We start from the raw sequence: 144,179 nt of genomic DNA, 5'->3' as shown, positions 1-144,179 counted from the left end.
AGAGTAGATAAGTCATAATTATCACCTAGAGTGTCGCTCACAAAGTCTGAAATGACGGCTGCATAGTTTTTTTCCCTTGCAGTTTTCGTCACGTATAGCATGAACGTAAGCCACTCTACAGAAGTTTACCATGAAAGACAGCCCTTGAGCATTAATCTAACCATATATTAACACTAATTTGAAACTGAACCTGACCTAATTTAAAAGCATAAGTTTATATTGCGGAAAAATATAATGAAATGCCTACAGCTTAATAACAGTTGAAAGCCATCTTGTGTGCTACTGAACACTCCCAAAGACTTTTAAAAGTTTTGCGCTATTTTTCTTTTGGAGAAAAATGCCAACAGAAGCTTTCATATCATTTATAAAGTAGACCGCAAAAAGCTATTTTTCTTCTTTTTATATTGAGAAAAGAATGGCGTAAAAACCAACCACAGCCCCACAGATATAAGCACAGATATCTGTTACATGTCTGTGAGGAGTAACACAACCAGGGCTTTTAGTCGAGGGGGGATACCACCAGTAAGGAAAGGTGATAAAAAAAAATCGAACCCATACATATCACTTTCAGTAGTATAACAATGGTAAGCTTACGAACTCATGTCACGATCGGAGAGTGAAGTAAGTAATCTTTCTTGCATACTTGGCAATATCTGTTACCACAGTTTGGTGATTCGACTTCCGCTGCTGGTCGGCGCTGAATAAAGTGGTTTAAGTAGTTCTGTCGTCCAAGGCAGTTTTAAGAATAATGGAAAGCAGAAGAATTTTGTTCGCCTAATGTTTGAGGAAATGTCTCGATATTAATTATCATCTCATTAGCCAGTTCCCTACAAATGATAGTTGGACAGTTTTATATGTTATAAGTAAATTACACTAGTTCTTTAATAAAAAAGTATATAAGTCGTGATGTGATCAGATGTCATCAGTCACCATTCATCATGCCATCATCAATCATCACCAATTATAGTATCACCAATCATCATGAAGTAAGTGAAGATTTGGCAGCACCCGCACAGAAGACAGATAAAAATAGTTTTAAATTAATCAAGTTGAAATTAAACAGTCTTTTCAAAAGACTGTAATATAAATCACATAAGTAATTGTTGAAACTTTCAGATTTCTTGTTGAATATGAAACTAATTTCTACAGTATTTACTTGAAAAGAATGAGTCTTTCATGGATTTGCATACTGTTTATTATTTTCGAAAATGAATTATTTTAGATGATTAATTAATTATTAATTTTCGAAAGTGGATTGCAGCTTTTTGGAATAGTTAGAATTAGTTATTTAAGCTATAATTTTAAAAAATGCTCTTTTACTGCTGATTTTTGTGAAAGACTTTTAAAGCGATTTAATTGCATTTAACATGAAATGTGAAAGAACCAAAAAATTAACAGGTAAAAACATTTAAACATTTCATTAATAAAAACAATTTATTAATGAAATAAATTAATAAATTTAAGAAGTAAAATAGTTTTAAATAGTTTTCAGCGTGCAAAAAAGAAAAAAGGGCTTAAGCCCAAAGCTCACCATTGTAAGACATATCTCTGAATTTAGCGACTAAATTTTTCGATATTTGTATCGAAATATACACACATACACAAAAAATACATATCGATATTTGTATCGATATGTATTTTTTTGAATAAAACATATCTCTGAATTGAACAACTGGGCACCATTAGCCAAATATGTGTCTGGCTAGTCTATTTATAGTGTCATAAACAGTTATTCAAAGATAATGTATCGGCCGAATGGTAAAATCGTTGCACATCGATAGCTCGATCCGGAGCTCGAATCCCGGCGAAGCGTCTGTCTGCATGGGCGTTTTCGTGGTTTCCCTTATGTGAAAGGTGGATTCAAGCCATTTTACCTTAGAAGTCCTCCAAGGGGGCATCCCTTCCTTTGGTGGATACCACTGTGTGGGACGCAGTAAAAAAAAATGAAAATAAATAAATAATTATGCAATGTTTAATGTGGGCTTACTTAATGTGTTCATTCTCTGCTGTTTTTTTAAGCAAAAATAAATCGCTGTATACATGGGGAGAACAGAGGTTTAGTTCTCCCCATGTACACAGGGATCTACTTTCGCTTTAATAAACATCAGATAATTGACAATTTCATCCATGCACATAGGGCATTCTCCCCATGTACATGCATCGCACATACCCTTGGCATTGCGCCCATTAAACATTATACATATTATATTCACTTTATATAAAATAGTTAGTCTTTTCGTGAAGCTTGAAAGTTCGTTAGAGTTGTCGTCATCTAGTTAGATTTCACGCAAAAGCCTATGTTTGACCCCGTTAAAATAAGTTCCAATTTTTCTTATTAACTAATTTATTTTTTAGAATTCTGTGAATCTACGGCTATGCACCTTATTTACTTTTGCAGAATTTCTTTAAAATCATTTGTAATAGCCATGGTTAAACGTGCCACTTATTTCTGTAAATTTTCCGTATATGTTTCAATAATTCTGCTGAAATTGAATAAGCCTTAATTACTCATAATTTTATAACTAGACTTTCCTACAGATAGAATATATAAATTACTTGAGATCCGTAACATTTTTATTAAATGTGTTGTTTCATATTTCAAGGAAAGTATAAATGCCGTTCTAATGCATGAATAAAAAATTAAATTTTTAAAACGAAAAACGTTCTGACGTATTTATGCTTTATATCTATTTAACTTTTATATAATTTTGAATGCACAATTTTTCTGACGTATACATATAATTCTTGCATAATTTTATGGTCATAAGTGCTTTATGTGTCTCCTGACTTACTTGTCTAAGTATGTCTACTTAAAGGTCGTTCACGAAGGAACTCTTTCTTTGTTGTCTGAAAGTTATTATCATCCTGGCTAAAATCAGGCGCCTTGCGACCTGACTTGCGCTGATTAAACAACATGACAAATTAAAATTCCATAACATTTTGTTTACTTACAGTTAGAGTTAGTGTACTACAGTTGCTACAGTTAGAGCGAGAATACGCAAAATAAAAATGCCCGATTAATTTCTCAGTAATAAAAGTAACAAAATAGGTAACTTGCCGTGTAATATTAAAATTAACAATAACAAATTTCTCTCAAACAATACGCCTGATTGTTTCCAATTAGTTACTTAAAGTCATTTCCCAGTCTTGAAGGGCAAATGGAAAATAACTGGAACCTTCGACCAGTACAGACTGTCATTAAATTCTCTCATGTAGCTGGGCTAGCTTAGATTAAAGCACACGAGAGATATCTGCCTAGGGAAAGAGTGCTCTCGTGGAAAGCTTGCCATGGGAAATTGGTTCGTATTCACGTTACACGTAGAGAAAACTATGAAAACCAACCATGCATCCGTCCCGTTCCGAATCCAGGTCGAACTCCTAGCACTCTGATCTGTTCGTATCAAAGTGAAGATAGGACAGTTTTTAAATTATTAAGTGTTAATAAAACCGACACAAAAATACTGAATAATTGCCACAAAGATATTGAAAATGAAAGCCCGTGCTTAGACATTGAGTGTCTTGTAAATTAAATTTATTTAACCTAGTTTTATACTAAAGTACCTTATTATTGATTCGAGTTTGAGATTTGATACTGGAGGATTTTTAATAGTAATAGAAACAAGAACTTTTAATATATTTACTAATACTCAATACCGTTTCTTAGTGTTAAGTCAATGCAGATTTCCCACTCCCCTGAAAAGATTCTGCCTTCTGGATTGATATTATGTTTAAAACTATCTCACAAATTTTTATCCTAAAATTAATCAGTCCCTAGCATTAAATTAAATTATATCAATGGTTTTTAAATTTTAATTGACCTTAATAGGATAAACTTGCATTCCTCCATAAATATTTCTTAATAAAGTGAAGGCATTATTTGTCAGTGCTGAGGATTTCTGCATAAGTTACGTAAGTATGAGTTTAATAATTTTGTGAATAAGGTTTAATTTTAATTATAATGACTAAAATAAAAATTGTAATCTCAGTAGAAATATTTGATTTTTTTTTTTACTTTCATTGTTTCAGTTTTATTTGTTTTTTTATAACCTGTATTTTCAAATGCACAACATTAACAGGAAAACTGAAAAGCTGAGATAAATATGCTAGAGAATATACTCTTCCTTATTTTTTCTTAATGTTTACCACAAGCTGTAAAATTTTTAAACAGTGAGAGTGTCTTTAAGAGCATAATACGTTTTAAAAGGTTATTTCCTCTATTTGATATTATTAGGTTTATAAAAAAAATTACACTCGCTTCGAAATAAGTGTAAAATTTACATAGCTAAATAAATATAAGTTAGTTTTGCATAAATTTGTGAAATATACATGAATAGTCGTAAAGATACCTTCTTGGCAATCATAAATTATAACTAAATTTTAGACAGACCAGCAGCGAATTATCGCTAAGTAACAACTGAAACTCCAGAAGGGTGTAAAAGGCACTTTTGTTTAAAACTAAGAACAGAAGGCACACTTGGCCCTTACAAATCAGCCAACCACTTGTAGAAAGATAACTTAACGTACAGTAAGTTCAAATGCAAAATTAAATTCAAATAAACTAGTATCCGAAGGTATGCAAATCAATCAACGCGAAATTGGCTCAAAACTTAACCGACGGGGATATTAACTATCGATAATTATAATGCAAGGCTGAAGACTGCAACTCTTGTCTTATCTAGAAACCTAATAACATGGCATCGAAAGACAGAACACACTCTGTCTTACAATCTAAAACCTCACTTTAAATACACGCGAACTGCGCATAAATTTCCATTCCGGTGGGAAAACGGAAGGGGGAGAAGTGACAGTAAAGATCCAAAACATAAAACATAACATAAAGGAACCGTGTATAGTTTTTAATTCTAAAGCCTGATAATAGAATTTTCTTTTCTGTCAGCGTTTCTCTGATTACTGTCACTATGTTGCATTCAACACTTAGAATCTGGATACGTTTACAAATTATCTTTTTAATAAATATATTTCCGTTCGTGTGAGTTATGAACAAAATTGGGATAGTTCGATCTATTTGTTTTGAATATACAAATAGCATCAAATATGATAATTTTTTTCTATTAAATTTTCGTATTTCACGATGAAGATCCTCCAGCTCAACAACTGCGTTTAAAAAGACAAAATGCCTTTGATAAGTCATTGCTCATTTTATGCATTTTTAGATAAAAAGATCTTGTATTTGTTCCAAAGTTCAAGCAAAATCTTTGTGCTCATCCCCCCAAAAAATACTGTTTATATTAGTAAAAGTATCTGTTTGTTTGTATATAATAATTCTACTCACAGTATACAGAAGCGGAATGAGTTACTGCAAACAAGCACAAACGTTTAAAGAAATAAGCTGTTGATAAAATTATGTAGAAATTTTCGAAAAATTTCAGATATAATGTTGTTTACCAATTCCTTTACTAATTTAACGAAATAGTGAAACCACATCATTAAAAAAAAAGTTAAATTTTATAACTCTGAGAAGGACACTTGTGTGTGCGTATTTTTGTCTTTCATCTCCTCATTCAAAATATTACAAAAGAAGAAATCTTTCCTATAATGTCCACCAACACTTACGTCACTTTTCTTCTGAATCCTTGCATTTATCGTTAGGTTACACTAAAAGCCTTGCATTTCCTCTCTCCGAAACCGTGAAGCGTATTTTGAATTTTAATGTCCGATTAACTTCTGCATCGCGGTGTTAAAAACAAGTAAATAGCTCCTCTCCCTGCATCTCTGACTAAGTACCTTTCTCTTGTTATCAGGTGACGGAGTGAAATTCATTCCCTTTATTCAAAGATTAAATTTTTAAAATGCTAAAAGCGAGGGAGAGAATTTCTATGCCAGCTTCTTTGTGTTATCAATAGCGTAGAAGTCTGCTGTAAGATTTTGGTCGTTTCTAGAATAATAAAGCTACATTCGACGAAAGAATCAATGATATCTGTAGTGGTGGAAATATATAAAAAAGAAAATATTACAATTTTATATTTAAAACTAAGCAAAAGAGGGCACCCGTTACCAGATATAAAATAAGGTAATTTTATCCAGAAATATTGTCTTTACAATATCTTCTAGTATATTAGTCCAAGTCTTAGGAACTCTCGAACTTCTGTAGAATCAATTTTATTTTCTGGATTTTCGGGATTCCTTGACTTATCTGGCATTCGAACTCTGAACTTTCTGATTGCCAGAAGGCTCATAATAAGTGAAAAGAAAATTCTTTACATTATTCTCCCTTTAAAAGGAAACTAGGGACAAGGGAACATAGTCACCAAATCCAGGTGATGACGAATGCTTGTCCACAGTTTTTTAGTTCGGACGCCGCCTGGTTAGTTTCGGAGCAGGAAACGTCTAAAATCAGGCGTGCCCTAGCTGAGATTCGAACTTCGGTTTGCCCGATTTCTAGGCGGAAACCTTTTCATTTCCATCACGAAGGCATGATGTAATAAAAAAGAAAATTTTTATACTTTTATATTTTTCGCATTATTCATCGATTTTATTTTTGTAAAATGAAAGACAGTAAAAAGAATAATAATAAAAATCTGAAAATTTCTAGCCGAATAGTTTTTAGAAATAGAAGAAATTATTACAAAGTCGTTAAATGTGTGTCTATCGTACATTTATGCACACATATGTCCATTAAAATGTCCTTCTGTACATAAGGAACAAAAATTGAGGCCATTAGGGTTTCCGTAAAAGGACATCATGTGCATTTGTTGATGCTCTTGCTGGGATCTGACCATAAATCTTCCATTATCAGCTACCAAGTACACCACGAAGGCATGTAGTGAAGGACGAGAAAATTCCTTACATTTTTCCCCACTTAAAGAGCAACTAGAAAGAAGCACGAGTTACAGTCAACCAAATCTTGGTGGTGATGGATTATCATCCACCAGATTTTTAGCTCGGGCACCTCTGCAAGGACTATTTGGAGCAAGAAATATGAGAAACCAAAAGATGCTTTGATCAGGATTCGAGCCACGAATGTTTGGAAACAACTCCAAAAGAGTAAGCTACTACTAAATAAACTTAAAAGCTCTCGTAAACTACCTGGCAATGAACTGTAGAAATCTAAAAGCAATCTAGACCGGCAGTCGCCAATCTTTGGAACTTCATGGACCACTAAATGTATAATTTCTTATTTGTCGGACCACTAACATGAATTTAGAAAAAAAAAAAAAGGTAAATACATTTATATAATAATAACCAGAAACCGTTTATTTTATTAATGTGAAATACAGTCATTAAAGGTAACAAAGTTACAATGCAATTGTTTAAAAAAAATGAAAAATTTAGGTTTATTTAAGTATTACACATTTTCAGTGTGGTATTTGTTTCTGTTTGTTTGAAATCAGTTTGTGGATTTTTGGTTCTAGTGATATCACTGTAAGAAAAAGAGCCACGATTATTTCAAGCCGAGAGCTATTCCGAGTTTTAATTGCTGTTACAATTGAAAACGCCTTTTCGCACAATTATGTTGTCGAAAATTGAATTGAAACTTTCATTCCTTTATTTGCTATCTTCAGTGTTTGTTGACAATAGATGACAACGTAATCCACATATTTCCATGCCTAGGATCTTCTTGTTCCTAGGATCTAATAAAAATATATATTCCATGCCTAGGATCTAATAAAAATCAAACCATTCTGCAAGTGTCTGTAAGTGCTGATGAATAATGGATACCACTTGCTGGTTGAGATCCTTCTCTCCCATATTTTGATTAAAATTTATAAAAATTTGTAGATCTCCTTCCACAGCATTTGCCACAGCGGTATTGTTTTTGAAAAGCATCTATTTTACTCGTTCCGTAAACACGTGCTTAAGCTTTCCTTGCAACACGTGCCAGGTATGCAAGCTTGGCTACCCATTCAAATCTTCGGATAAGAGTTCTTGAAATTCCGGATTATTTTGCTGCTGAAAAATAATTTGATTTCTTCACGCAGGACGAATAGTCGAGTCAGTATTTTATCCCTCGAAAGCCATCTCAGCTCATTGTGAAGAAGAAGAAGTATACTGGGAACCCGTTTCTTCACAAAATGTTTCAAATAATCGAGAATTCGCTTTCTTTCATTTATGAGATGTATGATAATTTGTTTGTATGATATTTATGATTATGATATTTATGTCGCTTTGTTTCATTTATGATACTTATGATAATACATCTGATAATACTTGGTGTAGTATTGGGGACATATTTTTCACCACAAGATGCTCACTATGTGTAAGGCAGTGCGTAGACAGTGTAAGCAGACTTATTAATTTCAATTTAAGAATTACTTTCAGTTCCTGTACAGCTTTTTTCCCCAAAACCTCTTCCATCTTCAAGTATTCTGTACCACTAAACGATACAAAATGCTAAGCAGATATAAAAGGGTGCTCTGTTTGTAAGTGAACCGCACATCTTCTGCAATGAACACATATATTTTCAGCTCTACACACTGATTTGTGTTTCTAAGCCTCACCTTTAGTTACGGATCAGTCAAATAATATATATAAGATATCAATATACATGAGTAAATTGTAAACGAACTGTAAATAAGTAAATAACACAAGTGACTACTATGAATGTGACAGGCAAATATTACATAGGAACTCTGCAAATATGGGAACTGTACACATAATGTATATAAATCTACCCAAGTGATATTGTTCAGTATAATGCATCTGAATAATTTTTCATATTCAAGTTACCATTAACTTCTAGAGTAAATGTTCACTGTAAACTCAGAATCACAATGCATAAAATATTGCTAAAATCCTCGTTCAGCACACTCAAAGTCTTGGCAGGTCTCCTTTAAAATAATCACAGGTCACAAATATTCAACTTTCGAAGTAACTGTACAAATTCTGCCGCAAATATTAATATTCCGCAGAGCTTCTTTTTTTTTATTTTTTTTTTATTATTATTATTTAAAAGACAAAACTGGTCCTCTGGGCTACCGACAATAGAATGCTCCACCAGCTAAGTACAAATGTTGCCCTTATAATAATAAAAGGGATAGAAAAGGAAAAAAAATATTTTTTAAAGCTAAGGTTTTAAATGTGAAGTACATCCGAAGGCACAGCTTAACATGTCTTCTTCCTCTTGAAGACAGGACTGAATCTGTCGTTCCGTCTTTCTATCGTTCGCTGGAGTACAATCATATTGAAATTTTATTCAGAATACTGATGCAGAATATTACCAAGACAAGAAATGTATTACAAGGACAGTGCCCCAACAACGTCCATAAAAATAGATCAGTCTAGGAACATAGATAGTTTGGGAATCTTTCTTACAAAACAGGCGCAAAAACCACCAACTTACATCCGTTAAGTAATTTTTACCTTACTTCCGCAAAAGATCATCAAATTCTAATTCAGAAGTCAAACAACAAAAATCAGCGTTAATTTACAAAACTTTCACAGGACTAGTTTCGATGGTTTTACCGAACCATCATCTTCAGCTGCAAAACCGCAAATGAACAAGATAGGAAATAATGTTTAGATAAGATAAGAAAGCCTGGACAAGAATAAGCAAGTGGCGCCATCTGTTGGCGAAACCAGAACTAAAACATAATTTCTCTAAAAGCCGAAGGCAAATTTGGATTGGAATTAGGATCGTTAACTAGAACAGAAAGATTTTTATGAATGTGAAATGCCTCTAGAAAATCCAGTTCTCCAATGGAAGATGTTTTTTGAATAATTTTGGCAGCAGAAAAATTGAAAGTGTGATTTTCGGACCAACAATGTTGAGCAACAGAAGACTTCTGTGTTTCCTTTTTTCTAACATATGCCTCATGTTCTTTGACGCGAAATTTTAAGGCTCTCTTAGTTTGGCCAATGTAAATTAAACCGCACTGGCAAGGAATCCTATAAATACCCCAGGAATTCATATCCGGAATGGGGTCCTTGAGTATAGAAGTTGGAATTTTATTGATGGGAGAAAAAACAACCCGAAAGTTAAATTTCTGCAAAATATGTGCAACTTTATAGCTAATTGATGGAAAGAAGGGAATGACAACAGAATTTTTATAATCTCCTAAAATAAGAGTGTGGCTTTTAGTGTGTTGAGATGAGAATTTTTTAACTGCTTGATTAATAATGTTGGGTGAAAAGCCCCTGTCAATAGCTATTGCTTTTAAATAATTTAGTTCTTCATCAAGGGCTAGTTTGGAGGAGCAAACTTGAAGAGCACGGAAAACATAGGAATAAAATGAAGCTAACTTTTGTTTAGTCGGATGACATGATTTAAAGTGTGGTGGAAGGCAAACCGATGAAGGTTTACGGTAAACTGTAGTACTGAAGTTGGATGTGTTACGTGTGACCAGAATGTCGAGAAACGGAAGAGAATTGCAAGTCTCAAGTTCAAAAGTGAACTGAATAGCTTGATGAAGAACTAAATTATTTAAAAGCAATAGCTATTGACAGGGGCTTTTCACCCAACATTATTAATCAAGCAGTTAAAAAATTCTCATCTCAACACACTAAAAGCCACACTCTTATTTTAGGAGATTATAAAAATTCTGTTGTCATTCCCTTCTTTCCATCAATTAGCTATAAAGTTGCACATATTTTGCAGAAATTTAACTTTCGGGTTGTTTACTCTCCCATCAATAAAATTCCAACTTCTATACTCAAGGACCCCATTCCGGATATGAATTCCTGGGGTATTTATAGGATTCCTTGCCAGTGCGGTTTAATTTACATTGGCCAAACTAAGAGAGCCTTAAAATTTCGCGTCAAAGAACATGAGGCATATGTTAGAAAAAAGGAAACACAGAAGTCTTCTGTTGCTCAACATTGTTGGTCCGAAAATCACACTTTCAATTTTTCTGCTGCCAAAATTATTCAAAAAACATCTTCCATTGGAGAACTGGATTTTCTAGAGGCATTTCACATTCATAAAAATCTTTCTGTTCTAGTTAACGATCCTAATTCCAATCCAAATTTGCCTTCGGCTTTTAGAGAAATTATGTTTTAGTTCTGGTTTCGCCAACAGATGGCGCCACTTGCTTATTCTTGTCCAGGCTTTCTTATCTTATCTAAACATTATTTCCTATCTTGTTCATTTGCGGTTTTGCAGCTGAAGATGATGGTTCGGTAAAACCATCGAAACTAGTCCTGTGAAAGTTTTGTAAATTAACGCTGATTTTTGTTGTTTGACTTCTGAATTAGTATTTATTCGGCGTGTTATTGTGTCTTAATCATCAAATTGCTCCAAGATGGTTGCATTAATACATAGGTACGTTATAACCTTTCTGAGATGTTTGTTCTGATATGTTTGGCCTATTTTGTAAGGCAGCGTTGAAAGAAAACAAGCCTGAAGACATCGAATTCTAGTTAGAGTTACAATTGTTTGAGTTTAGAATTTTGCCATGAAATCTTAAGCCATGAAATCTCAATTTTATCGAACAATTTGGGAAACTATGCAATACTGGGTTGAGCACAGGAATATTGCACCTAGGAATACAATCAATTTACGAGCCGGGCTGGTGGAAATATGCTATCCATTGCCATGTTCTTCAGTTCTACACCGAAATAAAGGATCGAATAAGCATTAGACTATTGCACCATATTTTTGTTTCACTTTAGTGTATTGAAGTAATACAGGATTACATCTGGGTTCATATTTATTAATCCTTTAGGTTACGTTTCGTACTTCAGATACTCATAAACAAAAAAAATGTTACTTATTTTAATGAATTATTCATCTGTTACAGACTGGCTTAATGCAATTCCATGTAATTTACTGAAAATTTAAAAATTTTATTTTCAATTTCTATAACATCTGAAAACGTGTATGTGTACGTACGTATTAACGCAACCACCTAAGAGGAAGTTGCCATATTTTCAGAATGTGAACTGTGGCTACCGTGTCATAACAATTCTTCAGGGAACCAAGTGAAGTTATTTTATTTTAGTACACCAACGTCGCCATTTTCCTAACCGTTCTTTTTGCAGTATCCCAAGTTCCAACGGTTTCTATAACAAACTCGTGGTATTTTTTTTTTTTTTTTTCAAAAACTCAGTTTTAATGTACGCACTTGTAGGATTTCCTACACGAGGAAACTGCGATAAAATTTCCGGAAAAGTACAGCATTTCGGCAAAATGTCAAAGTCATAAAGGGGACAACGGCTTTGAATTTTTCTTAAAGCAACCACCGCGACAATTCCGTCAAATTAAATGAAACGGAAACACACTAGTAAGTAGCTACATTGATTGATTTTAACGTATAAATATCTAATCATAACGTAAAATATGTATGCATGTAATAAATAATTTTTTGCAATTTTAAATCATTATTGCTACTTTTTTTTTTCAAATAAAAAATCGCCAAACTGTGGTATGATGGCAGCATTAATAAACCCGTATATCTGTGTGAATATGTTACATGTAAATTTCAGTTCCTTTAACATCGCAAGTGCTGATCGTCAGTCATCAGACTTAAAAAGTTGTAGGGTTTATGTGCTTTCAGGAAATTTTCTACACATTTTCTGATAAACCATCACTAAAAAGGTACGAATTTTTCGTGAAAGAAAATTATGAATAAATTGCCCTATTATTTCGCAAAGATTAATCACAAAGAGCACAAGAGATCCCTATTTCCGCTTGAAAAGAAATGCTAATGATGTTTATACAATTATCTTGTTTATAAAGTGTGGTAATTTATTCAATAGGGAAATATATAACAAAGTGATATAATTTTATTTATATATTAAGTACGTCTTAGCATACACTTGCAACACCCTAAAAAATAAAAGAAGCAATAGAAAAGCGAATATGGGCGTGCCCTGTGACGGCGTAGCGAATCATTAGTACATACGTCATTGTTATCTACTGTTGCCTAACGCTGTCTAATAAATTCCAGGCGGCCGGTGATTGAAGAGCAAAATTGTACCGTAATTATTTATGAGTTTGAATGAGTGAAGACCGAGGAAAAGGCTGCCGCAGATAATTAATATGTACTGGAAACCTGTTGTTAGAGGTCTTCACTTTTCAGGAAAGAACCGATTTTATTCTCCTTCCTACCTACCTACCAACTCCCTATCTTCAATTCGCTTTCCCCACCGTTTCCTGATTGTCGATGAGGAAGGGAATTGATACAAATTATCAGCAAAAATTTCAGGTCAGATGCGTTCATCTGTGCAAGTAACAAAAATATTTCTGTGGGCTAACATATTAACATCTTTGGCAAGTTCCAGTTTTGTTGCATTCTTCTTATTATTAATATCAGAAGAAGCAAAAGATTTATAATTCCTGTGAGAAGAAAAATTGTGCATTAAATTTCTTAATTAAGAACAAAATATTTATCATAATCACTGGAAAAATTTCTAAATTTTACATGACTGGAAACGTAAACCATGCATGGCAGTTATAAAAGCAGATAAAATTCAATCCACTTGGTTTGATTTTAAATGTTTCGTAGTCTTGTAGAGACATTACGCTTTTTTTTTTTTTTTTTTTTTTTTAAGCAGGAAAGATGAAAAATGAGCAACGTCCTCGCCGGGGAATCGAACCACGGACCTCTGGAATACGCGTCTAGTGTGCAGACCACTACACTGCAAAGGTATGCTAAGAAGGCGGGAGAAATACCTTATATACTTCCCCTTTTAAAGGGCGACTGGGATTTTTAGGAGACGCAATCGCCAAATCCTCGGTGTGGAGAATCATCATCCACCACCCTCTTAGTTCGGTCGCCACTGTAGAGACATTAGGGTTTTTTTTTTAGCAGGAGAGATGAAAAATGAGCAACGCCCTTTCAGGGAATCGAACCACGGACCTCTGTAATACGCGCCCAGCTTGCAGACCACTACACTAAGAAGGCATTCTATGAAAGTGGGAGAAATACTTTATTGTTTGTTTTCCTGGCGTATCGTTGCAGTTCAGATATACTGTCATTTGACTCATGGAGATAGGAAGTAAGATGGAGTCGCCCTAAACAGGTTTCTCCCGTACCCTGCTCTGAAGCACCGGCGATCCCTACGTGGTGACCAAAACATTGGGTCATTTACCATTGAGTTCTATGGGATTTGACGCGTTCGGATGTAAATATTTTGTAATTACGTCGTAAATATACATATAAATGTATATATTTTCTTTTTCTACAACACTTCAGAGTCCTAAGTATGTGAAAACAACATATTTTTAAACGACATTTCATTCTGAACGGAATTAAATGCTATATTTTTCACAGGACAGTTTTCTCAGAATGGTTTAATTTGAATGAAATATTTTCAAAAGTTTTCGTTAATTACATTAGGAAAAAAATTAAAGTAATTCGATTTTATTCGGTTAAGGTACAAAAATTAAGATCAAAGTTTATTGTATTATTAATATTAAAATTATGCATTATTTCTTTTCTATTTATAGGGCTTCTTCCTAAAATACTTTCTTAAATATGACATGATTTTTTGGCTTCTGAAGCATCTTTTAAATCGAAAAATGCAAGTCAATTTATAATTAATGCTCTATTTGGTTCATTTTAAATTAGAGAATTATTAGGAATTAGCGAAATACTTTAAATAAGTATTTCGCTAATTCCTAATAATTAAATAGGCATTAAATAGTACTTGACTTTCTCTGAACATTTCTGAAAGGGAATAAAATAAGTTTTTTTTTTTTTTTTTTAAGTATTATTTAAAACTTGTAACTGAGTTATTATAAAATGTAAGGGGAATAATTCTTTTAATTATACTTATCAGATTTTTTTTTTTTTTTACCCTTTATTTCAACAATACATATTCCAAAACTCTTTATTACGTTCTTAAGTGCGCATCTCATAGCATTTGCTTTACAATACCTTTTAACAGATTGCTTTCCAATACGCACAATTCTTGCTTAAATTGTTTTATAACGTATTTGTCAACAGGATTTAAATTTATGTTTACAATTCAATATTAATGTTATTATATATTTAGATAACATTTATAATCATTATAAATTAGATACATTTAATAATTAAATTTCTTCACAGTACTTTCACAGTTGTTTATAAGTGAATAAATTCTTCATTTCAAATGCATTTATAAATAATTTAATGAATATTTAAGTATTTTGTCAAAAGCAGATACATGCTTTTTGCATGCACATGCATAAATACTCATACATATTTCCTATTTTTCATTTCCGGCATGTGCAAATCTTTAATTTCTGTGCATTCACTATATTTTTCGTGTAAAGTAATTTACACTAATTTAGCATACACCCGAAAGTTTTACATAAAAAATATATATGAATATAATTTGAATGAAAATTATAAGTATTATTTTTAATACCCAATCAAAGGTCAGTTTTTCTTCAAAATTCTTCCACGATGACATCTCTCTCTTTAGGCAGATAGCCCTTGCATGCGTTACTCTATTTAATCTGACTTATGTGCCTAATTACAAATATTTTAACATACATAATTTTATATTTATAAAACATGTAAGCCCAAAGTTATTATTTTTCAGATATATAAAATTAAAACGATGGGTTTAAAATGAGCAGCAGTAAAGCCTCTCCTCTAAAAAATTTTGAAAGGTACATGTTACAATAATATATGGATGTGAAAAAAATTTGTTTTATTTAAAATATTTTGACGTTTGGAAAATAAAATAAAAGTAGCGAATACTCTATCAAGGGTATCGAAAGACGTATACAATTTTAAATGTACCGTGAGGTATTTTTCATTCTTTAAGCATAACATTTTTCTTAAAATCTATATTTTTGTAGTGCAACAGCTTATAATTTTATAAAACAAATTCATAATCAAAATCACTGTTGTTAGTTATCGAAAAATAACCAAGATGTGATTTTCTACACAAATTGCTATTATCCATCCCACCATGAATATTTCTTTCATGCGAAAGTGTCGCTTTTTCGATTTCTATGGAACTGTCGTGTGTCGAAATACTATCAGAATCTTGTCAAGCGAGCTTCTGAATGTAAACAAAGAACACCCCATCTGACTCATGTATTACACTTAGTCGTCTATGCAAATCATGGGCAAAAAAGAAAAGAAAAAACTTAAAAGCACCCCTGGGAGAAATATTGTAATGATTCTTGGAAAATGAGAATTATAAAGAATTAAATCCGTAAAATAAAGTTGCACATTAATGACTCTGTTGAACAAAAATTAGGATTAATTTCAGAAAGGTAGACTGCAAAAATGGGCAAAAGAATGAAAAATCATCAGGGATGGAAGCTTGATTATTTTATCTTTTCTAATATAAAATCACGAAGATAAAGAAAAGATTTCTCAATCGGTCGATCAGTTTTAACTAACCGAAGTCAAAGCCCGGTTCTCCTACAGTAACACTGAAACCAAGTTATTATCAAAAGCGGTTGGGGAGGAGAGGAAAAAGCCGTCGTAAATTTTATCTTCGACTGTGAACCATGAATTTCAGTATGCTAGAAAAGTAAAACTAAATAAAATCCAAAATGCTTTAAAAAATTGAAAGATTTCAGATTTTAACGGTCGCCCAAAAGGGTTTGTTAAGTTTTTTTTTACGTTCACGCAGTCTACCAGTCTACCGCTCCACGCACTCCTTCTAAACCATATCGTTTTGTCTTTTTAGCTTCATTATTAAGCAACATTCTCATCGCACTTACGCCATATAAAATTCAACAGCTAAAGGAACAAAAATTTCAAAAGCACTACAGCAGCATATATTTAGATTTCTCGATGCAGTGTTTAAGTGTTGGCATACATTTTTCTATTTTTTTTTTTTTTTTTTTCCCAGTTTTTCTCAGTTTATCATACCAATGTTCAGTTTCCTAGTAAATTGGCTTACAAAACGTTTTTTGCGTGTTTTCATTATTAACATTTTGATGTGTGTTAACTTCATTTATTAAATATTACGTTCTTCGCACTTACGCCACATAAAGTTCGATTCAATAATAAAATCACAAAATATTTAAAAACAACGTATCTTAAGAATTTCCGATTTTTAGAATCAAATCTTACACTGCGAAGCATTATTTTTATTATTCACCTCAAAATTGTTATTCTTGTTCATGCATTCTTCGTCGATGAATAACGTCCTTATCAATGCTCATCTTTATCTGCAAACCATCCTGATTGGTAAATGATATCTTTAGATAACAAACAATGCATTTCTTCAAAATTTCATCGGTTACCAATCTGCTTAACCATCCGGTGTGCTGAACATCTCCGACGCTTTCTCTGTCTTCTACATAAATTTTATGCCATTTGAAAAGCCCTGTAGAATATCAAATTCTACAATCTTTCCCATTACTGCAAGCGTTTCTGAAGAATCTTCATTTTAATCACAGTTTCGATTGCCTTATTTTGCTCTATATTTTGCTACTATTTGACGTAATATTTTTCCTATATGCAACTTAGAGGTAACACTTAGAAGTTATTTCTGGTTATATTTGTATTCCTTCTGAGCTGTGTATGTCTTAAGATATACCATTGTCATCGAGATTGATGCGATCGCCCTCAATACATCGCTTCCAGTGGCAATGATAGATCCTTGCTAAATGCATGGTAAAATTTTCATTCTCATTTTTTTTAATGAAACCTTGTATGCGTAGCTAGATAGTAAGTGTACGAACAGCAAGCATCTTATGAAGTATTTTCTCCCTGCTTCCAGCATGCCTTCGCGGGGTATAACGGTAATACACATGACGCATATCCAGAAGTCCAGGTTAGAGACTTAACGAGGGCACTGCGCATTTTTCCAGTCAGAAATAATAATAATAATAATAATAATAATAATAATAATAATAATAATAATAATGACTCTACCGTGGCGCTCGATCTAAAAGGTGCAAGACAATAATTCGTCACCGCCAGAATCTGGCGACTGGGTCCCCTAATCCTCGGTCATCCTTTAAAAGGGGGAGTAAGCAAAGTATTTCCTCCCATCTTCCAGCATGCCTTTGTGGTGTAACGGTAGCCCACTTGGCGCGTATTAGAGAGATTCGGGTTCAAGTGCCGGTGAGGACATATTTTACACCTCCTGTTTCGAAAATAAACTAACCACTCTACAATCTTATTAAAATAACTAAAGGCATAATAACACTTTGCTGAAAATTTTCTTCAGGAATAGATTGAAAAATTTCCATTTATTTCTATCTTCCAGTTTATTTATGATTTGGACATATTCAAAAACATTCACATATTCAAACGTTATTATCAATAAGAAATTTAATTCTAAAACTTAATTTTATAACGATCAAAATTATCACACTTGGGTTCTTAGGTTCAACAAAAATTTTGGAAACGGAAGTCTTGGCATATGTTCAGTTTGCATTTAGGACGGATATTACATAGTATCAGAAAAGGGAGCTGAGAAATCCAGTGAGTGGCATTGGGAGATATTTACTTTTAAAATATTCATTTTGATTTAACTTCATTAAAACTGTCCCACTTAATTAAGTACATTTCTATAACATCATAAATAAAAGGAGTTATTTTCAAGGTAAGTTTATTATCCTTGAGAGAGTTTCTGAGAATATACAGATCAAGGTTCAACACTTATAAACCTCAATCAATCAAAAGTCACAATCTATGAAAACTGTAGACCTAGTTTCTCTCTATTATTTCTCTTCTGCTTACTGCTCACTTCGAGGATAGAAGCATTTGTATTTAGTTAATAGAGGTTACTCATCGTTTTTCAATCAAAAATGTGAAATCAGTCTTGCTTATTTATTTTAGATATATTTATATCTTACATACAAAATCAGCAGAACTCTTACATACAAAAATATGCTATATTAATACTTAAGTCTTGCTGATTTGAAAGAAAAATTTGAGTTGCTCTGATTTTGCAGTCAACTGGGGAGTAAAAAAAAAAAAAACTCATAGTTATCTTAATTCAAGAGCAAAACGCTTTTATCAAGCAGTTAAGCGTTTATATCACACCAAAGAATTAAGCGAACTATCCGAATTATTTCAAATATAAAAAAATAACCTGCTTTTGAAAGAAACTGAATGTAAGAAAGAGTATCTATTAATTTCCAAAATTTATAGCTCAGATAATTTACGTCTCTTTAAAAAAATTGGAAGAAAAAAGAGAAAAGAAGGATAAGAAACTTCAATTGTAAAAGAGTAAATAATATTATAACTCGTATGTTAGTGGGTCTTTAAACGAATGTTTACTATTTTGTAAGGTATTTCTCCCGCCGAAAATTAAATTCTGATATTCGTTTCAAAGTCTTTATTTAAGTATTAGTTTTAATTAAAACCTGTTAGATTATGTGTTATTCAACTGCCTAATAAAATATAATTTTTAATTATAATTTCTATTAAAATAATTATAAAAAATTATAATTTTTAAAATAATTATAATTTTTTATTAAAATAATTTTTAGAAATTATAATTTTTAATTTAAAATATAATTTTTAAACATTTGATTATATCAGGGGTGTCAAAATGGAAGGCCGTATACCGCCTCTGAAGCATTTGTATGTGGCTTGTGAAGACATCTCAGTTATGCATGTGTTACAAATACGGGGTTGCAAAGATATGAAATTTTTTGTTATTTTAATTCGAGTACGAATTCGAGTATATTATTTTCATATTCATTCAAAACGAAGATAAGCAGTGCGCCAGAACATCTATAAATGTAGTTAATTAATCTAGGATATGATCTAAATCTAGTCACAAATTTTAAGAGACAAACTTCTTTAATTTATATTCGTACTTGTTAAAACATAAGTAAGCTGAGTTACGAACTTTTACACTAAGAATAACAGTTTTGTTTGGAAATACATTTATATACGAACAGCTTTTTTTGAAGATAAAATTGATAAGAAAAGGCCCAAACGATCAATGAGTATCTACAATCTGTGATGAAGATAAATTCCAGTAACTTCTTTCCAAGTCTACGAACTTTATCAGAATGTAATACCAACAAATGTCAACTGTAGTAAGAAATAAGGAGTTTATAATTATGTGCATATAAACATATGTATTTTTATTTATGCGCCAAAGAAAATGTTAATAAATAAGAGAAAGAAGTTAGATCAACATTATTTATTTTAAAGTTTTGTTCCACTTTGAAAAATTTCCCTGAAAACTTAAAAATTAATTACTTGAACTTCGAAATTAATAAATTATTTAATGATTAAATAAACATACTAGAATTATTTGAAAGGAATGTCAGTCTATGAATGTCATACTTAGCTGTGAGTATGTTTGAAATATCAAATGTAAAAAACAAATATCGCTTACAAGTTCCAAACTTTAGATTTCAGATAGAAAATAAACAGAATTTTTTTTTTTTTTTGTTTTTTTGTGATATTATTGCTATTCTTTATCTCACGTTTTCATAAATATTTAGTAGGCAAAATTTAAAATTTATTCAAAATATTTTTTAATCTGTTAATATTTTTTTTTCATTATGGGAAAAAATTGAAAGCTTTCAGATTTTATACTACGTTTTTTAACGTTTTGTGTGTCACCTTTATTTATTAAATACCATCGTCTTCGCACTTAAAACATAAAATACAATCCAACAGCAATATCGCAAAATAATTTTAAAAATAAGCATATCTTTAGAATTTCCGATACACAGTCTCGCGCGCTGGAAATAAAAATGTTTTCCTCAGCCCGGTACAGTGTTGCCACTGCTCGCACTGAAATCGACGAATTTCTTAATCAAAAACTTATAAATGCTTTACAAAATATGAAATAGATAATAAAACAAATTCCAAACTCGGGCTTGCAGATGCCTGTATTCAGGTGGAGATGTACGTTATTCAAAATTTGATGTTTGCATTTAGGACGGATATTACATAGTATCAGAAAAGGGAGCTGAGAAATCCAGTGAGTGGCATTGGGAGATATTTACTTTTAAAATATTCATTTTGATTTAACTTCATTAAAACTGTCCCACTTAATTAAGTACATTTCTATAACATCATAAATAAAAGGAGTTATTTTCAAGGTAAGTTTATTATCCTTGAGAGAGTTTCTGAGAATATACAGATCAAGGTTCAACACTTATAAACCTCAATCAATCAAAAGTCACAATCTATGAAAACTGTAGACCTAGTTTCTCTCTATTATTTCTCTTCTGCTTACTGCTCACTTCGAGGATAGAAGCATTTGTATTTAGTTAATAGAGGTTACTCATCGTTTTTCAATCAAAAATGTGAAATCAGTCTTGCTTATTTATTTTAGATATATTTATATCTTACATACAAAATCAGCAGAACTCTTACATACAAAAATATGCTATATTAATACTTAAGTCTTGCTGATTTGAAAGAAAAATTTGAGTTGCTCTGATTTTGCAGTCAACTGGGGAGTAAAAAAAAAAAAAACTCATAGTTATCTTAATTCAAGAGCAAAACGCTTTTATCAAGCAGTTAAGCGTTTATATCACACCAAAGAATTAAGCGAACTATCCGAATTATTTCAAATATAAAAAAATAACCTGCTTTTAAAAGAAACTGAATGTAAGAAAGAGTATCTATTAATTTCCAAAATTTATAGCTCAGATAATTTACGTCTCTTTAAAAAAATTGGAAGAAAAAAGAGAAAAGAAGGATAAGAAACTTCAATTGTAAAAGAGTAAATAATATTATAACTCGTATGTTAGTGGGTCTTTAAACGAATGTTTACTATTTTGTAAGGTATTTCTCCCGCCTTCTTAGCATGCCTTCGTAGTGCAGTGGTCAGCACGCTCGGCGCGTATTCGAGAGGCTCGTGCTTCGAGTCCCGTCGAAGGCGTTGCTCATTTTTCATCTCTTCTGCTTCTAAATAACCTAATGTCTCTACAATTTAAGCAGAAGCAATTTAAGCTTCTTTTATTAAATTACCCAGACCTAAGTCTGGGTAATTTAATAAAAGAAGTTTTATACATTTTCACTTGAAGTGCGAGTAAAAAGTTATGCACATAATAGAAAGTTTTGTTAAACGATCTACCGTATTTTCCCACTTCGCGTATTTTCTTGCCGTAGCTTTTTAGTGCTAGGTTCTGAAAATTTTAGAGGTATTCGCAGAATTTCTCCCTTTTTCTATTACATATATATTTTTTCCTCTGTGGGTTGTTCTGTTTGTATTTGCATTTTCGTTTAGCTTTTAATTAATTTTATTTTCGCCAGCATTTATTATTTGAAACGTATTTTGTACAGATACTTCGTTAAGGTGTCCTCAAGCTTCAGAAGTTTTCCAAATATGTGATTTCACCTAACTTCTATTATTTACGTTTCAACTCATTGCACCCGTCTCTACTGTTGATGTGCTCGATCTTTCGAAATCCAAAACTTTTCCTCACCCCATTCTCTTCGTTCCTTTTAAGTCCTTTTCGGGAAGTGCGGTCAAAACTTATTCTCGTGATCGGCCCCTGGGATTTTAAAAGGTAACTGAGCCGGACGTGATACGCAGAGCCATGTTCCTCGGCTCAGTTACTTTCAGATATCGGTTCAGTATTCATCAGATATTAAAATGTTAATATTATTGTGTATTCTTATTGGAATGTAGGTTTCTTTTAAAGAAATAAAATTGCGATAGTTATCAGTAGTTTATACATGACTACTCTTCATTGATTATGTTCTTATTATAATCGCATTCTTTGGAAACTAAGTTACTGGTTAATTTTTCACCCTTGATTTTCGGATAATAAAACTATCTAAAAATAAAAGGGAGAAATATGGTATGTCAACTTTTATATCTCGGTGATTCCAAAATTGCTTGAAAGTGGGAGGGGGAAAAACATAACATCTAAGGAGTAAAATTGTTTTTGTAATTATTTCAAAGGCAAAATTTATCTAAAAATTAACATTTGAATTTTGCTATTAACTACTTAGCTAATGTGTAAATGTAAATATCAACTGAATTATGAATTTGAAATGATTTTTCTGTTTTGTTTTTGCATTCGATAAACAACATTGTTGCGTTAAATATTTCATATATTTTTGTAAGGGCATTTGTAATTTATACATATGTATTAAAAGATAATCACTGAAAAATATCTGAAATTTATAACATATCGAACATTAGGAGGAAAGATCTCGTCCGTTTGGAAGAAAATCTGCTGTTTTCATCTGCTCAATCTGCTTTTTGCTCAAAAGAGAGTCCGTTTTCGAAAAGCGTATTGCAAAGAACATCGGCTTTGGATCAAGCATCAATGAAAGACCATTCTCTTCATAAACGAGTCCCATTTAACTACTGATCTTGGATGCATCTTCATCTGGAGGTAGCCAGGGACCCGCTATCTGTCCTCCAACGTCCGAGAAAGGGACCACACCGTCAGTGTAGGTTGATAAACATTTTGGATGGACGTACAGACTTTGCATGTCTTTGACAGAGGTTTTGAGACTGCTGCGAAATATAGAGAAGAGATCTTAGATTATCTTAAATTTTTTTTGCAATGCATTTTACCGTTAGCTCATTTTTATGGACGACAATGCTCTTCCACATAGAGCTAATCTGGCCCCTTTCTGGAAAATGTTGATATTAATCTGATGAAGTGGTGAGCCGATCTCCAGACTTAAGTCCTACAGAACATGTCTAGAATGTTCTTGAGAGAGAAACTGCAATTTGTCTTTCTTTTTTCCAAGTCCTACAGGAGGGGAAACTCGAGCTGCTGCAGAATGGGACTGACTGCCTCAGGGGCTCAAAAACTCAAAACCTCAAAAACTAAACTGATTCATTTCCAGTAAGAAACCAGTGAGAATTGTATGTCTATTAAAGAAGATTATATTCCCTATGAGCCTTCTTTTTTGTTCGATCTCGTGATCTCTTGATGATGTAGCACATAAAGACATTCCTGCGGCGTTATTCTCTGTTTAGACATTCCTGCGGCGTTATTCTCTGTTTAGACATTCCTGCGGCGACGAATCTTATGCACGATCATACGTACATACTGCGACATTTGTATGTTATATTTTTGTGTTATATAAGCCTCCTTCTCCATATTAAATTTTCTTAAAATTCATCTGTAAGTTCTAGAAACAACTGACTGAAAGCAAAATTTCTCCTTTGAACGTCGGTGTACGAAGTCATTTGAATATGAAATTCAAGTGTTGTTTGACAAATAAATGGGCAGGGCATGTGGTTTCTGCGTATGTAGAAATACGATAAAATTGACTGTGCTTACTGATACATCTTCGCTTAATGCGCTTATTGCATGCACAAGATTATTTATCTGTTTTCTTTGCAAAGCATGCGGTCTGTGTTCCAGTTTCTGTGCGATAGAAGTATACAAAAAGAATGCAAGGAACCATTATTCTGCGTGACAAAGTATAGATATTATTCCGTCGCCTAAATGCGATATATGGGGGGGGGGGCAAAGCTTTACAACGTAAGGCAGTATTTAAAACGTATAAGGAATTTCGAGAAGAGCTATGCTGCGGACCTGCCACATCCAGGCAGTTTGCTACAAATGTTGTTTGAAGAAAAATGCGCAAATCTATCACTTTGATCCAGAAATGAAGCGCATAAGATATTATATATGCTACATCATCAAAATCCAAGAAGTCACGGTCTGCCTCCGTTAGCGTATTTCCATGATAATTATGGATCTATCCTCACCGACTGGTTGCTGAAAGGTCCCAGGGCCGTTCCTAGTGGGAATGTAGTGCGGTCAAAATCTAAGGCGGCCGGACTCTCGCGATACCACCCCTAAATATTTAAAATTCATTGTAAGTACGTTTTATACAATTTGTCGTATGTAAGTATTTAGTGAGTATGAAATAAAAAGTTTATTAATCATTAAGCATTTTTTTAATTTGGGGGTGGAAATCTTAGGGCAGACAATGGTCTAGGAACGGCCCTGGGTTCCCTTTGAACGTTATTCGCTACTGAGAAACTGTGGAGTTTTTGAAGAAGGAGATCAAAGGCAATTGACATAGAATACTGTCTCGAAGCAACAGCTGACACCTTGACAAATATCTAAAACTTCGGCAGGGATGTTTTACCCTATCATCCGTACAGTCCTTTTTATCACCTCTTTATTTTTTACGTATTACATCCAGTTAAGAAAATTCTCAAGAAGAAGCTCTTTTCGTGAGAGGTCGAAGTGCAAAATACATTCTCGGCATGGTTTAAAATCTAGCCTGAAGAATAGATTAGGTTAAGTTATTTGAATACAGCAAAACGTGAAATGGCTGTCTGCCTGATTGAAGGGATGCCTTCGTGAAGAATTTTCTGAAGAAACCTTTCTCGTTTTCCTTTTTACATATGAGGAAGTCACCCCCCATACAGCAATTCAGACGGCCCATTTGCTCGGGTTGGAGCCAAGATCGAAATGTGGTTATTCACTGATGTTTACCAACATTCGACCACTGCCGTTATACAGAGCAGAAAATTACTAGTATATCTGTGGCATTGTTGTCTTAACAATCATAGATAATATGGGAAATAAAAAATGCTTCTGAAATTTCAGTTAATAAAGTTCGATAATTTATCAAACAACCCTATATAAGCAATCTAGCAATTACAATGAAATCAGAAAATATGCTGTAAAAATTGTTCGGATTTCCCGTATTTGTCTGTTGTCTGCAAAAACGCTTGGTATTTGCAAAACCTCAGAAAACACATTAAAATTTACATTAGAATTTCAAAATTTACTAACCATATGAAGAATATGACATTTCGTTTTCCTGCATTTCATTCAGCATAAAGAAAGTGGAATTTCTTCCAAATTATCATTAGAAAGGAATATGCTGAATGCATCGTTTCTTTCCATTTACTACTGGAAATGAAAATGAAGAATGTTGCATTTCTTCTAGCCGCTGTTAGGATGTGATATACAAAGAAAGTGACATTAAGGATGTGATATATAAAGAAAGTGACTTCGCAAATACCACCGTATTATTAAAACTGATTTTTAAACATTTATTTAAATTTATTTTTTGTGGTGAATCACAGAACATTAACTATACTTATTTACATATTCAAACGACGTCTGGTACATTCAAAATGTGAAAAATAGATCTAATTAAAAAATTACTAAAAAGGAGGGATGAAAGAAATTAAAATGGAATTGTCAGATTTGAAAAGCACTCATTTCTAAATTTCAATGCATCTCTCTCTCAAGCTCACAAACGGCCGAGAGGTGAACCCGCATTGGTAGTTCGAACTATGTTCAAATTTTGGCGAAAGGGTTTGATGAATTTGTTTTCGTGCTTTTCCCCATGTTTAACGTGAATACTAGTTTACCTTAAAAAGTACTCCACCAAGACATCCCTTCCCTTGGGCAGATAGACATCGAGAGCTAATGAATCAATAAGTTTTCCTCATTTTTCAAAAGCAAGTACAGAGTTTGAAAAGTAAAAAAGTGATCGCAGTTTTGTATTCAACACTAACAGAGTATGAAACCTCTGTTCTGGAAATAGTCTTTGAATGCCAGCATTCATTCGAGGATAATATCAACTAAAATTTACGGTATATTCAAATATTTATTGAAAAGTAAAGCAAAGCTTTTAATCAATTATACGACAGTTCTACAGTTCCCCACAAGTGAAATTTTGTTTTTTCTCATTCAATTGGCCGAAGAATAGTCTTTTCCCATTACTGAACTTCCAACAGAATTTTCTAATTAATTAGTATTTCTAATTTCCCACTAATGTAATTAGTTTTTGTTAAACAGAAGTAAATTCCACGTTTTTGTTTTATGCAAATGAAAAACATCTTTTTTATTTAATTTTAACATCTATAAAAATAAGATTGTGTTTAATTCTGGTTGAATAAGAAATGGATTGTATGCTTAGACAAGAAATTAACTCCGTTGTTTAATTTTGTTCTATATAAAATGTCTTTGCGTTTTATTTTTTTAATAAAAGTATTTTATTATTTTAATTGTATAACCTTTGTTGAAATAAAGTGCGATGAAGAAGAAAATCAAGCTATCTTGCTTGTATTATGTATGTAACCTACAGGGGGAAAATAAGACAATTCATTTATCCAAACTTTTGAATACCCTGTTCGAATGTGATAGCAGCTATTCCACAGAAATGGAAGTTCTACTGTTAGGAATTTAATTATTCAACGTCAGATTCCAAACGCCTCACTTCACGAACAATTCGGTTCACAAATAAATTATCTGAGCAAAACGCTTCGGATGACCAACGGTGTATCGAGTTACGAACATTAAAGTCGGTACGACTTTCAAAAGTATTTTAAGGTACCCCATAATTTACATTCAAGATCTAGAAAACACATTTTAATATATTTTCCATTCCTTATTATACATTACTTTTTATTGCTTATAATATTTTCAATTGTAATCTCATTAAAAAAGCTTGGCAGCAAATGATGTAGAGGTCTTCGATTTTGGTATGACAAAAATATGACCAGATTGGGTTTGCAAGCAAAGATTTTGAGCACTTAGGTCTTTTTTGTTTTCTATAATATTGTGCCTTTGCACAAAACCATAGACTAGAAGATGTAGAGAAGTTGCTGAATAAAATTTCAGAAACACCAACAAGAAACCATTGTAGAAGAAGTGTCTTTAGGAGAAGAATAAGAAAGGAAAATGACCCTACCTCTCTAATCTACGAAATTTACGTAAATTGAGGTAAGTAGTAAGCGGAGGTAACCGGTAGGCGGAAGTGACGTCACAGAAAAGGGGCGTGGTCGCCGCCATCTTGAATCACGTGACAACCGGAAATGACGTAGATGGAAGGAATGACGTTGACGGAATGACATCATCAAACTTTCGTTTTGATTCTGTGGCAACAATTTTATGTTTTCAAAGTTTTTTTTTTTGTGGCAACGACACTATTTTTTATGTTTATGGCAACGAGCTCTTAACCACGTGTTTGGCAGGACACCACTTTCAATTTATTGTTTTTAATTATTTAATACGTCATTACTTTTAATTATTTACTCATTTTTATACGATTCATTTTAATTATTTAATCCGTCATTATTTTTAACTAGTTTTAATTGATTCCATTATATTTTAATCCATTTTAATGAATTTTAAAATAAACTCCACCGCTGAGATTCGAACTCGATATCTCTGGGATGGGAGTCTAGCGCTTTACCGCTCGGCTACCCGGTCCTCTTATCAAACTTGTTATTTGAAACTCTATTTGGCTCTTTGACTTTTTGCACCATTGATGACATAAGGCTGAAAGTCTGCGCATGCGCTTTGACATGAAAACCGCGTCACACATTTGTTTTTACACAACGGCTAGGATTTCTTTTGGCTTCTTAATCATTACTTTATTCATTGCTGTTTTAAATGTAAGATTTTCCCACGGTTTAATTTTTTTTATTATTAAGATATTTTTAATTGTTTTCAATTTTCATCTCATTCTTACTTTTTTTTAAGTTATTAGTTAATTTATTAATTTTTATTTCAATTTTTCCCTTTCCCAAACATAAATTTTATTTTTAACTTCAACAAAAGTGAATTTAAATTTTCTTTTTACTTTTTATCTTGCAAAGTTTATTTTTTCTATATTTAATTTTCTTTTTGATTTTACAAAAGTAATATTTATTTTTACGAATTGAATTTTTCCTTTTCACGTTTTTATTTTGCAAAAGTTTTTTTTTTTTTTTTCCAAAATTTTTTCCTTTTCGTATTTTTACTTTACTTTATTTTAATTTTTTGTTTAACTTTCTTTTTTTGGTTTTACAAAAGTAATATTTTTATTTACGAATTGAATTTTTCCTTTTCACTTTTTTATTTTGCAAAAGTTTTTTTTTTTTCCAAAATTTATTCCTTTTCGTATTTTTACTTTACTTTATTTTACTTTTTTGTTTAAACTTTTTTTGGTTTTACAGAAGAAATATTTATTTTTCCAAATTTAATTTTCCTTTCCGCTTTTTATTTTAAAAAAAGGTGTTACTACATTTTTAACTTAATTTTTTTTACAAAAGTAATATTTAGTTTCATAATTTTAATTTTTTTGAGTTTTTTGTTTACACAAATGTTTTTTTTTTTTTTTGTTACATTTTTATTTTACCCTTAACTTTTTTCCCTTGTTTTAAATACAATACGATGTTACATTTCCATTTCTCTCCAAAAGTAAACTTACCTACATTTCTGTGTCTTTGAAATTTTAAGCTGGAATTTACATGCATATAACTTCACTAGATAATATTTTCTGTAACATTAAGCCAATATACATAATGCTCTTTCTATATAGTTTAACTGGAATACTACATTTCTTACTTTTTTACTACTAAGTTGGAGATACTCAGAACTTTTCCTTCTAATGCATTGTACTAACTATTAATGACTGTATTAACTTTTTGGCCAACTATACAAAACTTTGTTGATTCCCTTTTACACGTCTTACTTTTATTCAAAGGATTCACCAAACTATGTCTGACAAATGTAATTTTTACACTTTCCATTTACACATTTACCCTTATATTTAACTTATAAAACATATTCATGCTGTATTTCTGATTCCTTTCCCCATAATAAATACAGTCTTACACATGTTTCTTTATTGTAAGACCTACTGACTTTAAATAAATCTTATAAGAAGCAATAAATTTTCATGGTATGAAGCCACTCAAACCAATGCATGGAACATTTCTACCCAGTTAAGTTTAGATACATACCAATAGTACTTCATTTCTTCTTATTTTACTCTACAGACATTTATACATATCTATTCAGAACACTCCCTTTTATTAAGATTCATTTATACTACTAACACAAATTTTGCTAACTCTTTGAAATATTTTACAAAAATATCTTGTATTTTCTTGCACATATCCTACTTAAATCACCAAACATACACTGAAACCTTGATTTTTTCCTTCATGTGAAAACGTCACTCGGATTCTTAATATGATTCCACCATTTACCGCAGAACTTTATAAACACTACTCTATTTGAACTTATCACAGCCTAACTCTCTTAACAAGGTACAGAAGATTGAATTATATTTTAACTACAGAGAAGAATATCCACATTGTAACGTATTATTTTAAATTTGAATTATAGTCACATTTTGTGAAGGAGAACTTAATGTCTATATAATACACATGGAATTAATATTCCGCCATGGAAATGAAACTTTATCGCCTTTTTCCCAATTTGGAATATAAAAATTTGTTAACTTGGAATATTTTTAACGTATTTATTGTAACTTAACTGAAAAAGACCCATATTTCACATTGTCAATAATTTATTTAGCACTGAACTCTTACAGCCTTTTGAGAACGAAATTTAATTTATCATACCTGACAATTGACTCCTACATAGTTATGATACATTACACGAAATATCGAGTAGAGTTCCAAATAATGATCTAACATAGTAATTAACATGACCTAACACAAATAATTTTAAGATAGAAATTTCAAACTGACATTGCTTAATAATGAACTTTTACAGCTTTTTTGACATTTAACTTCTCATAGATAATAAATAAAATTACACACAAATAATTATACAAAATAGGTAATAATGACAGAAAGTCCATATAATGATCTACTATAGTCACCAACTTTAAAAATTTTAACGCATTTTTAATATGTCATAAGAAAGACCACACTTTTTTGAAAAGCATTATTTTAATCAAACATTGGAACCACGTAATCCTGCGCACATGTATAACATTTTTTATTTATCATAAGCATGACACATAATAAGTAAATAAAATTTTCACAAAGTACAAAACACATTTCTCTTTTAACTGAACTGTACTCTTAAGAAAAATGCAGTATGGAATGCTTAGAACACTCAGGGCCACAGTTCCTCATTTCCCCACGCATAGACCAAAATATACATGTACTCTAAAATCAGTTAAACAAATTCAAATGTTAGTATTCAAAGAGGAATACTTCACAAATTAGATGAAAGAAAGGTACACAATGAACTTGAGTGATAAATACAGAAAAGCATGTAAGGACCGAGAAAAAGATGTATTCTGTGGAGAACTTTTTTAAGATAAACTTGCTCTATTTTTTGCACATGGGTTACATTTTGAATTTCAGATTAAGGAAACATTCAAGATAATTCCTGTATAACTAGGGATTTTCACATGTTAGTAATGTAATTTATTAGAACAGTCACAGATATATAGGACAAGTATGCCATTTCCAAGGAAAACAATTTTCCCAAGCCAGACAGTGAAATATAAAATGGAATAAGAAAATCGCATATTTCAAATAAAATTAGTATCTGAGTATGCAAAAACATGAACAAGAAATGAATATTTTTTCTGAAAATGTTCCAAATGGTTTAAGTCAGGACTAGTTTCATGAACAGAGCATGAAAAATAATGATGAATTTTTAATTTTATTTTGTCCGTAGTACATTTACTTATGCTAAAATCTTCCATTTGGTTGACTGTACTTTACATTTAGACCTAAGTTGATAAATCAGAGTGATTTTGTGTTTTAAAGCTTCAGATTCAGAAATAGTACAATTTCAGAAATAATACAACTCAAAAGCAAAAAGATTAAAACGACAAGAGAATATACTGCAAGCAAGCGAACGTGATAAATGACTTTTTGGACTGAATTTCATGAATTCATAGATGGGGTGCAAAATTTTAAGGCACTGTATATGAACTATTTTTCAAATGTATTACGATCACCAACTTTACATAGACTTTAAGTAAACATTTCATGTTAATTTACCATTTTTTCCTGAGATTTATCTACGTATTTACTAAATTTTTGCATTTTGTTTATAAATATAATACCAAAAGGACATAAGAGAACATTTGTTTCTTGAAAATGTCCATAATTTTACCCAACTGTTATTTCTTTCATAGTTTTGAAGTAACCTATTAAACATATAGTTATCTCGTATTGACCAGACAGCCGTTGGTCGTGCCAGTGTCTGAGTTAAGTCACAAAGCTAGGGAATTTAAGTAATATTTTACCAGTACGGAGAACTTCTTACGGCGTTTTTGATGAAAATTGACCGAATTTAGTAGTTCATTACTAACCTATGAGCCTTTAACTATTTTTTTTATTCGAAAAAACACACCAGAAATTATCCTCAAGATTTTCCATACAGATTTTCCATGTACTACTTTTCATGAAATTACATTTCCAATGAAATTTGATTCATTGTCCAGATAGTTAAATGTTCGTTATTTTTTCGCATACGAATGCATTTCGTGTCTCACATACGCTCATTACATATGATTTAACAAAATTACAAATGAGTTAGAAGTTAAGTGAATATTTCCTGAAATACTGTACATTTCATTTCGGAAAGTTTACACGAGTATCTTCATTTTGAATCCTTTAATGTTTCTTTTCCTGCATCCAAAGTAAATTTAGAGTTAAAAATTTTCAGTTTGGACGAAAGTTATTTACCGATGGTTGTGACGTGTTCGTGTTTTCATATATTGTTTTTTGTGAAGTACCTTATCGATAACCTTTTGAACACTTTGAATATTACGGCCACTGCAAATCATTGAATTTTCATAAATTTTCTTATTTATCTTTTACAAGTCCTTGTAAAGATTTGGGAACAAATTTTTATTAAATAGTTGTATTGTATGATTTAATAACTTTTTACACGTTTGGAAGATTTAACTTCAATAACACTACCACACTGAATCAGAAATTAAGAAAAGAAATGGAATTGTTTTATCTTAGTATACTACAAGAATAGATAATTTTTCTCTAATGTATTCGAATGTAGTAGATAATGGAGACTTTTAACACAGATCATACAGACTTTCTCTAAGTCACCAAAAATTGCATTGTCATAGATTTTTTTCATAAAGCCTATTTCTTTCTTAAAAGAAGTTTATATACTAATTTCATTAGAAACATATCTAAGAAAATATCTGACATTCATAAGAAAATCAGCGCTTGTTTCTTTACTAAATTTGTACTTTCTGACTTCATTCTACTGAAACGAAAATATTCATAACTTATTGCGAAGAAAAATGTTATACTTTTTGATTAATTTTCATACCACAGTATTATCTTTGAATTTTTTTTTCCTAGTCCACTGCTAATATATTGCTAATTTTCGTACGTGACAAAAAAACTCAGTTTAGAAACTTTTCTACTTAAAACCTTGTATTGCATTGCTGAACCGGGGCCATCCTTTCATTTTTATCACATATCATGCGAATGTTTTAAAAAAAGCATATTATTTCCTTCTGTTAGCACAATTTTTAACCAACATTTTACTATTACAGAGACTTCTTTAGTAAAATCTCAAGTGTTAAATTGAACGTTTCATTACTAATTTTGAAGATTCTGGATATATCCTACTTAAAAGTTCATAACCGATTAGCAAAATAATTTATATATGTACTTCGTTGTGCTCTTGGTTAATTTTTAAATCGTTGTTCAACTATAACACTTGATTTCTAGTGAAGTATCGAAATGATTATTTACTTTCTGCTTTTTCCAAAGAATTTCGTAGACACATATGTTCAGTACAGAAAATTTTCCTAACTTACCAGAATCATTACCAAAATAGAAAACATGCAAAATTTTCCTAAAAATTTATATATTTGTTTTTTACAAACATTTACACGAATACCCACATTTAATTATTTAACGTGTATTTTCCTATATCAGAACTAAAATTTCGAACCAAAATTTTTAACTAATGTTATGTTCCGTAAAATTTTTGCATTTGTGATGTCATCTTTTTTTTGCAAAAGTTTTCAGAGTGTGCTCTCGGTAATCTTTTAGACATTCTGAAACTGTTTTATCTTTGCTATTGGAAACTATTCTCTTTGCTATTGGAAACTATTTTACTTTTGCTGTTGGTATATGCCTATGAATTCTCGATACTTTCTTGGTTTATCTTCAACTTATGAAATATTTAAATACTTAAAAATATATTTGTAGATCGTCTATGTTGAAACTTGTGATAGATTTCCTGGATTAAATTTTTTTTGGAAAATGTATTTTATTTTATTTACGTGAATGAAACTGATGTTTTCTTAAAATTTTATTATTCAGATTATTAGTCAATTATGACAGAATGTCTGATTTGTCCTCTTTTTAGTCAACATTCATATGAACTTCAGTATTTCAAATCTCTCACGTAACTGTAATTTTTCCTATTGGTAGTAGGAAGACGAATGGAGTACATGCAGTTTATGCAGACATAAGGGTAAAAATCTGGAAGTAGAGAAATTCTTCATATTTAGGCAATTCAGTAGAATGTGCAAATATTCATCCTATTAGAAGCTTATTTTTGGAATTACATAGCATATAAAGTGTAAATTTAATAAAAAGAGTTATAATGAAAATCAAGTACTCTGCAAAATCTGAACGATAATTATGCAAAACTAGTTATAAGGCAGTTTTTCATAGAAAGTGGTTTCAACAGAGGAAACATGCCAGCAATCTCTTAAAACTTTAAGTAGGCGTTTGATCTTCGCTCTTACGTAGAATTTACAATTCTACTTTACTTTTGTAAGAGCAAAGATCAGGTGCTCACTTAAAGATTTAGGAGACTGCTAGCGTGTTTCCTCCGTTGAAACCACTTTTTATGAAAAACTGCCTTATAACTAGTTTTGCATAATTATCGTTCAGATTTTGCAGAGTACTTGATTTTCATTATAACTCTTTTTATTAAATTTACACTTTATATGCTATGTAATTCCAAAAATAAGCTTCTAATAGGATGAATATTTGCACATTCTACTGAATTGCCTAAATATGAAGAATTTCTCTACTTCCAGATTTTTACCCTTATGTCTGCATAAACTGCATGTATTCCATTCGTCTTCCTACTACCAATAGGAAAAATTACAGTTACGTGAGAGATTTGAAATACTGAAGTTCATATGAATGTTGACTAAAAAGAGGACAAATCAGACATTCTGTCATAATTGACTAATAATCTGAATAATAAAATTTTAAGAAAACATCAGTTTCATTCACGTAAATAAAATAAAATACATTCTCCAAAAAAAATTTCATCCAGGAAATCTATCACAAGTTTCAACATAGACGATCTACAAATATATTTTTAAGTATTTAAATATTTCATAAGTTGAAGATAAACCAAGAAAGTATCGAGAATTCATAGGCATATACCAACAGCAAAAGTAAAATAGTTTCCAATAGCAAAGAGAATAGTTTCCAATAGCAAAGATAAAACAGTTTCAGAATGTCTAAAAGACTACCGAGAGCACACTCTGAAAACTTTTGCAAAAAAAAGATGACATCACAAATACAAAAATTTTACGGAACATAACATTAGTTAAAAATTTTCGTTCGAAATTTTAGTTCTGATATAGGAAAATACACGTTAAATAATTAAATGTGGGTATTCGTGTAAATGTTTGTAAAAAACAAATATATAAATTTTTAGGAAAATTTTGCATGTTTTCTATTTTGGTAATGATTCTGGTAAGTTAGGAAAATTTTCTGTACTGAGCATATGTGTCTACGAATAATTTATTATTTTACTTTTTATTAAATTATTATTTTATTAAATTACTTTTTATTAAATTTCTGTACTGAACATATGTGTCTACGAAATTCTTTGGAAAAAGCAGAAAGTAAATAATCATTTCGATACTTCACTAGAAATCAAGTGTTATAGTTGAACAACGATTTAAAAATTAACCAAGAGCACAACGAAGTACATATATAAATTATTTTGCTAATCGGTTATGAACTTTTAAGTAGGATATATCCAGAATCTTCAAAATTAGTAATGAAACGTTCAATTTAACGCTTGAGATTTTACTAAAGAAGTCTCTGTAATAGTAAAATGTTGGTTAAAAATTGTGCTAACAGAAGGAAATAATATGCTTTTTTTAAAACATTCGCATGATATGTGATAAAAATGAAAGGATGGCCCCGGTTCAGCAATGCAATACAAGGTTTTAAGTAGAAAAGTTTCTAAACTGAGTTTTTTTGTCACGTACGAAAATTAGCAATATATTAGCAGTGGACTAGGAAAAAAAAATTCAAAGATAATACTGTGGTATGAAAATTAATCAAAAAGTATAACATTTTTCTTCGCAATAAGTTATGAATATTTTCGTTTCAGTAGAATGAAGTCAGAAAGTACAAATTTAGTAAAGAAACAAGCGCTGATTTTCTTATGAATGTCAGATATTTTCTTAGATATGTTTCTAATGAAATTAGTATATAAACTTCTTTTAAGAAAGAAATAGGCTTTATGAAAAAAATCTATGACAATGCAATTTTTGGTGACTTAGAGAAAGTCTGTATGATCTGTGTTAAAAGTCTCCATTATCTACTACATTCGAATACATTAGAGAAAAATTATCTATTCTTGTAGTATACTAAGATAAAACAATTCCATTTCTTTTCTTAATTTCTGATTCAGTGTGGTAGTGTTATTGAAGTTAAATCTTCCAAACGTGTAAAAAGTTATTAAATCATACAATACAACTATTTAATAAAAATTTGTTCCCAAATCTTTACAAGGACTTGTAAAAGATAAATAAGAAAATTTATGAAAATTCAATGATTTGCAGTGGCCGTAATATTCAAAGTGTTCAAAAGGTTATCGATAAGGTACTTCACAAAAAACAATATATGAAAACACGAACACGTCACAACCATCGGTAAATAACTTTCGTCCAAACTGAAAATTTTTAACTCTAAATTTACTTTGGATGCAGGAAAAGAAACATTAAAGAATTCAAAATGAAGATACTCGTGTAAATTTTCCGAAATGAAATGTACAGTATTTCAGGAAATATTCACTTAACTTCTAACTCATTTGTAATTTTGTTAAATCATATGTAAGGAGCGTATGTGAGACACGAAATGCATTCGTATGCGAAAAAATAACGAACATTTAACTATCTGGACAATGAATCAAATTTCATTGGAAATGTAATTTCATGAAAAGTAGTACATGGAAAATCTGTATGGAAAATCTTGAGGATAATTTCTGGTGTGTTTTTTTCGAATAAAAAAAAATACTTAAAGGCTCATAGGTTAGTAATGAACTACTAAATTCGGTCAATTTTCATCAAAAACGCCGTAAGAAGTTCTCCGTACTGGTAAAATATTACTTAAATTCCCTAGCTTTGTGACTTAACTCAGACACTGGCACGACCAACGGCTGTCTGGTCAATACGAGATAACTATATGTTTAATAGGTTACTTCAAAACTATGAAAGAAATAACAGTTGGGTAAAATTATGGACATTTTCAAGAAACAAATGTTCTCTTATGTCCTTTTGGTATTATATTTATAAACAAAATGCAAAAATTTAGTAAATACGTAGATAAATCTCAGGAAAAAATGGTAAATTAACATGAAATGTTTACTTAAAGTCTATGTAAAGTTGGTGATCGTAATACATTTGAAAAATAGTTCATATACAGTGCCTTAAAATTTTGCACCCCATCTATGAATTCATGAAATTCAGTCCAAAAAGTCATTTATCACGTTCGCTTGCTTGCAGTATATTCTCTTGTCGTTTTAATCTTTTTGCTTTTGAGTTGTATTATTTCTGAAATTGTACTATTTCTGAATCTGAAGCTTTAAAACACAAAATCACTCTGATTTATCAACTTAGGTCTAAATGTAAAGTACAGTCAACCAAATGGAAGATTTTAGCATAAGTAAATGTACTACGGACAAAATAAAATTAAAAATTCATCATTATTTTTCATGCTCTGTTCATGAAACTAGTCCTGACTTAAACCATTTGGAACATTTTCAGAAAAAATATTCATTTCTTGTTCATGTTTTTGCATACTCAGATACTAATTTTATTTGAAATATGCGATTTTCTTATTCCATTTTATATTTCACTGTCTGGCTTGGGAAAATTGTTTTCCTTGGAAATGGCATACTTGTCCTATATATCTGTGACTGTTCTAATAAATTACATTACTAACATGTGAAAATCCCTAGTTATACAGGAATTATCTTGAATGTTTCCTTAATCTGAAATTCAAAATGTAACCCATGTGCAAAAAATAGAGCAAGTTTATCTTAAAAAAGTTCTCCACAGAATACATCTTTTTCTCGGTCCTTACATGCTTTTCTGTATTTATCACTCAAGTTCATTGTGTACCTTTCTTTCATCTAATTTGTGAAGTATTCCTCTTTGAATACTAACATTTGAATTTGTTTAACTGATTTTAGAGTACATGTATATTTTGGTCTATGCGTGGGGAAATGAGGAACTGTGGCCCTGAGTGTTCTAAGCATTCCATACTGCATTTTTCTTAAGAGTACAGTTCAGTTAAAAGAGAAATGTGTTTTGTACTTTGTGAAAATTTTATTTACTTATTATGTGTCATGCTTATGATAAATAAAAAATGTTATACATGTGCGCAGGATTACGTGGTTCCAATGTTTGATTAAAATAATGCTTTTCAAAAAAGTGTGGTCTTTCTTATGACATATTAAAAATGCGTTAAAATTTTTAAAGTTGGTGACTATAGTAGATCATTATATGGACTTTCTGTCATTATTACCTATTTTGTATAATTATTTGTGTGTAATTTTATTTATTATCTATGAGAAGTTAAATGTCAAAAAAGCTGTAAAAGTTCATTATTAAGCAATGTCAGTTTGAAATTTCTATCTTAAAATTATTTGTGTTAGGTCATGTTAATTACTATGTTAGATCATTATTTGGAACTCTACTCGATATTTCGTGTAATGTATCATAACTATGTAGGAGTCAATTGTCAGGTATGATAAATTAAATTTCGTTCTCAAAAGGCTGTAAGAGTTCAGTGCTAAATAAATTATTGACAATGTGAAATATGGGTCTTTTTCAGTTAAGTTACAATAAATACGTTAAAAATATTCCAAGTTAACAAATTTTTATATTCCAAATTGGGAAAAAGGCGATAAAGTTTCATTTCCATGGCGGAATATTAATTCCATGTGTATTATATAGACATTAAGTTCTCCTTCACAAAATGTGACTATAATTCAAATTTAAAATAATACGTTACAATGTGGATATTCTTCTCTGTAGTTAAAATATAATTCAATCTTCTGTACCTTGTTAAGAGAGTTAGGCTGTGATAAGTTCAAATAGAGTAGTGTTTATAAAGTTCTGCGGTAAATGGTGGAATCATATTAAGAATCCGAGTGACGTTTTCACATGAAGGAAAAAATCAAGGTTTCAGTGTATGTTTGGTGATTTAAGTAGGATATGTGCAAGAAAATACAAGATATTTTTGTAAAATATTTCAAAGAGTTAGCAAAATTTGTGTTAGTAGTATAAATGAATCTTAATAAAAGGGAGTGTTCTGAATAGATATGTATAAATGTCTGTAGAGTAAAATAAGAAGAAATGAAGTACTATTGGTATGTATCTAAACTTAACTGGGTAGAAATGTTCCATGCATTGGTTTGAGTGGCTTCATACCATGAAAATTTATTGCTTCTTATAAGATTTATTTAAAGTCAGTAGGTCTTACAATAAAGAAACATGTGTAAGACTGTATTTATTATGGGGAAAAGGAATCAGAAATACAGCATGAATATGTTTTATAAGTTAAATATAAGGGTAAATGTGTGAATGGAAAGTGTAAAAATTACATTTGTCAGACATAGTTTGGTGAATCCTTTGAATAAAAGTAAGACGTGTAAAAGGGAATCAACAAAGTTTTGTATAGTTGGCCAAAAAGTTAATACAGTCATTAATAGTTAGTATAATGCATTAGAAGGAAAAGTTCTGAGTATCTCCAACTTAGTAGTAAAAAAGTAAGAAATGTAGTATTCCAGTTAAACTATATAGAAAGAGCATTATGTATATTGGCTTAATGTTACAGAAAATATTATCTAGTGAAGTTATATGCATGTAAATTCCAGCTTAAAATTTCAAAGACACAGAAATGTAGGTAAGTTTACTTTTGGAGAGAAATGGAAATGTAACATCGTATTGTATTTAAAACAAGGGAAAAAAGTTAAGGGTAAAATAAAAATGTAACAAAAAAAAAAAAAAAAAAAACATTTGTGTAAACAAAAAAACTCAAAAAAATTAAAATTATGAAACTAAATATTACTTTTGTAAAAAAAATTAAGTTAAAAATGTAGTAACACCTTTTTTTAAAATAAAAAGCGGAAAGGAAAATTAAATTTGGAAAAATAAATATTTCTTCTGTAAAACCAAAAAAAGTTTAAACAAAAAAGTAAAATAAAGTAAAGTAAAAATACGAAAAGGAATAAATTTTGGAAAAAAAAAAAACTTTTGCAAAATAAAAAAGTGAAAAGGAAAAATTCAATTCGTAAATAAAAATATTACTTTTGTAAAACCAAAAAAAGAAAGTTAAACAAAAAATTAAAATAAAGTAAAGTAAAAATACGAAAAGGAAAAAATTTTGGAAAAAAAAAAAAAAAACTTTTGCAAAATAAAAACGTGAAAAGGAAAAATTCAATTCGTAAAAATAAATATTACTTTTGTAAAATCAAAAAGAAAATTAAATATAGAAAAAATAAACTTTGCAAGATAAAAAGTAAAAAGAAAATTTAAATTCACTTTTGTTGAAGTTAAAAATAAAATTTATGTTTGGGAAAGGGAAAAATTGAAATAAAAATTAATAAATTAACTAATAACTTAAAAAAAAGTAAGAATGAGATGAAAATTGAAAACAATTAAAAATATCTTAATAATAAAAAAAATTAAACCGTGGGAAAATCTTACATTTAAAACAGCAATGAATAAAGTAATGATTAAGAAGCCAAAAGAAATCCTAGCCGTTGTGTAAAAACAAATGTGTGACGCGGTTTTCATGTCAAAGCGCATGCGCAGACTTTCAGCCTTATGTCATCAATGGTGCAAAAAGTCAAAGAGCCAAATAGAGTTTCAAATAACAAGTTTGATAAGAGGACCGGGTAGCCGAGCGGTAAAGCGCTAGACTCCCATCCCAGAGATATCGAGTTCGAATCTCAGCGGTGGAGTTTATTTTAAAATTCATTAAAATGGATTAAAATATAATGGAATCAATTAAAACTAGTTAAAAATAATGACGGATTAAATAATTAAAATGAATCGTATAAAAATGAGTAAATAATTAAAAGTAATGACGTATTAAATAATTAAAAACAATAAATTGAAAGTGGTGTCCTGCCAAACACGTGGTTAAGAGCTCGTTGCCATAAACATAAAAAATAGTGTCGTTGCCACAAAAAATAAAAACTTTGAAAACATAAAATTGTTGCCACAGAATCAAAACGAAAGTTTGATGATGTCATTCCGTCAACGTCATTCCTTCCATCTACGTCATTTCCGGTTGTCACGTGATTCAAGATGGCGGCGACCACGCCCCTTTTCTGTGACGTCACTTCCGCCTACCGGTTACCTCCGCTTACTACTTACCTCAATTTACGTAAATTTCGTAGATTAGAGAGGTAGGGTCATTTTCCTTTCTTATTCTTCTCCTAAAGACACTTCTTCTACAATGGTTTCTTGTTGGTGTTTCTGAAATTTTATTCAGCAACTTCTCTACATCTACTAGTCTATGGTTTTGTGCAAAGGCACAATATTATAGAAAACAAAAAAGACCTAAGTGCTCAAAATCTTTGCTTGCAAACCCAATCTGGTCATATTTTTGTCATACCAAAATCGAAGACCTCTACATCATTTGCTGCCAAGCTTTTTTAATGAGATTACAATTGAAAATATTATAAGCAATAAAAAGTAATGTATAATAAGCAATGGAAAATATATTAAAATGTGTTTTCTAGATCTTGAATGTAAATTATGGGGTACCTTAAAATACTTTTGAAAGTCGTACCGACTTTAATGTTCGTAACTCGATACACCGTTGGTCATCCGAAGCGTTTTGCTCAGATAATTTATTTGTGAACCGAATTGTTCGTGAAGTGAGGCGTTTGGAATCTGACGTTGAATAATTAAATTCCTAACAGTAGAACTTCCATTTCTGTGGAATAGCTGCTATCACATTCGAACAGGGTATTCAAAAGTTTGGATAAATGAATTGTCTTATTTTCCCCCTGTAGGTTACATACATAATACAAGCAAGATAGCTTGATTTTCTTCTTCATCGCACTTTATTTCAACAAAGGTTATACAATTAAAATAATAAAATACTTTTATTAAAAAAATAAAACGCAAAGACATTTTATATAGAACAAAATTGAACAACGGAGTTAATTTCTTGTCTAAGCATACAATCCATTTCTTATTCAACCAGAATTAAACACAATCTTATTTTTATAGATGTTAAAATTAAATAAAAAAGATGTTTTTCATTTGCATAAAACAAAAACGTGGAATTTACTTCTGTTTAACAAAAACTAATTACATTAGTGGGAAATTAGAAATACTAATTAATTAGAAAATTCTGTTGGAAGTTCAGTAATGGGAAAAGACTATTCTTCGGCCAATTGAATGAGAAAAAACAAAATTTCACTTGTGGGGAACTGTAGAACTGTCGTATAATTGATTAAAAGCTTTGCTTTACTTTTCAATAAATATTTGAATATACCGTAAATTTTAGTTGATATTATCCTCGAATGAATGCTGGCATTCAAAGACTATTTCCAGAACAGAGGTTTCATACTCTGTTAGTGTTGAATACAAAACTGCGATCACTTTTTTACTTTTCAAACTCTGTACTTGCTTTTGAAAAATGAGGAAAACTTATTGATTCATTAGCTCTCGATGTCTATCTGCCCAAGGGAAGGGATGTCTTGGTGGAGTACTTTTTAAGGTAAACTAGTATTCACGTTAAACATGGGGAAAAGCACGAAAACAAATTCATCAAACCCTTTCGCCAAAATTTGAACATAGTTCGAACTACCAATGCGGGTTCACCTCTCGGCCGTTTGTGAGCTTGAGAGAGAGATGCATTGAAATTTAGAAATGAGTGCTTTTCAAATCTGACAATTCCATTTTAATTTCTTTCATCCCTCCTTTTTAGTAATTTTTTAATTAGATCTATTTTTCACATTTTGAATGTACCAGACGTCGTTTGAATATGTAAATAAGTATAGTTAATGTTCTGTGATTCACCACAAAAAATAAATTTAAATAAATGTTTAAAAATCAGTTTTAATAATACGGTGGTATTTGCGAAGTCACTTTCTTTATATATCACATCCTTAATGTCACTTTCTTTGTATATCACATCCTAACAGCGGCTAGAAGAAATGCAACATTCTTCATTTTCATTTCCAGTAGTAAATGGAAAGAAACGATGCATTCAGCATATTCCTTTCTAATGATAATTTGGAAGAAATTCCACTTTCTTTATGCTGAATGAAATGCAGGAAAACGAAATGTCATATTCTTCATATGGTTAGTAAATTTTGAAATTCTAATGTAAATTTTAATGTGTTTTCTGAGGTTTTGCAAATACCAAGCGTTTTTGCAGACAACAGACAAATACGGGAAATCCGAACAATTTTTACAGCATATTTTCTGATTTCATTGTAATTGCTAGATTGCTTATATAGGGTTGTTTGATAAATTATCGAACTTTATTAACTGAAATTTCAGAAGCATTTTTTATTTCCCATATTATCTATGATTGTTAAGACAACAATGCCACAGATATACTAGTAATTTTCTGCTCTGTATAACGGCAGTGGTCGAATGTTGGTAAACATCAGTGAATAACCACATTTCGATCTTGGCTCCAACCCGAGCAAATGGGCCGTCTGAATTGCTGTATGGGGGGTGACTTCCTCATATGTAAAAAGGAAAACGAGAAAGGTTTCTTCAGAAAATTCTTCACGAAGGCATCCCTTCAATCAGGCAGACAGCCATTTCACGTTTTGCTGTATTCAAATAACTTAACCTAATCTATTCTTCAGGCTAGATTTTAAACCATGCCGAGAATGTATTTTGCACTTCGACCTCTCACGAAAAGAGCTTCTTCTTGAGAATTTTCTTAACTGGATGTAATACGTAAAAAATAAAGAGGTGATAAAAAGGACTGTACGGATGATAGGGTAAAACATCCCTGCCGAAGTTTTAGATATTTGTCAAGGTGTCAGCTGTTGCTTCGAGACAGTATTCTATGTCAATTGCCTTTGATCTCCTTCTTCAAAAACTCCACAGTTTCTCAGTAGCGAATAACGTTCAAAGGGAACCCAGGGCCGTTCCTAGACCATTGTCTGCCCTAAGATTTCCACCCCCAAATTAAAAAAATGCTTAATGATTAATAAACTTTTTATTTCATACTCACTAAATACTTACATACGACAAATTGTATAAAACGTACTTACAATGAATTTTAAATATTTAGGGGTGGTATCGCGAGAGTCCGGCCGCCTTAGATTTTGACCGCACTACATTCCCACTAGGAACGGCCCTGGGACCTTTCAGCAACCAGTCGGTGAGGATAGATCCATAATTATCATGGAAATACGCTAACGGAGGCAGACCGTGACTTCTTGGATTTTGATGATGTAGCATATATAATATCTTATGCGCTTCATTTCTGGATCAAAGTGATAGATTTGCGCATTTTTCTTCAAACAACATTTGTAGCAAACTGCCTGGATGTGGCAGGTCCGCAGCATAGCTCTTCTCGAAATTCCTTATACGTTTTAAATACTGCCTTACGTTGTAAAGCTTTGCCCCCCCCCCCATATATCGCATTTAGGCGACGGAATAATATCTATACTTTGTCACGCAGAATAATGGTTCCATGCATTCTTTTTGTATACTTCTATCGCACAGAAACTGGAACACAGACCGCATGCTTTGCAAAGAAAACAGATAAATAATCTTGTGCATGCAATAAGCGCATTAAGCGAAGATGTATCAGTAAGCACAGTCAATTTTATCGTATTTCTACATACGCAGAAACCACATGCCCTGCCCATTTATTTGTCAAACAACACTTGAATTTCATATTCAAATGACTTCGTACACCGACGTTCAAAGGAGAAATTTTGCTTTCAGTCAGTTGTTTCTAGAACTTACAGATGAATTTTAAGAAAATTTAATATGGAGAAGGAGGCTTATATAACACAAAAATATAACATACAAATGTCGCAGTATGTACGTATGATCGTGCATAAGATTCGTCGCCGCAGGAATGTCTAAACAGAGAATAACGCCGCAGGAATGTCTTTATGTGCTACATCATCAAGAGATCACGAGATCGAACAAAAAAGAAGGCTCATAGGGAATATAATCTTCTTTAATAGACATACAATTCTCACTGGTTTCTTACTGGAAATGAATCAGTTTAGTTTTTGAGGTTTTGAGTTTTTGAGCCCCTGAGGCAGTCAGTCCCATTCTGCCGCAGCTCGAGTTTCCCCTCCTGTAGGACTTGGAAAAAAGAAAGACAAATTGCAGTTTCTCTCTCAAGAACATTCTAGACATGTTCTGTAGGACTTAAGTCTGGAGATCGGCTCACCACTTCATCAGATTAATATCAACATTTTCCAGAAAGGGGCCAGATTAGCTCTATGTGGAAGAGCATTGTCGTCCATAAAAATGAGCTAACGGTAAAATGCATTGCAAAAAAAATTTAAGATAATCTAAGATCTCTTCTCTATATTTCGCAGCAGTCTCAAAACCTCTGTCAAAGACATGCAAAGTCTGTACGTCCATCCAAAATGTTTATCAACCTACACTGACGGTGTGGTCCCTTTCTCGGACGTTGGAGGACAGATAGCGGGTCCCTGGCTACCTCCAGATGAAGATGCATCCAAGATCAGTAGTTAAATGGGACTCGTTTATGAAGAGAATGGTCTTTCATTGATGCTTGATCCAAAGCCGATGTTCTTTGCAATACGCTTTTCGAAAACGGACTCTCTTTTGAGCAAAAAGCAGATTGAGCAGATGAAAACAGCAGATTTTCTTCCAAACAGACGAGATCTTTCCTCCTAATGTTCGATATGTTATAAATTTCAGATATTTTTCAGTGATTATCTTTTAATACATATGTATAAATTACAAATGCCCTTACAAAAATATATGAAATATTTAACGCAACAATGTTGTTTATCGAATGCAAAAACAAAACAGTAAAATCATTTCAAATTCATAATTCAGTTGATATTTACATTTACACATTAGCTAAGTAGTTAATAGCAAAATTCAAATGTTAATTTTTAGATAAATTTTGTCTTTGAAATAATTACAAAAACAATTTTACTCCTTAGATGTTATGTTTTTCCCCCTCCCACTTTCAAGCAATTTTGGAATCACCGAGATATAAAAGTTGACATACCATATTTCTCCCTTTTATTTTTAGATAGTTTTATTATCCGAAAATCAAGGGTGAAAAATTAACCAGTAACTTAGTTTCCAAAGAATGCGATTATAATAAGAACATAATCAATGAAGAGTAGTCATGTATAAACTACTGATAACTATCGCAATTTTATTTCTTTAAAAGAAACCTACATTCCAATAAGAATACACAATAATATTAACATTTTAATATCTGATGAATACTGAACCGATATCTGAAAGTAACTGAGCCGAGGAACATGGCTCTGCGTATCACGTCCGGCTCAGTTACCTTTTAAAATCCCAGGGGCCGATCACGAGAATAAGTTTTGACCGCACTTCCCGAAAAGGACTTAAAAGGAACGAAGAGAATGGGGTGAGGAAAAGTTTTGGATTTCGAAAGATCGAGCACATCAACAGTAGAGACGGGTGCAATGAGTTGAAACGTAAATAATAGAAGTTAGGTGAAATCACATATTTGGAAAACTTCTGAAGCTTGAGGACACCTTAACGAAGTATCTGTACAAAATACGTTTCAAATAATAAATGCTGGCGAAAATAAAATTAATTAAAAGCTAAACGAAAATGCAAATACAAACAGAACAACCCACAGAGGAAAAAATATATATGTAATAGAAAAAGGGAGAAATTCTGCGAATACCTCTAAAATTTTCAGAACCTAGCACTAAAAAGCTACGGCAAGAAAATACGCGAAGTGGGAAAATACGGTAGATCGTTTAACAAAACTTTCTATTATGTGCATAACTTTTTACTCGCACTTCAAGTGAAAATGTATAAAACTTCTTTTATTAAATTACCCAGACTTAGGTCTGGGTAATTTAATAAAAGAAGCTTAAATTGCTTCTGCTTAAATTGTAGAGACATTAGGTTATTTAGAAGCAGAAGAGATGAAAAATGAGCAACGCCTTCGACGGGACTCGAAGCACGAGCCTCTCGAATACGCGCCGAGCGTGCTGACCACTGCACTACGAAGGCATGCTAAGAAGGCGGGAGAAATACCTTACAAAATAGTAAACATTCGTTTAAAGACCCACTAACATACGAGTTATAATATTATTTACTCTTTTACAATTGAAGTTTCTTATCCTTCTTTTCTCTTTTTTCTTCCAATTTTTTTAAAGAGACGTAAATTATCTGAGCTATAAATTTTGGAAATTAATAGATACTCTTTCTTACATTCAGTTTCTTTTAAAAGCAGGTTATTTTTTTATATTTGAAATAATTCGGATAGTTCGCTTAATTCTTTGGTGTGATATAAACGCTTAACTGCTTGATAAAAGCGTTTTGCTCTTGAATTAAGATAACTATGAGTTTTTTTTTTTTTTACTCCCCAGTTGACTGCAAAATCAGAGCAACTCAAATTTTTCTTTCAAATCAGCAAGACTTAAGTATTAATATAGCATATTTTTGTATGTAAGAGTTCTGCTGATTTTGTATGTAAGATATAAATATATCTAAAATAAATAAGCAAGACTGATTTCACATTTTTGATTGAAAAACGATGAGTAACCTCTATTAACTAAATACAAATGCTTCTATCCTCGAAGTGAGCAGTAAGCAGAAGAGAAATAATAGAGAGAAACTAGGTCTACAGTTTTCATAGATTGTGACTTTTGATTGATTGAGGTTTATAAGTGTTGAACCTTGATCTGTATATTCTCAGAAACTCTCTCAAGGATAATAAACTTACCTTGAAAATAACTCCTTTTATTTATGATGTTATAGAAATGTACTTAATTAAGTGGGACAGTTTTAATGAAGTTAAATCAAAATGAATATTTTAAAAGTAAATATCTCCCAATGCCACTCACTGGATTTCTCAGCTCCCTTTTCTGATACTATGTAATATCCGTCCTAAATGCAAACATCAAATTTTGAATAACGTACATCTCCACCTGAATACAGGCATCTGCAAGCCCGAGTTTGGAATTTGTTTTATTATCTATTTCATATTTTGTAAAGCATTTATAAGTTTTTGATTAAGAAATTCGTCGATTTCAGTGCGAGCAGTGGCAACACTGTACCGGGCTGAGGAAAACATTTTTATTTCCAGCGCGCGAGACTGTGTATCGGAAATTCTAAAGATATGCTTATTTTTAAAATTATTTTGCGATATTGCTGTTGGATTGTATTTTATGTTTTAAGTGCGAAGACCATGGTATTTAATAAATAAAGGTGACACACAAAACGTTAAAAAACGTAGTATAAAATCTGAAAGCTTTCAATTTTTTCCCATAATGAAAAAAAAATATTAACAGATTAAAAAATATTTTGAATAAATTTTAAATTTTGCCTACTAAATATTTATGAAAACGTGAGATAAAGAATAGCAATAATATCACAAAAAAACAAAAAAAAAAAAAAAATTCTGTTTATTTTCTATCTGAAATCTAAAGTTTGGAACTTGTAAGCGATATTTGTTTTTTACATTTGATATTTCAAACATACTCACAGCTAAGTATGACATTCATAGACTGACATTCCTTTCAAATAATTCTAGTATGTTTATTTAATCATTAAATAATTTATTAATTTCGAAGTTCAAGTAATTAATTTTTAAGTTTTCAGGGAAATTTTTCAAAGTGGAACAAAACTTTAAAATAAATAATGTTGATCTAACTTCTTTCTCTTATTTATTAACATTTTCTTTGGCGCATAAATAAAAATACATATGTTTATATGCACATAATTATAAACTCCTTATTTCTTACTACAGTTGACATTTGTTGGTATTACATTCTGATAAAGTTCGTAGACTTGGAAAGAAGTTACTGGAATTTATCTTCATCACAGATTGTAGATACTCATTGATCGTTTGGGCCTTTTCTTATCAATTTTATCTTCAAAAAAAGCTGTTCGTATATAAATGTATTTCCAAACAAAACTGTTATTCTTAGTGTAAAAGTTCGTAACTCAGCTTACTTATGTTTTAACAAGTACGAATATAAATTAAAGAAGTTTGTCTCTTAAAATTTGTGACTAGATTTAGATCATATCCTAGATTAATTAACTACATTTATAGATGTTCTGGCGCACTGCTTATCTTCGTTTTGAATGAATATGAAAATAATATACTCGAATTCGTACTCGAATTAAAATAACAAAAAATTTCATATCTTTGCAACCCCGTATTTGTAACACATGCATAACTGAGATGTCTTCACAAGCCACATACAAATGCTTCAGAGGCGGTATACGGCCTTCCATTTTGACACCCCTGATATAATCAAATGTTTAAAAATTATATTTTAAATTAAAAATTATAATTTCTAAAAATTATTTTAATAAAAAATTATAATTATTTTAAAAATTATAATTTTTTATAATTATTTTAATAGAAATTATAATTAAAAATTATATTTTATTAGGCAGTTGAATAACACATAATCTAACAGGTTTTAATTAAAACTAATACTTAAATAAAGACTTATGTGCATATAAACATATGAAACGAATATCAGAATTTAATTTTCTTCTGCGTTATTTAGATAATATCAAAAAATCTAAATTCATTTTGATTCGGATCTATATCCCCACGATATTCAAATATCAGTAAACAATGTTCGTTCAACTGCAACAATATATTATGGTTTATGAGTTTCAGCCTTCTCTGTGTAAATTATTGTATAATCTATTATATTATTATTATATTTTTTACAGTTTTTGGATCTCTGGATGGCATAAGGATATTTGCCTCCGTATTGTCAGCTGCATTAGAAATTTAAAAAAAAAAAAAAAAAAAAAAGCACAATTTCTACGAAATCAAATTTTTCTGCATTACAAAATTATCCTTAATTATTACAAATATTCGTTATTTTATGTGTAACAAAAAGCTGTATAAGTATCTCAATATCAAATACGTTAAAAGTTAACTTCAAAAAAAAATAACAACTTCTAAAATAAAGCTGTTGACTGTGAGAAAGTATTCAATAAAATACAGCTACGAAATTTTCAAGGACAGTTGCACCCTGGGCCATACTATACTCATCTATTGAATAGTAATTGAATTGTCATTGCAGTGACTTCTGCTTGTTCCATTATTTTTCTGTCGAACGCCGGTCACAGCTAGTTGAGTCTCAGCGCGCTGTGAGTTGGGGACTCGCTTGTAACTCCTGCAGATTTACGTTTTTTTTCCACCTCTGCGAAATTCTGTTTATTGCTAGTTTTTCTCGTTATTTAAAACATGTTTGAAAATCTTGTTTTAATAAATTTTTTTCTTCTAATTTATGTATATGTAATAAATAATATGTAGAGAATAATCAAATTAAAAAACTATTTACTTATTGTACAGATTCATTTACATGCACTTAAACACCACACGTAAACACTATTAAAAAAATCTGATGTGTACACCACATGACTTCCTTGTACGGAATATTAAATTATACGCATTTTTTCTTGCATTTCATTTAAACTTATTAGATTGAATTAAACCTACTTCGCCGACAGCGCATAAACCACAATAGAATAAATGCATTCTTTAAAATTCACTTTGTTTACCATAGCGACATTCTGGCGCTAGGTTTACTTAACAGTAAACAGTACAGTATTTTAAACTTAACAGTACTTAATTTCGTTCATATTATATCATTTAAAGAATTATCTAATCGTTGCCACATGTTCTATTCAAATACTATAATTAAGCTAGAATGATCTATAAAAGAAATTAAGCAAACAAAGCAAAAAAGAAACAGTTTTTCACAGACGTTTGAGTATTTCTCATTCAATTAATTCAGTTTTCACTTCGTGACAAGGCAAAAATACATAAATACTCAAAATATCTGTATTAAAATTTACGAAGTAAATCTTAAACACTTATTTCCTCGAAAAAATTCCAGAAAGGATTAGGCATGATTAAAATAATAAATGAAGGTGTTATCTTTGTTGTTGCGAAGCTAAGTTTCTCTAGACTGGATACAAATCCGCTATCCTGCTGTTTCAAATGTAAACAAGAGCAATGGCCGCCATCAAAAACATTATTAGGCTTAGAGGCACTTAAACAATTTTAAAATTGTTGATAATTCTAAAAATATTGCATACACATTTACTAAAGGCTTAAAAACCTTAACCGGAAGATAAGAACAACATAATTCAATCATTTTTAAAGCAAAAAATGTACAATTGACAAACATATAAGAGTAAAGAAACTGAGATCACTGAGCCGGGTAACAGAGTGGATATATATATATAAATATATTTACATACGTTTGGTGCGGCCGATTGCAATCAAAATACGAGGTGCATATCTACATGTTATAACAGTCCTATATACAAAATTTCAACGTTCTGAGGCTACTCGTTTTTGAGTTATGCAAGATACGTACGTACATGCGTTCGTACAGACGCCAAGAAAAATTCTCTTCAGAATTCATTTTAAAGCAGTTTTATAATTTTTTTTGGAGGAAAAGCGTATTTTATTCTGTCCTTACATACAGATATCACGGAAATACATCGTTAAATTGCATTTGGAAGAGGTCAAAATGGGATATTTTCGTTGAAATATGCTGCCTGAAACTTTTCGCGATTAGAATACTTCCTTTTTACTTCGTACAAGGAAGTAAAAAGAGCTAATGTGTACACCACATAACTTCCTTGTTCGGAATATTAAATTACACGCATTTTTTCCTTCACTTCATTTAAACGCTTTTTCTCGAATTTCATTAGAGATATAGTTCTCATTCAATACATTCAGTTCTCACTTCGCGGCAAGACAAAAAAACATGAAAACTCAAAAAATTTCATTAAAAATTGAAAGATATAGAAAACCATAAAACACAAAACACAGATAAATCAATTAAAAAACAATTTTTACAATTAAAATTGCAATTTCTACGCAAAACTAAGCAATTCCACCAGCAGGCAATAAGGCAGATTTTTCGGTGCACAAAACTAAAAGTTTCCTTTTGGTCTCACTCGGCAAAAAGACACTGAAGGTGCAGAAAGAATTAATTCACTATTGTGATAAGTTTCAAATGTAAACAAATATGGCCTCTATGGTAAAAAAAATAGGCTTAGCCGCACTTAAACAACTTTTAAATTGTTGATAATTCTACAGATATCGCATGCAGATTAACTAAAAGAATAAAAACCTTAACCGGAAGATAAGAAGAACATAATTCAATCATTTTTAAAGCAAGAAATGCACAATTTAGCTACATATAAGAGTAAAAAACTGAGCTCATTTAGCCGAATAACAAAATGGGTATATGTCGGTGCGGCCGAGTTTTACCAAAAAGAGAGGTGCACAACTACATGATATAGCACTCCTATATACGAAATTTCAACGTTCTTGAGGCTATTCATTTTGAGTTATGCGAGATAAATACATACGTACGTACAGACGCCACAAAAAAAATCTCTTCTGAATACATTTTAAATCCGTTTTATAATTCGTTTTGAGGAAAAGAGTCCTTTGTTCTGTCCTTACGTACAGATGTCACGCAAAAACATCGTTAAATTACATTCGATAGTGGTCAAAATGGAAATTTTCTTCGAAATATGGTATCCAGAATTTTTCGTGATTCCTTTACTTCGCACAAGAAAATAATATGAAGTCGATTTTATCATATGATGGATGACGTCAAGTCATTTAAATCTCTTTTGTCTACTGTACTCAAAACAATTTTATAAATCTTAATTTGTATTAAAACTTATTTGTGCCTGTAATAACTGTTTAATCTTATTATCTAGCTTGTGTTTTTAAATTGCTTAATAAACAAAATTTCACAATAAAACGAACCGTGTGTAACATTGTTCTGACCAGACTACGATCGAAACACCAGATGAAACGCCTTGCGCTTGCTGCTTTCTATGAGAGTCACATGATGTTTTCCTTTTCAACTTTTCCATTGGCTAAACGCAGATTTCGTTCGAGTCTTCGTTTGAACGACGTATCGCCGGCGACGTGAGTTTAGTTCTACGATTTACGTGGCTGTCGTAGTCGTGTGGAAGCACCTTTATAATAATAACAATAAGATTTTTTTATTATTGTAGGTTAATTATTTTCCTTTTTCTTACGGGAAAAGTTTGTTTGATATACGTTCAAGCACCTGAAACGGATTAATGACTTTCCCGAGCTACTACTTTACTGCATATAAATTAGCGGGATGTAAAAGAGAGGAAATAAAGTATCTTTACTTTACGGATCTTTGAATTCATAAATGCTAAAAAGTATAAAATTTTATTTCACTTGAGAAGTAACACCGCATATGAAGACTGGAAATGGTGTTATGCATTCGTGCACAGGCACCACACGCAAAAATTCGATTCCAGTTCTCAGAAGTTCCGTTGTGCAGAATGCAGGTAGCCCCCTTCATAAAACTCAGAGGAAACGAGCGGTGGCAAGCGCGTAAGGGAAAAGGAGGGTAGGGAAGACTTTGTTATTATTCCATCTGTCAGCGAACAGTCTGGAAACACCGTCATTACATCTTCTCTAATGATGATGGATGTTTCGATTTATCAGAACGTGCAATGCCAGTAATCACAGAGAAGCCGACGGCCATTTTTCATTCATCCCATCGCGCTGTCCCGAGAAGAGAGAGAGAAAGAGCAATTTGCTTTCCCTTCTGACCATTCAAATATTGTGACGCTTCTCGAAATGGGCCCTTTTGTCGTCCGTCGTCTGTCACGTGATTCTCTCCACCCCACTCCTCACCCCAATTTCGTCTTCGAATGCTCGCAGACGATTATGATTGATTTGGTTTATAGAGTTCATTAGGCACGGTGGTTCGGAGTTGTCGGTTCGATTGCGTTAAAAATGAGACAATGGTCTTGATTTTTTTTTTTTTTTTTTCTTTTCGTTGAGATGAGGGGGATTATTTACAGTCCGATACGGAAAGAGCTGATTAGTCATCTGAGCGTTTTATATCCCTTAAGTAAGTGCACCTGTAAAAGAAATATATTATCATTATTTTATACAATGCTAGTAGAACAATTTTTATCAATCCTCAAAAAGTTTTACACAAAAAGATATTCCAGAAGTACGCTTATATTTTGTAAAATTCTAGAGGAAAAAACAATTAACACTTTTTTCTCTTGTTAAGTTATTTGTTGAGTCTTTCAGAATACGTTAATTAATAAACAATATCGCACGAGGTTGAAATCCAGTTATGGCAATGGTGTTTAATTATTCTGTGGTGTTTAAACATTCGTCTGCCTTCCATTTTCCGCTTTTTATACATTTATAAAAGGAGATGATATCATAAAAGATATCTCAGAAGTTTTACTTTGGTTATCCCAGAAGTATCATTTGTAAGATTTCCATCAAACGAAGAATATATTAATGTTGAATAAAAATTTATTTTGCCAAATTATTTTAATTATATGTTTTATAACGCTTGAGAGGTCTTGTTAAGTACCTGTATCACTCGTCCATGAAATGCTAAAACCTTGCTCTTCCCGCTCAGAAATCTTTGAGCGTGTGACGTCACTGACTAACAATCTCCTCCAAAGTAATACTCCTTTGGGGAATTGTGTCCCGAACTCGAGTGCTAGGAAAAGCATAAGCTTATTGATTTACTGTCCTTGTTTAAAGCTATTGTGTGAGTTATGTCCTTAAGCTTGAACGCATAAATATGGAAGTAAAATCTTAACTCTTATCTTAATAAACACACAAGAAAGTAAAATTTTAATTTATTTTACCTAATTACTTGTGAGTTTTGTGGGGTTCCTCCCTCTTATCTAACCACTAAGTGTGGGGGAACCTCATGAACAGCTAAGCGAAATAATCGCTTAAGTTCAGTAACAGAAACGTAAAACTCAGGAAGGGTTAATTACCCTTTATTTCTCAAAATAAGAATGAACAGTCGGCCCCTATCTCAGGGCGTACAGCAAAGCCTCCACTTGGGCTTAAAACTCAAAGATAAGAAATAAGAACTTAACTAATGCTTAACTAAAGAGATGTAGCCGAAGCTACCACAAATCTAGCTAGTTGGCTCCTACATATCGAATAAGCTGGTGAAGCTATCAAGGGCCTGTAATACGGCCTAGCGTAGTAACAGTTTAGAGAGACATGATCATAAGGTAAACGCGCACTAGTCAGAAACTCTGAGGTTCTCTCTCGAAGTCAGTGGAACTCCGACTTAAATACTATTCATACTCATTTGCATTAAATGCGATTCTAAAAACACATCCTGGTAGGAAATTGCAAGCTGAAATTAGCATGGATAGGAAAGCAGCTTTTTAAAAAATAGCTGTTGAAAACTTAGGATAAACCTTACAGTTTCAAATTAAAAAATACAAAACAAAATAAATCTCTTTGAATTTTCAAGAAATGGCTGAACGTACAATTCAACTAGAAATAATAAGGTTTGGTTTGGCTTAGTTTATTACGGCGAAGCACAGTAAGGCTATCTACCTAAGGGGAGAAATGCCTTCGTGGAGGAAGGGAAACTGGCTCGTATACACGTTACACATGGGAAAACCACGAAAACGCCTAAGCAGTCAGCCCGTTCGCTTGGATTCGAACTACCAACGTTCAGGGATTTTACCGCTCGGCCGCTGGTCGGCCTAACAATACTTGGATAGGACAACGTAATTTAAAACAAAACTCGCTTACCTGCTTGGCAATACTCTTACTCGAGCAGTGGCTTTCACATGCAAGGCAAGACTGGCGGCCAAAGCAAAAACTAGAAGACAAAAACAAATTTTCTTGTAGATTTTTCCCTAGTAGAAATAATGGCCAGAAAATTTAACTTTCGCAGTTTCCTTCCCTTATATCTTCTTCAACGTGAGCTGGACAGCTGCACATTTCACATCATTCGCATAACTCGGTGACGTGCATCTACCCTGAAATATGCATAATTTTCAGGCCACTCCTTCTTGGTGTTGCATTTTCAATGTCGGGCAGTGTAAATTTACTTACACTTTTCTGAAGCTTTGAGGAATTAAGGAGCTTATCGTAGTTATTTCGCTTTTACTAAAAAATTAGATCCTCCATATATTTCCGAATAAATTAAAAAAGTAGGTAAATATTTCATAAGAGCTTGATTCATTAGATTTGAGTTCATTTGCTTCTAATCAAAATGAACTGTAAGCTAATTCATTAAATGCAATATTTTTCTGTGGTACAGAAAGAAAAATTAGGTTAATAGTATAAAATTACTTATTTATTTTTAGGCATACCAGAAACCAATATAGTGGATGCAGTCCTAAGCTGAAATCCCTAGGTTAGATATAACTGTTACAATGAGCGTTAATTATGCAGTTTATATATACGGCAATTATCTATGTGGCTATTTAGCATTTGTATACTGTAATTATTCTATACAGTGCGACTAGGAAACACCTTTCTCTAATTCTACAATTGTATTTTTTATATAAAATTTTAGAACATATATATATATGGGGAGAAGGGCTTTAAGTTTCGAGTGAATCGGTAAAGAGGATGTTTGAAAACACAGTGTTTAGATATCTGAAAGTTAAATCTTCATTTATAGTTGTGTGCTTAGATAAGATCACATCAGGGGTAGAACGCATCTTAAAAATTTGGGCATATTCATTTAAAGGGTATTACGTAACGACTTAGCTTTTATTCAAGTTTTCTAACAGAAAGACATAAAATATCAATTTACTGAGACGTTACACCTTTATCACACCAAGAAATAGCTATTAAAACTGCAGCTAATGGTAAACTAAAACCATAATTCCCTGTTCCTGTAATACATTTCCCTTCAGTCTTTAACAAAGGGCAACAAATTTAGGTACAGTAAACTGCAAAATCATTTTTGGAAGAGGTTATCATATCCTTATTTATTCTGAAAATCGGAAAGTTAGTATAATGTTAGTATGCACAGATATTACAACAAAGCTACTCAAAGCTACTCATAGTAAATCCCCTTAATTTGTGGTCTAAAAATATCATCACGTAAGGAAATATTTAGCAACAATTCTGAAATATAAATGTAAACAGTTAGAGTGCAAGTGATAAGTTTTAATTGGTTTGATTAAGCATGGGCTAAACTGCTCTTTGCTTCCATGTTCTAGGTCTATTTTCAGAATAATTTAGATAATATATTTCATAGAGAAATGATATAGTCAGGGAAGACTATTTATTAATGAATATTAATGAAATTAATAGTTATTAAATTGCTTAAACTAATATGTACCATATATGGGTACTCTTCTCTATAAATAAAATATCATTATCGCTTGACAGCGGATAACAAACTAAGCTAGCATATTTATACTTTCAACAAGTTTCTGGTAACAGCTGTGATCTTGGAAGCTAGCACATTCATTTTTTCGGCAGATTCAAGTTTTCTGATAACAGCAGTGGTCTAAGCATGAAATGGTCAGGCTTCTCACGTTCAATAATAGACAAAAATTAGAAGCAAAACTTCATATCTATGAAATATAACGACTAATATGAAGTATAAAGGAAATTCTGCTATATGATCTGAGCAGTACATCAGTATCCAAAATGGAATGATAGTTTTCAGTAGAAAAAAACAATAAGCAATAAAAGCTGAAAACTGAATTTTGTAAAAGCTAATTTGGAGTCCAAGGTATTCAAAGTGAGATTTCTGAAGTCATGGATTTCTCAACAGAAGAGTGATTCAGAATGCACTCCTCCGTGCAAGTATGCTTATAATAATAAAATATATCTCAGCAAGCATGTCCGTCATTACTATCTATGCAATGACGAAGTCTATTTAACAACTGTAAGAATTTAAATAAAATAATTCATGAACTAATAATAAGACTGAAAGAAATATTAAAACAATGCTGACGGAATCATAGGGCTGTTTCTACCTGGGATAAATACACTCAGATTCTCTGGTCCACGTCAGTGCAACTAAAGCACTTACTAAAAATCACATGTACCCTTAATATTAAAAGAATGATATTACATCCTTAAATACTTTTTCAAGGAGATTCCCTGTTCACCAAGTTTTGACACATCATTTTAACAGGCATTTAGGTATTCCATCTTTTACTTAAAAGTTGAACGGTTTTCTTACCACTGACGGATTGGAAAATAATCTGCGTTAAGTTACGTTTGGACGCAAGGATTTTCTTTTAATCATTTTTTATCTCTCTCTCTTTTTGTATTTATTTATTTATTTATTTTTATTTATTTATTTATTTATTTATTTATTTTTAAGTTTACTATGTGCAATAATTTAATAGGTTACATCTTTCCTCCATGCCTGACCAGCGACTTTACAAAAGCCCCATAAGTATATGACAGTTGTGTCACGATTACCATCCGCATGTATAGCAAGTCCAGAAAATCCACGGCAGTTAATTTTTCAGGCAGAGTCCTCCTTTCTTTACTTTATCTAACACAAGTTTCTGTCTATTCTAACAGCGATTCTTAACAGTCTTTTGATTGCTTCTTTGTTTAATTTTAAGTAGTTCCTAACAGCATACTCTTTCCCCGAACAACAATATCCAAGCTTACATGTAGTCTTTATGAGGCTCTTAGCCGTCTATTCGGCTGCGTTTCCGGAGCACAGTGGAGCAGAGAGAGTAGATGGTTTCTCCCAAGAAGATAACACACTGTGAAGGCTAGATCAGTGGTCTTCCTTGGTGGCGCTCAGTCACTCACCACTGACGGATATATCAAATGGGGCTATCTCATATAAATTTTTGAAGTCTGTGAATTCATGGGGGGGGGTTAATTTTTTATTTTTTATATGTTGTTTACATTGTCATAATAATTGAGTTTTCTAATTTTTGGTGAAAAAAAGTAACCTCTGGTTGACCGTCCTCCAGCTGTAGTCAAAGTAAATTAATCAATGTATCGAGGTAAGTTCCGGCTATTACTGTTTGTTAATTTAAAAAAAAAAAAAAAAAAAAAAAAAAAAAAAAAACGTGCTCTTAAATCTTACCATGCTGCATTCCACATTAAGTATTCTTCAGTTTCGGGCTATCCCGTGTCAACTCCCTTGAGACATGAGAATTTTGGAAACATATCCTTACATTATGTGTATATTAAATGGAATCAAATTATTAATAAAATACTCTGATATACAAATCCGTGTGACAACACCACAAAAATTTACAACTAACCTCTTAAAAATTGCTCGCAATAAATAAGGAAAAGTTGTTTAAGGACTTTGTGAACACCCTATATATTTTAACTTTCCCTATATATAGAAAAGATATTCAAACCTAGTTTATGACACACCATGCATTACTCTAATGTTTTATACAGAGTCGTCTGAAACGTAAAACCTTGTAGAAACATTAGGACAATAATGTTAATAACATTAGGACAATAATGTTTCTACAAGGATGTTTCTACATAAACGATTATTTCAAAGCAGGAGACATGAAAAATGTGCAATGCCTTCGCCGGGACTCGAACCTCAGACCTCTCGAATACGTGCCGAGCGTGCTGACTATTACACTACGAAGGCATGCTAAGAAGGCGGGAGAAATACCTTATAACCTGTTAGAAGAAGTAAAGCAAGTGACGTTTGCTGGTTTAAAGCATAAAATACAAGATATAAAATATTTATTATTTTGTGTCGAACAAATGCAACATCAAACCATGTCTTTGCAACTTAATGCTTGAAAGGGCATTTCTTTGAATTAATGCGTGCCTGTGCTTATTTCGCCTTGTGTGAGGCCTCTTTAGCGGTACATTTGTACCCTGATGTTGTTAATCGCCATCATAATGTTTCTCTTTAGATCCTGAAATGCATATGGATTGTTTGCATACACCTTTCCTTTAACCCCTCACCTCCCATGAGGAAAAATCTGCAGGGGACAAATCGGGTGAACGCGGGAACTATAATCATTTTGAAATGATATGGTTACCGAAAATCCCGCGCAAGAACATCAATCATGATTGTAATGAATGTGAGGCAAGTGCTGAAACTAGCAATATGCATCGAGTTCAAGAAACGCAATAAGTTGTGTAATAATGTTTTTATATATTGCACTGTTCAGTGTAGTTTCAAATACTGTTCAACAATGAAAATTATTACTTCTGGGAAATGAACACGTCTGCTAGCTACACAAATAGAGCTCTAATGTATATGGAAAGAGACAAATAAAGCTCTAATGTACACAAATAGAGCTCTAATGTAGTATATGTCGTATAACTATTATTGGGTAGTCGCGTCTAGCGACGCACTACGTTAGAAGATTTTTCTGAGGAACGAGTTTCTTTCTCTCCAATTGTACTCAGACGGGAGGATTCTTAGTCGAAAAACAGTTGCACATTAGGCTCTGTCCCGAGTAATGTTTGAAATGTTTTTGTAATGTAAATGTAATGCTTCTTTCGACGCGCTGTTAAGGATAGCTAGCAGGACTGAGAGCGGTTTTAAGCGAGAGATGGTGTGTAAGTTCGTTGTTAGTACTCCTACAATACCATTTAGCTACGGATGATACACTTATTACTGCAATTCAGTTTATTCACTTTTATAATATGACATTTAATTGATAATGTACGACTTTTCGATCATCCTGTGTATGTCTAAAGAGCGACACAGAAGAAAGCATGTTCATCAACATTAATTGAAGGAAACATGGTTCTTTATTTTATGAAGATCTGGAAGGTAAAAAATCTGTGAAAGGAAGTAAAGTGATTCTTTTACAAATTGTTACAAATTATCTGCGAATTATGTAATCGAAAATACTTTGCTTTTCTGAATACGTCTATTGCTTATCGTAACCATCGCCTTAAACTCTTTTAACCAATGTCCCTAACCAAACAAAACCGAACAATTAGCCAGGTAACTCTCCCCTTGTCTGGCTCTACGCTATAAAGTTTGATAAACAGCATCCCCCAGCGCCAAGACTTGGCGATCATTTTACACGAGATTAAAGCAGCTCATTGTGCAATAATCGCTAATTTATGATCATTTAATGTCAAAGCATAGATCGTAAACTATGTCGTTAAGCTGTGCCAACCCTCTTTTAGGATCGCCGCTTTATCGTTTCCTCTGATACTATTAAAAGCAACGCTTCTTTGAATATATGTACTATAAAGATAGATATAGATATACGATATTTTTTTCTTACTTCCCAGAAGGCTTTGAGGCGCTCTGCTTTGCGCACCTTCCAAGATTTTATGAGGCTTTCTGAAGAAGTGCACTTTCCTGGGTTGGGGTCTTTCTGGGGTTGTTTAGTTTCTACAGGGGTATCGGGTGTTTGAGTTATGGGCTGGTCGTAAATAAAGAGAAATGCTTTTAGACCTCGATATAAAAGACGATCTTGTAAAATGATAGGCGTGAAATATAGGATTTAGTTATGAAATGTGCCGCGTATTATATTTTAGACCAGAGGTTAAGAAATAAATGATAGTTGGGTCACCAAATGCCGCATTAAAGTGTTTCGTAAATAACGTCACCGAAAGCAGTCTTTCTATCAGGAAAATGTAAGGTGTTATTTCACATTTGCTTTTTTATTCTATTTCAAAATATTTCGCACAGTTTCCATTTGAGGAAATGATAATAATAATCAGTCGTTTTCAGTGCGCAGATATAGTTCTACGATCTCTTTTTGTTATAAAAGTGTGTGCAGTGATGGTCCTTAAATAGCATTTTGTGCTTAGTTTTGAAGAAAGCATTGCTTTTGAAAATTTGAGAAATTTTATTTCGTGAAATGACTCTGATTAGAAAATTTATAGCTCTGAGTAAAATAGCAAAGTGAATGATTTGTTAATAAATAAAGTTCAGCAATTTATTTTTCTCTTTATCTTTACACATATATATGTAAGATATAAAATTTGAAATCAAACTATTAATTTTACTTTGGCAATAGTCCTTTTTATTCCTCATTTTAATTTGGACATTTTCCCTTTCTATCCTGGAAACAATAACTCTTTATAATATATAAATCTAAAATGCGCCATTTCAAAATCAAGCCGCATCATGCAGCCTTACGTAACGCGGTTGCACGCAATTTTTATCCAACAGACGCAGCAGACAAACATAGATCCCCAGCTCAGGTCCGACTTGCGAACCCATACAGAGTTTGGATATCTATGGTCCAGGGAACCTCGTCCTCGAGTACGCAATCCCCGCCCGGCTATACAAAGCATTGAGCAGAACTAATCGTAGATATGAATTGAACTTAGTCATTTTGCCTCCGGGCACCACTCCATCGGCTAAACGTACGTCGTAAAGTGCGTTCTGACCTCTCTATCAGTCCCCGTCACGAGAACCGAATGGGGTCAAACTGCCGGGGACTTGGTCAACGATCTCCAATCTAGCTCCACCACGACCGAATGAACAGACACGACAGTACCAGTACGGTCCCTGCCAAGCCTGAACCAACCTAAGTACAATACTCGGGTTCTAGTCCTGTAAAGTCAAATTATATACCCCGTGGTTGAGACTGCCTAGGTACAGATCCTAACCGGTACTTCCCAGGCGTTCGCCTGAGACAACCCCTCGGGGGGGGGAGATCTTATCCAACAATCACTGATCAAGATTTCAACAAAGAACTGACATTGTATTTCATGTTTCTGCTGAATGTGTACTTACTTTTCCATTTTGCCTCGCTCTTCTCACAGGTTGCAAATAATTGCTGTCCATCGTAAAATCATTAAAATGTAAGCTTCCAAAAATTGTGGGGTCCATATTGCGTTCATAAAGATGTGTGAATGAGAATATGTATCTCAAGCATTAGTTGTCCAGTAATAAAATTATGTGATGCATCTACACCCACGTCTGTCTGCAATGACATCAGTATATCTACGTTGTACTCCAGTCGTATATATGTGTGTGTGTGTGTTTGTTTATATATAGTTTGTAGTTCTAACTGCTGACACTTTCCTAAGCAGGCAACTGTGCTCCTAATATATGTCGAACTTCCTTAGCTTTTACTCAGGTTGTTGATTTTTAGCTATAGAAGAACACAGAGGTGAAAGTAAAATTATCGGAGACGCCTAGAATTTACTATCCCCGAGTGTAAACTACTGCTTTATTGTTTAAAAAATTAATAACTCGAGTGGAAATTTTTGTTCATTACTGTTGTAGCACGGTAAGCAATTTGCGAATGGTTGAACATACCTGGCGAGCCATTGGCACTCAAGTTTAAGACATGTTCACTGAGGCTGAGGTGACGTCGATACTTTCTTTTTGAAGCTGTTTAAACCACAATTCCCAGAAACATTCATGCCGCTCTAATAAAGCAAATATTTAAGCTCTCAGAAATAATTAAAACCTATTCTAAACCGTCTCCACAATAAAAGTAAACCTACATTCAGGCTTAGATATTACATAAAAAATAGACCATTTCATTGCTATCTCCAAATTTATCGATAATACCATGTTTCAGCAAATGCTGTTCATTATTCGTCCACTAGAATGGCAAGTCATGCATCAAGACGGTGTTTTTCCCTTTCAATGCACAGTCCATTGATGGAGCTGTTTGCCCCATTTCAGGCTATTTCATTAAGGCGGATGTGATTAATGGTTACTGAACTGCGATAAAACTAGCATTTGGAATCATCGGGTGGATAGGTCTCGGATCTGGAGTTGAGAAGGAATGCATTCTCAATAATCATTAAAGCTCTTTGACAATTTCGTTTGACAAACGTTGCAAACTTTCTCGTTTCTTGGGCGTAGCAGGTCCATGTTTGGGTTCAATAAATCTGTGACATTTCCATTCTGTAATAATACAGCCAAAAGCAGATTGTGGCATTTCATTTGAGCTTTAATTTCTTTTATGAAATACTTGAATTCTTGAAATCTAACTTTCAGAACGTTTTTGAACGAACACACTTCTTCCCCCCCCCATTTTGTTTTGAAAGCAAAGCATTCTTATGTTAATGCTTTGTGGCTTCTAATTTATAAAGCTGGCCATGTGTATCTTCGTCATGCAAATAAATCTATTTATAGCTAAAACCTATCGATGATTTTTGATTATGTAGAATATCCGATAGATAAAAAAAGGGGGGGCTGATGACTTTCAGCCATGGAGGTCTCCATGCTTTCAGCGGTTGGCGACCTTCAGCATCTGTAGTTTTCAAAAGGGCAGAAAGAAGTCCATCTTACTTGTTCTTGGTTTATAATACACGAAAAAAGAGGAATATTTCAGTTTAAAAGCGGCTGGTCTTCGTGTCTTAACTCTAGAAATACTGTGGACAGATACAGGCTTAAATATTGCAGCTTGGTATCACTTTGTCAAATCAGATTTAAGCTTAGCCATAACAACGGAGTGTTGATTACTCGAACTTTGGTAATTAGGAATCTTAAAAAAATCTAAAAGAAAGTTTTTCACTGACGAATAGCATTAAAAAATCAAAGATGACGTATCTCGAGTTTTTTTAACTCGAAAAATCCAGTAATTTAAAATTTTTGCAATGACACAGATACATTTTTTTAAATCTTTTTTTCCCGTCTAAACTCGAAGTTATGTATTTTTCCTAAATTTTCTTTTAGAGTCTTTTAATGCAATGTAATTTGTATTCCTGTGGATCCTGTTTATTATTATTATTATTATTATTATTATTATTACTACTATTATTATTTTTCTGGTTCAGTAGTTATTCCAATGAATCGTTTTCATATCTACAGCCCCCACTTGGCAAGATAAATAGTAAAACTCATTTATGATGTACAGATGTAATAGGTAGAAGTCTGTTACCTCTAACTAAAGTAGTCGTTTTTCTTTATCTGTGTGCGTATGTGTTTGTGAGTATGTGATTAAATTATATAACTAGAAACATCAGTTATCGCCCATATGCTCTTATCATACTTTTTTATAAATAAAAAAAGTTAAGCATGTGCTGTGAAACAATGTCCACTTTCAATCGCTTTTTTTAAATAAGAATGTTTACCTTAAAGCTGCTAAAGATGAAATGTTTCCATTAAAAAATCAGAGCTGACATAAAGAAAAAACAATTTGCTGACATAAAGAAAACCCAAGCTAAAGGGTTCAGAACTAGAATTAATTACTGAAGGAACGCAGTGTTCTTTAAATACTCTGAGGATAAGTAATTTTATGTATACAATGTTGGAAGCCTGGAACAGTTTATTATTGCCTGTTAAATGGAATATCAAAATAAATTTCATCATTAAAGTACTACGGAATGTTTTCAGTCTTGATGTGTCATACGTACTTCTCATAAGCGGCTATATTAAAATCGGGAATTAACGCTGTGACGATACAGCTACTAGCACCCCCGTGGGCATAGGTGCTGAATTATAACTTCCTGTTTGTTCGCGGACGAAATGGACCATAGCTGCAAAAAGCAGGACTGCAGATAAAACACCCTGGGAGTTTCCGGACACAAGGAACTAATTATATTTCTCTTCGCAGATAACAAAACAAGTGAAATCTTTGTGTAAGAGTTCTTCATGTGATTTTGAGGTGACAGGACGCATCTTTTACGTTCTAAACCACGCCAGTGGTTTCTGTATAACAATAGTTTTTTTTTATGCTGTAACTACAGTAAAAAGGACGCTTTTTTGCGTCCAATCTGCGTTAGCGGATATTGTATGATTTAGAGCTGTAATGATCAGTTTATTTTTATGTTTTAATCAAGAAATCTATTTTAGTTTATCAAATAAATAATTTAAAAGACAACCTGTCTTTCTTTCACCCGACACGGGTGTACTGACGTTACAACGCATAGCGTTTTGAAATTTTACCCAATTTTTAGATGTAGTCTACCTAAAAGGTTCTTTCAACTCACTTTCTTTTCCTTTCATTAGTTTTATTTTTAGGTGAACTGGTCGAAAACTGTAAGGGCCGTTCACACTAGAGTTATCTGAGCTAAAGGAAACATGTGACATAGCCGACCTATCTCCAAAATCAGTTTTTCCCCAAAGCGCAGCCAGTTGAAAAGTCTGAACTGCATGTATAGCGGAGCTAGTCGACACATGAAACTGACTGTGTTAACTCAGATAAACCCCAATACGAATGGCTCTTTATTTTTAGCTCCTTTAATAGTATTAATTGAAAGTATTAGTCATCTAATTCGTCCTTTTACTTTATAAGAATCACGGGCGAATACAGCCGATAAAGCCTAACACTCTCCTTTATGTTGGCAAAGGGGGAGAAGATGCGGAGATCTTATTTCTATACTCAGAAATATGACTCAGCTATTGGTACAACAACTTGAATTGACTTGACAACTTGGATTGGTGAAAGTATTGTCAAAACTCTGCTGGTGCCACACTTAAACACGATGCTGTAGATCTTTGGACATTAACTGTCCCGCAAAACTTAAAATGAGCTGAATTTTGGAGAGTGACGATCTTCTTCTTTCCCTAGACTGATGCTCGCAGTCTTTCTAGAGTTAAACATAAGAGTTCTCGTATGATTGGCAAACTAAAACTGCTTCCATGAATTTCATATCGTAGCCCCACCACCAATAATTTCAAGCTGTAGCCTCGCCGAGCTTCCGGGATGGAAAATCTCTAAGACAGGTTGTCTTTTTAGATTTATTTAAAAATTTAACATAGGCTTTCTTAATTAAATAAGTAACATTATCGCATTATTACAGAAAGAAAAGACAACAGCTTTCACAACGCTCGAACTCTTCTTACACTCTTGGCATTTTTTAGACAAAAAGTATTTTTTCTTACAAGATGAGTCAACGGAAACACCGCCAAAGGGAGTGTCCTTAACGAATTTTTCTTGATCACTTTCACCGGGTCAACCATCGATACCGGGGTTCATTCTCAAGAGAACAAAAAGTTCTCTTAAGGGCACAAAATATGTTGTTTTGTTATACTGCCTTTCCAAAAAGGAATAATAATTTCAATTAATTCTTTTTAGTTCAAAGAGCGTTAGCCTGGGCTGTCAATTATGTTTTGGCATTTTGCGTTGAAAACTTAAATGTTCGTTTCACTTTTCAAATTATTGCCACCAAATATTATCGTCCTGTGTTATGTTTAAAGAAATTAAATAATGGAGAATCTGCATAAATGTCTGTATGTTTCTCGCATAGTGATAAAACAATGATACCTAAACCCATCGAATTTTGAATAAATTCTTCACCAAATATGGGCGTCTGGAAGCCTTAATTTGGTATTTGAAATTTTTTTTATTATCGATTTCATATTTTCTAACACTTAAACGAATTTCTGATTAACAAACTTAACGATTTCAAAGCGAGCAAAGGAAAAAAAAAAAAAAAAAAAAAACCTTTATCTCCAGCGGAGAGTGTGTATCGGAAATTCTAAAGATATGCTCATTTTAAAATTATTTTGCAATATTGCTGTCAAATTGAATTTTATGGTTTAAGTGTTAACACATAAAACATTAAGAAAACTCCTTTTGGGCGTAATGTAAAATCTGAAACCTTTAGACATTTTAAAAAAAAATTTATTTTTTTATTTCTTATTTATTGCTTGTACTTGGATTTGAAATCATGGTGCGGTGTTAAATGTATTTTAACCTCTAGATTAACTCAGGTTGTCTTTTTAGTCAGATTCGAGGGCTTGGTAGGTTTAATGATCGTCCATCCCCTACTGAAGATATATGCCGCTTAAAACAATTATTTCTCGCTAATAAGCCATTAAAATTATCCTCAAAAAATTTCATAACGAAAGAAAACAAAAATATCCTTTCAAATTTAACATCAGAATTGCTTAAAAGGGCTCTGAACACTTGATGAGGAAGACGCTTTTCCATTAAATACTGTTGATTTGGATTTAGATTTCATACAGAAGCCTTCTCCAGTAGCTTAGAATTTAGAACTGAATTCCGCCAGAGAATTTGTGACAGCAGAATAAGCGCATTAACATATGTGTTAGGTTATACTGCCCACCCTGTGCGCTACAAAGACCCATCATTGGGAACATTATCTAAAAGTAGAGCTGATGAATCAATACTTCATTCAGATTGGATTAATTTATAGCCCTTAGGAGGATCGACTTACCCTTCATGGATGAACACAGTTTACGAGTTCAAAAAAATATTTTGTGCAGTTTGTGGCATAACTTACCATAAAGGGAAGGATGTAATTTGTTCACTAGTTACTAAACTAGAGAAACATTATCATCTAGTAAATAGAGATGCAATTCTCTCTATTTAGAGATGCAATTCTCTCTATTATTCTCTCTATTCTTTCTATCTTGCAGAATGTGAGCTCTTGAATAAAGTTATTTCAAGGGCAATCAAACATAAGTTCTTTAGAAGCAGGGAAAAAAGAAAAAAAGAATTGCCATATATAATTTAAAACTACGCCAATCTAAGGTTGCTTTTTGCCTACCTTTAAAAGAAATTATTATAAATAAATGCGCATTAAAAATATCCGGCAAGTTTTGCCAAAATGAAACTTTATATTAAAAGAGTAGTATATTTTATCTATTATTTAAAAATTAATGAGTAAGTTTTATTAACTTTTTAAACGTTCAGCGTAAAACGCATACAGCAGTAACATCGTCTCTTCCAGATTATAGCTATCTTTCACAATTAATTTTAATAGTAGTTCTTCAGATTAAAAATGCTTATTTCTATGTTGTAAGCTGCGTCTGCGCGGTCAGTGTCAATATGACTACGTCATCACTTCTCACTTTGTGTTTCACCGGGTAAATCATCCTTCTCTTCTAACTGCGTAATTCTTGTTCAAATGCTGCTTATATCAAAATATCTTATTTCAGTTGCGAGTAGTCCCGTTACAACAAAGATAAAATTATTAATCGAATTAACTGCCAAATTATTCTAATCTTCCTGCCTGAATTGCTTTCTTTTTAAAAGATATTTGTAAATAAGCATCACTTCTACAGACAGAGAACGAGCCAAACTGTAATAACAAATTACTTCAAACAGCGTTATAACTATTCCCATCGAAAGTATGGTTGCCCCAACACCCCGCTTGCCTTAGAATTATCCCTGGTGGCAGCTTGTTAATACTGAGATCTCCATTTTTCTTTTCAATATTCTGAGACTCACTTTCGCAATGCTCTGACAATTCAGCCCCAAATGGGACGGGGGGTGCCACCACCTAACGATCCCTGAAAACGGGTGTTAGATGAGGGGAAGCCGAAGATGGAAGAAGAAGAAAAATGAATCATCCTTGACTTCAGATCAAGAGCGAGACCGCTCTTCCCAAATCACCATTAATAACAAAGCCGGAGCGGCCATTGGCCAACAATGATGGACGAGCGGTGGGGGCATTGTTAAACTTTAAAGGATCACGGGCACATACAGCCGATAAGCCCTAACACTCCCCTTTATGTTGGCAAAGGGGGGGAGGCTGCGGAGATCTCATTTATATCTCCCAGGAACAGGACCCAGCCATTGGTACGACGACTTGTCATTACCAACGAGCCGACCGCCGAGATAGGGTTGCCGCGCCAAAATGAATCGCTCAATGGCGCCAAGAGAGCCAAAATTCTGAAAATCATGCAGGAATACCGCAAGATCAATTCGGTTGAAATTTTTTTACGTGTTAAGTATACAAAATACATTACCAGAACCTTTGTATTCGGCAGCGTTAGTGAAGAAAATTAAGCAGACGTCCATGTTGTATAAAATTTCTTAAATGTCTATATGTCCTCAAAAAAGAGTTTTAAGGCCCTTTTTCTAATATAATATACCCTTTTACACAAATATGCACTTGGTTAAGAATATACATAAAATAAATGAATAAGAATTTCTTCTTGGCTGGTAAGCATTTGTAAAACGTGCAGTTCTGTGTCATGGCTTCGTCATGCTCATACAAAATGTCTTTTATTTTATACGGTTGGACATCTTACAACCTCAAAATATTTCATTTTAGTCTAAAATTTTTATAATCTATGCTTTCACTGTGCTAGAAAATATTCTGTTTTCAATAAATAATGATTAAAGAATAGCTTATTAAAATAATTAAATAAGTAAAAATTAAATACAAATGGACAACATTTGATTTGTCTATTTCTCTAAGATATGCTTATTTTTTTTTAAAAGAAATCCAAAAATTTTTTCTGAGAAAAATGGGTTTAAAAACTGTCCATTTGTATGGGCTCTCTATCATATTGAGTTAAAAAGGTTCCGTTCACCGAAAATAACTTTAAGAGTTTAGTCGAAATGTTTAAATAGAAAACTGAGCTATTAAGCAATTACTTCATATTTAATGCAGCACAATACCAATATATTATAATATTACATAGACGCCTTTAAATTGTTATTATTAAAAAAACGAGGAAACCTGTAAGGCATTTTCTTCTTTCTTTCTGCGTGCCTTCGTGGTGTAACGGCAGCACACTCGGCGCGTATTCGAGAGGTCCAAGTTGGAGTCCCGGCGAGGGCATTGCTCATTTTTCACATCTCCCGCCTCAAAAGTAACCGGGGAAGGGGGGAATTCTTTAGTGCTGCCAGAACTAAAAGGCGGTGGATGATGATTTTCACCACCGGGATTTGGTGATTGGGTCCCCTAATCCCCAGCCGCCCTTTAAAAGAGGAAATGTATAGGGTATTTTAACTTCCCTTTCTGCATCGTCATGTAACGGTAGCACACTCGGGGTGTATTCCAGAGATCCAGGTTCGAGTCCTGGTGAGGGCATTGCTCATTTTTCACGTCTGCATTAAAATAACGTAATGACACTGCAAAACAAGGAACTTCATTAAACAAATGAAAGCTTACACCAGTATTTCCACACTTATAATGTGGAAATATGTAGTAGTGTCAATTTTTTTCAGAAACCTAAAGTAGTTTTAATTTATGAGGAAAAATAAGACTGAAATATTTTAAAAAAACTGAAAGAAAGCTACATCTTTCTTGTGTACTTTTAGAATACGAGCGTAAAAGAAGATTATTACAGTGAAGAAAGAAAGAATATGAATTAATACTGAGACAACATATTTCGAGTCACTTATGAAAAATGTTGAAGAAACTTTTCAAAAAGGAGAAATATGCTCAATTAAATTATAAATTCTAAATACTGTAACAAAACAAAAAAAAAAAAAAAAAAAAAAAAAACTAAAACATACTCACTTGTTATTTTTTTTAAGTGTGTACAGGATTTTTCTCTTTTTCAGTTAATACCTAAGATGAACCTAAGAACTCCAATTATTCGCAATTCAGTTATCCCGAAATGCAGTTATCTAAATCCTCCCTCCCCACGAGATTGTTTAAAATTAAGTATGATGTTAATTTACTTACGTGCTTTTAATTTTTCTTGTTTTAAATAACACTAATGAGAACACTTATACATTTTTTAGAAATTTAAATGAATTGAGATGACGCGTATGTTTATTGATTTACACCAAAAATAGTATTCCTTTTAAGTCAATGAAGAGGAAGCGCATTTTTATTTCATTAAATTCAATAATATATCATTATTCAATAATATATCATTATTGAATTTAATGTCAAGGTATTATATAGCTTATAAACATCATTAGAAAAACAATAACGTACTCCATAGAAGCATATTTTTACTTGTTTATAAGCAAAACAACCAGTTGTGGCAACGTCATATGTATTTTTGCTTTGCAATATGCAACATAATTGTAAGCAGGTATTTCTTTTAAGCATAATTGTAAGCAGGTATCTGCACGTCGCTTTGCAAAGATACTATTACTTCACATTCCTATAATATATTCACACTGCAGTGTGATCATCTATTCTAAACTATGAAATCAATTTATTGTACATTGCATGAGGTTTCCCTGTTCTCAAGGATAATATATTTACTACTACTACTATTATTATTATTAATAATTTTCCTAATTGCAATGTTATATTTTAAGCTCCGTTAAAATAAAAATCATTGAGATGGCGACGTGTTACAATTTAAAAAACGTTTGTTAGTAGACTAATACCTCGAAAAGTTTACCGATAAAGTTCAAAAAATTTTTTAAAAATTCAAAAGTATTCAAAATCTGCTGGTAAGATTTAAAAGGATTTTCTATTTGTTGTTGGTGCACAAATTTCATTTTTAACATCTGAACCAGTTTAAACTAAGTAGTTATGATAACTATTAATTTAAAATTAATGTTTCAGAAATTAATGATGCAGAACATAAAATCATATAATTCAAATGAATTTTTAAAAATTGTACAGTCGAATGGTAGAAGATGAAATTGTTATGATATTATTTCATCACAAATTACCGTAAGCTGATGACCTGTGCATTTATTTAACAGAAGAAAAATTATTCACGACGTAGCTGCGCATTTACTACACTGGATGATTTAAGCGCGGCGCTTGCAATAAATATTTTTCTCAAATGTCAATATTTTCCATTTCGCAGAGGCAGGATATCCACGAAGTGAAACAATAAATAGTTTCAAGAGGTTTCCTTTGAAGTACTTAAAATTATTCTTTTAGTTGCATTGTAATAAATATAGATTTCGTCGAGGAGGGAAGAGGGTGAGGGGGGAAAATAATTCAGTTCTGTAGGTTTTCCGCTTATCTGGTTGAGATGTTAAGACACAATAACACGCCGAATAAATACTAATTCGGAAGTCAAACAACAAAAATCAGCGTTATATTTACAAAATTTTCATAGGACTAGTTTCGATAGTTTTACCGAACCACCATCCTCAGCTGCAAAACCGCAAATGAACAAGATAGGAAATATATTTCCTAAAACCATCGAAACTAGTCCTATGAAAATTTTGTAAATATAACGCTGATTTTTGTTGTTTGACTTCCGAATTGGTTGAGATGTGTTTCCAATTGCTCCGAATAAATGGAGTGTTCTATCATAATTTTCTCAATATAGATATATGATGTATGGTAAACAGATGTAGTAATATTTAAGATAATAATGCATGTTAATGATTATGACATAAATGCTATAAGCAATGGCTATTCTGTGCTATTTCTATGCCAGTGCATTAGACCTGATGACTACTTCAGTTTAGGTATATCTGTGAAATCTATTGCTGAATTTCACTCTTTCTTTTTATAAAGGGTTATGAAGTAATCTATACCAAGAGGACGAATATTTTATAATTCTTTCAAAGCAAATACAAAATAAAATGGAAAAAAATTTATATTGGCTGGAAATGTATTAATGCCTGCATGATTTCTCAAAGTACAAAAATCAAGAGTTATAAACCCAGCAGAATTTAAAATAATAAAAGTACAATAACTGCCAATCTAGGCCGCAAAGAAATACTTAAACAGTTATTTTGCATTATAAATGTAGGAATTTAAACGATTAGCAAAATACTTGCACAGTTAGAATTGATATATGGAAAACTTCAATGCATTTTGAGGAATAAAGCAGGCATATTTTATTTTCAGCAGCAGGTAATTTTATCATTTAGGTCTTTATGAATTAATAATAGCCATGGCATAAAGATTTGCTTTTGCAAAAAGGTGCACTTTTCTTTTTTAATCTAGGACTGCACCTTTTTTATGGTAACTTAAGACGAAATTTGAGTTTGCCACTTGTGCATAATTTTTTAAACAAAACTCAGCAATTATTACAGAAGAAAGTGACGAATTACTTCACTTTTAAGTAAATTTGTTCTCATCCGTAAACTACAAGACAGCTCTGAGGACAGATACGATTTTCAGTAAACAAATTTTCTGGAAATATGTGTTAGAACATTAAATCTACTCGCCAACAAGAGAAATAATTCGCCAAGACTTGTAACCATACGCGTGTATGATGGAAGCTAGCGATTGTGCGAAAATATATGATCTGTCAAGAGAGGCAACCGTCTGTAATGTAATGGTTGTGAGAGGCCTGCCTCCCCCCTTTCACCTCCCTCAGTGCTCCGTCTCTGTCAATGGCCCGACAACGGCTATCTACTGGCAACTATCACGTAGCCGGGGCTATATAGGAAATGGCCGCCCAAAATGCAGATAAAACGGGAGAAAATACTGTTACCCTATCCTGTTTACCTCCCACTCACCCATTAATATAAAACGGGGTGACACTGCGAAGTTCATTTGTAGCTGGATACCCAGATCTTTACTTAAATTTCCTTCTGTTGAAAACTTTACAATACTCTACTTTCGGATTTATCGCGCATGAATGTGGATCAATGGGCACTTTGCAAGCTGGTGGAGAAAGATACATGAAACTTTTTCTTCTATGTTATTGAGTTTTAAAATGTAGAAGCTTGAGACAAACAAATTTTACTTGATATTTACTTTCAATATAAATGATAAACATGTATACAGAGAATTCAGACATACTGACTAATAAAAGAAATAGTAGAATTAAATGTACGCATTAGTAATAGTAAATTAAAATAATACAAAAATCAAGTGTTTAACTGAAATTAATGAAAGAAAAGATAATAATGCATAACAATGAGCGTTTTCGAAAACTATTTAACTTTTTTAAATATTAATACATCGTATAAAATGTATCCAATAATTAGTATAATGTTTATCCTAAAGTTAAATGATAAATGATGTCATTATTATTACTGAGTAAATTATAAAACATTAATTTTAAATTTGTTATATTTTAATCTGGTTCATATTAGGTTACAGTTTTTCAAACATCATTCAAGTGGGGACCACTTTAAAAATTAGACAGTTCTACGGACCACCTTACTCTTATCCTTTTCCAAAGCAATTTCTTTTAGCATTTGTTACTTCCAGTATACTTATATTTTAAAAACAGAACTAAAATGCATTTAATTTTATGTTGGTATTAGGATTGGATTGGATTATTCGATTATGGCAAAGCACACGAGGGCTATCTGCCTAAAGGGTGGGATGCCTTCGTGGAGGACTTTCTAAGGGAAACTGGCTCGTATACACGTTACGCATGGGGAAAACCATGAAAACGCCCATGCAGCCAACCCGTTCGTGGGATTCGAACCTCAGACTGAACTACCAGTGTTCAGCGTCTTTACCGCTCGGCCGCGGGCCTTATGTTGGTATTAAGTAATGAAGTTAATAAAAAAAGATTTGTATTTGTTTTTAATAATTCAAGGTTGTTACAACTTGGTTAATTTTTATCGTGTAGAGTCATTAGGGTTTTTTGGATGCTAAAGATGTAAAAAATGTGCAGTAGCACTTACGGGACTCGAACCCTGGACCTCTCGAATACGCACCGAATGTGCAACCGTTACACCACGAAGGCATGCTGGAAGGAGGAAAAAATACCCTATTACTTAAGAATTAAATAAATGCTGGTGCTCACATTAAAGAGATGGATGAGCCTGCCAGTTCTTGCATAGCTCTTCTATGTTTGGATGTATGGTGGTAAGAAGCACCACAATCACAGTGCTTTAAATCCCTCTTTTGTTGCTAAGATTAGAGTGGGAAGTCCGTAAGCAGGGTAACTGGTAATAAATTTCGTAAAATGTCAGTCTTGGGAGAAAGCATGTAATGATTGCCATATGCAATTTCCAAACTCTGAGATTTTTAACATATATACGCAGTCAATTTGAATTTTATTTTTTGTCTGTTTGGAAATCTGGAAGTACCTCAAGGCTGTTTCGATAAACAGATGTAATCCGCGGATGCTGTATTAGGTAAATAAATAGCTGAATACGCTTGATGATTAAAAAGTAGACTTTATCTCAGATGTATTTTTAATACACTATAGATTCAAAACCAGCAGTTTTTCTAAGGTTGGATTTTCTAGTTTATATAATTCGGATCTCAATTATTCGGATCATTATTATCAATAATTCGGATTAATACTCATTATATTATTGTTATTTCAAATGCAGTGAAATTAATAATTCACGCAAAAATAAACTGCATATACTACCACTGAAATATTGTTAAAATTCAAATCTTAAATTTTAGTCAATATTGCCTACAACTGAACTGTCTACTATTACTTTTTTACTGAATCAGAACTCAAAATATTTGAGTCTGTTATGTTATGTAAATTTATTAATTTAATGCCATCAAGCTAAAGAACACCATAAGTGTAGAATAGTATTCTAGAATTTATGCGAGTGACATAGAACTGCAATCTTTTTAAAAGTTAAAACCTTCTATTGCATGTGTGTTACAACAAGGATGCTTGTATAACAGAATAGCAGAAATTTCGACTCACTGAGAATTGCCATTCTTGATCCTGGATGTCATATTTAAGGAAGAATGAATAAAATGAGTTTCATCCAACATCAAAGAGTCTGTTATTGATCTACAAGAAGCTCTCCTGAGTGTTAGAAATCAGCACTTTGTAATCCATTCAAGACGAAACTGAATCTTTGAATTAAAAAATACGATGCAAGCCACCCAAACGGGATATTGGTTAGCGACACTAACTTCCACACCGAAGGGCCCGGGCTCAAATCCCGGAAAAGGCATGGACGTTTGCAAATTTATATTGTCTGGGCGGCATTTTGGAATTATCATTATTAACGTTAGCTGCGTAACACAATATTAAAATAACTATTTTCTTTGACGAAATAAAAAAAAATAATGACTTCTTTTATCTACCCCTTTATTCAAAAAGTTATGTCAAATGGGAATTATTTTCATTAATTTATTTGGCTATTAGATGTTTACTTTCTGTAGAATAAATATATGCACAGAAGTGATGTTATACGAAACAACATAGTGCATACAAACGGAGTTAAAGCACCTTTTGACCCTATTGGGTGCAGTGCCCGTTTTGAGAAGAAGTTCAAGAAAACAAAAAAGGTGAGCTTTTGGGTGGGAAACCGATCGTCATGCCATAAATACATTTGCTAGGTTTTCTACCATTTGTCTGACTCCATTGTTCTTTCGCATCAAGATCTTTCTATACGCTTTTAGACAATTCAAACTATACAAAAGCTAGTTTATGAGGATCACCAAAAGAAACACATTTCAGGAGTAGTGGAGCAAGACTGTATGTATCATTTGACGCTACTTCGAAATCACTTAGCTGATAACATACTCAGGTGCTAAATTAAGAGAACTAGTCCATTATATCAAATTTCTGAAAAACTAATGGACAGATTTAAAAAAAAAAAAAAAAAAAAAAAAAAATTATAAATATACATTTCTAACAGAGAAAAAGAAGTACTCTTCAAAATTCATGTTACGTACATATGATTATCAGCAAAGCTCATAGTGCAGGGATGTCCAAAACCCACCTTTTAATATCGAATTCAACGATGGTTTTCGGAGGTATGTGGCGTGATGTAATTGTGCTCTAAGAGCGTCCGAGATATGTTCTATAGGCATCTCTATAGGCGTTGTCGTTCATTAACAGGAATCAAAGACCAACTGTTTCCCTGAAAAGTGGAACACAGGAACACAGGACTGTAGAATCTCCTCTCTATAGCAAACCACTAGACCTCCACCACCGTTATGATCTTTTTCCTTGAAGAGGGAGGAAAAGTATCGTGTTTCAAGCTTTCTCCAGATACAGATACGCCGAGAGTCAGTGTCCAAACTGAATCTCGAATCCTCTGTTGAAAGCACGGTAATCCACTGAAGTCTGGTCTAAGACGCATGTTTTTTGTACCATACTAAACGTTCTCTCTTGTGTGCATCAGTAAGCAGCCATAAAAACAGCAATTCTTCTAGCATACAGTCCTATCTTATGAAGTCTTCGGCTAACTGTAGACTGTGAATCTCGGATTCCAATGGTAGCATACAGCTCACATGATACTTGTGAAGCTGCAGCAGTTTTGCATCGTTGCGCTGAAATTGCCAAATAACGATCATCGTTCGTCGTTGGGGATCTTGGCCAGCGTTGTTCAAATCTTCTCGATATAGGTCCAGTGTCCTGAAACTATTACCTCAAATTGCAAACGACAAGGGGCGTTACATTGAGATCTGTAGCCATCTGCGTTTGTGATTGCCTGCCTCCAGTCTACCGACAATTCTCCATCTCATTTCGTCATCCGTATGTTCGTGGCTGTTCATTTTACTTGGCATATTATAAAATTTACGAAACCCTTGCAAGAAACACGGCGAATGGCGTGAAAGATTTCGCGCACAGAATTCGCGAAAACTCTTAGTGCGCTTATATCCCTTATATACGCCCAGCTACACAGACACTCGAGTTTAAATTTATATATTAGGCTTTGAATAATTGTATAATTTTTCCACAGCATAATTAGAAAATAATAATAATAAAAGAAAAAAATCTGAAAGTTTTCAGATTTTAAATTGTGTCCAAATGGGCGTTTTTTAAACATTTTGTGTGTTATCTTTATTTATTAAATATCCTGTTCTTCGCACTTAAATCATAAAATTTAGTTCAAGAGCAATATCGCAAATTAATTTTAAAATGAGCATGTCTTTAGAATTTCCGATACACAGCCTTACGCGCTGGAGATAAAAATGTTTTTTCCCGTACAGTGCTCCCATTGTTCGATTTGAAATCCTTGAGTTTGTTAATTAAAAATTTGTTAAAGTTTTACAAAATATGAAATCGATAATAAAACAAATTCTAAATTTCAAATTTGGGTTTCCAGATGCCCATATTCGCAGGAGGATTACATTGTTCAAAATTTGATAGATCTAGGTATTGTTTTATCACAATGCGAAAAACATACTACATTTATGCAGATTCTTCGTTATTTAATTTCTTTAAATATAATACAGGGCAATAATATTTGGTGGCAACGATTTGAAAAGTGAAACAATGCTTGTAGTGAATCAACGTAAAATGCCAGAACGAAATTAAAAGTCCTTCTGGGCAAATTGCCCCTTTGGGTTAAAAATATATCTGGCTGGACCTGAAGGAAAAGGAAATCTTCATATGTATAAAATATTAAGTTTTTAATAAAGAAGACGAGAAGTAAAATAGTTAATAAAAGGCAAAACTGTGTGTTTCTGAAAGCTTGTTTTTTTTTGGGGGGGGGCAAGGTAATTACACTGCGCACTTTTATTGGAATATTATAATATACATTCATAAAGATTCTTCATTATTTAATTTCTTTAAATATAATGCAAGGCTGTAATATTTGGTGGCAACAATTTTAAAAGTGAACCGATATTTGATAAAAATTGCACGGCGTCATAACCTCGAAATCACGTTTCCAAGGAAAATCATGTGATGCCCAAGAAAGGATAGGAGCTTCCTCTTTTGCTTAGAGTCATACTGCAGCATATTTTCAAAAGATTTCCACCTTAATACTTTTAAAATCATTTTTGTTTAAAAGAGGATGAAAAATTTGTTTTCTAACATATGAATATTTCTAGATATTGGAATTTTAAAATAATAGCCATAAAATGGTCGAACAAACCACAAAAAATCAATAAAATGTGTCAAAAATTGATATTCTAATCTTCATTTAAAAGTTGTTTTTTTCAATCAGTCTGAGTATAAATGTTAAAACTCTAATATTAAAATTTTTATTGTGCTCGTTAAGAAAAGATGAGAGCGAAAAATCGTCAAAATATCGTTTCAACTTTTAAGGAGGGAGGGAATCCGAATTTGGGGGGGGGGAATTTATTTTTTCGGGGTGCAGACCATCATCGCCCAGACAATATACGCTTCGGATTTCATTGCGTTGGTCATATCCGCCTCTGCTGTATAAAAAGAACTGACATACATCTTCTTCATTGTGGAGTAATCGAGATAATAGAAATATTTATTCGTGCAATTTTTGTTATATTTAAAATAAATATTAGAAACTGTGTTCCCTGCGAATTTTGAAATTAAAATTTCCTGAAATGTAAAATAATAAAAAATAATAAATTTCGCTTCCAAAACTCACAGTAAAATAAATGCAGGAGTGAATATTTTTTTTTCTTAATAATAATAATACTTTACGATAAACGCTCAGCTGTTAAACTGAAATTATAATAATTTTCAGTTCTCTTTCTTAATATAAAAATAATATCAACGATTGCAATTTAATAAATTTAAGTCTTAGCATTTAAAAAAAAAATAAATAAATAGAAACTTAGACAGCTGCAATCTGCTATCGCAAGATTATTTATACAAATCTTTCAGGTCTTTTCACAGCGACATAAAATTTAGATGATCAGCTCAAAACCTGTAAACATTTTAAAAGCAAAAATTAGGTCTTAACATGGAATTGACGGGAGCCAGCTTATTCCAAAACCAGCCTGAGCACTTTTACTTCTATCTGAGCACTACTACTATCTACTGTTTGAGGGGAGGATTCAATAATTTTATTCCCAATTCAACTCGATCCGGAAATACTTCTTCATTTCATTTAAAATCCAGTCTGTCTTTATACCCCGTTCTATAAATACCAGAACGTTCAGTGTTCCAATAGCATAAAATTTTTTTACTCCAAAGGGGCAATATGCCCAGAGAGACTATTAATTTCGTTTTGCCATTTAGCGTTGATTCACTATAAACGTTGTTTAACTTTTCAGATTGTTACCACCAAATATTATCGCCCTGTATTATATTGAAAGAACTTAAATAATGAAGAATCTAGTTAAACATATGTATGTTTCTCGCATTGCAATAAAACAACGGTACCTAGATTCATCAAATTTTGAATAACGTAATCCTCCTGCGAATATGGGCATCTGGAAGCCCAAATTTGAAATTCTGAATTTGTTTTATTATCGATTTCCTATTTTGTAAAACTTTGACGAATTTTTGATTAACAAACTCGAGGATTTCAAAGCAATGGTAATGTTGTACAGAAAAAATATTTTTATCTCGAGTGCGCGCGACTGTGTATCGAAAATTTTAAAGATATGTTCAATTAAAAATTATTTTGCGATATTGCTCTTGAACTGAATCTTATGGTTTGAGTACGTAGAACATGATATTTAATAAATAAAGGTAACACACAACGTTAAAAACGTTAAAAAAAGCCCCTTTGAACGTAATTTAAAATGTGAGACCTTTCAGATTTTTATTTTCTTCTTATTAGTATTTGTATTATTACACGTTTCCAAGATATGCCATAAGACAGCTTATTATCGTCTCTAAAACATCTTAGCCATTAATAATATTTTACCATAATTTTGAAGCTATATTATAATTTTGTTTAATTTCATCTTTCTTAAAAATTAAAGTCTGGAGTTTTGAAACATTTTTGTATTTAAAGTCAGAACATTAGAAGTACAATGTAAAAAATTGCTCCTGGAAATTTCTCTGAAGGGTCAGAGCTGAAGATAGAATAACCACATGATTGTTTTGGTATAACAAATGGAGGATGAAGTGTCATAAATTCATCTTTCTTACGAGGGATGGACAACGAAGGCTCATATGAGAAGGATGATCAACAGCTATTTCCGGTTCGGGCTAAATCAGTAATAAATCAAGACACTTTTGGAATAAAGCTATTATGACCCATCACAGTGCTCGCCACATCAAAAAAAATTTTTTTTTGGGGGGGGGGCAGACTTAAGTTAAAATCTATGGATTTTATACATATACGTATGTAATACATGTGGGGAATATTTTGAAAAAAAAAATTCGAAAAATGTGACACAAATTTTTTGCTAAATTTGATACTGAAGCTATAAGATTTTTACTTTTTATTTATTTTGATTGAGGGAAAAAAAATCACTTCCAGGTTGCCAAAAGCTCAGAATTCAGCTTTCAGAACTGTCGCCAAATGAGGTCGGCGGAGTTGTATGATGGAGTCCAACTGTGAAAGAAACTACGATCTGTATATTTTCCGGACGCAGTTGCTGGAAGTCCGGGTATTAGTGGATGAGAAGTTCCTCCATCATTAGGCGGCCGCCAAACGAGTCCGGCAGCCGCGGGCGACGTTCCTGACGGCTTCGCAGCGGGACGTCCGTATTGTTCGTTTCCCACCTGCCAACAATGGGACAACGGGGTTACCGAAAGAAGAAAAACTCGCCAAATTCATCGCCAAGTGAATTTGAAGGAAAACTTGCGTCATAGAATGAGTCATGTCTAGGAATGTTCTGGTATTTTTTCTTTTCTTTTTTCTTTTTTTTCTTTTTGCCTGAGATTTAAATTGTTTGATAAATCAGAATTTTAAAAAATAATGAAAGTGCATTTTGCTGTAGAATTTAATATTGACAGAATTAAAAATCATATAAATTAAAAAAAAATTACAACATAGCATAAATTCAATTAGAGTCCGGCTCCGGAACTTCTCAATTTTTGAGCGAAATCCTATTCGAAGTCAGAATCTTAAATAAAATGCTCTGGTATTTTCATTTATTAATAATTTAAGTTACTTTATTAAATTTTTATTTTTCAGTCTTAATTTTAAATATTCATTATTTATTGATTTTTTTAATCTATTTTTATTTACCTTTACTAAAAATCCCCGTAGTGCTGTGGCGCATTTAATTTTAGAAATTAAACTCTGTTTCATGATCATATTTTTCTTCATAGCCAAAAATTAGGAACAAATATTAATTAAACATTAGATAATATTAGAAAAATGCCATCAAAGAACAATATTGTAAAGAATAATAATTGCAATAATATGACTATAATATTGTACAATAGTAATCGTAATAAACAGACTTTAATACAATGCTTAAGCTAATAAATGATAATTTGCATAACAAATAATAATAATATTTTCGTTCGTTGGAAAAATAAATAAATTAATTAATTAAAGAATTATACCTAAAAATTTAAAGTACAGAATATAAAATCATATATTTAAAATGAGATTTTCAGAATAATAATGTCAATTTTCTTGTGATGTTGTTTTATCATAAACTGACGTCACCTAAGGCCTTTTGCATTTATTTAATACAAAAACGATAGTCTTATTCAAGACACAGTTGTGGACTGTTTTTCAACTTTCGAGAGTACTTTCGTACGAGGCTTTTAAAAATTACCTGAAAGTAAAATGTAAATAATTTCTATTTTGCTAGAACGTGAAACTAACTGAATGTCAGTTCGTTTTTGCTTCGCTGTGATGGGTCAGTTCTTGTATTACGTTGGCATAATTTCAACGGTTAGAAAGGAATGTTTCGGCATAACATTCGTAAGTTTGTATTGTTAGTAAGACTAAAACAGTTACTACATAGACGAATCCATTTTTTTTTTTTTTTTTTTTTTTTAATTTAGGGAAGATCGTTTTCTGAATACGCGAAGTAAGGAGAAAATTATGCGAATATTTTTTAAATTTTCAGAACCTGGCGCTAAAAACCTAGCGGGAAAAATAAGCAAGAAAAAGGGCATATACATTTTTTTTTTTTTTTCTGTCAATCATTTGTTTAACTACATCGAATTCTGGGCTGAAAGAAGAAAATCAATAAAAGAATATGAAAAAAAAATATATTAAAAATAATAAATAAAAAAACAATTTTTAACAATTTAAGTTTCGATATTCAGAAGTCACATATTTCTCCTCCACTCATGTATTTCTGTCTACATTAACATATGATTAACACGTGATTCAGCGCATGATTTAGAGAGATTATGATTAGTTACATTATGGCAAACTACTCAGCGGGCGATCTGTATAAGGAAAAATATGCTTCGTGGAGGACTTTTAAGAGAAACTGGCTCTTATTCACACCAAATTAGTAGAAAATCATGAAAACTTCCATGCAAGAAGCTCGTTTCACCGGTATTCGAATCCGTGGTTAAACTACCAGTGTTTAAAAGTTTCACCATTTATCCGCTCGTGGACATTTGATTCAGAAAATTATGATTTAGGGAACAACTTAAAAAGTATGCATAGATGGAAAAATATATTGTGTAAATAAAAAAAATGCAATAACAATTTTTTTTTTTTTTTTTTTCAATATCCAATACAGTGGCTGTTTAAAGGCGTTTCCTAATTTCTATTTCTTTATTTAACCTTTTATTAAAGCCTTCCCTTCAGAAATGTCATATACATTGCGTAACTGTTTTCTCACGATTTTCAAGTGGTAAAATTTCTAAGATAACAAAGGAAAATACACTTTCAAATATTGCATTATTGCAAAGTTTCTCAGACTATGGTTCTCGAAGCTTGACCTTGTGAATTTTCTAGAATTTCAAAAAAGGAAATAAATAAATAAATAAATAACTATTAAAGTTATCTGCCTCGATCATATTATATATAAAAATCACTGAGTAGATAGTCTTAACAACAAAAGAGGGATTTTTAAAGCACTGTGATTTGGATGCTTCTTAAGATAGTCATATTTCTTTAAATGTCTCCAAACATAGAATAGCAATACAACCAAACATGGAAAATAGAATACATTCAAACATAGAATCGGCAGGCTCATCCATCTTATCATTGTGAGTATCAATAGTTACTTAAATTAAGCAAGATAAAAATTATCGAATTCTAATAACCTTTAATTATTAAAAAATGAACTTATTTTTCCTATTAGCTTAATTACTTAACACAAATATAAAATTAAATGAATTTTAAGTAATTGTATTTTAAAAGTATATAAGGTGATTCTCTCGCCTTCCTAGCGTGCCTTCGTGGTGTAGTGGTCAGCACACAGAGCCGGTATTTCAGAGGTCCGCGGTTCGATTCCCGGCGAAGGCTTTGCTAATTTTTCATTTCGCCGGCTTTTCCAATTAACCTAATGTCTTTACAAGTATACTGCTAGTAACATATGTTTACAAAAAATCTTTTCAATGGGACAAGATTAAGATTTTCCACAGAGTATTCTCACTTAAAAAAGGGCCTACCAGCGGCCGAGTCGCTGAACACTGGTAGTTCGGTCCGAGGTTCGAATCCCGCGAACGGGCTGACTGCATGGGCCTTTTTCGTGGTTTTCCCCATGTGTAACGTGTATATGAGTCAGTTTCCCTTAGAAAGTCCTCCACGAAGGCATCCCTCCTCTTAGGCAGATAGCCTAGTTTGCTTTGCCATAATTAAATAAACCAACCAAACTAAACCAAACCACTTAAAAAAGTGGTTCCACTTTAAAAAAGCTTGAAGAAACACTCATTATTATGCTTAATTAAATAATAATAGTATGTCTGTTTATAAGTGGTTATAAGTCTTTCCTTCAGGAATCATTCATATCACTTAAATTTCTCCTCGCGAAATTCAAAAGGTAAAACTGCTTAAAAAAAAGAGAGAGAAGAAAATGCTCTATTATTTTTTATGTTTACTTAAGTTCATAATTGAAAAACTATACGTGATAGAATTCCCATAATTTCTTAATTATAATAATCAGCAACCTTCAATCGATATATTTTCGTCCAATTTCCATAGCCTGAACAAACTTACAATTCAGATAGATACATATTACTACACATATTTTTAATTTATGAATAACAAATGTGTGACTTGGCGGATATTTCTGAGCGATCTGTCGCCAACCATGGCAATTATCCTTATTGGGTTCGCGAACTCGAGTTGTGAGGGCCTGTCCCTTCAAGGCTAATCAGTGACAGTTACACGCTGAGCTATTGTCCGTGCGGCCTGTCGCGGGCCCTTTTAACCACTGTGTCTCGGACACCTGTCACTTTTATCTTCTGCTTCCTCCGGACAGCACCGCACTGCTGGCGATTTCCTAGGGGTCGCCATTAGTCGTTACGTCAGAGAACTGCGATCAAGAACGAAGGAAAATGTTTTCTTCTTCTCTCTATCCGCCCAGGATATGCCTGTCACATGTATGGCGACATTCGATACACGACATCTATCGAGTGATAGGCGTGTATAATTTTGTGTCAGAAATACATGTCTCTGAGACATTTCGAGAGGAGATTTCTCAACACGATGGTGACTCGACTGTGTCAGTGGTTCTCGGATCTGACTGCTGGAGATTAAAGGGCGGATAAATTTAAGTGCAGGGTTTTTAGGTTTTTTTTTTTTTTTTTTTTAACCAATATGTAAATAAAGAATGCCAATGGATGTGGTAAAGTTCTTCGATATGTAGATTCGAATGGAATGGCATGTTTTTGAAGTATTAAATGACTGTTCTGTGTCATTTGTCGACGGTGAAAACGTACTTTGAGTATGATGTCGATATAATAGCTTAATATATATATGAGACATATAAAAAAGTGATGTTCCTATACAACATCTTTATCGTAATTCTAGGTTTTTCATTGGAATTTTAAACCTAGAATTATTAAAGTAAAGGTAGCTTTTATTGAAAGGACGGAATTAAAACTTTCAAATATTCTCAAATGTTTCGAATCTTCACATGTTTTAATAAAAAGAAGGGACGGAAATAAAAAAAAAAAAATATGAAAGGTTCAGACTTTAACAGACTTCTGAAAGGGCTTTTTTAACGTTCAGTATAGTTTATCAATAGAAGTTAATACCGCAGGTGGAATAGCGAAACCTTTTACAGGATACTAGAAGACTATACATTTAGACTAACATCGGAACGTTAGATATTTTCTCTATATTTGAAAAGTGAAAAAAATATATAACGTCATTTTATAAAAATACGGAATGTTTTTATAAAATGAATATGAATGTTTATATATATCGCGAATGAAATGCACTTTTGTTTAAATCAATCATACTCAAAAGTAAATAATAGTAATAATATTCTTAAGAACTGTAGCTCTTGCTTTTTAAATATCATAGTTTGTTAATCAATAGCAGACAGATTAAATCTGGAAGATAAATAGCTTATATTTTGCCGAATGGCAACGGACTCGAATGAAAAGTGAAATAACGCATTTGCAGTAGCAGTTTAAAGGGAATCAATGCCAAATCATGGTTCGAGATTAATAGATTTTTTGAGTTTCTAAAAATAAATAAATAAATAAAACAGTAAAATAGAAATCTGAAAGCTTTCAGTTTTTAAATTACGCCCAGTGGGGCGTTTTTTAACTTTTTGTGTGCTACCTTTAGTTATTAAATATCAAGTTTTCACACTTAAACCACATAAAATTCAATTCAACAGCAATTTTACAAAATATTTAAAAACAGCATATCTTTAGAATTTCCTCTAGGCAGTCACGCGCGCTGGAGATAATACTTATTTTATTTTTTTATTTATTTAATTTTTTTTTAATTTATTTTTTGTACAGTTGCTCCTATTGCTCGCTTTAAGTTTGTTAAACAAAATTTCGTTAAAGATTTACAAAATATGAAATAGATAGTAAAACAAATTCAAAATTCAGAATTCTGGCTTCCAGGTGCCCATATTCGGATGGAGGATTATGTAATTCAAAATTTGGTGACTCTAGGTACCGTCGCTTTTTCACAATGCGAGGAACATACGTATATTCATGTAGATTCTTCGTTAATTTCTTTAAATATAATATAGGGTGATAATATTTGGTGGTAACAATTTAAAAAATGATACGCCATTTATAGTGAACTGACGCAAAATGCCTTTTATAAATTAATAGCCCTTCTGGGCTAACCTTTAAACTAATAAAACAAGGAACACTTTTTATTTTATTTGATACTGAATGATTTTAACTAAAACAAATTGTGAAATTTGAGTCTAATAGAAAACAAATTTTAGAATATAATTTTTAAAAATAGAACCCAGGCTTCTAAGAGAGATATGTTTCCAAATTAGCAGTTTACTTATTTAATTACACCTGTTTAATCTTTCCTTGCATGCATGAATTTTCGTTTTCTAAGTTAGTATATGTGTGTGCTGTGTGCGCTTGGAGATCAACATCAAGCACATAGATAAGAAGTAAAGCTTCATTAAGAAAAGAATCAAGAAAAAGAATTCTATATACTACAACTAAACTTTAATTAAAGCTAGCCATTTCTTTTCTGTTACATCATAAATTCAAATTTTTAACCGTCTGATTGCGGGATCCGTGAACAATGAGTTCACCGTTTATTTTGAATACGCGCGAGGGTTCTTATTGAGTCGATACTTAAATTTTGGGGCATAGTTGGGGCTAATGCTTTTTTTTTTTTTCCGTCAATATATTATACCAATTGCAGTGTACGATTTCATTTGAATCAAATTTTACGTTTTTTATTAATTTTGTACCCGCGGTCAGAGGATAAAACCCTGAAGCTAACGACTAACCGACTGAGCTGTGGTTACCATTCGTTCTAACTCTGTATGTTAACAATCAGAAGTCATTCACCAATCAGTAAGGTAACAGATTCACCTGTAGCTAGCCTACAAGTCGGCGTCCTCCGAGATTATATAGTTTACCGGCGAGTGTTGCTACCGTTCTCTTCCTCTCTCACTAAATTACAAATTTGCTTGCTATTTCAACGCAACTTAATTTGTATTCCAGCTAACGGAAAAAATAATATATATATAGGAAAGAATTAACATAAAAATAAAGTTTTAGCTAAACTGAAATCTACGTACGTATAAAGTAGGTACAAATGAAATTTAATACGAGCAAAACATAATTCCAGGTCTTGAATCTTGAAGTTCCTTTCTTAGTATTATTTGATAAAAAAATTGATTAAGAGTTGAAACATTTGACACTTTCCGGATAATTTCAGGAATTCTCAGTTTTGTTAGATCTCTATTGCGAGATATATTTCGACAGCTAAAAAGTGCTAATAATATATATTAGCGAAATGTAAGTTATCAAACTAGCATCCGAGTAAAACTGCTCGTAAAAGATCATGGATGATTCTTAATCGTAAAATGTTTTTAATTAAATTCACGATGTTTGTTGGTCATTTTACTCTAAAACTGTTGGTCATTTTATGGATAAACCTATGTATATGAAAAAAATGTTTTTTCATATACATAGGTTTATCCATAAAATGACCAACAGTTTTAGAGTAAAATCTTTAAATTTGTCGAATTAGTCCGAATTTATATCGTAAAATTTACAATTTACAGATTTCATAATTGTGCTTTTTATTCAGTATCATTCTATAAAATGTAATTTCTGGTTGTAGCCGAATTGGTGCATTAAATTTCTATTAAAAATAGGTCACGAATTATATTCAAACAAGAGTTTGAATGTTCAAAAATCACCAAATCTTTATAAAAACTCGTCACTCAGTACACTGATAATTTCACCGCTTTCTTAAAATTTACTTTCTCGTCTCTTTAGTAACTTTCGAATTGGAAAACTGTTTGACTTCGTTTTAAATAAATGTCGTTGGAACTATTTGGAGTCAATATTATGTACGAAATCGGCATAATTATGCATTACTTAATTTCTTTGGGTGCTCAATATAGTCAGAGCTTAATTTCTACAATTAGAAGTGTGGAAGCCCTATGGAACACTGAAGAAGGAAGGAAAAATACATAAATAAATTTACTAACAATTTAAATAATTAAATTAAAAGTAAAAGAAATGTAAAGAGACAGATATTGAATATATTATTAAATAAATTGTAAATAGTTAAATAAAAAATCAATTATCGGACCTCGTCTTATTTGGGTCTCCGGCTGGAGTTCAGCCGAACTCCGTCTGAGTTTAAGCCCTAAGTTAGAATTGACTTTTAAGACATATTTATTATTAAAATAAAACTTGTCTGCTGAAATTATGGTTCACTTACAGAAAAGAAGTGCCTGAACCCTTTAGGTACGAGTTTGGTCTCTGGTCTTGAATTTCTGAAAGACTAATTTTTAAAACTTGCAGGACTACCGTAACTACATTTTATAACTATTTCAGTTGTTAAACACAAATTTGCATACTAAGATAGTAGGATTTATGCCCTCACCAGAATGCAAATTAGTTGCAGAGCATTTAAGCCGAGGGTTCGAATGCTTTACAGCTCTTGGCGTCCTATCCCCAGCTCTGCGAAAGTTTATTCCGGCTTTAGCCATTTTACTAACCGACTTCAAAAGCGCACCGTTAATTACTTGAGCCAGCTTATGTAGATCACTTTGTATCGTTTCCGATTACGGTGCTTAAATTTCAATTTCAGTTTATGTTGCTTTAAATATACGCAAGTGGCAGAGTTTTGTTCTGCCTGAACGAATTCTGCTGATTCTGTTCTGAAACATTCGTTCAGAGTTTCCTTCTGTTAAAATTACTTTTTCAAGATTTAATGAAAAAGGTTATTTTTTTTAACTTCCGTAAGACTGTCATTTTGATACAGACTAGAAAGATAACTGACTTGTCGTTCAAGCAGGGTCTGAAAGACATTATTTTATACTTCAAACACAAAGAGAACTCTACAAAACCAGATTGCAGCCTCTTTTTTGATTTTATATAAATTAATTTTTTAAATAATTTTTGTTTGTTTTAACATTTTCAAACCTTAATGAGAAACTCTTCGTGGATTAGACTGTTATTTGAAGATTTCAGACTGCAACTTGGGTATTTAAGCTTGCCTGCTAGCCTTTTTTTTTTGGGGGGGGGGAGAGTGTAACATTTCATTCCTGATTGCTGCTTTCTTTTCTTTAGTGAACTGTCAAAAGCAGTATTTTAAATAAACGTAAATTAGAGTTAAAAAATCTGTTTAAGAAACATATTTGCGCTTTATTGACATTAAAATAAGCTAACAGAAATAATTTATTTCGTTTATGTCTTGAAATAAAAATAAATGTATTTGGTTCCCTATTTATGTTTTTGTGAAGCTCTGCATTAATCCGTATTCTTTGATTTCTTTTTAGAATTAAAGTATACTGTATTCATTAAAGTGAACTGAAATTTAACGTATGTAATTTGCTGCACACAATTATCTTAACATGTTTTTTAAAATATGGTACAGACGTGCATTCTTTATATTACCTTTCAGAATCTTAATTTTTAACGATATACTTAATGATAATGTAACCATAACAACTCACGTTTCTCTAAGCAGCTGATCCAGTCCAGGAGATGAGCTGTTACATGGTCCCCAAAATCCCTCAAGAAGAATAATGAAATCAACCACAAAAAGATCGGGGGAAAAAATTAAAACCGTAACTATGGTTCAAACCTTATCATGCTAAGATCAGCAAACCATGGCAAGTTACACGACTTTTTACCTCTGCCATCATTAATCTTGTAAAACTGGATTTGTAATTGGGAAAAGGACGTAGATAAGTTAAAGTTCCCGGCCCAACAACGCTGTTTTTAATTTGCAGCATTTCGCATTATTAATATTAATGAATAATGTAACTGGGACTGTAACTGGGTAAGTTTAGGGTGGCTGTCATTAGATTGCATCTGTCAGCAATTAATTTTCTTGTCAGTTAAAATGGCCAGGAACTAATAAATTAATTACAAAAGCATCGTTCTTAGACATGACTGCTGCTAGATAGGGAAGCTGTTTGTTCTTATCGTGTTCTTACCGTGGTGAAAGGTATATAACGAATTCATTCTTGCTTTGGAGCTAGAATTGTCTTAGACACGTATCGATATTTAAAATATGCATAAAGCTCATTCAAAACCTCAATATCTGGATCGATAGTATAAATTCAAAATATCAAATAAATCGATATTTATATATGTAGGAATTTAATTTTTAAAAACATTTATTACTACTCTTATTTGAATGTAAAGTTTGTGACACATATCATGAACTGCTGAGAGAGTATGATCTCGTTAGAATCAACCAACAGCGAACATATGATTTTAAGAAGATGAACTCGTGAAGGAGTGAAAAGAGCTTAGAGCAATTTTTAGAAAATGATTCGCACTGTTGAGCAGTTGAAAATGCAAATTTTAGACTTAGATCCAAATTTGGAAAGTTTTTCTGTGAAATTTGCAAATTCAAGTTCATTGTTTGATTGACAACACACTGAAGCGATATAAAGAAAAGTATGAAGAGAAAAGGAGAAAGAAGGAATGTTCAAACTACTTTGGATTCTACTTTTCGTGAGAATAAATAAATAAAAAGGCATAGATAAACTTTTGCTTTACATTATAAAAATTTGTAATTGTTATTGTTTCCTTTTACTTTCATTTAGATTTCTGTAAGTAAATAAATAGAGAAGGTAAGAAATAGTTGGAAAAGTTTTATATGCATTTGTATATTCAATTAACTCGATTTTTTGTAATACTGTATTTCGCAGAGGTTTATTAACATTGTTAAGGGAGATATTTATGTACTTCCATCTAGACAATGGCCCACCATCAGCCGAGAAGTAAAATCGCTGAACACTTCCAACAAGGGTTCGATTCCAAGCTAATGGGCTAAGTGCATGAGCGTTTTCGTGGTTTTCCCCATGTGTAAAGTTCATATGAGTCGGTTTCCCTTAGAAAGTCCTCCACGAAGACATACCTTCCCTTAGGCTGATAGTCTAGTTTTCTTTGCGATAATCAACTAAACCAAAAATTTATTTACACGAGGATTTTCTTCGTCATTGCATACATACATTTATGCATGCTCATGTAAACTTAATTATAGTATATAATAGAAGTCCATGTTTGACTGAAAAATTTCATTTATATATTTGAATTAAGCACCAGAAAGACTATAAGTTTCATGCAGTTACATTCCTCAGATAAGAAAAAAAGGAAAATTTATTGTTCAATACTATCGAAAAAATCATTTATGTATTTTGTGTTACTTTGTAAAACGTAAAAGGTAATGAAGCGTTTCGTTTCGAAAATGTACGCTCTGTTTCCTTTCGTGTGCACGAATAAAGTCACCAATACGCTCACCACAAAGTTTCAGTTTTCACAAAAGATGTGGTATACGGCTATAACGACATGAAGTTTTCTTTCTTATCTGAAACTATATTCTCATGTATGTTTCTTCCACACCATTCAGAAATTGGCTGTCATCATCATGCTTTCTTTTAGATATATATTTTTATCATACGGGTAATGCATTTTTTAAATTTATATACATAGGCAGTTCCAAACCTTCGAGTACATAACTTGGAGGAAAGGTAGAGAGCATCGGTAGGAATCATAATTACATAGGAAAGCGTGGGCACAATTACCACCCGGACGTGATAAATAGAGATAAAGATACAAAAAGGGCAATAAGAGAAAAAGTTGTAAAAAAACTTTATTACACAACAAAAAGTACAAAATTGCGTACAGTCATTTTTACAAGAGGTGTTCGAAATTAAGCCCATTGGCATTGGTGCATGCATGGCGCATCTACGCGACATAGGTTGGCAAATATTGTCGCATTTCGAGGAAGCAATGCTGATTCGAGCCACCAGGTCCATTTCAGAAGTTAACTGGCATGTCACAAAGAATAGTTCACAGAATATAAAATAATCCAAATTAAGCGATAAATCAAGCGATCAGGGAGGCCCATGCAACGAGATCGCCACACCTAGTCCAGTCCGTCCAAATAGTCAGGTCCGGATGTGATTGCGCCGCATGCTGCTGAAGCCATATTCGGCGACAAATATGTGCAAGGACAGCGTTCAAGCAATTCCGGATGAACTTCTTGAAGGAAGATCAGATACTTATGGCCGCCCAATCGAGGTGGTAAAAAGTATGGTTCGACGAAACAGTTCGCCACTAATCCCTCCCTAACATTAACATTGAAATGAGGTTGTGCAACGCGTGGTCGAGTTCCGTGTGGGTGGTCTACCGTCTGCATGTACGCGTTGTGCATGTTGAAAAATCCTTCACGTGAAAAAGTAGCTTAATTGCAGAACAAAACAGAAACCTCCGAACAGACCACAGTTTGGTGAAGAAACCGTTGTACAAATACGACGCACCGTGGGTGATCTTCCGGCTGCAATAACTGAACCCTTTTGAAGAAGATAGGGATGTAAATCCTCGCTCTGCAGAACGCGGCAGACAATTGATTAAAATGATCCGGTGGCAGCATGCAACAGTCCCTCTTCCAATACGGGTGTTCGTGCTTTTGCCGCCGGCCGGTATCCTGCATCCTTCCTGTAAGAGATCCACGTTCCGCAAGACTCTGATATACCCGAGAGAACATTTAGTGATTTGATTGGTGCCTCGTTGGTTCTTTTTCTTGAACCAATTACGCAGCAGCGCGTCCATTTCCGTTAGCTCGGCCATAGACGAAGTTCATATCCGTCAATTTGGCGTTCGTGAAACAGTTCATGTTTACCACACGCAGTCAGTGTCTGAAGTGAAGAAACCACACATGCCGATCTTCAGAGGTCACGTACAGTGCTACCTATCGTTTCTGCCTTTGCTTTCCTGTGCGATTATGATTCTTGCCTCCTCTCCAAGCCTGTACATGAAGTTTTGGTACACCCTGTTTATATATAAGAAAGTAATAACTCTCTAAATAAAATGGAGAAATCTGTCCGCTCAGTCAATACTGTATAAGAAGAAATAAAATGATACTAAAAGTATTTATATTTTTGTAATGATCAACATCGTGTATGTTTATCTATTTTATTTTTTGCCTTTTAAAAGACTTAATGTACACTGCTTTCAATAATTTTAGTTTATTAATATGTCTTACTATTATTTCTTAACAAGAATGAATTCACATTAAGCATGCGCTTAAGCTTTGGTACTTTGATTTCTTAGGTATCTCTCTTTCATGATGACTGGATAGTTAAATTCCAAGAAATAAAGGAAGTAAACCTCCTTTTAGTCACTGTTCTCTTATTACCGTGTGGCCACCGCGGGACAGATGTGATTTATGGCTCGTAGTGTTTCAGTACTTTCGATGTTTTAGTGCAAGCTTGTTCTTGGCGACATCTATGAGTCTAATTAGAAGTGCGATGCCAGAGAACGTATGGTATTCGGGACAGAACTTGAGTACGTTTCATGGGAGTGAAATACTCTGTCTCGTCACAAAATAGCTCTTCAGTGACATATTCAAGTAATTGAACTTTTTGGAATTTCCGAGCGCTGGCGGATTCTGCGAGCCGCAATAAGCTCAAAATGACTATTAACCTCGAAACACGATTTTGCGTTCATTCACTTTAAATGCCGTCCAACATAAATGCTTTGTTTAACTTTTCATTCGAGTCTATTGCCATTCCGCAAAATGTAAGATATTTACCTTTCAAACTGAATCTGTCTGTTAATATACTAAGCTATTTAAAAACAGGAGATAGCATTCTTAAGAATATTATTAATGTTATTAATGGAATGATTTAATTTAAAATAGCATTTAATTCATGATAAATCTAAGCATTAAGTTTTTTAATCGAATGACGTTATATATTTTTTCGCTTTCCAAATATACAGAAGATATATAACATACCCATGTTAGTGTAAATATGTATTTATTTAATATCCTCTAAAATCTTTTGCTATTCCAACTCAGCTGTCTTTATTGATAATCTCTACCGATAAATCATATTAAACCTTAAAAGAGCCTGGTGGGTAACTTTTAAAATCAGAACTCTTTCAGATTTTTTTTATTGTTATTTCTTTACTTTGTTTCAATGTTTTTCCTTCAGCACTCCATTTGTAAGAATGTTGTCTTATATAAACGAACATTTTCTCTTAAATAATACTTATTGCTTACATTACACTGTTCGCAGTTACCCTTTCATTGATAACGTTATAGCACAAACGCACTTTTCAGAATTTTGAATTCAAAAGGATATCACTGCAGGAAATAAAAACAAAGCAGCTCATTCGGTAGATAGAAATGAAAGAAGAAACGGACATTAAACCAACGAATTTCAGCAAAGATAATACACAAACGCAGAGAAGCATGCAAATCACAGCTATCTACCAGAGATAACAAGAACATACCGTACCATCTCTTGGAATCCGGATGTAGCCAGCAAAAGAAAGCCTTCTCATTCAATTTTCATTTAAGTCTTCTGTTCCGCACCATATTAGAAGAGTTCCAGAACTCGTGAATATTACACTTCTAATAAATTGCACCGAAGAAACTTATTCTGGAGCAACATATCTAGGAAGAAGGGGAAAAATTCAGAGGAAGCACTCACATTTGTAATGTTCCATTAAGAGGTGTTGCGAAATTATGTTGTGTACATAAGATGGTCGCTTTTTGCAGTGTGGTGCGAATGTATTTAAGAGGTGCTGGAGCATTTGCAAAAGTGAGAAGTTTGATCCGACATGAAGGATGATCTCCGAATCTTCGGAGTATAAGGGGTCAGACATGAATTACATTGTGTTATTATAGGACCCTAATTATGTAGTATTAACTCATGGTCTTTAAGATTTTAAGTCTTTAAGCCCTTAGTATCCGAACATACGCGAAAGAAAAATGTCTTATTTTCTGGTAAAACAACCATAAATACAAACTTGACTAATGCGAGATCAAATCATTTTCATTTATGTTTGTAACTTATTGATAATCGTAATCTCTATTTTGAAAACTGCGGTAGCCGATTTGTGATCATAACTATAATTTTGTTGATCAATCTTTTAAAATTTGACTGAAACCTTTAACGAACTCTAGACCCTCCGTCAAGTTATAACTTTCCTTCGATAACTTTAACCTAACTTGAAATTTAAACCGAACAGAAAAAATCCACACCTGTGGATGACACTCAAAAATCCTCAGTAAATCAGTTTTAAATTACTTGTCAAAGAGATGGTAATTTTTGTTGGCTGTAATTAAGAAGTCAGAGCGTTAAAGTTAAATACTTTCGTGAAGGCCAATGGAGTACAAAACTTGAACTGCGACATTTGTTGAGTTCGCTGGCATTTTGTAGAAATTTCAACAGTGCAGAAATCGCAGTGCTTGATTTTTCTTTTAATAACATAGTCATAATTTTTCTAACTAGATGAAACTTCCGATAATTTTAATCGCCAAATGTAATTAATTAAATGCGCCTTTAAAATACATATTTAATTGTAAAATCAAACCTTTTGCTTTATTTACATGGTAGCCAGTGAAGTTTCCAAAAAAATTATGTCTTCATTGTGATGCATTCTTAAAATAAATGCGTATCACTAGACCAGGCGTAGTAAGCTATCAGTCAAACATTACCAGTTGACCCATGGTATATCGCTGTTGTCCCCCATACCTTTACATGTGTACATTACCCTAACAATAAAACAACATAGGTTCGCATCTTCTTACCATTTCTTATGTTTTAATTCTTGTTTTCGAAACTGCCGCATAATATTTTTCCTCCTTGAAAAACAGTGACATATTGATAAGAAATGATGCTCTAGACAAAACTAATAGATCTTATAAGATAATGATTTGACATATAGAAGCTAATTCGATACTTCATTGTTTTCTCGGATTCTACTAAAAGGACATTCAAATTTTCATGAAATGCATACTTAAATTCGTATGCCTTTTCTTTTCAGGATTTAATTAATTGCTATTTAGTTTGCTATTAAGAAGCTTTTTACTTAAGAATAGAATTTTAAGTATGTATTTATACATCATTAATATGATTTTTATAAAGACGACCCACTTGTTTATAAGGTAGATAGGTTGTACACATGCTGTTGTTTTCAAAGAGCTTAGGTCAATTACAATAACAGTGAGATGTTACGTATACTCTGGGAAGTGAATTATCACCATCAAAATTTCTGACTATCAAACGAACTGATACAGAATAAAAACACATTAAGTTTACTTTACCTCACCAATTTTGAGTGGTTATATTAAAATATATAAACATGAAATTAGCAGATAATCGGACTTACCAACCGTTTTCACAATTGCTCTAAATTCAACAATTTAATCTAACTTCACTAGAGACTACAGGCTGTACCTACATCACGAAAGAAATTCAAGCACACGACTTACCAAGTCTGTCAAGCTCAGTCTACAACACCCTCATCAGTTGAAAGCTCAGTCTATATCACCCTCAGCGCTAAAGGCCCTAGGCCAAAAAACTTGCAGTCATAGTATTCATAATCTCTTTATCTACTTATAATAAAACTGCTTCCTGCTCAAATCTGCATAAATTCAGACATGAGTGAACTACGTGAAGAAAAGAGACAAATAACCGTTTTTATTAAAGCTTAAAAACATAAATGTCACAAGATCAGAATCAGTTATGCCGTAAAACAGATGCTGTGGGCTAGTTCATAGCAAAAAGCGTAAACATGAAATTCGATTTCAGAAAACAGTGACCACAAAAAAGCAGTACCGTTCCAAGTACATAAAGCATGTTAGCTTACTTGGCAGAAGTCAGTCTTTTAATTAAATATTGGAGATTCATATATGATTATTGTATTCAGTTTTATAAATTCAGATATGCAAGGTTTTAAGAACAATTTACTTATACTTTTCTTTTACATATATAAGTATAATATTCTGCATGATTGTCCTTTATAAATTCAGATATGCAAGGTTTTAAGAACAATTTACTTTTCTTTTACATATATAAGTATAATATTCTGCATGATTGTCCTTTATACAAGATAAATATAAGCATTAGACAGAATGCATTTTGTTCTAAATCCCGCAGAAAACTATGATAACATCTTTATATATCCATCTCCCTCCCCCCTTTCTTGTTCTCAACTCTGTCGTCTCTTTCGCTTAAAAGCAAATAATCTTTTCTATCCCCACTGCCTCCTCTCCTGTCCCCTTAAATACCATCCCCCAGCCTCCAGACTCGTGTTTAACGTCAAAAACTTAATTCTTGCAAAACGAGGACTGGTACTTATTACAAAAGCTTCATTTTAACAAACAAATCTAGTTGCTGTCTTAATTATAATCTATAGAGTTGCATATATACGGCCAAAAAGCGGAGAAAAATTGCTTTTATTTTCAACCGCCAGGGGAAGTGGTTATTATTAAGAACATTATTCGATTAAGCGCTTCATGGCTGCTGCTAATGTAACCAATTAGAGCACTGTGGAAGGGATTTGATCTGATCTGTGCCTGTGTAATGAAGCGTGAACAGAGTATCAAAGAACGTGTAAGAATACTGAGGTTATTTTTCTTACGCGTGTAAAATGCTTTAGAGAAACGTTGCAGTGACGTCTGCATAACGTTAAAAGGGAAACAGCCCGAGAGATTTAAGCATTTACAAAGTATATTTCCCAGTTATAATGAAAGTTATCATAACTCGAACAAAATTCTTGGCACTTAATATATTAATCTTTTATTCTTTAGCATATTTAAATGCTAAATCATCTATCTTACAGAAAACGATTTATATATTTTAAGAAAGACAGACGTGAGTTTATAAACAATCAAAGTAAGTACGTAAACAGAAAATAATATCAGTTTTTAAAAGAGGCCATCAAAATGCAATCTCTTTTAGAAAGAAAACTCCTGCAGATCGAGTAACACAATTTTTTAAGTCAAAGCATTGTATATCTTGATATGTAGAAAACTGAAATTTTTTAGACAAGAGCATTCCTTAGATATCAAAATGTGAACTCTTTTATGTCGGCAGATTAAAACTAGTGGCAATAGTTGTAGTTTATCTTCCATAGAATAAATGTTGAAAGAAAGGAAAATGGAGTTGACACGAAAGCGTTATCGCGTTGTGATTTTCTATGGTTTTAAAGTAGGGCTATATCAAGAAGAATGCCTTAAAAGGCTAAAACTAGCATGTGAAAATGAAGCTTCAGCTGTTGTTACTGTATTCATGTAGTTTAAAGAAATCCGTACAGGTCGAAATTCTCTCTTAGATAAAGAATATAAAGGAAAACCTTTGTCAACTGTAATCCCAGAAAATGTGTCGGCCACACGCAAAGTGTTAGTCTATGGTATTTTTTCCCTTCTTCCAGCATGCCTTCGTGGTGTAAATGGGAGTATACTCGGGGCGTACTCGAGAGGTCCAGGTTAGTCCCGACGAGAGCATTCCACATTATTCAGCTTCCGGACATTGAAAATAACCTAATGACTCTACAGTAGCGCCCGAACTAAAAAAGAGGACGGCAAACAATAATTCGTCTCCACCAAGATATGGCGATTGAGGCTCCTAATCTCTTGTCTCGCTCTTTAAAATGGGGAATAAAAAAGGTATTTTCGCTCTGCTTCCAGGATGCCTTTGTAGTGCAACAGTAGCACACTTGGCGTTTATTCGAGAGGTCCAGGCCTCCTGCTTAAAAAAAAAAAAAATAATGATTCTACATGTCAATGCTAACCGCTACACCTATCAAATGATAACGAAATAAAATTATTAACGAAAAATTGCATATGAGAAAAAGTCATAGTTCGTCATTGGATCCCACATAAGTTAACAGAACATGAAAATGTAGAGCGGGGCGGAATCAGTAAAGGAACCCTAAAATTATCATATGACAGAGAACATTGCATTACTTCTAAAATCATGATTGGTAAGTACATACCCTTTTTTGACATTCCAAGAAAGTAAAATATAGGCCTTTTAAGATGACCACAAATCAATATTTACGAAAAGACTACAAACCGTTTAAAAAAGTAATGTACTTCGTTTTCTTCAGAAGTACAAGATAGGTCAAAGCTATCAAGTTAAAGGGACAGAAGATAGTCATAGTTAATTGGTTTACCACTACGTGTCTTCCGGAAATTTTTAAAGAAGTAAAAATTATGGACTCATGCTTCACTATGATAATGCATCTTCTCATTCAGCAAGACTGACAGTTGTTTTTCTTGAACAAAAGCACACCAAGGGGAAAGAACATTCACCCTGTCCTCCTGATCTTGCTCTCTGTGAACTTTGATTATTTTTAATCTAAAACAAAATTTACGCGGCCGTCGTTTTCATTCCGAAGTTATATGAAAGCTATATGAAGCGTATTTTTCATCGATTCCTACAAATGATTAATTTGAAGCATTTAGTGTTTGGAAACTTCGCCTACAAAAATGTATTGATGTTGGAGAGGACTACATTGTACACTTCTAAGATTTTGTAAGTTTAATTTGTACCATTTAGCTGTATCTAAAGCCGGCCAGACGTTATAGTGGTTAGGGAAGCCTACTGCTTACTGCTACTGCTACCTACTGCTACGGCTTGCTACCTACTGCTACGGCTACTGCCTACTGCTACGGCTTACTGCGGAGCCGAAGGGCCTGGGCTGGAATCCTCGAGAAGGCATGGATATAGTGTCTTTGCGGCATTGGCGAACTCTAAATATATGACAAGCCGAACGTCCTCTCATGTGGTCTAGTGGTGGGAGACCCTCGAACACCCCCCCGGGTGCTCTTTTTCAAAATTGGGGTGTGGAAGTAGAAATCCAACCTCCTTGAGGTTCTGACTATTTTTCCATGAAATACACGGACGAGACAACAACAACAGCTTTATATAAAAAATTTCAGTGTCCTTTGGACTATTGATACCTTAACATAAATTCTCATTCTTAGCTGTTAGATTTTTAACTTAAGTCTTGGCATTTAACCTGCTCATGCAGTTTTTTTTTTTTTTTAAATTTTGTTGTTTAATGAACTATAGAAACAATTAAATGCTTACAACATTCATTTAATTAAATTAAAATTTCATATTATTAGTTAATTTGTTATTTAATAAATTAATAAAGAGAGAATTTTAGGATTATTTTTAATAAATTCTATTAAACCTGCCAAATAATAATTTACAGTATTTATTTCTATGCCATCTCAACTATAGCATTTCCTAAAATATCGCCTGAATTTTCAATCTGTTGTCACGGATTCGAATTAACATTTATTGCCATGGATTCAAATGAAGATCAGTTGTCATAGGTTCAAATCTGAGAAAAGCTGAGCAAATGATCTGATCCAAATGGCAGACATTAGTCCTATTTTTTTTTTAACTTTATAAGAATCATGATTAGATAGGAAACTGTGTGCTTTTCTTATAATCTTGAAATTAAAGGATAATTGTTTGCTTAGTTCCGAGAAGGTTTATCGCAATCTCAGTTATCGTATTTCAATTTGTGACCCTTTTTTATTGAAAAAAAAAAAAAAAGATAACTCACAAGAAATTTGCTCTTGAAGAACAAATGGTGAACTTCTTATTGTATTATAGACATAATGAGCAAATTTCTGAAGAAAATTTGCGCGTTCAGCCTGGAAACTCTCGACTGAACACATGGCTTCTGCTGTACGACAATGTGTTCAGTCTGTGAACACAATTCCATTCTCATCAAACAAAGCTCATAAAAGCTTTACAAAATATGAAATAGATAATAAAAGAAATTCTAAATTCCAAATTTGGGCTTTCAGATCCGCATATTCGGGTGGAGACGTGCGTTATTCAAAATTTGATGGCTCTAGGTACCTTTGTTTTGTCACAATACGAGAAACATACATGCATTTATGCAGATTCTTCATTATTTAATTTCTTTAAATATAATGCAGAGTTCTAATATTTGGTGGCAACAATTTGAAAAGTGAATCAACGGTTATAGTGAAACGCCACAAAATGCCAAAATGTAAGGGCTAACTCCCTTTGGGCTAAAAATAATTTATCATATAGTTGAGTGAGCAAAAGAGATTAAATAATTCCGCTAATTTTTAATTTTATATCACGAATAATAAAAGCATCGGCTCCTAAATAACTGAATATGCTAATGGAATTCCACTGTTAGAAGTAGAAGCTACTACTTTATAAATTTATCAAGGGCATCCCCACACTTTTATTATTCGTAAAATAAAACTGTTGATGAATTATCTAAACTGAGTTATTTAATCTCTTGTTCTCATAAAATGCATATTTTCCTACGTTTAGTTAACTTTTTAGTTTGTGATTTTTAAACAAAAGCTTATTTTATAAAAACATTAAAATTTTTTTCTTATTTTATTCTTTTGTGGAGAACATGGTGTTTTCATAAAGTTATTCGAGTTCCTATTGTGTGACATTTAAAAAATAAACAAGGCCCAAATAAATAATTTTAAATTTTAATCTTCAAAAAATAATTTAAACTTCCATTCTTTCTAAGTTACAATTACACCTCACTTACAATCAACGTCTAGCGCCATCTATCGTCAAATATTTCATTTCGACATCTTTAAAGAAAAAGACAACATCCATTCTCAAGAAAAGTGAAGAAAGAATCGAAGACGGGAAGCCAGGGAATCGAATGAGCTTCTCCATCTGGAAATGATTAATTTCACCTCTAGCATGAACCCCCGCAAGTAGCCATCAATCTTGACGTGGATGATCTCTACCAAAGAACTGATGCTTATTAGTTGCGGATCTTTCTTCACCGATATTTCTTATTTATTTGTTTAAAAAACGAGATCCTTCTTTTTTTTTTTAAAAGCAATACCCTTTACCTTTTAGTGCTCATCCTCTGCCGAGAGGTGATTAGAAGAAATAAGGCTGTTCAAAGAGAGAACAATTTTAAATTACAAAATTTTTCTCGTAATATAGTACAGAGGTGCATCAGAATTTGCATAAATTTATGTTGGTGTTTAGATCGGCATTTCTTAGCTGAATCTAGGTTTTTCTGCTTTATGCAGATTTATTCGTGAGTCTGTGAATATTTTAAAAATTCATAAAAAATAAACTAGTCAAACTACGGCAATTCATTATGACTCTGAAACAGAGGTAATCTCTTAAAGTTTTTCTGAAGATATTTTAAAATAAAAATGATGATGACTTCCTCTTTCAATAAGATAGCTATCACATCTCTGCTCACTATCACGCAGACCATTATCTGAAACCATTTGCCAGCATATCTTGCTCAAAATTCGAACTTCTTGCGAGAGTATATCCCATAAAATTTCTCATAGAGACTATTTTCCACACAACCTGAATGAACATTTACCACTAAGGTGAACAGAAAGCATAGGGCAAGCAGATGATGTGTTAAAGTGATGGCCAGATCTGCCCTCAGATTGAATCTGATGTGACTTTTTCTCGTTCAGATTTGTAAAGAATACGTCTTTGTGCTTCCATTCTCCTATAATATCCGGGATCTTCGCAGCCACATCATTGATATTGTGCCTGGGGTCTCTCGTGATATATTGGTACTTAAATGGAATGAAACGAATTATCGCATAGATGTATATCTTATCAACAAAATTACACCCGCTGAGTATTTTTAAATATATAAGAACTTGACGAATTTGTTCATATCTCAGTACAATTAGATTTGGAAAAAGCATTATTTATTTGTTTTGAATATGTAAAAGGTTTCACGAATTTTGAATAATCCTGTAATTAGTATTGATAATCCTTTCTTTGGACACCTGGATTCTCATATAAAAGATAACTTTATTGAAGTTAGGAGCGGTATTTCATTGCATCTCTGCAGGAAACAAAGAAAAACTCTAATCTATTCCATGTTCACATTTCTCTTTGAGAAAGCGTTCTTAGTATTATTTCATACTGATCCATTCGTAAATTATCAGGAAACAATGAAGGAAAATCTATGAAAGGTATAGATTAATAGTCATGTCTCTTTTGGGATTCTTTTTTAAGAAAGTTTGCTATAGATTTCGATGTACAATTGATAGCTCTGGAGTTGTACTCTTTGATGGCTAAATGAACAAGGAAACAATTTTTTCAAGTATAAAAATAGAATCCTTATTTAATATGTTTTCATTTTTTTCTTTTTTAATTTTAATATTTCTTTCTTTTAAATACAAGATCGAAAGACGTAAACCTTGATTTGAAACCTTCTTCTTTTGCCTCAAAACTAATTTTTGAAGGCTTTTCCCAGCCTTTTTACATGGTAGTAAATCAATATTTTAATTATGTGATTTATCCAAAATATTATATTTAAGAAACGATAAATCCACATTTAATGAAAAGTCACAGTACATTTCTATCTTTCTTCAGTTAAAAGATATGGTGGAGTTTACAGCATGCTCTGCTTTCAGCAATATTTCGGTCATTATAGAAACGATTTTTTGTTTAAATTTTCTCATTAGCATTTTGAGATAAAGAATTGGTCTTTTTCAATCAACAAATAGCAAAGCTGTGTAAAAATCGAGGTTATCGAATTTTAAAGAAAGGCATTTTTAATATATTAAATTTGGATAAGCATCTAGCTTAAAGAATGAAAAAAATGGCGGCAAAACAGCTTCCTAAGACTGTTCGGTCGTGGGTAAATATCAAGAAAGCGAAGTAACCAATCCCTAAAAAAGGTCACTGACTCAAAAATCTATTGCATCAGAACGAAAAATTCTTCTGCCAATGTACGTAAAATCATTCATAAAATTTGGAGTTAAAAAAAGGTGTTTAAACCAAAAATTCATCTGCTTTTGTCAAAGCATAATGCGGAAAGGAAAACGAATTGTAGAAAATTATATAAGAAACACCAATATGGATATTTATGGTAAAAATCGATGAGGTATGGATATATTTAACTGACTGTAATAAAAAGAGTCGATTTTTATCGACAATAATGACAATAGTGACCATACGAAATGGCTTCGTCAATGTACAGAAAAGTTCCCAACGGGATTCACGATAGCTGAAGGATTTTGTTACAATGGTAAATTAAAGCTAAAAAAAGTCTTAGTAAGACAAATTAATCTACCGTACTGGCCCACCAGCGGCCGAGCGGTAACGTCGTTGAACACTAGTAGCGAGGTATCCGAGGTTCGAATCCCACGAACGGGCTGGCTGTATGGGCGTTTTCGTGGTTTTCCCTATGTGTAACGTGTATACGAGCCATTTTCCCTTAGAAAGTCCTATACGAAGGCATCCCTCCTTTAAGGCAGATAGCCCTCGAGTGCTTTGCCATAATCTAATAAAACGAAAAACCAAAACTAATCCACCGTACTATCAGCAGAATATTTCAGAACCAAATCTGAAGAAATTTCAGCTTTATACGGAAAAGGCATCATTAAATTTGAGCTTCATATGGATAAAGCCTCTAGTCACACGTTCAAGTCAACTGCCGCTTATTTAGCAAGGAAAAAATCATAAACAGGGATAAAATATTATCTCATTTAATGAAATATCTGTAAAATTAATTGACGCTTCTCCTATAGAATTTTGCGCATTCGTTTTGTTAAAATGAACTTTAGGAAAACGGCGTTCAAAAAAAAAAATGAAAGGTTCAAGAAACCTTTGTGTACTACCCTTTTCCCTGGCTACTGGTTTTAATTTGAAATTTGAAGTTGCTATTTCTTTGCGTTACATCACCGCAAATGGTTGGCTGATTTGTAAGCACATGTCGTGCATTTATGTTCAGTGAACTGATTTAATAAAAATATTTGTTTTAATATCTTCATAAGACTTCTGTCCAGGCTCAACGATATTTCGCTTAATATCTGTTAGGAGCCTGATATTAGTTTACACTACCAAAGCTAGTCACATTTTATATACTTATATGTGTATCCTCTGCACTTCTGCAATATATGTTACATTCATGTAATGCTCTAATGTAATTTATAAAAGATATACAATACATATGAGGGGCTGACAACCATTCTCATACGGTTAATGGTAAGGAAAGAGCCTACGCCGTCTGTGTTCTGTTGTATTCTACGTAGATGTTAATCCATACTTAAAAATACTTCAAGTCACGTAGATTTGCAATAAAGAAGTTGCAGTCAAGGCAAATTTAAATACTCGTTTTCATTTCAATCAACATTTTTGGCCAGAAACAGGGTGAAACACCTAATCGGGCCTGTTCCAGAACATTTGCATTTTTAATACTGTTGCGGTAAGAAGAGGACAGAGCAGCAACAATCTAGATAGCCCAAGAAGCAAACGTGAAGTGCGATGTGCTCAGGATAAAATCTTAACTCAGAGTTAGTTTCGATTTCGATATCATTTTTGTTTGGATAATTAATAAAGCTCTAAAATTATTATTGGCTTTAGTTATTTTATTCATCATTGGCCTTACTTTATTAGTGGATGAAATTACTATCGTCAGAGAGTTATGCAAAAGTCGTATGATATAGATTCATCTGGAAATGACCCAGTCCAGAGAAACTTATTACAGACAATTATTATTTTTAGAATAGAAAGAGGAAATATCCGAACTAAAATGAACAGTTGAAGAAAGCAGCAAGGCAGCGTCTTAGCAAGAACAGAGGTAGAAGCAAAGTGGGCAATTATCCAGTATGGCTGCTCATTAAGAGAAAAGTTTCAGTTCTCAAAATTTTGAGTTAATTTCAGAAATAGCTACTTCATCCTTATTATGTAAAAGACGTTTAATAGGATTAATCTAAAAATGACGCAGTCTATAAAAAGTTATTGCTAAGTTATTACTATTTTTAGAAGAGGAAGGGAGAAGTACCTAGATTAAAATGAGGAACTAAGGGGCTAAGAAAAATCATAATTTATTTTTACATATTTTTTATCTTTATATATATATAGATATATAATAAAAATACTCACTCTAAGGCGTTAAATACTCACTCTAAATCATTTAACTGATAGGGATATGATAATTTATTCCTAAACCTGAGAAGGCGGTATAAGTTGGATGACTGTCAGTTGAAAGATTTGTATATAGTGTAATTACTCAATTGTATATATTGTAAAAAGCTAATTGTCTTCAGACATATACTGTTACTATACTGTTACTAAAAAAATGGGCCTATTTCCTGCCTTTAGACTGTCTATTAGCTCTTGGACAGCGAAAATGCCTTTTTCCTTTCTTAAATTCTTAATCATTGCGACACGACAATTAGCCAGAAATTAATTAATTTCCATTCACTAGTATTTTCAAAAAAAATCTTAACAGACGGTCTCTCTCAGATAAGAACTCCACAAAATACATCCCTCAATTCCAAGTCCCACCCACTACCATAAACTACTTCACCCAAGTCTTACCGACTGATATTATTCAAAGCCCCTACTGCCGCTAAGAATTTTCGGACACCCTACACTTCTGAGTCAGACACGAAGAGAACACTTTGCCAACTCCCCCACTAGAAAGAATGTAAGTTACTTAATACCTTTCTGGCCTTTATATCTTCATGTACATTCACTGATCTTATTTATATTATTTTCTATATTATTTTTATATTATTTTTATATTTTCTTTGATTTGTTTTTACAAAGTTTGTATTATTTATCTTTTTTATAATCTTCTATGTTTATTTCAACTTTACTTTGAATTCGATTTCATAATGACAATTTCCAATGTTTAATTTCTACAAATAATATAGTACTCAAATGCATAAAGATGAAAGTGTCGGGGACGGTTACTTGAGTTTTACAGGATTTCTCTACAGTAATTGATTTTTACTCCAAATTGAATTGACTAAAATGCTTCATGAGAATAAGTTCTTTGAGTATCAGCATTGGTTCAAAATTCCTACTATTCGCGGGAATATTTGGCCTGACTAGAATTGCCGGTTTGGCTTTAACTTATAACTCGAGTAAAGACGAAACACTTTCGTATTTACGTATTTTATCAATTATTGTTCATTGAACGGGAGTTGGTTTGTTCCCCTTGAAAAGTCAACTAATTTCCGATCAATGACAATGATTACATGTTTTAATTTTTCCTTTTACAATTGAAATATTATTCTTCGTGATGATTTAACTCCAGTCCCCGTTAAAACATTATTAACATTTTGCTTTCAAATTACTTCAAAACAACTTTCAAAATATAACTTACCAGTATGGATGCACACTTTTAAAATAATTCTACTTTAATTAAACTTAGGAGATAATATAATCAATTAATCAATACTGTTTAGGAAATAAATTATTATATATATATATATATATATATATATATATATATATATATGTACAGGTTAGCACCGTATAACCGTACTTCCTGTTTTTTTATCCTCTTGCATTGTGCTCAGATATAGTTATGAATATCTGAAGAATAATATGTAATATAGAATTAAATGTAATTATGTTATTTTTCCCTAAACATTCGAAGAAAACATTTATTCGATACGGGCAGCGCTTTCTGCACTGGAACCCTGGTGCTGCACTGTTTCAGTCCGAAAAAAGTGCTTTTACTATTCATTTCACAAGCGCGAGCTATAAAAACGCATTTTTTACTGCTTTGTTTATTTATTTAATCTTTAAGTATGAATGGTGGAATGGTTATTCTCGAAGACATAACACGCGTCCACAGTTTATTGCGAAGGTTTTCGAAACTTGCTGCGGGACATAAAAATTAAATATCAAGTGACATAACATCCTGATGGTCGAGTTTGACATTTTAAACGGCCATTATTTTATTAACTAAGGCAATCTAGATGGGGCATGAATCTTGAGGGAAAGATATTGAAGAGAGACCTTCTTTCAAGCATGGGTTTCATCCGACCTGAAAGTAGAATTGGACACTTTGCCGACGCTCCCTTATGCTGAAAAGGAAGCGCGAGAAGCAATGGATGGCCATACAAAAGGAAATCAGGATTTGCTGAGGAACTTCTCCATCTGTCATCCATGTACCAAACGAAAGAACAGACATACATAATCTTTCAAGCTAAAGATGACCACGGCTGCGACGAAAATGCGCCAACGAGGGTTGCCAAAGCCGCCAACGACCGAAGTCATTCAAAAACATCGCCAATGCCCCAGAAAGTGCACTTCTGAGGACATTATCTACATTTTTCATTTGTCTCACGAGTAGATAGATTAATGATGCACTTAGTCCTTACACTCCAGTGGCTGGCAGATACTTTAAAGACTCATTTTCCAAGAGGAGATATATAAGAAGGGTTGAATTAGGTGACGATCATTAAAGCTGAAATACTGTTATAGTGTAAGAGACAGAGTGTGTTTTAAAGGGAAGTTTAAACGAAATGTTTGAGTGCAGAAAGAAAACTACATTTTGGAAGAAATATAGAAAATGCTCAAAGAGAATTAAGGAGCTAAGTTCCAAGTAATAAGAGCATTCGTTTTATAACAGAATTTTAGCATTTCGAAACGAGAGTCGACTTTAAGGACATCAGTCATGCCACCGCAGAAGCTGATTCAGTATTACTCGGTTTGTATCATCTGTAACTTATGATCAGTTGTAAAGGAATTAAAACAAAATTAAAGAAACACAGCTCGCAAGCAAAACAATAAGCAATAACAGACCAGAACATGGTGAATAACAGCCCAGAAACGCTCGTCTTTACATAGGAATCTGAAAGGTGAGCACAAATGTGGAAAAACAATGACTATTGGTAATTAGTTTTATGATTTATGTTATGCTTTGACGAAAAACGTGTTTTTTATTTTCTGTGCTATCATTTTTGTTTCCTCGATCTGTTATCTTTTGAGGGTTAGTCTTAAATAACAGGAAATGCTTACTTTGTTGATTGCATTACGGCATTGCATTGTCATGACTATGGGAAAAGGGGGGAGGGAAAAACAGAGTTCTCTTGTCAGCTTTAATGTTTCGGATGCATAGCTCGAGCACTTGTAAGGTTTTACAATACTTCTCGGATTTAATTTTTGTTTTCTTAGGCAGAAATTTCATGCAAATCACATCTTTTGTATCCTAAAAAGTGGGGAAAGTTTTGTTCACGATCATTCACCGAGCAGTTTATTATAAAACATTTTTTATCAAACTCTGATTAGAGTGTAACTTCTTAGTGCCCAAAACTTCATAACTGATCGCTGCTTTGAGGTGATACTTATGACCAACAACTACTACCTTATTTACTTGCGCAACCTCCCCTCTTTTTTTTATTAATTTTATGATACAGAAACCGAGAGGGGAAAATTACGCGAATAATTGAATTCCAATGGAAGCCGCTGCAATAAGAACATATCAAATGAATAAACTTCTGCTAACTCTCACAATATTATTTATTTAAAATAAACTTATATTTCAATAAAATTACATACTAATATTAATATTACCAACGTTTAATACGATATCTTCGTTTCTACTTCCCATATTTTGAATCTCATATGCTCTTATTATTTTCCACTCCTACTCAGATCATTTAATGGTGCTGGAATTGCTGTCTATGTCGTAGGCTTAGCTTGGAAGTCGTCGCCATCATAACAGTTGTCATCATCTTTGTCAGCGTTCAGTCTGTCTTCCATGTGTGATGATTCTCATGACCATCATTAGATATCCTCCTTCTCTTGAAGCTCTTCGCTATTATAGAGTTTATATTCTTCTTATTAATAAATTATTAGGTTATATTTATATATTATTAGGTAATGCAAATTATTAGGTTATATTCTATATTATATTCTTCGCTATTGACTTCATCAGAGACCATGCGCCCAAAATGTACAAATAAATCAATTAATAAGACGAAAACAATCACTACATGGACGAATCCGTTTTTAAAATTTAGGGAAGCTCGATTTCTTTCTTGAAAAAGAAGAAAAATTATGCGAATACTTCAAACATTTTCAGAACCTTATGCTAAAATGCTCAGGGAAAAAATACGCGCTTAAATACGGCATTACTCATAGATCTTAAACAATAAAATAAATTTAAGCTAATTTGTGTCTGATAACCACAGCTACCGAAAGCAGGTGCAAGCAGTTTCTTAAATTAACTACTAGTAACGCTATGCAATGTGGTATTCAGTTAATATTCGGTCTACGTAAGTTCCAGGAATATTATGTCAAGAACAACATTCGGTGCTACTGCTGTTTCTCGGTAACTGCGACTAGTCTCACCCATTAATACGGTGGCACTCACTCCTTCAAACCTTTTTCTTTTTGTCCTTTTAGCTTTATTATTAAGCATAATTTTCTTAGCACTATACAATTCAACAGCAGAATTACAAAAATTTTAGAGGCAGTATATAGAATTCCCAATGCAATGTTAAGTTTTTGCATACATTTTCTATTGTTTGTCTTTTCTCAGGCCATGGTATCAATGTTCAGTTTTTTTAGTAAGATTATAAGGTATTTCTCCCGCTTCTCTAGCGTGCCTTCGTGGTGTAACGGTAGCACGCTGGGCCGGTATTCCAGAGGTCCGTGGTTCGATTCCCGGCGAAGGCGGTTGCATATTTTTGATCTTTTCTGCTTCCAATTAACCTAATGACTCTACAAGATGGCTTGCAAAACTTCCTTTTTTCTCTTTTTAAACTTCCTTGCAAAATATTAACAAGTTCCTTCTCGAGTTGTAGAAACCAGGATGTCGTGGCAATTGCCACCATCAGGTCCCAAGGTAAACAGTCGAGCGGAAAAACTCGTGCGGACAAGACCCCAGATGAGCTCTGACGATGAATAGAACAGCAACCTCTACTACCGATAAAATATAAAATAGATTTCTACATATGAACATTGCAAAAGCCACCAAATAACATACAACTTAATTTACAATTTAAAAGTACTGTAGTCGGAGACTACATAAATTTAGCTTCTAAACTGGCTTAAAACTTTAATGGCGAGTTTTAATGTCGGCTAGTAAAATAACTAATGCCAGAATATTAACAGACAGAGCTAGATGGTAGAAAAAAAAAGCTGCAAGCGCAGCCATCTCTAAGCAGCTATCTCTAAAACATTTAAAAGCCTCGCTTTTAAATACTCTATGTAATATAACAAACAATTATCAAATCAGAACTGCGAAGTTAAAGGAAATGAAACCTTTATTTTTGGATTAAAATACATAAGAAAATTCTTTAATTTTCATATGGAACTAGTTTCCATGAAAAAAAAATTAAAAAATAAAAGAGTTTTCTGAAATTGCTAAAAATCTCCATTGTCTGGTACATTCGCCCCTTTTATGCTCGCAAACACAAAGGGATGCACACATGCTGAGCTTATGACATTCCACTAGACGCGTTGATTCGCCTCTGTGTTTCCAAAGAAACAAGCGTGACTATGGGAGCAATCGGGTAAACTTTCACCAAGTGGTTACTACTGGAATCACTTAGAAAGTCTGAGCCTAACTACTCGCATGCAGGTACTATGCATTAAAATTCGTTGTCTTTACATCTAATTTGCATTCTGGTGAGGTCTAAAGGAAAGAAGAAATTATAGTAAAGGTTCAAATCACAACAAATTCTTTAATTAATATAAAATACTTTGCAAATTTAGTTCACGATTATTTTCAGCTTACCTTTCTCTTCTCTAAATACCGTTATGGGTTTTCTTTTCTTTCATGGATGACATCCTTTGGCTACGAAAGTTTTTTTTTTTTTTAATCTTTTCCTCTATTTCATTAACTCTTTAATACGGAATTCGTAATTCATCTGTTTGCTGGCCTTTGAAGGAAAAAAATCATAATTGACGCATTTAAAATACGAATAACTTAAATTTTCTTTTAGTGCCGTAATTTTTGTTTCACGAACCAATCCAGATATATGTATTACTATATAAGTTTCCAGAAATCTATTCATAATCTGACACCAGTATTTGTTAAATAAATTCAGATTTTTAAAATGAATATCATTACTTGTACATTGATCCCTTTCATTGAAATATCTCTTTTTCTTAATAAGAAAATATGTCAAGTTCTTTAAAACCGAGAGAAAAATAAAGCACTGTTTCTGTGGCGCAGTCAGTTCGCCATTGTTCCCATTGGTGCAATCTCATCGAAACGTCAAAGACCAGCCGCCGATAACATTTGGGTCAAGTTATTGGTCATGAATATTGACTTCTGATATTGAAAATTTAGTTCGGCATAGGATTTCTAGCAAAATATTTTGGAATTTATAAATTATAAGTAAAATGCTTTCAACAAATCGGGAAACCCTTTAAGATATCGAGTTTCTCTTTCCGATTGTCCCCATAAATTGAAATTCCTTATTCTTGATTTTAAACTGCAAATTAGGGCACAAATATCAATAAAGGATTTATTTACAAATGTAGCACTTATGGGAGTGGACAGTTTCCAAGCCCGATGAGTGCAAGCCAGGGCTGGACTAATCATGATGAAAATAAGTGCGTGCTTAAGTCATCAGTGAAAGAAAACAAAATAAAAAGGTTTTCAGAACTCAAAGAAAGGGGGTACTACAAAAATTTCTCATCATCAGTTGTACTATAAAATGTATACTGCAGATAAAATAAGACAGAAATCGAGGTAATGGGGGGAGGGCACACGCTATATTGTAAATGCATGCGGGAGCACCAAAGTCTTTTAAGTGCCTGAGGCAATGTTTTTCAAGCTGTGGTTCATGGACGACTAGTGGTCTATAAGTACTTAATACATTATCTCATCAACCATGAAGTTTTCACCAAGCAATATGATTTAGCTCCAATTACGGATAAGCGTAACTTAACTCTCATAACACCCGCGTCTTTATTTGATATAACTCGATTGATTCTAGATAAATCATGCTTAGTTTTTATGAACAAGATATTAGCTGCTATTGCTCCACCTTTTTTCCTTTGCATTTTGGAAAAAAAATGAAGATTACTAAAATGTGGGGCCTGCTTTCTACGGAATAACAGCAGTGGATTATTTTCAAAATTATAGGATCCTGTCATAAAAAAAGTGCACATTCTTAGTCACTATATGTCAACTGAATATGGCCAACAAAAAAGTAGTAGATTGGATCAATTAAACGCGGAAAATTTGTACTCCGAGTGTTGTAAAGAGCATCCAGCAAAATCGGAAGGCCTTACAATATAAAATAAACGAAATTATTTTTACGAAGCGCAGAATCGATGTGGTTCAAATATTTATTGTTTATTATTATTATATTGATTGTTTATTAAAAAGAAAGAAATTAAATTATGCAAAAGACGAAAATATATAGAAAACTACATGGAAACAATATAACAAAGAAAGTAATCTATTATAAAATAATTATTCCAACAAATATGAGGTACTGGCATAATTACTGCATTAAAAAGAAAGATACATATGGCCTTCTCTACAGAATCGCAACGACTTAAGTATTCAGACATTCCCAAATATATCTGCCGGTCTCCATGCATTCTTCAACAAATCTAATGAATGCCTAATCTAATACTTTTTGTATCAGACTCTTCTAATAAAGACATTGAAGAACAGAGGGTATGAAGAAATTGCAGAAAAATTCCCTTCATAACAGATGAGCAGCCATTTTATTCTTTATAAATCACCCACATAATCAAAAGTCTAGCAAGAAAGAAAACACCAAGGCCACACGCAATGAAATTATGATATTAACATATCCGGCATACAATTGAATAATAAGGGCTTTTTGTAACAAATGATTACAACTACCTGCCATCCCTCCTTACCTTAAAACTGGACAGATTGTCCTATTTTTCAGAATAATAAAAATCCAGATGACCTCAATTCTCAATGGGAGAAGACCCATCAAACTTCTCCCAACTTTGGCGAAAATTCTCTAAAAACGCATCATTGGAAGACTAAAAATTCATTTTTTTTAAAACGATTTCATAAATCCTCTTCAGTATGGATTCCGTAGTCAGTGATCCACAATTAACGCCATCGGTTTTCTAGTTAAACAGGTAAAACAGTAATAAAACGATTGCCTGGACCTCTTTCACGCCTTTGACTCTTTCTAATGTCCTGTGACACTCCTAGCTTTCAGGAACATCAACTGCCCTAAAATGATCTTTTTGATTACTAAAGATTTTCTCTGCAAGCATAAGAGTATCATTTTGCTTAACACTGCCATAATCTCAAGAAACCAATCCAGAGGATCGTGCATGAGTGCAGACATGTGAAATATTACACTAAATAGAGCAGACAATTTCAACTGGTCTCTTCATGCCAACATTTTTGCTTATTGATTATACAAACGACGTAGCTTTTGTGGCAAAACGCTGTAGAAGCATTAAAGAGTAATAGTAACGAAACATGTAATATCTTCAAAAACCAGTACCAACAAATGAAGCTAATAATTGCGTCGTTGAAATCTCAAAAGTATTAATAATTCATAAACCAGGGAAAAATAAAAAGAAATACACCTCCAAAAATGGATGGCTATAGAATTAAAACTATAAGAAGCATCGAATATATTGATATTACAATAGCAATAGGCAATAAACTCTTTTGTATTTCGCACCTCTAAAATCTGAAACCACCCTAAACAAATGTAATAGCTACAACTTTACGTCGTATGCAAGGTTTAAAATGCAGCTTAAATCACCATATAACGAAGCTGCTACTTAAAGCGCTCATCTTTAAAATGATCACATATGAAGCGACAATATCGGCACATCCGATAACTACCAGAAAACTAAGGGCACTTAGAATGGTACAAAGACTTTTATTACTATAAATCACTAGGGCCTACAGAACGACATCAAATGTAGCCCTAAATGCTCTTACAGGAGGTAATTCACCTCAACATTATGGTAGAAACTGAAACAGCAAATACCAAAGTTCTACAACTAAAGTGTGAAAATGAGAGAGCGATTTTCTTCTTACCAAAAATACCCGGCATTACCTGAAAAAAAAAAAAAAAAAAAAAAAAAAAAAAAAAAAAAAAAAGTTTAACATTCATCTAAGCAGAACCCACAAACATTCTCCAGTAGCATATACCAATGATTCAAAAACTGATAACGGGGTGGAAGCAGCGGTTGTAATCGAAGTATCTCTAGAAAATCCACTACATGTCAGAGACACCTTTCGAACAACAACAGCGTTTTCCAAGCAGAATCAACCTCGATAAAAGCAGCAGTCTCCTATTCAATTGAATTACATTTGAAGAATATAAAAGGTTTCACCGACAGCCAAGTTTCTGGTTATCAAAAATACAATTAACTTTTAGCCAATAGCACAGGGCATTAATCAAATCTCAACCCAATACAAATCAACTGCACAATATCCTGGATAAAAGGCCACTCCAGCTATTAAGGAAATGAGAAGGCAGATGAACTTGCAAAGCAAACAGCTAAATTCATATAGGTTCATTTGTCAATATCCCTTATCCTCGCTCTCTCCTAAAATATAAACTGGAAAAAAAAATAGCACTGGAAAGTTAACAACAAAAATGGGACTACTCGTCAGAAAGGAGATAAACACGTGATTTCTTCCAATAAGTTTCAAGGAAACTGTTTCTTCGATAGAAATATTTCATTTACTAACACTTGCATACGTTGGGGAACAGGCAGATTCAGACCACTACGTCTTCCGATGCTCTGTCACCAAGGAATTTCATCTGACACATCTTCAAAATATTGTTTGGGATATTTAAAAATTTATCATTAAAATATCGGCCTTAATCAACAATATCATAAACAAACTTGCAAATGAAGGGTAGTTTGTGTCAAGTAACATAAAAGAACATTACACTACTATTACTAATAGCATCTTTGAACTGTTGCAATAACTCTTAAATATTTTATTTTATTTTGTTGCACTAAGATCGTATTACTGTTTATTCAAAAATATTTGTATTAGGACAGCATTTAAGAGTGCATTATTTTAGGACTGAATTTATGAATTACAAGCAAAAACGAATTAACTTGACGAATGCACCAAGTAATATTGTACCAAGGCAACAATATAAATGTTAATAATTTTACCTTTTCTTGAACGAACTGATTATTGGAACTAGTCATTCTTGAGGTGATGCCCGCTGGGCACTGAAGGTGGCACCGCTGCCCGCTGTTGTGGACTTGTGCGTGATTCAATGTCCAATGCAGATGATGCTCACAGTAGCCGTTGGATGCTTGTGCTCAGGATGGTTAGAAGCGTTACCTGGTGGCAAATTGGAGACGGACTGGTACCCCTTCCACTTCTCACTCTACCTCGTAATCCAAACAAGCTATGCTTGTTCTTTAGCATGTTTTTTCCCTGATTTCAGCAATCTTGTTCTTTAGCATGTTCTTTTTTCCCCTCCTAATTTCAGCAATCAGGAAAAGAACACGGTAAAATTTCAATTTCTCAATTAGTGGCATAAGTTTATGTAGAAAGACATAATTATCGAAACATGTATAGACAGTTGATAAACATTATAAACAAACATCAGGATAACTTAAGCAAATGATGCAACGATATTTGACTCGACGTAGTTTGTGAAAGGAAAAACATAAATATAGAAATGTAGGGGAGTCTCTAATTATATAATAATTGGAGGGAATTGAATTTTGCTTCCTAAATTTCCCACTCTTTCACATAAAGTTTATAGGTTTAAACGAATCGTGTGAAGTTTGATGAATATCCAGCACGAAAAACCGTAGATTGAAACATAACAATTTAACGTGGTGTCGTATTTTTTCCGATTATCCGTTAATAAGTATGCAAAAGTACCCTGATAAATGTACCAGTTACTTTCAGATAAGTCAGCGTTGCATGTCTGTCACATTTAACGATATTAAACTGCACAATTCATCACAGTTATTGATTTTTGATTTTAGTAAACTATTTGACCCACGATCGACTTTTCAAGCTTTATCGACATCTTAAATTCTTTTCTGATTTCTGAAAAACCATACAAAATCTGTTGGAAGACCACAACGATGATGAAAAAGTATTATTTATGAACTGCATGTTTATTATATCCAAAATGTATTATAATACATATAATTGGACAAATGTGTTACCGAATTTTATAAATTTATTGGTAATATATACAGTTAAACCTTTGATTATATATTTATTAAATAACAAAGTTGCATAAACTGCTGATAAATTAGATTTTTTTAATTTTATTTAATTTACTTTTTAAATTAAATTAAATTTTATTTTATTTTTTGTTCTTAAACATCTTATTCATGATGTGTTATCGTTTTCACTAAGCGGATTTGTTATATTTTTAAAGAATATTCCGACTTGACAGGAAATGTTTGATCCAAGCCTTGTGTGCAAATGATTCAGTGAGATAAATGCACAGCTACGTGCTGAATATGAAATCTTTCCTTTATTAAGTAAGTGCACAAGTCAATATTTACGAGGAAATTGTATTATAGGAACATTTTCCCTATCATTTGGCATTATTAAATTTTTTAACTAGTCATTTTAAATATATTTTATTATATCCTAAATTCTTGAATTCTTACTCGCCGTGATTGCCTGAGAGAACATCTTTACCGAATTGGTATCAACAATTTTGCCCACTCCGTGACCTTATGGAACCCATGAACAGAGCCCACCTTTGTGGCTGTGGGGCACTTCTTGCTTACGACTCCAAGACCACCCGATATTGACGGGTCAGAGAGGCAATGACTTCTATGACTATGTTCTGTTCTTGAACGTTTTTTGTATTTTGTCATGCTATTGGGGGGGGGGGGGAATCTTAAATTCTTAAAGTGGTAGTTTTATTACAATTGTTTGGTCTAAAATTTGTTTTGGTATTGAAGTGGAAGCTGCTTGCTGAGATTTGAATGTAAATTTTAAAAATATAGAAACTGCATAATTGTAATTTTTTTAAATCATGAATTTTGTATTTTCAAATTTTTAAATATTTAATTATTTTTATTTTTATGATAAAACTTCGAGGTGTTAAAGTGAAATCTAAAATTTTCAGATTATACTTTTAATATGTTATTTACTTACCAATTATTAGTTTTTTAAGTTTTTAAGGTGTTTTCTAGAAACTAAATATTGTTTTTAAATTGCGTATTTCATTGCCAAAAACGAAACAAAGTCGCCAAATGTGGCAATCCACGCGCGGCAAAAATGATCGTCTATATGGATGCCGCGCGTGATATATTGGCCAACATTTTATTGTCTACAATTCGCTCGCTGCGTCGGCTCGCAAAACCGTGAAGCAGATACTTTTTCAGCCTTTACCATTTATTTTGCAACCCCTCAATTTTTTTAATATTTTTTTGCTCTCTACCCTTTTATGGCACTTCTATTTTCGATCCTACTTTATAGGAATTCTGTCAAAAGTGCTTTATTACCAGAAGATTAAACTGGTCGGCATTTATTTTCTGCGAGAATAAGGTTATAATCATGCGCTGCGGTTTTTGTATTTCGCTTCCCCCCCCTCTCTTCTCCTGTTTTACTACTTCTCCATACCTTATCGTTCTCCTTTTTCCCTTTATTTACTTATCTTTTTCTTTGGCGAGTTTTGGCGGTCGTAAATCTTCCGGAACAGCTTGTATGTGAGGCAGGCCTAGCGGGTGCATTAATAACAGCTTTTTATCGCATTAATATTCCGTGTCAAAACTAATAGCGTATTTGCGTGAGATGTTCTGAGGCCGTTCGTTGTAAATAAGCGCTTAGTTGGATACAATTAGCTGTGTAAAGCGTTAACCAGCTTGCCTCCGTTGCGTTCAGTATTCGTACGTGTTTCGGGGAAGAAAAAGATAGTAAAAAACACACATCCGAGCATTATTAAAGACCCGAGTTCGTTAGAATTGATGCAAGCATTCACGAAATAATACGTGTGAGTAATTTTGCAGCTTCAGAGATCTGCAGATCATAAGCTAACCAAGTTCCATAATGCTGTAAGATAATTTTATAAATTCTTCTTTCCTTCAAATATTTTTGCTGTTTAATTTATAATAACAAGAAAGCAGTATTCGATAAGCACCCAAAACCTGATTTTACTAAATCTAAACAGCTCATTTGAATCAAAAGCAATGAGCTGAGACAGTACCGAAACGCGAGTTCTAAAACTATGGCATTTAAGTCAAAAGCGCCTGAAGAACACTTACTGTTGAGTTGAAATAGTTATTCACTGTTTAAAGAGCTGTAAGAAAATAATATATAGTGTGTCAAAAAAGTACTGGGGCAGAACAAGCTTTCAGACACATTTGAAAGTCTATTTGAATATTTAATTTAAATGAAATGAAGTACACGTCGCTTTATGGGATCGCGATTAATATTATCATTCTGAAATTGTTGTCGATTTCCTGAAGTCCTGCTAATTTGTATACCAAAAGCATTGAAAATTACTTCACTTATTGGATCAACAGTTCGGTTAATATGTTGAAAATATTGTGTCGTCAAATAGATCGAAACAGATTACAAAAATAGCAAAATTTAGTCAAAGAGAAATGTCACCAAGTAATGTATTAAATCAAGAAACAGCTTGGTTTCGAATTTAATCAACCATTTAATTTTTTAAGCAGCCTTAGTTTGGCTTATATTTTGAATAACTCTATCGATTTTGAAGGCAATCAGACACAGGTCCCACTTCTTCAGGATAAAAAAAAAATCTGCAGTACGTTTCTTCCCTTTTCTATGTACTTGGAAAAAAATCCAATAAAAACGCCTTTTTTTGCCCAATTTTTGCTTTCTTGTACGAAGTAAAAAGGAAGTATTGTAATTGCGAAAATTTTCAGGCAGCACATTTCAAAGAAAATATCCATTTTGACAGCTATCGAATGCAGTTTAACGATGTTTTTGAGTGACATCTGTACGTAAGGACAGAATAAAAGACTCTTTTCTTCTAAAAAAATTATAAAACTGCTTTAAAATTAATTCTAAAGAGAATTTTTCGTGGTATCTGTAGGTACGTACGTATGTATCTCGCATAACTCAAAAACGAGTAGCCTCAGAGCGTTGAAATTTTGTATATAGGACTGCTATAACATGTAGATGTGCACGTCGTATTTTGGTTGCAATCGGCACCACCAAACGTATATAAATATATTTATATATATATATCCACTCAGTGATCTCAGTTTCTTTACTCTTATATGTTTGTAAATTGTGCATTTTTTGCTTTAAAATGATTGAATTGTGCTGTTCTTATCTCCCTGTTAAGGTTTTTATGCCTTTAGTAAATCTGTATGCAATATTTTTAGAATTATCAACAATTTAAAAGTTGCTTAAGTGCGGCTAAGCCTAATAACTTTTGCCATGTCGGCCATAGCTTGTTTACATTTGAAACAACAGAATAGTACATTTGTTGACAATCTAGAGAGACTAAGCTTCGCAACAACAAAGATAACGCCTTCATTTATTATTGCGAATTAAATCATGCTTAATCCTTTCTGGAATTTTTTCGAGAAAATAAGTGTTTAAGATTTACTTCGTAATTTTTAACATAGATATTTTTAGTTTTTATGTGTTTTTGCCTTGTCGCGAAGTGAGAACTGAATTAATTGAATGAGAAATACTGATTTGTCCGTGAAAAATTGTTTCTTTTTTTGTTTTGTTTCCTTAATTTCTTTTCTTTTATACATCGTTCTAGATTTATTATAGTATTTGACTAAACTGCCCAGAACATTTGTTTCATCTTTATCATCATTTTCATCTTACTATGGACCTTGCTCGGTACCAAGGCTGCTGACTTCATCATTATTAAATTCGTATATCACGTGACAATCTACTTCCCTATGAGTATTAAGATATAGGTACTTTCGCCTCAGACGAAAGCAGAAAAATTTCTGGGACTTGTATATATTATTTTCCATTTTTACTGTACGATATTATGTCAAATCTACGATAATGTGTAAAAGATATGCCATTGCGAAAAGATATGCCAAAATTATTAGTTGCTATTATTGCTTATCCAACGATAAGACTTCATCTGTGGCCGATATATGGCGTCACTCCTGATCAACTTCTTCACTACTGAAGACTTTGCACTTTTATTACAAGTGCACAGGACTTTTCCATTTTATGGAATTTAACGAACTTTTACAGGTCCTTAGGGGATTGATAAACATGTAGTGGTAAAGGCCTTCGGGTCGAACACCACTTAACGAATGATGATCTCCGATATAGTATTTGAATAGAATATGTGGCAACGATTAGATAATTCTTCAAATGATATAAATTTTGTGCATTCTGAGTTATCATATGAACGAAATATAGTTAACCTATACGAAATATGTTAAGTGAACCTAGCGCCCGAGTGTCGCTATGGTAAACAAGTATAGTGAATTTTAAAGAGTGCATTTATTCTATTGTGGTTTATGCGCTATCGACAAAATAGATTTAATTCAATCCAATAAGTTTAAATGAAATGCAAGAAAAAATGCAAGAAAAAATGCGTATAATTTAATACTTCATACAAGGAAGTCATGTGGTGTACACATCAGATTTTTAATTTTACATTGGCATGTTCTCTTTCAAAGAGGAATGCTCTCCAAGTATTAAGATTAAGGGTTCAGCATCGATCAAATATTACCAGGAAAGTTATGAACAGTTTTTAATGTATTTTCTTCCTCCTTCGAGCATGTCTTTAGTGTAACGGTAGCATACTCGGCGCGTCTCTCTTAAGTGACGAAGTCACGCAGGCAGGTTCCTGGGAATACTTTCCTACCCTGCGTATAGCAATGTAAAGTGATGTGCATAACTTTTTCTTTCGCATAGCATCATTTTAAAGTCTAAAATACAGTGAACGAAAGATTCAGGATCGGGTCCTAGCGAGGGCGTTGCACATCTTTCACATCTCCCTAAAAAAAAAAAAAAAAAAAAAAAAAAAAACCTAATGACTCTACAAGTTTGTTTATAAATATTAGCTTTGGTATTAAAGACACCGTGAACAGTTTATGAACAAACTTTTGCCTTTTCTTCACTAAAAATGGCATAGAAGGACCTATTTATATGTTTCTGGTTATAGTTATGTTAAATTAGTCAAGTTCCATTCATATTTTTAAACACTTTTTTATCTTTTAATACTAAAACTAGTCATTAAAACAGTCGTAGACAAACGTGATCACATTAAGCAGCACCCAATGTATTTTTATTACATGACATACCTTAAAGTTGAAAAAAATCGCAAAACTTTAAAATTAATAAAAAAATAAATTTAAACAAATATTAAATTTTACACTTTTCCATGTACAAAAGAGAAAGTAACGTCAAAAACATGTTGGAGCACATAAAGGTATTAAAAACAACCTATAACAATTGCTGTAATAATATAATATACTGGGCCTTCATTCCTTTCACTGAGAATTCACTGACGTTTTTGCGCATAAGATTTTGATTAAGATTTGCTTCTAATTTTTTTTTTTTTTTTCCCAATTTTATGATCATTTTTTCCTTCAAGTACATTTGTGTTAGAAATTCTGACTGTGTTAATTTGCCTTGAAAATTATCCCAAATATGCTCGATAGAATTGAAGTGTGGACTAACTTTTGATTATATATAGTTCAAAGTCTGAAAATGTGAGCATTATGCTTCACATCATCGTCTTAATGCAGTAATATGTCCGCTCAAGACTATATGCCTACCTCCCTCAAGTTTTGCTAAAAAAAAAATAAGATTCTTCATTCAAGCTTTTGACACTCTATTTTGCTCCCAAAGTATTAAATTTACTTTCCTCTACTAATTTAGTCGAGTTCCAAAATTTTCAACGTTTTTAATACAGGCCTTATTAAATTACAATCACGTCCTTAGATTGACTTGCTGAGAAATGGTTTTCTTCTACCTATTCAGCTACCATTGTTAATATTTTCTTAAAATATTTCTAGCAGCTTCTGCATTAATAGATTTGCTAAATATTTGCTGGACTTTTACAGTTAGTCTGAACTGCCCAGATGGTATACAGAAGTCTGACTGCGAGACCACAGGGCCCGAGTTCGAATCTCGGAAAAGGCATGGATGTAAAGTTGTCTTTCCCTTCATAGGAGCTAACCGTAACCGGATATTAGGTGCCTTCACAATAAAATGGCCACCATCTCTGACCCTAGTAGTGGCCAATGCCGTTAAAGACGTGCCCGGGGGGAAAAGGAATTGGGGGGGGGGAAGTCAATCGGACTCCACTGGTTTTTAGGACAATAAATAATACTTTCAACGATCCACTTTTCATCGCATTCAGTGAGTCTCTTTTGGATGCTTTGTTCGTGGTTTGTATTCAAGCATACAATATTTCCAAATTAAATTGAACAGTATATTTTATTTTAAATTCTATAGTTCAATTATTTTATTATTAAATATTGGACGCATATTAGAAAAATATTGGACGCATATTAGAAATTATCAGAAATTAATATAATCAAGTCAAAATTTGTGAATTTTATAGTTTGTGTATTTATTTTAACAAATGAATACAAATTCAAATAGTTGATGTGATAATATCTATTTCCAGTGAAGTTAAACTCGTGCCAGTTTGTCTTCCGGACTGTATAAAGCATTTTAATTTACAATCAGTGCCGAATTTAACCATTTCACTGTGGAGAAATTCTTTGTGAATTTTCAGAAATTCAAAATTTCTTTTGGGGATCAAAACATCTTCTTTAACCGATCTGATGTAGAATTTCGTTCAAATTTAAAACACATAAGATTATATTTATATCGTATTGAAAATGCAGTATTTCGCAGACCTTTCTTAATTTGGAATAACTTATTTGTTTTCAAGGCAAATTATTTTCTTCTCAGATTCTTCAGCATTCCAATGAAAAAACATAAGTTTGCTCTCGTCAAGAAAACTCAACTTCTTTGGCACAGCATATTAACAAAGTAGCTCCTAAGCCTTAAACTGTGTTTTTATCAGGTTTAAAAAAAATCCTTCTTCCAGATTTATTCTAAGAAAAGCCTGCTAGAATGGGCTCTTTATAACCTTTGTATCACAATGAAGGCCAATACTTTTTACATTTAAATTTTGCATTTAAACGCAAGGTGTTTAAAATGTCCCATTTATTCATTAGTGTTCTTTAATATTATTTCTCGTAACAGACTCAGCATAGTTTTTAGACACAGAAAGCTGTAGCGTCATTAGGATTTTTGTTGTCAGGAAACGTGAAAAATATGTAATGCCTTTGCTGGAGTTCTAACCTGGACCTCTCGAATAAGCGCCGAGTGTGCTACCGTTACACTCCGAAGGCATGCTGGAAGGAGGGAAAAAATACCTTACACACTCCCTTTTAAAGAGCTATTGGGGATTAGGGGACTCAGTCGCGCTTTAAAAGAGAGTGTAAAAGTCCTCTGTACAGGTACTTCGGTGTACGTCCACTTTAAAATACGCGAGCTTGGTATAAGTCCTGTCGGGACAGGAAAGTTTAATACGAATCGAATTCGATGAATCACCTCTGTTTAATACGAATAACCTCTGTGAGGGTTACTCTTGTTCAAATTTTTCGAGAGAATTCTAGTAGTGCCCCATGAGCATTAGTTCTCTTGTTACTACTATTTAGTACACAAACCGCGCTAGAATGTTGAATTTTCACCTGACTTTGTGTTCTCTCTCGTAAAAGTTTTCTATAGTCATTCATGATGCTTTTTATGAAAGTTAATGAGAAGAATCAAGCAGCGAAGAAAATGGTTAGCATCAAGGTGGTTAGCATCAAAACGACAAGCATCAAGGCTTTACTGCACAACAAATAACCTAATTAATTTAACTTGAACTTTAAATTAACGAATTTAACTTGAGCTTAACTTTTAATTCAAGCAAAAATATTGGACGCATATTAGAAATTATCAGAAATTAATATAATCAAGTCAAAATTTGTGAATTTTATAGTTTGTGTATTTATTTTAACAAATGAATACAAATTCAAATAGTTGATGTGATAATATCTATTTCCAGTGAAGTTAAACTCGTGCCAGTTTGTCTTCCGGACTGTATAAAGCATTTTAATTTACAATCAGTGCCGAATTTAACCATTTCAACTGTGGAGAAATTCTTTGTGAATTTTCAGAAATTCAAAATTTCTTTTGGGGATCAAAACATCTTCTTTAACCGATCTGATGTAGAATTTCGTTCAAATTTAAAACACATAAGATTATATTTATATCGTATTGAAAATGCAGTATTTCGCAGACCTTTTCTTAATTTGGAATAACTTATTTGTTTTTCATTAGAAAAAACGTGTCTGAAAACTAGAAATTTTAAAATAAAAATAACAATACCTTTCATGCAAATAATTATCCATTTATTCATCAGATTAATTTCAGTTAGGAAGTACGAGCAATTTCACCTTTCCAAATTCTTAAGGTTCGTAACTATCTAAGTTAAGCAAAAATACAATTATGAGGAAGGAAGGCTTTTAATTTTTTTTTTTTTTTTTTTTCCGGGGGAAAGTCATATTTTTCTTTAATATGTTTTTTTCAGTTCTTGTACTAATCAATTCATTTTCAATTCATATACCTAAATCTAATTTTTAGAATATCATTAACTTATTGCAGATTAATTATTCTGAATATTGCTTAATTATTTTTTTCTAGCAATTATGTCCTTTGCAGAAAAAGAAATTAAAAGTGAGTCTAAGTTTCTACTGCAACCAAATAATAAATAATGACACATTTAATTTTCGATAAAAAATTGTTTCAAAATTCTATCCATTCAAGTACTTGATAAGACAACAAGCTAACTAAAATTTTAAAAACAAAGGAAGGGGAGAAAATTTAAATGCTTTTCTATAAATGTTTCTAAATTTCGGAGCATAGCCGTGCAACCGGTTAAACTACAGTTTTAGTTTGCTATTACAGAAGAAATTAGTCGTTATATAAAACTAAAATATATATTCTATATTTTTCTATTATCTTTTAAATACACTCAAGTTTTGGTACGGAAATTAGCTAACCCTGTAATTAGGACCACCTTTGAAGGCTGTCTAACGGTTACAGAACAAAGTCTCAAAATTCCCTTTCGCAAAAGATTCTAGAAAAACAAGGAAGCTCCCTTTTTTTTTCGCAAAAGAAAGAATTCGAATATATTTTAGGGATAAGAACCGGATGTGAAAACCGGAACTTTCTAGGAAGTCTCAGGTGGTCAGAAGTGAACACACATTTTTGTAAGACACTATCCAAATACGAATAAAAATTGAGAATTGTGAACAATAGTGGTGATTCCTCCTCTCCCTAGAAAAAACAGGAAAGCTATTTGCGTTTGCAAATATACTTTATACAGCAAAAATGTTTCAGTATAGGAGAAAGGGGAAAAAAGGGAATATCATATAGACACGTGAAATATTTCTTTATAAAAGTAGAAAATTATATTATTATTATTACCCCAACGGGGCAATTTGCCCAAAAGGAGCTATTAATTTCGTTTGGGCATTTTGTGTCGTCCACTATAAAACGGCGTTTCATTTTGCAAATTGTTGCGACCAAATATTAGAACTCTGTACTATATTTAAAGAAATTAAATAATGAAGATTCTGCATGAACATATATATGTTTTTCGCATTGTGAAAAACGACGATACGTAGAACCATCAAATTCTGAAGAATGTGCGCAGCCCGCCACTCGAATATTGGCACCGGGAAGCCCAAATTTATACTTTGTTTTATTATCTATTTCATATTTTGTAAAACTTTAATAATGAATTTCTGATTACAAAATTCAATGATTTTCAAAATGAGCAATGGCAACACTGTACGGAAAACAAAATAAAAAAAAAATTGTTTATCTCCAGGGCGCGAGACTAAATATTTTGTAATAAGTAAAGGTAACACACAAAAAGTTAAACAAACGCCCCTTTGAGCATAATATAAAATACGAAAGCTTTCAGTTTTTTTTAATTTTATTTTTAAAAAAATTTTATTGTTTTATTTTTGATGAATTATTTACTAAAATAATCATACCAATTAAATTGTGTTTGTTAAATAAAATGCTTCTCTGTTGAAACTATATTCAGCTAAATTAAAAATTGATTAAAACGTTTTGAAGAAAAAAGTGCATTATCTTTTTTTTTTAATTCATATGTTTAAGAAGTTTGAGAATCCTTATCTTTTTTTTTTAATTCATATGTTTAAGTAATCAATCAATTTTCTATACTGAGAATGAGGAAAACTTATAAATACAATTAAATCAAGGAAGCGAATTTTTAGCAGCCTAGTTTTTAAGCTATTAAATAAATGCAACCTGAATTTGACAGATAACTTGATTTTTTTTAACTACATGGCTCTTGAGCACAGCAAATTTGTATTCCTAACTAAAATCAGAGTCCCTAAAATTATTGCAATTCAATTTGGCAATTAAATATAAAAAGAATTAAGTAAAATCCAGTCTTAGATTTTTACAGTAATCTCCATAGTTTTTACAGAAACTAGACTAGGTCGCAATCCGAAATCTCAGTGGCGCCCTTTCCGGATAATTTGATTAAAAATTCTTCCTTCAGAGTTTGATCAAAAGTTTATCAAAGTTTGATTCCTCGAAAAGTTGATATAATCAAAAGCCGGAGATCGCTGGATTTTGAACTCACTGGTTCGAGATTATTCTTCTCCATCTTTTTGATTCTGATATATCATGGTTAACAAAAACTCGGCTAAGCAAACTCATTCGCTGTATTTAATGTTTATACTCTATTTAATGTTTATACATCACCAAGCATCTACCTGTACGTGAGGCATGTACCTAAAACTATGTTATATATCATGCATTATAATTACTCAAAGCAAACGACACGAATTATGGAAAAAGTACTACGACATTAAAATTAGTTTACACCGAAAACTGTCAAACTTTTCGATTACAGTCGCCACGGAAATTTTAAAGGTGATCAAGCATGCAAACAAATAACAGGTGAAAAATATTGCATTTCGCAATCGCCAGCGACTCCTAGGAAAAACGCATATAAAATGCAACATTTTTACCGCAAACTGATCGTTGTAAATTATAAAGTGGTGTGATAAGGCACCTTTCTGGAAGGTTGCATGTGTGTCATACGACAGTGACTATGCTTGAGCAGTGTCATACAAAGAATAGGCATATTGTACCAGTAACAAGTAGCGTTGTGAAATAAAAAATATGTTATAAATGGCTTGCAATCTTCTAGTTGTGATGCAAATATTAGTGTCAGAAGCGACGCAGAAGTACTCAACAAATGGCAAGGTTTCTTGACGAAACAACGTGGGAATCGCTCACGCTGCTCTTGAGCAAAAAAAATTCTTTAACAGCTGTTGTCCGAAAACGCAACACAGCACCGAACAAAATGCCACAAATGTCATGGCTTTTAATAAATGGGGAACACAAAGTGGCATGAGTTGATATGTACATGAACAGGCCAGGCTCCAGCATTTTAGACGCCCTAGGACAGTGGTGGCGAACCTTTTTGGGGTCACGTGCCCAAAATGGAATGGTCGCGTGCCATTCCGTTTAAGATATTAAATTAGAATTATTCATAAGTTACCTCATAATGCTTAGATCTGAAACCTGGAATCTATTTAACAATGAACGTATTAAAACTCACCGGCAGTCTGCAATAAAGTTCGTTTAGCAAACATTAGCTGCTTCAACTTTGGCTTATTCTTTGCTATATAACCAGTAATATTATTGGCCGAAACAGTTGAAACGTCGTAAATTAAAAAACGAAGTCTTTAAATATAGGTCAGGATTGTATTTTAGCTGTGCTGTCCGAATGTCGATGCCTTAGGCGGTAATCTATGTCACCTATGATGCACCTATACATCAAATGCCAGAAGCTGCGTAACATTTGCGTCACAGTTCACTACTAGCATTTAAAGAAGCGAACTAAGAAGCAAGTGTATCAGTTTCAAATCCAGAACATATTATTTCATTAATTAACTCAATCATTTCTTCCATTCTAGACCTAAACTTGACTATGTGGGACATACTACGTAACACGCATTACCTGCATATCCAATACTGTAATCACCTGATTGGGATGTAGCATTAGTTTTACTCGTAGCCCTGCCTACTTGTACCTTATTACCATGTCATAGAATGACATTATGCAGAGCATATGCAATTTTACCACTGGGTACTGATCTTTATTGTTGACTGAATGTCTCATTGCTCTCAGATTTATGTTTTGCCAATACTGCGTCAACATGCGCTATTTTTTACGCTCTATGAAGTGACGATAACGATATGTACCACTTTGCTCTTAGTATTATGCTCACACACTTGATTATCCCTGAAAGATTTGTGGCGAATGTCGTCGTAAAGCCCGATAGTTTTCTTTGTTAGTTACCCATCAAAGGTAACTAAGCTAAACTAGTAGATTTCAAGTTTTTGGTCATTCGTCAATGCAAGTGATGGATGAAAGTATATTACAAGCAATGATGATGCTTTAGACAGAGTAACTTCCACATCAACTTTAAAAGTTGTGAAATAAAAGTGAATCGGATTAAAAGCCGCCATTATCAAAGCTTTCGAGAGTTGGAGAATCCTTGGGGGTTTCACCTTAATTAAATTAAAAAATCTAAAGGAACTTAAAACATAATTTACTTTATTATTTTGGCATTCATTACATTCATAATGAATTAAATAATTAATTTATTGATACCGGGGAAGTGACATTTAATCCTCTCTCTTTTTTTGAACCCTCCTGGACATATTTAAACATCAAGGCATTATATAGTTTCGATTTAATGTTTAGTCTTGACAACATCTGTTCATTATTATAAAAATATTATTTCATATCAGATATTAGTTTAAATAAGTCTGTTAAAATACGTTAAGGCTGAGGACAAAACTGGGCTGAGACATTACGGCTTGCATACAAATGCGTTTAAATAAATTATCTTATCTCATAGTTAGAAGAAGGTTTGAAAGTTTCTGCAGAAGACGGTTTGGAAGACACTACATCAACGAAACAGCTCAACGCAATCTTAGCTCAAATTTTAGGCCTAACTCGTTTCTTTTCGGTTTAACCTTTCTTTCCTTTATTTCTTCGTTCTCTTTTCTGGTGATTTCTTTCTTTTTTCTTCCTAAGCTTAACGTGAACTGTTGTATCCCAAAATGAGAATGGATTGCCCCAGTTGTTGTGTCACCATTTAAGATTTCTTTTTTAGGTACATCGGGGGACAGGAGAGACAAATGCCGAGCAATCATCGCCCCTGACACACGTTGGAGGAGTAGAGAAAATTGATGCTCCACGCCGTGACCTCAAGGGTTGCAGCAGCAAATTTCTAGCCAAGCCCGCCAAACTGAAAGATTTTGTGCTTCATTTTACGTGCAACTACGATTAAGATTTCCCAGTAGTTAATAGCACTTTTACACAATGCAGTATCATCAGAGCCGTAGCTAGGGTTTTCAGTGCCCGGGACAACTGAAGATTTCGCGCTCCCTTCTGTTTGCTAAAAATGGAAAGCATAATTCTAAAATTTCATGACATCACTTTGGCGCCTCAAGTCAGATTCCGTTTTAGCTACACTACTGAGTGTAATTTATTGAAGATTAACTTCCCATTATAATTCCTTCTTTCCAGTATTTTAAGTACTTCTGACTATATTTATTATAAATGAAAAATATCACGCTGTTATTTTATATTTTTGTGAGTACAGCAGATTTTATAATCAGTGTTATTGAAAGTAATGTGGAAAATACTACTTCGGATAACTGAATACGCCGATAAAATCAAGGATACATTGATTATGGGTAAAATATTAAGGGTTCAGTATAATTCTAATTATTCGTAGTCCAGCCATACAAAACTCCAGTTAACCGGATCGCTAGTTTTTCTTCTTAAAGCAAATAATTTAGTATTGCTATTTACGGATTTTTAGCAGTTTTGTAAAAATAGCAGTAAAAATGATAATACGAAATACACGTTTCTTAAGAAGCTATTACATAAATTATTTAATTGTCTCCATGTTCCATAGACACTATATACTTACAAACATTCATGCTTCTTCCAGCATTCTAAACCGCGCCCAATGGTACGCCAGCCAGCAACGCTAATCCAAGTACAGTTCAGGTCGGTGGTTCATCTGACACTTGAATATAGTGCATGTGCAAGTATATCTGAGCTCGGACTCTGTTGGATAAAGAATTCCGTAGCAGACGCCCTTCTCATGTGCCTCTGTTAAGTTAACATCATCTACATTTCCGACTATAGTGGACTCTTGAACACTGTGCTTGGACCCTGAAAAAATTAAAAAGAGTTGCCTTAGATTAATTATGATTACTTTTACATTACGTAGATGGTCGCTTCAGGATGCATCGTTTTCCAGGTGAAGAAACTGATCGAAAAATATACAGCACGATGCAAACAGGATGGTGATGAAAGTAATGTTTCTCCTGAGCTTTCCTGAGACTAATGGTTTTATAGAGCACATCATAACGACTTTAACAAAGACACTGTTAACAAGTTACACTCTTCCGTAGCTTCTGTCATCGGAAATGGAGTTTTCCATTGGGATAATTCTCTATGACAAAAAGCCGGATTTGTGCTGCATTTGTTTGATGTTAATGAATACTAAAGAAATTCAGTTGTTGTTCTGCTTCCTAAGTCGTCAGATATTAATCCTATTATGCATATCTGCAATATTATTGCAGTTCAGATCCCATCAACAACATTCTTGTTATCTACAATCTTTACTTGCAAATCTGATACAATCTGCCTCTGAACATATAAAAATAAGCATTGTTACGTATTTTAATATAAAGAATCTGTTTCAAATTGAAAAATTCCAAATAGATTGCTTCGTAATGTATGTATGGTATTTTATCGTTTTAAATTGTGATAAAGTTGCTTTCAAATTGTTTTGTTTTATATCTGTTCTTTGCTTATTTGCCTTAATATTCAACATTTGCTTTTGTATCAAAATGTCTTTCAATTAAATGCGAAATTCTGTGTGGATTTTCTATGCTCTTACTGCAGTATTTATGAGCAACTGTTTTTTAAATTGTAGGGAAAAAATATGAAAGATTAAAAAAAAGTGATTTACAGATTCAAATGAGATAAAGTGGAACCTCAGTTAATCGGTTTTAGGATTGATGAGATTTTTCTGCAACGTGTAAATATTCAGCACCCTAAAACATACAATTAAATTACAAATTCAATTGGCCCACCAGCAGAAGAGCAATGTAACTGAACGCTGGTAGGTTAGCCGTATGGGCGTTTTCGTGTATTTCTCCATGAGTAAATACGATCTACTTTCTCTAAGATAGTTCTCCACCAAGGCATCCCTCCTCTTAGACAGATAGCTCTAGCGTGTTTGGCCAGACTCAGATAAGCCAAAACCTAATTTTACCAATTTTGTCAGAAAATATCACAATCAGAAAAGAAAACAACAACAGCAGCAAGAACAATACAAAAATATGTATTTTTAAAGAGCTAAAAGCCTTCCAGTGACTGTAAATGTCGTAACAGTAAATTTGTATATGCAAATAATTTAACAAACTCAACAAAACGCTAGCTACACGTAAATTGAGTAATGATTTTGTGTTAAATAATTACATAAAATATATGCCTAATAATAAAGTAAAAAATATAAAAGACTTAAATAAATCTGATTTTAATATAAATTTATGAAAACTGACCCTTTTCTCATTGACTATCGATCCAAAATTTCTTTAGGCAGTGCCAACTGTACATTAAAGTGTTGCACTAATACACAGCAATATTTAAAAAAAAAAAAAAAAAAAAAAAAAAAAAAAAAAAAACCACCCTACCTTTTTTAGCTCTTGCCTGTTACTTTAAAATGTTTCAAAAGTCAAAGAAGTCATACTGAAGTAACAGATGAGAGGAAATTAATCCCCATACAGCGAAACGAGCTTTTTACCAAACTATGCAAATGCATTTTGCTAAACTAGTAAGCCACAGTAAATAGGAGAAAATTCAGTACCTGCAAACTTTTCTCAGTGATATAGCTTCATGTTCCATGTCCATCGTTAAGCAAATATTCGAGCAAACTTTTGTTGCCTTTCTGCCTTCAACATCTTTACGGAAATCTGGGGAAAAAAATGTAAAATTTTATAATGTAATGTAATATGTTTCACTATCTAGCCCCCAAGAACTTAAATTTGTCCACTCCAAGAAGAATTCAACCAGTCTGGCAAAAGCAGTCCAGTATCATTTTATTAAAGGAATTCTGTTTTATGTTAAGTGTTTCAATAATTTTGCTAGACTCGGTATATCGTATAACTGCTCATAAAATCTTTATATATGCAAAAATATTAAGATGACTCAAATGCGTGGACTAGATCATACATTTGATTATACAGACAGGCAACATAACTCTGATTCCATTAGAGATCATTTTAAGTGGCTCCAGATACTAATTCCATAACAATAAAATATGATGCATGGAATAAATATTTGCTATGTTTTGAAAACATACGATGCCAAAGTATCATCTTTGAACCGAGGAACGCATTAGAGTTAATGGAATATTTGAAACTGAGGCCATCGTTACATTACATAGTTACATTGAGGCCGGAGTTTTTGCACTACTTAAAATTTCTAAAACTCATATCAGCGTTGCTCGCAAAACTGTTTCTTGGAAACTGGGGTGGTTACACAAGCATCGAGAACAGTTAAGTCAATAGTTACTGCCCGCAACAGTGATTCGTGACCCTGCTCGACGACATGAAGATTTATGTCAATTTCTGTTATCACTCTTGCATTTGAATCAAATTCTGCTCTACTTTGATCAATATAATGATTAAAGCTTCTGTCTGCTGCATCGTTGGGCTCGGGTCCGAATCCTAGAGAAAGTATAGATGTTCATAAATGGCATAGTATATGTGCGGCGTGGGGGGCGTTCAAAATGTATGGCAAAACAAAAGTCCTTCAGTGTAGTTTGATGGTAAAGAAAGAGTGGTAGGAGACCTCTTAGACCGTTCCCTGGGTTATTCTTCATCAAAATTGAGGCGGAGTTTAGCAGACAGTGGAAAGAGACTACTTCTCTACGTCCAATGATCAATTATTGGTCTCTCGCCCAATTTATATTAGTACATGCATTCCATCTCGAACCTTCTGCAGTCACCTTAAGTGCACTTTGTAAATAATCTACATTATGCCTCGAATATCGAAATCTTTTTCTGGATAAAATTGCGCAATATAATAATGGGCGCTTTACGTTTTCTGTTACTTAAAATTTCTAAGTCTCATTGAAAATAATAAAAGTGTGTTTTTTTTAATTTCTCTTGAATTTGATAAATAAAGAAGAGAATAACAAGAGTAACAAAATTTTAAAAACTTACCTGAATTAAGCCGTGTCTTCATCGATTCGAATACAGTCCTTTTTGTCCAGCGTATGCAAGCATCATCACTGGAATGCTCCCTGCAAATATTTTTAATTTTAATCTGTCCCGCGGTAACAACCAGTCAACCTCTATATTCTTTACGGGATTGCAATGGTTTTGAATATGCATTTCTGCCTAAGAAATGAAGAGCTAACAGGTATTAAACCTGAAAATGGGGGGGGGATAAAAAATAAAAAACCATTACCTGCGTTTTTTCCAATTACTGTCCACTCCTTTAAAAAATTGCTTTTTAACAGCATTATGAATCCCTGCTTTTTTGTGATGTAGCAATTGTTTCTCGTTTTTCTAAGCTACTCTGTTTTTTTTATTATTATTTTTTATTTTATCATCTCCCAACCGCTTCAAAACAATGTAAAAAACTGCCTCATTGATTAATTAAAAATATGCAATCTGAAGATTTCGGATTACATCAAAAAACCTCCAAAACGGTTTATTTTGGAAAGAAAAAGTTTAAAAACGTAAAACATCATAAATATTTTCAAAAAATTAATGATTTTTTACCACTTATGCCTAACACATGGCGTTTAGAAACAACTTTTATTAATAAGAATAAATTTCCAAATATTCATAAAAATTATCGATTGGGTGTATTTCAAGTTTAATGTATTTTTAATTTTTATTTGTTACATACATTACAAAAGAATTAAAGGCCTGAATTATTAAGAAATGCACCAGTTGCTTTGTAAATCACTCAGATTGTAATTCACAACAGACGCATGAAATTTGAACGATAATAAATTAATCATCTTTTGCATCGTGACATGTTAACACATTCGAATCTGCTATAGGCGAAGGCGCGTCGAAGGTGAGTTAAAGATTTTATATTTCGTACAGTAGCAACACTCGCTAACATTAGCTTATAAATTTCTTTCGTTTTCGTGTCCTTTACCCTCCGAGGCATGATGGTAACTTCGATTTTTATTTTGCCAGGCGTGAATTTGCATGTTAAGTGAAAGCAATATTCACCTCCTTCGAGGTGCGAAGCATAATAGGCTGTTAAACCATTTAAATCAGAAAGCCAAATGTATATACATCGATTAATAGGGGACATATTAACAGAGTTGCAGAACTGATCAATTTCTAAAAATCTTGTTTATTTAGTGCAGTACAATGGAAAAGTTACTGTCAGAAAAAAGCGTAATTTATAGGAAGTACAGAAAGGAATATAAAATGTGCATTGGATAGCAGCAGTATTAACAGATAATTTCACAGTATTTAGGGATAGTTTTTATCCGTAACAGTGCATAATTCATTTGTGAGTAATATGGAATATATCAACATTATTAAATTACGCGTTAAAATAAATTACTAAATCGTATAAAACGTTTAACGTATAGCCCATTAATCATTTATTTCCCATTGACTCCAATGTAAATCAAAAATTAATACTAATAAAATAAAATAAAATAAAAGCCCCCCCCCAAACAATTTAAGTGCATCACTTTTCAAAATTCAAATTTTAACATCGCACTAGAGGATTTGTTAAGGTTCTCGAGGTTCTTATGCTCTCGCTGAGCTCGCACTTTACCATTCTTCTCTTAGACTCACTCCTGTTAACATGACTTTTTTTTTTGTCTTCTTTATTATCAATTGTTGCTTTCTTCGCGCTTACACATATTAAATTCAATACCAAAATAATAGAGATTTTAAACAGTATATTTCTAGATTTCCGGATGGAGTGTAAATTATTGCTATGACCTTTTCTATTTTTTTTTTTCAGAATTTTCTTAGTTCTTTATATCAATATTCAGTTTGCTTAACAAGATAGCGTACATTTTTTACTCAATTATTACTCAATGACTTTATTCACACTCACGTCTCATAAAATTCAACAGCAAAGTCACAAACATTTAAAAACAATCTATTTTTAGAATTCTCGATAGAGTGTTAAGTGTTTCTCTTTAAAAATAATACATAGCTATAACATTTGGTGACAACATCCTTTTATTTGAAAAGTGATACGGACGCAAAAATGGAGTTCGAGATAAATAGCTGCTCTGGTGCTAACAAAAATATCGTTCTTCATGTTTTCAAATATGTTCTTTGTTTAAATACTGATTTAACTTGCAATACCAAATGGTTTTATTCCCCAAATCAAACTGATTAAAAATGCACTTAAATTGTTAACAGCATTTTCATGTTAATTATTATTTGGGTTACTCCTCTTTCTTGCATATTTATCCTTAACTGCTGTTGAATTTATCATGATTTCAGATTAACCGCGGAAACTGTTTAATCAAGAGCTCTTGTACAGTGCATTATACTCATAATGTATACTATATATTTTTTTTAATTCTTCCCACCAGATTTTGGTTTGGACATTTTTCATTAGTTGTATGAACAAATAAAACTTAATTTTAGTCATATGAGTGAACAGTGATATCACCACTATCAATGCAAATTCATACTGAATCAATTTAATCATACTGATTCAATCAGTACATCTTCTGGTATGACTTGCTGTTCCATAGTGCAGTTCTTTTCAGAAACGTTACAATTATTTCAAAGTTTTAATTTACATTTCTAATCTTTTGTAAAGAGTCGATGCTGACTGAAGACCACGAAGTTCTAAACGAAGTGACTTGAGAAGTAATTAATTACATATGTGGAGGTAAAAAAGACATCGATATTTTTGTTTCTTGTTAGCTGAATTTTTTCTTAATATTCGCTGTATTGTTCTTTAGAAATAATACATGACGATAACATTTGATGACAATATCCTTTTATTCGAAAAGTGAACAAATAAAAGGCTGGCTCTGACAGCTTTAAGTATTTACTCTTGCTCTCAACTGACGCTTTCTTGCCAGAATGTAAATGATTTATCGCGCATGTATTCAAATGAGGCCAGTACGCTGAAATAACCTTAATTTAAGTAATATTACACTCCGTTCCTGTTTGTTATGTTTAATTGACAAATTTCTCTTGATTTAATACTAGTCAATGAACCTTTTTTTCTTAATTAAAACATCAGGTAAAAAAATCCTACAGGGGAAAAGTTTATAAGGTATTTCTCCCGCCTTCACAGCGAGCCTTCGTGGTGTGGTGGTCTGCACACTGGGCGCGTATTCCAGAGATCTGTGGTTCGATTCCCGGCGAAGGCGTTGCATATTTTTCATCTCTCCGGCTTCCAATTAACCTAATGTCTCTATAAGTTTTAAGGAGTCTTTAAATAAAAGAAGAGACGGGAATTAAATTTCAGTTATAAATTAAATTGACAAATCGTAATTAAAAGTAATATAATATTATGCTATCTGTGCACCAGTAATACGTTGTACAATAAAGTATATACAAAATTTAGAAATGTTTTATATTTGTACAGCATCTTAAGCTTTCACACATTCAAAATACTTCACTGTTTTTGTACAGATCTATTAAATTACTTCTGAGCCATTTTCCCCTGAAAGCCTCTCCGAAAATGAGTTTAAAATGTAAATAACAAATTCATGCATCGATATTATGAATAAAATTTCACACCCAACTAAAACACTGACATACTCTATCACAGTCAAATAGCGATGCACTTAATTAATTAGCCGTTCTGTACACTCAAATATAAATTCCAGTGAAACTTTAAGGGTGATTCACAAGTTTCGAAGGGTCAAAGAAAACCTTCTTCATTTCGCCAAAAGTTGCAGGAATCGACAAACTTTCCTTGCGAGCGTCATGGTTGCCATCTTGAATGTAGTTAGTTACCTTGTGGGAATTAATTTACTTAACAGTTATTTTATTTTGAAGCAGTATTTCCTATCACTCTTGCTTTCAACTCTTGCTTTCTTGCCAGAATGTAAATGATCTAGCACGCGTGTATTTAAATGAGGTAGAAAGATGTTAGTATTTAAGGAAAGGTCCTAGAAGGTGAATTCAGAGCGTATTCCGCCTGCCTGAAGGCCACGTTGCTATCTTGATTTCTCTAGCGATTAGATTTCTGTAATGTGGAGCGCTTGTTGCCATTAGGCTTGTTTACGCCGGCGTTTACTTGTCAGAGGCATCCTGCGAGTTAATTAACCTCTGAAGCCATTGGCAAAGTTAACTTTCATTTAATTTTAAGTTAGTTATTACTTTTTTGGGCTAAGCCAAAAACGTTGACTTTTGTATGCGCGAGTTGGTACCACAACAGTCTTTTAACATATAGCTTAGTTTAGGATATCAAAGCGTATGAGATGTTATAACCTTCCTCCTGGAAACTTTTAAATGGGAAAGATGACATAAAGCGCATCAATTTCAGTAGAATTATCTTAAAAACGCGATAGTGCCTATAAGTTTTTTAGGTCCGTATTTATGAAAAGCACGACGATCTACAGATTTTGGGATAACTGAAAAATTGGGCAAGTATTTCCTAATCCAGCCTGTAGGGATAACTGATAAGGACACAAACTGTTTTGTTATTTAAGGTTTTAAATTTGAATTTATAAATTTGTGTCATTGTCAGCTTAGAAGAAGGCTGATATATTTGTCTCTATTATATATACTACATATGTATGGATGTGTGTGTAATGATATAGAAGTTGATGTCGCAATGGAACGGAGAACCTGTTTACAGAGAGATGAAATTTAGTGCATAAAAAACATTATCAGTTATTGAAATATTTTATATTATTAGCTTGCGAACACAATTCGAAACACAAATAATTTGAAATTTGTTGACAGAAATGCTTAAAGAAGTACTCGGAGTTAAGGACGATTCTAATATTTCTTTGTTCTCTTTGACAAACATCGTTTAAGGCATCACAGATAAATTGGAGCAGAAAGCGCCTGTTTTTGAAAAGCTACGTCAGTATAGTATGGAATTCTGGAGTGTATTTGAAACAGCAGCAAAAAACTAGCTAGCAAAAGAAGTAGACAGTGAATGGGACGAGTCTATATAGAAAAGTGAGTTCAGAATGATTTGAATTTCAGTTCCCAATTTTCCTATTAGCTATTAAAAAGCTTCGGTATTCGCTGTTAAAAGTTTCGTTTCCCAAACTGAAATCTTATTCGCTGAAGCAGTTATGTAAATGCTTTCATTAGCACTGTGTAAAAATCATATGGCACGGATCAATGTTGAAATGACTCAGTTTAGACAGATTTATTATAAGCAGTTACTATATTTACAACCGAAAGGGGAAATAGCCAAATTAAAATGCCGAGTTTAGGGACTACTTCAAATTAGAATTTTGCTTTACATATTTTTTTTAATTTTACATATATAAAGTTTTAGGACCTTAACGATTAATTTTGAAATTTATGTACATAAGAAAGACGTAGAGTAATTCAGCAAAACTGTTTCATTTTTGGGGAAGAAATAGATGCAAAAGGCGAATGAAGACCTCATAAATAAATACTAAATATGTAACTACAGACTTGTCACAATATAATATGTTAATGCTTAACGTGGATTTATTAATGAAGAGGGCATTTACTTTGTAATTTTTTATATCTTTATTATCCCCTAAGAGGATAAAACTTTCCCCCGAAAATTTATGGACAATAGGGACATAAATATATGGGCTATGAATAGTTGTTTTGTCTTGCAAAACATTTGTCACGTGGTATGCAGTTTCCTTCTTCTATGAAATATCTTGTTTTAAAGTTTTCTTCTAATGAATTATTACAAAATATCATACATTTATCCCAGAAAAACATATCATATTTTAAAAAATTCATTGCATATAAAGATAACATATACAAGAAATTGGATTCACGAGTAATGTATTATAATTATATGATACTATAACTATTATGAATTAGTGGGCAACTTTAATAAATACAGAATATGCACTTTATGTGAGAATTTAGTATTATAGAAAAGGCCACAAGTAGTATGATCTAGAGCTATTTGCTATAATGAAATTAAATAGAAGTTTCTTTGATTTTAATTAAGTCTTTTTGAATTTTATTTAATCGAATATCTGTTTTATTTTTATTTCTATTTATATTTTATCATTGAACGGATTATCGTTTTACATGAAGCTAAATAACATTCTAAATAGGCAGTGAAGTTATTTCCTACAGTGTAACACTGTTTCCTAAAGCTAGATACCAATTGAACTCTCTGATTTTAATAAGAGAGTTTAATTTTGCATTTTAATGCACCGAACAATAAACTAAAATAAATTTTTATTGATTTAGCTTAACTGTGAATCTGTTGTATCCTGTGACTTATCTCACTTGTCTAACATTAACATCAGAACAAGCCCACGAAATTCATCGTGACAAAGAGGGCAAGACTGTGTCTGTCATTGGCAAAAGCCTTGAATACGTACAAGTGACAGTACGACTTCGCTCAGTTCCGCTCCGAGTTTTGATGGAGAGCACCCCGGGGGGGGGACGGGTCAGAGTGTCTCCCACCCCTCTTCCCCTATCATCAACCTTTCGAGAGGACCTTCGAAACGCCGTATATTTGCAGTGCCCCCTGTCGCACAGACACTGTACATTTAAAAACATCCATGCCTTCTCCGAGATTCGAACTCGGGGCCTTCGGTACGGCCGTCATGTCGCTAACCACTATCCCTGTTTGAGTGGCTAACTGTGAATCTTATTGATACAACTTATATTGCAATTTTTTTTAAAGGGAAATTAATTTTAGCATTCATCTAATGCATTTATTAAGTGGGTACTGATAATTAAACATTGAAAAAAGAATATGTATTAATTAGGAAGGAGAGATCGGAATCTTCGAATCAAATTAATCTTGAAAAAGATTCAAAACTTCGAATCTTCGCATTTTTCGCCCGCGTCATTAGAATCTTTCGAATCTTAACTTATAAAATGTCTATTGTTTTAACTCAAAACTCTTAAAAATTCATTTCCTCGATCTCCATCAAAATCGTTCATTAAAAAGAAAAGGGGGAACGCATAATTATTCAGTAATCTATAAATTTACAAACTGAATTATATTCACTAAACTAGCTGTAACTTTAAATCATATTTTATTGAAGAAAACGAAGCTCAGGATTCTAGAATTTTGATTATGAATTTCATTCGTTAAATTTCATTTATAGTTTCTTAATACAGATGCATTTTTAAGACTGGATTTTCAAAAGCTGAGATTACACATTTTCTTTGCTTTAGGAAATCTTAATAATAAATAGAATATTTTTTTCTTTCTCGTTATTTTACTAGGAGTATTGAAGTACGTTTTAGAATTCGATTTCGGATTCGAGAAAATTTTAAAGATTTATCCCACCTCTCATATTAATGTTTTTTGATGGATGGATTAAAACTTTAAAAGATTTCAAAGCTATGCACTTGAAGTTACGCACGTTTAAAGAAATGATTTCGACTGATGCAAAGAATGTCTCAGACAGGTTTTTTAAAAAGATCTTGAATTGTTAAATGCAACTGAAGTCTAGCGCAATGTCGCCAAATGCTGCGTCCCAAAATCCGACCGTTCTGTGACAGAATCGTTAACAGCTGGTCGAACACGGGTTTGCACTTCCGCGCTACCGTAGTGGACCCCGTAAATTATGGCACTTAACCCCGAGAAGCCCTCCCCAGGCGGCGTACTTCTTTATCGCTCCCGCATATTTCTTTTTATCTTCGGAAGCCATGAGAAAGATAATGGCTTCGGAATGCGTCTGGCGGCGCCTTTGGCTACTTCCTGGCACAATTGAGTTTTCCTCATTTTTTCGCATATGCGTCATGCCATGCCGCAATTGAACTTCACAATATTTCATTTCATGTTTAATGATATGAAAGATTATTCTTAGATGGTGGCAAAGGTCTGCAAAGGAGTCCCGGAAAGTATATGTGTTTCGTTTAATTATTATGTATGGAACTGAATTCATATCTAAACAGTTTCAGTTACAATCAGTAATTCAGAGAGGAGGTATACGTTTTCAAGAACATATTATTATGTACTTTGCGCATATCTTTGGCAGAGGACAAAACTAGCAGCGGAAATTTCAGAAATGATTTTCGTCTATCTCGCGCCTGAATTCACTAATATGTAGAATGTTAAACCTATTTTCCACGAAAATAGGATATGTGGATATATAATATAAAAAAAGATTAATATGCAACTGGACAGTTTTGGCTTTTTGATGGATTGGGTATAATAATAGGTGCAAAAGAGAATATTAGCTTTGTAAATTTTCAGGAATGACTTTTTCTTTCCTCTGCTATGCCCGCGAATTCACTAATTGCACGAATATTAACTTATCTACGTCCAGATGGATAATTTTACCCTTTTGGTGGTTTGGGTATACAGTGGTATCTCGGTATACGTCCGCTTTGAAATACCTGCAACTTCGCATACTTCCTGATTGGACGCGGAAATTTTTCTTTGTGCACAATATTTGTTTGGAATAAGACTCAGCTGAGTTACGACTGAGTGCATTACACTTCTTTGTCTCTTTCGAAAGAATGTTTCTACCGCCCATGAGCATCACTACACCCTGCTGCCTATTATTCGGTAAGCAAACCACACTCTAACTCAGTTCAAGTTATTCAACAAGAAATTTTAAGTGACCGGGACTTGACCGGGACTATTGCATACCGTATGCCGAATACGATGGTGGGAAAAACAAAAACGCTGTTATATCGGCTAACATGACGAAGGAGAGAAATCGCTTAACATACAAAAATCAGACATGCTAGAGCATGTTGAAAAATTACTTTTGATCTGGATAGGAGGAAAACATTTATGTACAACATTATGTGTAATGCTTCATTAACGTATAATTATTTCACCCACTACATTTGTATTTTAGTGTTAAACGGTGTTATAATAACAACAGAAAATTTTTTTTAAGAACGGATTATTTGTCCCTTATTTCTTAATGAAAAAATTCATTTTGTATCTAACGATCTGGAAAGGATTTTTGATTATTTATTACGATTTTTATTACACCGAGATACCACAAAGGCCGGCGCTAGAGCATGTGCAACCGGTGCTGCCACACGTGGCGGCACAATGTTTAAAATTTAAGAAGGAGCCGGGCTGCAGAATTTTGGAGTCGCAGAGTTTGCACCAGGCGACAAAATGTCTAGCGCCGGCCCTGGACACCACAATAATAGGTGTAAGGGAGAAAGTTACCTTTTTCTTCTGCTATGCTGTATGAAATAAAGGAATAATAAATTATCAATCCATAATAAAAGATAAGTCATCGAAAAAGGTAGTTTTACTTTTACCCCCTAATAATCTCAAGTATATCAGAGTATTAAAGTGGTTTAAACCGAGGAAATTCTCAGCTGAGGGAAAAAGATATCAAGAATCACGAATAAGAGATTTTTTTAGAACTATGTATGAAATTTGTTTGATTACCTTTCTAATTATTTTTATTCTAAAATTGCTTTCATAATGATAAGCAAGAAAATTCTCATGTTTAGAACACTAAAGGCCCACCAGCGGCGAGCGGTAAAGTCGCTGAATACTGGTAATTCAGTCCGGGGTTCAAATCCCCTGCGAAAAAACTGGCTTCATGGGAGTTTTCGTGGTTTTCCTCATATGTAACGTGGATATGAGCCAGTTTTCCTTAAAAATCCTCCACGGGCATCGTTCCTTTTCCTGGATACTATTGTATGCGTCTCTGTAATA

This window comes from Stegodyphus dumicola, chromosome 7 (assembly GCF_044657685.1).
Source record: "Stegodyphus dumicola isolate Sdum_Otavi_A_Nest chromosome 7, ASM4465768v1".
NCBI classification, from domain to species: Eukaryota; Metazoa; Arthropoda; class Arachnida; order Araneae; family Eresidae; genus Stegodyphus; species Stegodyphus dumicola.
The sequence above is the reverse complement of the archived record's forward strand: the minus strand, read 5'-3'. Positions refer to the sequence as shown.